The 144179-nt window shown below is 40.0% G+C and overlaps 7 protein-coding genes across 8 annotated transcripts; 2 read left to right on the forward strand and 5 right to left on the reverse strand.

Annotated features, from left to right (window-relative positions):
- Positions 1-2684: 2684 nt before the first annotated feature.
- On the reverse strand, positions 2685-3967 carry rbp4l (retinol binding protein 4, like; the record flags this gene model as incomplete). The annotated part of the gene is made up of 4 exons (XM_083902793.1): positions 2685-2908; positions 3007-3119; positions 3624-3760; positions 3851-3967. The coding sequence occupies 4 exons, from the start codon at positions 3965-3967 to the stop codon at positions 2685-2687; spliced, it is 591 nt and encodes a 196-aa protein (XP_083758919.1).
- A 4775-nt stretch (positions 3968-8742) lies between these two features.
- pde6b (phosphodiesterase 6B, cGMP-specific, rod, beta) lies at positions 8743-16430 on the forward strand (the record flags this gene model as incomplete). 2 transcript variants are annotated; one of them, XM_083903173.1, is made up of 23 exons in its annotated part: positions 8743-8901; positions 8984-9295; positions 10332-10484; positions 11389-11478; positions 11567-11707; positions 11800-11874; positions 11968-12032; positions 12133-12199; positions 12280-12327; positions 12430-12579; positions 12704-12847; positions 12961-13026; positions 13133-13282; positions 13382-13489; positions 13593-13702; positions 14061-14148; positions 14242-14342; positions 14446-14553; positions 14678-14741; positions 15045-15119; positions 15475-15558; positions 15643-15796; positions 16378-16430. In XM_083903173.1, 23 exons carry the CDS (start codon positions 8743-8745, stop codon positions 16428-16430), a joined length of 2565 nt encoding a protein of 854 aa, XP_083759299.1. The 2 variants fall into 2 exon arrangements, with proteins under 2 accessions (XP_083759299.1, XP_083759300.1); XM_083903174.1 differs by having other exon boundaries at positions 15643-15790.
- Positions 16431-18373: 1943 nt separating this feature from the next.
- atp5mea (ATP synthase membrane subunit ea) lies at positions 18374-19545 on the reverse strand. Its single transcript, XM_083902801.1, has 4 exons — positions 19488-19545; positions 18887-18941; positions 18607-18705; positions 18374-18459 (listed from the first exon to the last, which is right to left on the reverse strand). Exons 1-4 carry the CDS (start codon positions 19521-19523, stop codon positions 18434-18436), a joined length of 216 nt encoding a protein of 71 aa, XP_083758927.1. The 5' UTR covers positions 19524-19545; the 3' UTR covers positions 18374-18433.
- Positions 19546-20778: 1233 nt separating this feature from the next.
- Positions 20779-27859, reverse strand: fyb1b (FYN binding protein 1 b; the record flags this gene model as incomplete). The annotated part of the gene is made up of 19 exons (XM_083902305.1): positions 20779-20823; positions 20912-20943; positions 21033-21066; positions 21171-21333; positions 21437-21536; positions 21661-21727; positions 21964-22004; positions 22356-22442; positions 22604-22676; positions 22792-22811; positions 22940-23060; positions 23217-23376; positions 23678-23774; positions 23882-23910; positions 24209-24231; positions 24737-24813; positions 24943-25087; positions 26539-27526; positions 27827-27859. The coding sequence occupies 19 exons, from the start codon at positions 27857-27859 to the stop codon at positions 20801-20803; spliced, it is 2313 nt and encodes a 770-aa protein (XP_083758431.1). The 3' UTR covers positions 20779-20800.
- Positions 27860-31436: 3577 nt separating this feature from the next.
- On the reverse strand, positions 31437-36343 carry ccdc80l2 (coiled-coil domain containing 80 like 2; the record flags this gene model as incomplete). Its single annotated transcript, XM_083903074.1, has 12 exons — positions 31437-31711; positions 31818-31898; positions 32263-32366; positions 32629-32777; positions 32965-33098; positions 33514-33667; positions 33747-33987; positions 34223-34555; positions 35409-35560; positions 35648-35821; positions 35898-35986; positions 36061-36343. The coding sequence occupies 12 exons, from the start codon at positions 36341-36343 to the stop codon at positions 31437-31439; spliced, it is 2169 nt and encodes a 722-aa protein (XP_083759200.1).
- Positions 36344-40494: 4151 nt separating this feature from the next.
- nnt (nicotinamide nucleotide transhydrogenase) lies at positions 40495-66819 on the forward strand (the record flags this gene model as incomplete). Its single annotated transcript, XM_083902667.1, has 22 exons — positions 40495-40522; positions 41928-42145; positions 45283-45515; positions 45594-45811; positions 45984-46071; positions 46193-46281; positions 47035-47222; positions 47688-47821; positions 48453-48644; positions 49717-49870; positions 50792-50953; positions 54091-54201; positions 56491-56636; positions 56815-57010; positions 57598-57831; positions 58767-58927; positions 59910-60089; positions 60367-60526; positions 63491-63572; positions 65258-65376; positions 65749-65864; positions 66670-66819. Exons 2-22 carry the CDS (start codon positions 41992-41994, stop codon positions 66817-66819), a joined length of 3267 nt encoding a protein of 1088 aa, XP_083758793.1. The 5' UTR covers positions 40495-40522; positions 41928-41991.
- A 48152-nt stretch (positions 66820-114971) lies between these two features.
- fgf10a (fibroblast growth factor 10a) lies at positions 114972-130441 on the reverse strand (the record flags this gene model as incomplete). The annotated part of the gene is made up of 3 exons (XM_083902693.1): positions 114972-115172; positions 117172-117275; positions 129991-130441. The coding sequence occupies 3 exons, from the start codon at positions 130439-130441 to the stop codon at positions 114972-114974; spliced, it is 756 nt and encodes a 251-aa protein (XP_083758819.1).
- Positions 130442-144179: the final 13738 nt, after the last annotated feature.

Here is a 144179-nt window from a genome sequence, read left to right on the forward strand (position 1 = left end):
GGCTCCAATAATCCCCCGAACAGACTAACATGTGAACCCCCACTGCGACAGAGCTATATCAACCCCTTTAATTTAAGGTCATGACCTTTTCTGCTTGAGGTCACCGTGCTCCAAAGATCCTGAAGAACAAAAGTCAAACGTGGAATTAACTGAGGAACAAACGAAGAAGTTTCAATTTAAACTTATATGTAAAAAGACACGCGCAGGAATCCATCACGTTCACTTAGCGGCCACTTTATTAGGTACACCCGTTCAACTGCTTGTTAGTGCAAATAATGAATGGGCCAGTCACATGGCAGCTATTTAATGCTTTAGGACATGGTCAAGACGACCCCTTTGAAGCTTCAGAATGAGGAAGAACATCTCTGAACCTGGAGTCAAATGACCCCGGGTGCCTCTTTATTAGGCGTCTTGTCTTCTTAATAACGTGGCTCTCGTAAAGTTCCGCACAAACCAACAATTAGTTTTATTACACATTTTCCCCCTCCCGATTTCCAAACAGTTGTTTTTGTTTGTTTTCAATTTAAAGAGCAAATGTTATAAATGGAGCGGACCAACAACAAAAGATAATAGACAGGAGCCAATCTGTCTGCCTGAGGTCACAGGTCAAATATACAGCACAATAAACAAAGACATTGTCCAGCGTTCTATTAGAATGTGAGGATTCTACACACTTAGAAAAGGAACACATATACAAATTTAGAAAATACCAAGACCTCAGGTCATTCTAATAAGCAACTTGTTGTTGTTGTTGTTGTTGTTGTTCTGACACAACTGTGATAAAAGTGCCGCCAGTTCACAGTCAGCAGTTTGACAGATTCACTGTCAAATAGTCATAAAAACAGAAGACAGTGAGGAGTGAGGAGAACAAACAGACATTATTTTTTATTATTTTCTATGAAGTGTCCGTGGGTGTTGTGAAAGACACTGCTGTTTGATATGATAAAGATAAAGGCCTTATACAGACAAGCAATGACTTCAGTTAATTGAAGAGAACAGTCAAAACTTTAACCAAAGCAATTATTCAAATAAGTTCAGGGTGAGGCACAAACAACAAAAAATCAGTATAGAGTATAAATATATGTATAGTTTACTGAGACTTCTTTTTTAAAGCTAATGTAAACGTTAAATGTCTTTTTGAACTTAAGGTTCAACATAGTTTGAGTGCACTCTAGTGGCCACATCATAGTATTACACTTGACCAGTGGTGTATTCAGTCAATTTAAATTTTTCACTTTTATATATGTTGTATATGAGAAAGAGAAAAAAAGAATGTGATATCTGAATGAATGTAGGGACATGATGATGATGATGATGATGATGATGATGATGATGATGATGATGATGATGGCAGAAAGTATCGGACACAAATGCTGCTACAAACCTCTATTTGAATGGTAGTAAAAAGTCTCTTTATTATTTAGTTCTGCTTTTTAAAAATAACTCGCTGACACTTTCCAGACATAGGACTTTTGCATTTCTGCATATTACATTCATTCAAATATCTTGTAGTATATTGTCAAACCGTCCTTCATGGATAATTGATATTGATCATGTACAATAAAGTGTTGTTGGTGTCCAGCCTGCTGCCTCAGGATTACACTCCTGTTAGATAAACCGTCTCCATCTGCTTCTCTGTCTCTCTCTCACGCTGCTGAATTCATCAAGTATATGATTCTCCAACAGCCGTCTTTGCAATAATGACACATCTTTACGCATGTTTCTTTAACACAAATATCAAAGTGTTCAAGGAAAAGAAAATGTACACATTCTTTGAATCATTTGGACTCTCTCCTTGATCCTGATTTGGTTAGATTTGTGTTTTTGTTTACTTCGTTTACTTCCTGCAGTGTTTCATTTTCATTGATAACAGTCACCTGTGTTGTATCAGTCACAGCTGTTTCTTGTTTTCTTGTTTCTTGCACTTCCCACTCATTCCCTGCCACAGAACGCCTTTGTGTGTGTTTTTGAATCTTTGAACATTTTGGATTATTTTGCACCATTCAATCTAGATTTCCACCCTCTGAGGAGTTGTTGTCCTGCACTTGAGTGAAACATCAAGCCTTCATAATGTGTTTGAGGGCCCGTGGAGTGAGCTGAGTTAGCATAATAGGACTAAAGTCTGTAAACATCGGCCCACAAGTAAACCCATTACTGCTTGGTACACATTGTGTTGAGTTTGGCTGCTTTGGCTGGATTTCCCTGGGCTCAGGAAGGATCACAATGACTTACGTGACCAAAGTGCGACATGTTTACAAAGAACTGAACCTTTGACCAAAGCTGTCACATGACCTCTTACTTCTATAACCGCAAACATTCACTCACAATTGTGATGTTTTGAAATGAGATCGAAAAACTTTGTGGCATCACAGAAATGACGAGAAGGATTTCCGATAATGTTTTAGAAAAAAAGGTTTATTCAAAATCTCTCTCTCAAAAACCACAGTGGCAAAACCCCACTTTAAAGTCTTCACGTCATGGTTTTCACTCCAGCTTTTCCTTTCTTTTTTTCATCATCTTTTATTTTGTTTGTTGTAAAAGAATGAGGAAAAAAAGACATTCGCACTCTCACATACACAACATGACACACACTCTCTTATCACATCATCATCATCATCCTCCTTGTTCTTGCAGCACACTGGCACACACACACTTCCTGTTTTTTCACTCTTCTTCTCTTCTCTTTAGCAGGCCCCAGACTGCAGCACAGGCTGGAACTGTCCGGCCATGCAAATCTCATCCTGCTTCTGACGCACGACACGCTGGATGGCCGGCGGAAAGCCGCGCGGGTTCCTGGAGAAGACGATGGCGTAACCGTCGCTGCAGCTGCCGTCGTCGTTCAGGGTGCGGCAGGCGTAGGTGATGGCGTAGTTGTCGTAGTCGGTGTCGATGATCCAGTAGTTGTCACCTGGTGAGAAAGAAAGGAAGAAAGACCTTGAGTCGAACAAAAAAAAGGGAATATGAGGGGGAAAGTGGAAGCAGGGTGTGAAAGTGTGCACTGCTGACCTCCACTGGACAGGTAGCTGGCCAGGCCCTGATAGTTCATGAACATCTTGCCGGGGGTGGTGGGGTCGGGCACAGAGTACTGAGCAGCCATGTCAGCACACACCACCCAGAAGCTGCAAGACAAAAAGACACAAACATTCATGTAAACATCTTGGACAGATTGGATTGGAAGATTAGAACAGCTATTTTGTTGAGTTTGCCCACATTCCTGTGTGAAATCCCATCACTCCAATTCTCCTAATCCTTCATAATCCAGGGTAAAGTGGACTTTCAGGCAAAACCTGAGAACCTCGCTTAACGGTCTGGCCCTGGAAACGGAATATTTGACCTGCCCTCATCTGCCCATATCTTAAAGGCGGTATCAAGAAGGTCTCAAATGGCACTTGACCTTTGATTATCAGGTGAGACGACCAAGGATGGAGTTTCTGGAGTCAGTGATGAGTTAGGATTACTGAGACAATGTCAAATGTGAACAACGAGATGTCAACAGTTGGGCATCGTCTGTCATTCTGCCAGTGAATCTCAGTCGACTTGGGGAGGTCTGCGTAGTAGAGATATCGGTCCTAAGTTGCTAATTTAAAGAAGATTATATGACAAAAAATTAACTCCACACTGACCCAAACAGAGTGACGCGTCCTTTGGAGGCGGCGGTCATGGAGCCGTCATCATCGATGGTGTACTCGGCTGAGATGTTGTCCTGCAGGAACAGACCCTCTGGGTCTTTCTTCTGCAGTGCGTACCACTTCCCTGAATACTGCAATAGAAAGGTCAAGATGAATAAAGTCAAATAATAGTTTTGTTTTTGATGTATACCATACTCATGTGCCTGTTTAAATGAACTCACCCTCTTGGGGTCAAAGTCCTGTTTGACTGAGAAGCTGTCGACGACGCAGGAGGCAGAGAGACAGCGCTCCACACAGGACACTAACACCAGAAGCAGGGCCAGCTTAGAGGATCCCATTCTGTGTGGAACACAAGTGATCACCACATGAGCTATGGGATTATTTCTAACAGGTCGTTCGATACAAATATGAGTTTAATTTTCCTTATCCAGATGTTGAAAACAGGACCAACAAACAGTATGTGACAGGCAGTTAGGTAGATGGTGGTAAACGGACAATTTCAAAAGATGAATTTCTTAGATCATTTTTAAAGTGTCTGTTTCTTACCTGTTTTGAGTCAGCGTAGCAACAGAGAGTGAAATTCTCACACAGTTCGAGGCCAATCCACCACAGTGAGTCTCGTGTTCGACGCTGCCTTTATATACACACTGCACAGACGAGCTTATGGCTGACTTTCATTGCTTGGAACTAAATAAGGTGCTTAAATCTAGAGGTAATCCTGTTGGGCTTGAAATCCTTACTGTAATCTGGCTTCTGTGTTCAAAACTACCCAAGATTTATTGTTTAAAAAAAAAACAAAAAAAAAAAAACAGTTAAACCTTTATGTAAGTGGTGTGAAGTGGAATGAAACAAACACGTGTGCGTGTGGGTGCACACACAGCAGCCATATTTGCCAAAAGTGGGTGGTTGATTTTATTTAAATGATCATATTTATTATTCAAGGAGCTATGCTTTGTAGCTTGTTCATCTAGTTCTGGTGTTTACTTTCAAAGGAAAGGGTGAAATGAAGGTGCAGTTTATGGCTGAGGTGCTGTTTGAGTTTTTCTGTCTGATGTTTGACTTATGAAGGGACATCAACACATGCTCACTGCACCATCTCAGAGAGAGAGTGTCTGCATCACAATTATTATTATTATTATATTATACAGTAGGTGATGAGATAATGACAAAAAACATTAGATCACATTACTAAGAAAAAGAGATTTTCAGTGATGTGTTTATTGTGCCGCTATTTCTGTGCCCAGTTGGCACCAACGACACTGATCCACCTGCAAAAACAAGACTTTAAAATCCTTAAACAATCTAAAATCCAACAAAATCCTAACTTGTTTATGTATATTTGTGTTGTCCTGACACGGCATTTCTCAGTAATTAGCCATTCAGGCAACATAAACCAGAGCCTGTGCAACAACCAAAGCTTTAGAACACAGTAGTATGTGCTCTTATTTTTCCTTGCTGTAGTATTTTATTTATGATCCTACTACTTACTTAAGAACTACTTACTTGATCTGAGTGCACAAGGAGGATCATTTTAATAATGTATTGTATTTCATTGTAATTGTAAGTTTAAGGAAACCTTGTACCTTGTTATTGTAGTTGATTAAATAAACAAAGTGGCTTATACGTCCAAACCCTAACAGACGTGTTCACAGAGCTTAAAGTGCCACAGCAGATAAAGACTACAGAAAAGCTCACAGTAAGCAAAAAAAAACACACACAAAGCATGTGACACAGCAGGAGAGAGAAGTTTAACCACAAAGTTCACCCCACATTTCTGAATAGTCCTTATAGTGATGATTACAATGTATATAATGTCCATTATTATACATGCACACAGTGTAAGTATATACATTAGCACCATGTAAAGGTTTGAGCTATAAGGAACATAATGTGGCAAAAATAACTACACTGTAATTGAGAGAACAGGTTATTTTTTGCTTTGTTTTGACTGAACAGTGGATGAGTAATCCTCTGAGAAATAGACAGCACGTCTCCCTCTTCCAGTTAAAGGGATAATCAGCTAATAATACCATCAGCACTGATAATACATTTAGATAAGAGCTTATATTAAATGCGTAAACTGTTCCGAGTTTGAGTGAGTTTTACCCACAGAAAATATCTCACTGTCAGCCTCTCATGCAATCAGTCACTCAATAAATTATTATATAAATTAATATGACACATTTCCACACTTCAGATCTCAGTAATCAGCTATGAGGTAAAAAAAAAAAAAAAAAACGGAGACATAAATACTAATAAATGACCAAAACACTGCAGGAATAAATTAGAATAAACAATTAGCATTGTACTAAATCCGGCATATTTACTGGAATTTATTCTATGTTCATTAATATGCACTGTGCCTTCCAAATAAACATCCATTTAATTAATTTAAAAAAATAATTTATAAATGAAAAATAAATAACTAAGGGGGAAATTATGAGGTCAAATTATAAATAAATTAAGAAAATAAGAGTTTCATTTAGTGTCAGGAAGTTCAAGCAAAAACTGAAACATGACAGTGAATAAAATGACGAAATGCTGTAATGTAGATTCAACGTTAGCCATAAGCACACTGAAGAGTGGAAAAAATAAAATGTTTAAAATCATAAAATGAGATTAAATGTTCATATAAATAGAAAAAAAAAATATTGTACTGCAGCTGCCCCTGAGATTCTCAAGTGGAAGAAAAAATGTTAGAAACTGGATGGAGTGAGATAAATAAAGCTCAGGTAAAATCTTGCTTTTAAAAAAATATTGATATTCTCTGCTGCCCTTTGGTTTTAAGGGAATATGCAATCCCATACACAGGGGCTAAAACCATAAAAACTTTAAAAAACTGATAAAAGGAAAGCCAGTAAAGACAAAAGCTGTACTTTTCATGCATAGTATGTTCCCTCTTTCACACACACACACACACATGCACTGAACTATTGAACTCTCTGGATTAACTACAGTGGACACATGAGATTACTGCTGGTATAACAAACCATGTACCGGCATGAAAATCATCTTCCAGTGTAGCTTGGTGTGTTTGTGCATTGTAGATCTTTCTTTTTTTGTACTTGTTGAATCAAATGTTTGAGTGACTCTTACACAGTGTTGACAGTTCAGTGTCTTCAGTGTGGACACAGACAGACAAACACATGAGACATAATCCTACAGCCTTAAAAAGGTTTGTCGACAGAAATAGTTCCACCTGGAATCTTTTTATAGTCTTAGAGAATCCTGTGACCTTTACATGATTTGTTGACAGATAGAGATTTACTATTCTTTTTTCATATATATATGAATATATATCAAGACAATACAATTTTGCAAGACAAGAAATGCTTTTTGCCCATACATCCATTTTCTAAGCCCCTTTACTTACTTTTTATCTAAAAAAAATGACATTTAATATTAAATAAATAAATAAACATCAGGTGCAGATATTAAAAAAAAAAAAAAAAAATCACTAAAATGGTAAAAACCCACCTGACATTTTAGTTAGTTCTGCACATGCACACTTAATAATTTCATTAAAGTATTTTGTTTACCTATAGTTCTTAGGAATTATTAAAAACAATGTATTACGTGTCCACGACCTCCCTTCAAACTGACCGTTTGTGTATGTGCATGTCTATATTCTTGCTCCTTTGTCGCCCCCTGGTGGCCGAGAGTGTAAAGGCACAAACATGAGCTTACATTATGTGTGTGTGGGCTTCAGTTATCAACACTGTAGTTCTAGGCATGCGTGCAACAGCAACAATGTTACTGTACGTGCACAGGTAACACATGAGTCTGCTGCCACCCTCTGGTGACTGTCAGCACTGCAATTTATAGAAGTTTTTATCACGTTTTTCATACTTAAGTTAAAAAAATAATGAATCATTGCTATTATAATTATTATTGCCTGAATGGTGGCAATTTTGTTTTATCCAACGACAAACTTATTTTGCAGATGGAGCCGAAATCTCGACATAATCCAAATTTCTATAGAGACTTTCAATGATGGTTTTGAGCCAAATTATGTATAATCCTAACCCTAAAACAAGACCATAAAACCCGCTCAAAAAAACCCTTTAAAGTTGTGAGGACCAGACAAAATGTCCTCACATACAGGAACACACACACACACAGGGCCTGCCATAATCTATTATAGTGGAAGCAGATTATCCATTTGACCTTTTGTTTAAGGTGTTTATGCAACCTTAATATAGACACACCTCCGTGTTCTCCATGAAATTATTCATTTACTTAAAAATGCACAGAAAAATATTTCTGTTTTACCACCATGTGTGGTGGACTATAGAACTACCTGCTTCATCATCTTTCTACCATCAACAGTGGCCATCTGTCTGTCTGTCTGTCTGTATTTTTAGGGAGGGTTGGCTGAACTTCCTACTGTTGTTGCCATGGAAACTCAGACAGCCAGTGCAGGTATACAGTGGCGAGATAAACAAAGTTTATGCCAGAAGAGACACTGTTTGATAAGGACTATAAAGGACTATAAAGACTAAATACTGTGAATGATATAAACTGTATAAACAATGCCAAAACCAGCAGAAAAACAGAATAATATCTTTGTTTTGTGACGCCTAGAAGATGTAACAAAGTTTATTCTCCATCTGATCTGAGTGCAAAAAAAAGAGTGAAAGTGGAAAAACTATGAAATCATGTTGTGCTTTCATTACAGTTCATTTCAGCACAGAGGCGTTCAGAGGTGTTCCAGTGAACACCGATTCTGAGCGGCCACATATCTGATACCAGATGATCAGCTGACAAGTTTAGCAGAGGCAGATCCCTGCTAACCTTCAGCACTATCTGCTGATGACACAAGGATTGTTTCGGATTCAGCCCTCTGCCTCGGGGCTTTCCCTCACGCTCAGCACACTCACACCTCCTCTTTTTCTTGGTATCCATGGGTAAGATCCATTTTTCTTCTCTTTAGAGGATACGCTGCACAAACACCTTTTTTTTTTCTCTCACATTTTTCCACATTAATTTCTACAAAGAGCAGTTGGATGCAGCACCCTTTAAGAGCATCTTTGGACTAGAGCGGGAGCTCCGACACTGAGCTGAAGAGGGATAAGACGGGGGTATTTGGGGGACAGAGAAGGAGGAAGGAGCCATGGGTGTGCAGAAGGAAGATGTGGAGAAGTTCCTCAACGGGAACCCTGCTTTTGCTAAACAATACTTTGACAAGAAGATGAGCTCTACCTCCATATCTAAGGTGTCTGGACTCTCTGAGAAGCAGATTGATTTCAGTCAATTCCAGGAGCTCAGTCAGGTAAATTAAACTATTTCTTTACTATATTGGTCAAGGTAAGACACAGAGCTACAATCTGTTTCTTTTTAATCTTCTTCTTAAGGTCGAGGAAAGCCAAATCATGTTTGAGTTGATCAAAGACATGCAGGAGAACATCAACGTGGAGAAGGTGGTCTTCAAGATCCTAAAAAGGATCAGCGCTCTCATCCACGCCGACCGCTGCAGCCTGTTCATTTACCGGCAGAGGAACGGCATCGGAGAGCTCGCCACCAGGCTTTTCAACGTCAACGCCCAGGCAGAGCTGGACGACTGCGTGGTGCAGCCGGACTCTGAGATCGTCTATCCTATGGACTTGGGAATAGTCGGTCACGTGGCCTCGACCAAGAAGAATGTTAATGTGAAGAACGTGAAAGAGGTAAAAATAGTATTATTATAATAATAATTACCTCGAAACCTAAGCTGTAGAATAATCTACTGTCACAGTGCAATTCATGATACAACCACCAGGTACTGCTCCAGCCACATCCATACACATAGTGGCTTTAATTGAGGAACACTTCATGTCATTTAAATATGCAAAAGTAATGATTTTGACTTCACTCATTGGTTTAATGAAACCCAGTCAATCTACCCTTAGTAGCGCAACACAAACCACAGCACAGAGCAGATTAAGGGGATAAAATTCACTCTTCGCTGAATTACATCTACAATAATATGTGTTTATATTTAAGTATTTATCTCAACTAGATGACGTTCAAGTGACAAAATGATCAAAACTAAGTGTAACTGGGTCTTGAACAATGTGGAAAGTGTGAAAGGGTCAGAAAAAGTGAGACTGAATGACTTTTAAATGAAAGCCTTACCTTATTATATGTATTATGTAATTTCCTTAATAGACAATAACCTAATAGCGAATAGCTATATATATATCCTCTGTTCTAGTGCAGATTATTTGTTATTTTTACGATAATGAGATGCGGCTGAAGTGTGATTTACAGAGTTGAAAACAGTCTCTGCAGCCTTAGCATCTGAAGTGTCAAATCATATTTATAATATGTATTATTAAAGAAAACTGAACTAATGCTACATTTTCTAGAAAAACGGAGTTGTATATAATCTAATTGTTTTCATGAAGTATAGTGTTAAAGACCAGTTCCTGCAGACAACTGACACAAGCATTAGTACTACGAGGCTATACTTGACCAAGTGTGGGCGTAAATCCCCTTTCACACATAATCCATTTATTTCCAGATCCCATCAGCCTCTGGTCGAGCTGAGGATTAGACGCCCCTGGCATTTAGTCAGCAGGAATATGAAACAGATCAGAAATAGTTCACTAGTTTATACTTCTCCCTTTAACACTGCAGGAGTAAAAAAAAAAAAAATGAAATATTACCATTATGTCCTGCTTCTCTATATGCACTAAAAACTTTATATGCTCTCTCTTTTAGGACCAGTATTTCAGCTCATTTGTGGATGAACTCACAGAATATGAGACCAGGAACGTTCTGGCTGCGCCCATCCTCAACGGTAAAGACCTGGTGGCTGTGATCATGGCCCTAAATAAAACCACAGGGCCACATTTCACTGCTGAGGATGAAGATGTGAGTACAAACACACACACACACACACACACACACACACACACAGAGCATTTCGTAGCCTGAACATAAATCAAACTCTTAATCCTAAAACCTGCCAAAATGGCTCAAATATAAAATCATAGTTTCTGGAAGATTGGGATTTTTTTTTTTGATATTGATAAAATTCAAATTTGGACGAGGGCTCAGAAAAGGATGTCACTACAGTTGGAAGGGAATTCCCTTTGAGCCGTCTGGTGGATTATTAAGGTGTTTACGAGTGTGTTCCACATATTATGTCAGGTCATTAATCCATCACGCTGTGATACCAGTGAGGAATTTACAGTACTTGAAAGTAGAAATAAGCCTGAGGTGAAGAACGGTCAGTTATGAATGTGAACCAATGGCGTAATGACAATAAAAAAATGATAATAATTAATATGAATTTCCACAAAACAAGTTATAAAAGAACACATATTGAAGCAACTTATATTAGACATTCATTAAACAATACTACTGCAGGATCTAACCATTTTCAATTCAAAATAATACAAAATAAAACGTCTCCAGATGGAGAATAGAGAAATAACAGTGAAATTATAAATGGCACCTTATATCTTCATAATGTGACATTTATCATATGTTTTTAAAGGTACAGGTGTATAAAATGTCTCACTTCACCCTTCCCTTCTTTGAGTGTCTTAAAGAACCTGTGTTATAAACATTTGGCTCATTCTTGGGTCATGAAAAACAATAAAGTCATACAATCAGGTGATTGTTTACATATTTACAAAATAAAATATCATTATTTTACCTCCAATTTCTGCCAAATGAAAATAATACAACCAACATTTTAACACACTGGACCTCTAAGTCAGAACAGTGGTGTCATATAACTCAGTCTTACTTCTTTCATTTGTCCATTCAGCTTTTCTTAAAGTATCTGAAAATCGCCACATTGAACTTGAAGATCTACCATCTGAGTTACCTCCACAGCTGTGAGACACGTAAAGGAATGGTAAAAGGACATGACGCCGCTGTAACACGGACACATGCAGCACATAAAGCTTTTGTGCACTGACTGAACTGTGTTACATGTCTCTCAGCTGCTGCTGTGGTCGGCCAACAAGGTGTTTGAAGAGCTGACGGACATCGAGCGACAGTTTCACAAAGCCTTGTACACAGTGCGAGCGTACCTCAACTGTGACCGCTACTCTGTTGGCTTACTGGACATGACGAAGGAAAAGGTGCTTGTCCCGTATGAGTGTCTTTACCTGCATTGAATTTTGTATTCATGCGTTTATAACAATGAGTGTAATGTTCTTTTTTTTTTATTCAGGAGTTTTTTGACATCTGGCCAGTGTTGATGGGAGAACAACCCCCTTACGCTGGGCCTGTAACTCCAGATGGACGGGTACTTTATATGAATCTATCGCTGTTTATCAGCACTCTTTTACTTGAAGACATATGTGTACTTCATGTTTCTTTTTTTCTGTCTACTCTATAGGAGGTCATTTTCTACAAAGTCATTGACTATATATTACATGGAAAAGAAGACATCAAAGTAATACCGTAAGTTAATATGTAGTTCCTACTCCAATTTGCTTCAGATTGGAGCCTGTATTGTAAAATAAAAGATTAAAAAACAGTGAATAATCTGTCTGTCACACAGAAATCCAGCAGCAGATCACTGGGCCTTGAGCAGCGGCCTACCAACTTACGTTGCAGAGACCGGTTTTGTAAGTTGTCATGACTTACTTGGACCAAATTAGAGCACTTGCACACTTCACTGAGTCTCTTTTCCCCTCCCTCTGCTTAGATTTGTAACATCATGAATGCAGCTTCCGATGAGACGTTCAGTTTTCAGGTGAGAGAGTGAAGGACGGAACACAGTGACGGGGGGAATAAATGGTTTTATAGAGGGAGAAAAAAAAAGTGCTTGATCTTGTTCTCGTTGTTGATGTTGCAGACTGAGCCACTTGACAGCAGCGGGTGGACCATAAAGAACGTTCTCTGCCTGCCAATCGTCAACAAAAAGGAAGAGATCGTGGGTGTGGCCACCTTTTACAACAGAAAGGACGGAAAGCCTTTTGACGATCAGGATGAGCAGCTCATGGAGGTAACATTCATCACTCCTATACATTTTTTTTTTTTTTTTACCAGATATCAAACTTCTATTTTGTAGGGGTTTTCTTTTTACAGTATACTTCCTGATTCCTGATTTCCTGCTCTTGATTTCTCAGGCTTTGACCCAGTTCTTGGGCTGGTCGGCTCTCAACACCGACACTTACGACAAAATGAACAGACTGGAGAATCGGAAAGACATCGCTCAGGATATGGTGCTGTACCATGTCAAATGTCGGGACGATGAGATTCAGAACGTCCTGGTCAGTGCTTCTTATCTTGGAATTTTATCTTCATCAAAAGGCCAATCGTGTACGAGCATGTGCCCTCTTTTGTAAGGTGTTGTTGATCTGAATAGTTGACTTTTCTCTCTCAGAACACCAGAGAGGTCTATGACTGTGAACCCAGAGACTGCGAAGAGGACGAGCTCCTCGGCATCCTGGTAGTACTGTTATCTTCTTCATGTTTGTGTGTTTACCCTTGAAGACCATGCCACGAAGGTGCATCCATTTATTCTAACGCTGCTTTCTGATCATTTCCTCTCCAAGAAAAAAGACCTACCTCCACTCATTAACAAGTTTGAGATCTACCAGTTCCACTTTGCGGATTCTAAATGCACAGAGATGGATCTGGTGAAGTGCGGGATCCAGATGTACTATGAGGTCGGGGTGGTCAAGAAGTTCCAGATCCCTCAAGAGGTGATCTAAGAAAACGCAGGTCCAAATAATGTGCAACAAGTGTCTTCATTTTTACAATCTCCAGATTTGCAGCTATTTTTCTTTCTCATTGGCGTTCAGGTGCTGGTTCGGTTCATGTACTCAGTCAGTAAAGGTTACAGACGAATCACCTACCACAACTGGCGCCACGGCTTCAACGTGGGACAGACTATGTTTACATTATTAACGGTATTACTTTGTGCATTATTTGCAACAGAAAATATTAAAAATGTCTACCAATTCACCTATAGTTTCTTAATTTTACTACCGCGAATGTTTTTTGTGTGCTCAGACGGGACTGCTGAAGAGATACTACACTGACCTGGAGGTAATGGCCATGATTACTGCAGGCTTCTTGCACGATATTGATCACAGAGGGACAAACAACTTGTACCAAGTCAAGTAAGTGCTGTTGGGAACTATTTGATGTCAAATTAAAATGTTTGTGGCCAATAAATCAGTCTTCATGAAGGCTACAGCCATCACGCTGCTCATGTGTCTCACCCTGAAAGAATGCAACATATGGTGTAACTGTGCATATGTACATGTATATGCTGAATTTACAGTATTTCAGACATGTATTTAGGACCAGAGGGACCAATTGCATCAAAATTGCTGATGGTACATTCATGTGCTGCTGTCTAGAACTTTGTGAGATCAATGTCAGTCTAGTATTAAATTTACTAAAGCTGTATACTTGATGCCTGATGAGGACTGATGTTGATCACATATAATCCCATTGATTTCTTCAAACCAACAGATCTGGTGACCCTCTGGCTAAACTACATGGCTCCTCCATCATGGAACGACACCATCTAGAGTTTGGAAAGTTTCTCTTGGCTGATGAGGTGAGAAAGAGGAGGTGAACTGGAGAATAACCTAACTCATACGTTACCTTCACCTCCTACTCATTATTTATCTCCTTCCTTCTCAACCTGCAGACACTGAATATCTACCAGAACCTGAACAGGCGACAGGTGGAACATGTCATTCATCTCACGGACATCGCCATCATCGCCACTGACCTGGCTCTTTATTTCAAGTCTGTCTCTCTCTCTCTCTCTTTATCTCTATATGTTGCCTTTGTGTCGATCCAGTTCGACATATATTATAATCTAACAGTTCCTCTCCGTGTACTCAACCAGGAAAAGAACCATGTTCCAGAAGATTGTGGACCTTTCAAAAACATATGAGGAGGAGAAGAAGTGGGTCGACTTCATGTCTCTAGAAACAACCAGGAAAGAGATCGTCATGTGAGTTGAATAAAAAGGAGTTCCCATTCATTATCCTTAACATTAACCACAACCAGTTTTGGTCTTGTGGAGACTACTGGTCTTCATGGTGTATAGAGGTAATATAAAACCTTTATTATTCCAGGGCTATGATGATGACCGCATGTGACTTGTCTGCTATCACAAAGCCTTGGGAGGTGCAGAGCAAGGTGAGAACACACAACAGTTTTGTACATTTTCAGAGTGTTTCTTAGTCAAAGTTTCATCTACTGTATTTTCAATTTCAAATAAAACATATGTACTTTAACTAGACTGCATGCATTTGGGTTTTTTGGACAACTTTAATCACACCTCAAGGATGAGGACAGGGGATTTGTACTTTTAAATTGTCATTGTTTGGGGTGTTTCAATATTTGTCGATTATGGATTCCAAATGTTTCTTTCTCAATACACCTTAGTAAAAGAGAGTCTCTCTCTCTCTCTCTGACTCCCTCTTTCCTTGTTTATTTCAGGTTGCCTTGTCTGTAGCGGCAGAGTTTTGGGAGCAGGGTGACCTGGAGAGGACAGTGCTGGAACAGCAGCCTATTGTGAGTTTACATATTATATATATTATTATAATAATGTGTGAATATGTGTTAAAATAAAGAGACAAAAAAGTGTTGTATGTGTATTTTTTTTATCCCACAATTAATTTGGTCTCTGAAAAACCCTAAAATAGAAATATGCACACATTTTTCTCATATTACGTAGTAGCCCAACACCAGTTAAAAACCTTACAATCAACATGATGTAAAAACAGATTTAAATAAGAGAAGATGAAACCAGATAATAGATAAAGATAATAATAACACCTTTTCTCAATATATATATATATATATATACTGTATGTACTGAATGGATTGTGTTTTTGACTACTACATATGTCTTTGTCCCTCCCACCAGCCCATGATGGACAGGAACAAAGCAGATGAGCTTCCAAAGCTACAATGTGGTTTCATTGACTTTGTCTGCACCTTCGTCTATAAGGTGATATTTCACGCTGACTAAACTAAACTGTATTATCGTGACTTGACCTAACACGTTTAACTCCTGAACACCTTTTCTGTTCAGGAGTTCTCCCGCTTCCATCCACAAATCCAGCCTATGCTGGACGGCATCCTCAATAACAGGAGGGAGTGGAATGCCAAGAAAGAAGAGTATGAAGCTAAACTCAAAGCTATAGAGGAACAGAAGGCTGCTAAAGACACGACTGCTGCCAGTAAAGGTGCAGTGATTCTCTGAAACAGTCACACAACTGTGAGGGATTACATGGAAGGTTAAAGGTGCCATATGTAAGAATGTGGCCAAAAACCGTTACTACATTCAAATTCAAAATACCGAGGTCTTTTAGGTTTCATTTTCTGACGTAACTGGCAACCCGTGGTTGCTTGGCAGCTGAGACTCTACTGACTGCAATGATTGGTCGATGGCGATAGGTGGCGCCACATGCCAAAACATGATTTCAAAACATAAACATGATTTGCAGTCTGCAAAATGTATTTTTTTAATGCAAATATTTTGGCTGTACTGTTGTTGTTGGTGAGTTCAGTTTGTTATGAACATTATTCCTGACTCTCTGTGACATATTAGGGGGATTTTATGGCCAGTTGCATTAGATTTATTACATAATGCACCTTTAAGTTACAGATATTGTATCTGTTGAAGTCAGTGCCAACATTTCTTACAGGAGAAATCTGAAATTGTGCTATTTTTTAGTCACTTTCACATTCAATATTCATTTTAAATGTTCCTTCATCAAATATACTAATTTTCTTTCATCTGTTGTATGTTTTCTTTGTCCATCAGCTGCTGCAAACAACCCTAGTGGCGGAGGCTCTAAAACCTGCACAGTGTGCTAGAATGTGAGAAAGAAAATGGACACAGCCATGTTGGAGTGAGCACGGACTGACCTCAGAATTACAGCCGGTGAGGAGATTATCATCACTGAGGAGGTTATTGTTATATTTTAAAGGGACAATAAGCAGGTGAGCCATGAATAAATAAATAAATAAATAAATAAATAAATAAATAAATAAATAAATAAATACATCAGGGAATAACATGGTGGATTTTGAATTTCATCAGTTTCCTTTATATTTGAGGATTTACTATGAATCCCAAGTGTGCTGCAACGTTCCGTTAAGGCAAAGTCATCATTCTAGGCTGATGTCATATTTGTTTCAAATATTATGTAAATTGTACATTAATGTCATGTTCATTGTTAGTGTTTCTGGATGTAAATTCAGACAGTGTGTAGATAGGACTGTTACTGAACCACTGTACATGTACTCCAGAAAATGATAAAGTCATGTTACTACTTCCAGTCACTTCACATTTACACACATGAGAGTTTGTTTACCTCAATAGCAGAGAGCCAAAGGTAGATGACGACAAGCTCAGGGCTGTTTCTTCTTCCTTTTTTTTTTGGTTCAAATTTCTTAAAAATGTGTAGGAACAATGAGATGCCGTTAAAGCGATTCACCTTTAACGTCTGCAAATAGGCCTGTAGTTGCTTATTCATGAGGCCTTCTTACTGTACATACACCTGACAGAGTAGCTGATCATGTTTATTATATTTAAAAACTTAGCGTTAGAAGTTTCTCCATGAAACCAAGTTACTACTCTGGAAAATTAAGTATGAATAAGTCAAAGTTTTTAAGCATACAACTGTATCTAAGTTGCTTTTTTCTTGATTTATTAAAAAAAATCCAAAAACACAACTAGTTATTAACCCATTATAGACATGTCTTAATTATGAGAAGGGGTCAAACAGAGGAATAACTCAAGCTATGAGGCCACGGTCTTTAAAATACAAACCAATGCATTTTCATGTGAAGGGGAAAGAAACACAAGACCAGGAACCAGAAGTGAGAAACGTCACTTCTTAAAAGACATGTATATACTTCCCCCTCCTGTTGTATATATATATATATATATATAATTATTTTTCTAGTTTAAACATAGTAGATGCTTTTTTTCTGGAATTAGCCAAGTTTGCAGGAACTGGAGAATGAGTCATTAGTTTCTTTCTGTTATTTATCAAATAACGGTTTTATCATGCTTGCCTCATACTGATGTACAGCTATTTGAAGAATGGAGGAAAGCAAAGCATGGGTGTATCAGAGTTGTATTAGATTATACAGGTGGTACCTTAATATATGCAGACATATATTTTTTGACTAGACTACTTACATAATGGTCAGTATTTTGAAGCTTGCCTCTTCATGTGAACCATGTGTACAATGACAACCAAAATAAAGCAAGTGTATTTTTATTATCAGGTATCTGTGGATTAATAAATGGAATTAGCTTAGAAAAGACATAATAACGACTGAATATTGTTACGTGTAGTTGGCCAACTGCTCTAAAACATTTTTTATTAGCAGCATGAAATGAACTAAACCCATATTGGCAATCTGACAGCATTAGTATTATGAACTATCTAATGCTATAATGCAATACAGTGCTCACACTGAAGGTTACAATATTATACAACACAGAGGCATATTAGGGGAACACTTTCTGTCTGCACTGCACTTTCTACTGCTGGTCCCTGACCCTAATCCTGGGATTGTTGCTAAAGTAGGCTGGGATTACAAGCATGCTGTAGCCCCAGGCTCATACTGAAGGACAGGTACTGTATATACACACCCCAAGCATGCATATGTATACACACATACACAAGCAGCTTAGCACTGCATTGACATCCACTCATTTGGATAGTCTAAACAAAGCATTACCCCTAACCTCAAACACAATCGATTAAAAATAAATAATTAAATAAATAACACAAGAACACAGATTACATGAAAAATAAGTTTTTATTGAGTTGAAAACACAACAAGACTAGTCCAGGGATGGTTCATTTGAGGATGGTGTCTGAATTTGCTGCAGAGAAAAGAGAGCAAAGAGAGGGGGAGAAATGTAAAAACAATATTGTTGGTTGACGCATTTTAGTATGGGTGTCTCATGATGAACAATGCCAACAATTAGGGCTGTCTTTGTGCTACAGGACCATGAATATATATACATTACCTTCAGCCAGTTGTTTCTCGATGCGCTCCTGCTCCTCTCTGGCCTTCTTCTCTGCCTCCTCAACCCTCTTCTCCTCCTCAGCAATGGGCCTCAGGTATTCTAAAATTAGAACACATGTCCGTTGTTAACATACACAAATTAAACATATGACATCTCATCAAAAACACCGTCCGATACCGATGATGGTCTCAACATGTATTTGGGGATCAACAACTATGTATCATTGGTCAGGATTGTACCTTTGATACAATGGGAATAAGACACCGATAACACAACTTACCAAACCTCTGTTTTCCATAGAAGACGCCAAGTAGCAGAGCAGACCATCTGGCAGTCTGAAATTACAGAAATAATACGAGTTATCTACTGAAACAATTAAAGGCTAATCTGATATACATGAGGGCTGCAAAGTGTTCGAGCAAACAGTATTTTATATTAGCAGAATTCCATTTGAGCACATTTTAACAAACCAGCCACCTATAACTGACTGTACACACACCACCCTGAGTAGTGACGAGGGCAAAGTAACCTGCTTTGCTTTGCTGAAGTGATTTATTTAGCCGGTTAACTGTGTTCTAAATGAAATGGCACACTTGGCTTATTGTAGGACTATACATCATAACTGTATCGGAAAGCTCACATCAGTCTACTGTAAAATATTCCAGGTTTTCCTGCTGACTGTGGTTCACCTGTATAACCCTGTCAATGTCACAGCTAGCAATCACTGAATAGCATGCTAACTTAACAGCGTACAGTGGCGGTAAGTTCGCCGGTAGCTGAAGACAATGGGAGATTATGCTACTTAAATCCACACATTCCTCCCATATATGACAAATATATATGTAAAACAATTCGGGCCAAGTAACGATGCATATTATTACCTTAATGAGCGGCGATACAGCGACAGGGGGAACCATGATGACACGAGAAGAGACTTCCGGTGAATGGCGGAAGTACGTCTTTTATTATAGTGACCAAAACAAGTGGTGCACAAGTTGTACTATTTAGCACATTTTGTTTTCCCAAAATGTTCACTTTTCAACGTTTTTCTTCGTTTCATTCCTTCATTTCAGACAAAGGATATTTTCAGAGTGGATTAATGAACCTCAACAGGTATTGACTCATGTACTTGCCTGGTAAATAAACATAAAATTATCAAAAAGAATAATTACGCAGGTCACTTTAAATTAGCTTAGATTAGCTCAGATAGTTAAAACTAACCACACAGGTCACATAATTGTCATTTACCTAAACTAACAGCGTGTTTTAAATTAAATTGCTTTTTGTATGTCTGTACATTCATGATATATCACAAGTAAGATTATATTATTCATAAAAGCTGGTCCATTAAAAAACATTTGATTAAATTAGATTAGATTATTAAATAGAATGCATCATGTTTTATATCGTGCACTTATGTAGTCATGTCAAAGATACATCATGTGATGCTCCTATAACGTAGTGTTTGCTGTTACTTTAAAGATGTGACTCCTATCGCACCTGGGACCACACCTTTATCAATCTGCTGGACACAAGTAAGTATTAAAGCTTTTTGCCTTTTATCGATAAATTCACCTAAAACTTCTTAGTGAAACTCACATCTTATCGTAGTTACAATAATTGCCACTAGATGTCACTGTTACCTTATTGCACAAACCTGCAAAGAAATCAGCGAAAGCAGATCTTGTAAAAAGTTGCACAGTTGTTACACTTGCACATACTCTATATCAAAGGCAACATACCACAATGGTGTTTATTGGTTAGAGACTAATTAAACCAATTAAAATTTGGCTTTTTGTAGCACATGGGACAAATAAGGTTTGTAGAGACAAAGTGCATGTGTGTGTATAAAACCAGAGTTATGATCAGTATGATTTCATGGACAATACAAAACTTTAATTCCTTAATATTTAATGTTTACAACTGTCCTTTAGAAATGCCGCGCTTCTTTTCCTAAAATGCAGTAGCATAGAACAAAAGGGGAAAAAAACTGAGTAACTTAACAGGTAACATGCAAGTAACATAACAGCATTAAGCATTGTGTTCTTATTTTTATAAGGATCACATTTTTATAGATGTTAAAGCCATTGTGATTCAAGATATCTGAATTGCAAACATACCGTATAATCAATAAACGTAATAAATAACATCAGCAATATTAGTATGACACAGTAAAACCAGTAGAGGGTGTTTATCAGTCGTTGTCATAGATGCAGTCTAAAAAAAAGATAATGAAATAGATTAGAACATTATTTTACTGCTCTGAGATCTATGCATTAAATTATACAAGTGAACTTAAACTTACCATCTCCGATATCATCATAGATGTCACCGTCACTGTAAACAAAAAACAAAACATCATCAGTGTCCGTTTTTTGTAGTCTGTGTGTTTATGATATGATCGTGTGAGTGTTTGTTTTACTTACTCCGAGTCAATGTAGCAGGTGGAAACATAACCAACTGTTACAGACAAACAAAATATTTTAAAAAATGAATTGTAATGAAAAATACTACTGATAAACAGACTCATTGTCTATGTGGGTTCAACAAACACAAATACTCACACTTGCCCTCCTCATTGCGACAGACCAATTTGTTGTCCACAGCTTCGACAATGACGTCCAGTGTCTCTCCTGCTTTAACCGGCAGCTCTTTCCCACTCCACTTCTTATTGGTAAGTGTGTGGACGATGGTCACCTGGTACAACACCTGTATCTCACCATCATACTGAAAAAGATTGAACACAATATTCTTAATTTTTCAGTTTTTGACTTTGGAAAGCAAAAGTCAATTTTAGTCTTTATTTTGTATGATACTCAGTATTACAAACTTTAAATTTCTTCCTAAAGTCTTTCTCCTCTTTCTCCAACTTTTTCTGCTTCTTCTGGTCTATCTCTTCAATCTTGCTTTTGCCTTTTAGGATTGGAAAGCTATGGGGAAACATAACAAGTGACAGAACAAAATAAAAACAGTTACAGATTTCGTTAAATGTATTAGTGGTTTTAGAATATGAATTTATAGGAACAGATGTTGTTTGAATGATTGATGTTGTACCTGGGCAAAGGTGGAGGCATACTCTGAGAATCAACATCATCATATATCTCCTCACCATCTGCCTGATCTGTGGTTATATGGAAAAATTAATTTGAACACATGTTGATTGCACAACAACGAGAATGGATTGTTCACAGATAAGGATATAATTGAAAATTAAAAATAAATACTAGACATATTTTAATGTCATGTTTTTAGAAAAGTAAATGGCAACTTTATAAAATAAATTATTTTTCCCCCCTTAAATATTCATTAATATTAATATATTAATTTCCATGGTAGTATTATCAGAGTGAGGCATACCTGAATTTCCCTGTGCAGTAAACTGGCTGGGTGGAGGCACTCTGGCACAATACAAGAAAAATATCAAAATGTTATCATTTACATCATTCTATTATTATACATTTAGAAAGTCGATTAATAATATTAAAAGCAATCTAAATTAGTAATATTAATTCATTAAAACATGAAACATTTAATTAGTACATGTGTTACATTTGCGGTGTTAGCAGATAATCCCTTGATTTTCTGATTATGTCAACATACACACAACAAAAAATTGATTAGTAAAATCACAAATAATCACGGATGGATTTCAGACTTCCAGGCTTTTCATGCAATTGCCAGTTTGTCTGTTATTCAGCGAGAGGTGGACAGTAGATCTGCGATCAGTCTTACTACTGAGTGTATTTTACTCTTTAGTGCTGACAGGACGATTGCTCCTCTCAAACATCCGCAGGAAGCTGCGGGGCTTCATGGAAGAAGACCTGTTGGCCAGGGGACTAGAAAATCGACCAGGGATGAAAAGATCTGCATTTCTTTGTCTGTGTCAGACACTTTTCCACTATTTCCTTTGTATCCTATTTCATTTAGCATTTGTCGTCTATAAGTTTATTTATTCTTCATATACCAATTTCTCGGAAATCACCAAATCAATTCCCACCTGACGTCCAGGTTTGGATCAACAACATCGTCATATATTTCTTCTCCATCTCCTGGGAGCGGGGGCAGAACAACTACAATACATACGCAAAAAAAAGTTGGTTTTCTCAGTTAAATGACAATGTAATTTAATGCAAATCTGGAAACCAATTATAAAGAAACAGTGTGATATTGAGATTATAATCCTACCTCCTGGTCCTTTAGTGCCGCTGTAGAGAGAGGGAAAATAGGTGATATAAACATTCATTATTCCAAACAAGAAACTGATGGGCTCTCCCTATTAATTTAACCAGTGACAGATGTGAATGAAAAACATATAATTCCATATTCCTGATACCTGTTTTCAGAAGAGACGGGTTCAATGTCGTCGTAGACCTCAGGGTCATATGCCATCTGAGCTTGATGGTTCTTCAGGGAGTTAAAATCGATTTTCACCATAGTGGTTTTCACATAACCAACTGTTGGAAAGCAAAATGAAATATGAGTTTAACTTGGTATTCATAAGGTTTCATGGCATAGTTACTTGCCTAATGACTTTTGCTGTTTTCCAGATGAGACTGGAAAACATATTAGAAGAAAATGAGACAAATGAGGGAACAATTATGTGAACGCACTGGATCCATCCTGCAGCCTTCCCAACCATTTCCCCTCTGGGTTGCCTTGTACGCGGATGATGTCCAGGGAGTCTCCCTGCTTCAGACCAAGGTCAGTTTTGCTCCCTTTGCAGTCCTCATAAGCCGTCCCCTGATGGATAGCCTCTATGGGGCCAACCAACTAACACACACAGGGTGCACAACGGACAAATATTGATTAATTACCTTCATATATGCCATCCTAATGTCTGCTCTGTAACTTTGTATCTAAAGCTAAGAGGCAGTTCTATTGAAAAATAGGAAAATAGAAAATTAACTTGATGCTGTCCAGTGGCAACTTAATCTGCATATTAGTGCCTCAAGATCAAGAAAGAACACATTACATGTCATTGAGAGCTGTCAAACTGATTAAACAAATGAAGATTCTTCACACCTTTAACATCTAACAGTAGCTTGAGGTGAATGAGTACTTCTCCACTCACTTTAAATTTCTTCCTGGCGTCCTGTTCCTTCCGCTCACGTTCCTTCTGCTCCTTCCTCTCAGCCTCCAGTCTTTTCTTTGCCTTCTTCTTCTCTTCCCTTTTGAAGAAAATAAATTTCATATCGACATATGTCTCTGTATGTCTGTGTCTGTGAGTGTGTGTGAGACATGGATAAACAATGTTGCGTCATCAAGATCCTCATACATTTCTCCATCGTCATCAGAATTGTCCTCCTAGAAAAAAGGCGACAGATATAAAAACAAGTGATTAAAACCTGGAAATAGCCATCTGCCATTGCCATCTTTCACACAACATATACTACTATATTATTATATTACTTTCCCATTATGCTTAATTTCTGCCAGAATTACAGGCAGGCATTATTTGGGCAAAAATACTGTGTTTCTTGTTACACTGCTGTCCATTTTCACCTCACGTTGATTGTTCATATTCTAGCGACTGTATTAGTCACACATATGTGCATATATACAAATCTGTTTATGTAAATCAATTCAATGCAGTTTGTCTCACCTTTGCCCTCTGACTTGGGTGACCTGCAAAAAAAGTGTATCATTAATTTTTGTAAATGCGTTACGCAACACAACCTTTATGTGTTAAGTATAATTATAGTAGGCCAAGCATCATTTGCACATAACCCAAAAAAAAAACCTAATTAACATGGGCAGTAATACAATACAATATATATTTTAATATATATTAAAGGTTCAATGTATATAAAAATAATATTTATTTGTGGAGCAAACAGCATTTTAAGACAGAACACACAATTGCTGTGAATGTTAAACAGCTTAAACATGCTTACGTTTTTTTGCCATCTTACCCAAAAAGATACCTCAAGCATCATTTATAAATAATCAAAATCAACAACCCAGAGAAGATACATTGAAATTGGAAAGTAAGAAGAAAAACAGACTTGTAGGAAAAAATGTCCAAAATACTTTCTCAATGTATGTCTTTTTAACACAGAACACAGACACAATCTATGTCCTATAACCGTTTTTTTTTTTTGCAATACAGTGAATCTGACATTTACTGTACCTGTGGGTGGTGGTAGAGGTGGAGGAGCAGAGCTGTTCAGCTCTTCAACATCGTCATAGAAATCTTCTTGTTGGATCCTGTGAAGCACAGTCAAGGTTTACCTTTTGTTAAATTGAATAACTGTAACAAAAACAAATTAAGACGCAATATATATACTGTAAATTAATGTTTTCAGGAGCATTTAAGTGTGTGGCGATAGGACTTACATTGAGCCAGGATGTCGTGGGGGAAGACTGGGGAGGGCAGCCTGAGGAGGTGGTGGAGGAGGAGGAGTCACATAGTTGTTATGGTTACTTGGATGAGAGGAGTGTGGGAGAGTTGGAATGATGGGATTCTTAAAGGTGCCAGGACCTGTAACAAAAACAGAAAACACAGAATAAGGCTTAAGGCTTGGTCTCACATGAGTACTGAACACAGGCTTTAATATCAGTACTGTGTCATCGAGATAATCAAAGTAAGCAGTGTTTGAACAGTTAGGGTTTAAAGTAGAAGTCGAAGGATACAGCATCTCTCCTTACATCTCAGAACAGCATTCTGTTCCATAAATTATCAGATGTTCTGTAATATACTGCCATTCTGTGGTCATTGAATGCTATTGTCTCAGGGAACGACGTTGATTATGAGTCATTTTTGTGGGTTTCTGGGTCCAGCTAACAAAGGATGTGACTGATAAAGCAAAGAGTAATCCTGAGATCATTTGCAAAAACAACTCAAACAGATTTGGCTCATATTGACGACGTAAAAATATGCCTATTTAAGGACATACATTACAACCAACCACTGAACAGGAGCACAACTAACCAAGTTAGAAGGAAAAACAAGTCAGTGTTGTTACTGATGATTGAAAGGCAATAATATTTAATACTCCAAATTGTTTTTATATAAATGAATAATGATTGAATGGGTCTAAACACATCAAAACGATCCCTGTTTGGTGGAACTTACTTCCCCATGTGGTGTAGCAAGCTCAGCTGTTGGAGCAAAGAGTGAAGGGGGAGGAGAAACTGGACAGGGAAGTAGATGGGGGAAGTAAAAGTACCAAGAGTGTTTCTCTTTGACTTTTGTCTGTTATCTTTTGTTCTTTATCTTGATGCTTTTGTGTAACTTGAGTTCAGAACATCAGACAGTGGAAGAAATTTTGACATAACCAGAAGTAAACTCCTACCTATACATTATAAATGTCAGTGAAACCTCACGGGTTTGAGGCAACCCTTGCACTTTCCACTGGTAGAGAGGAAATGCCCATGAGACAACAAAACAAGAGAAACCTCCGTTTTTTTTTACTTTTTGTCATGAGACCTGCAAACATTTCACCACCTTCTTTTCCATAGTAAGTGTGACAGTATGAAAATAGCCATTGGGTGTCAGAGAAACTATGCTGAACCCTGTTTATGTCTTTGTCACTTCTGTATTTTTGTTTTGATATATCAAGATCACAGAATAATCATCTCACTATCACGGGATATTGTTATGATGAGATGAAGACAAGTGAGAAGCCAAAATCATGATCATGATTAAGCAAGAAGCAGAATCCACTTCTGAAATTTTTTGTGGGAACTTCTTTGTATTTTCTGCTGTAATTCAACCGTATGCAGCTGCCTGGCTTTACTCGGGCCATGAAGCTGTTGTTCTTTGGTAACTGATGTAAAATCTCTCCATCTGTGTGTGCAGTGTTGTAATGTCAATGGCCGACACCAGATCTAAACAGCACTATACTGAAAACACAGTCATGTGGCGCTGATAGGCGTAATCAGCATTATGTTGACTTGAATGCAGCTTAAATTTGTAAGTGTCCCACTTACCATTGTCGGATGCCTCGGCACCTTTTTTAAAGTTTTCCAGGTTGACTCTGGGTGGGCGGTTAGGTTTAGCAGGGGCAATACCCAGTGCTAAACTGTTAGGTAAGGGATTCCGCTTGGGTCCTAAGGTGGAATCACTGTTCGGGCTGTTGGGGTGAGAGTCCCTTGATGGCCTTTTCAAGCTAGGTTTTTTACTGGCTGGCGGTTTGGGAGGAGGAATTGAGATTTTTGAGGGTGTGTTTTTGACTCCATCGCTATCTTGCTGGTCATTTTTGTCCTCCTTGTTGAATATATCCTGAGGAGTCCTGAAATTGCCTGGCACTTTAATAGTGGCGAATGAGGCAGGTGAAGGTTTATTTGACGTGTCCGCGGTAGCACCTGTCTGTTCTTCATTTTGCTGCCATAATTTTATCAAGCTGCTGTTTGGTTTTTGTTGTAATGGTGGTATTTTTGGTGGGAAGCTGGTAGAGGATGGCGCACCCCCACCACTGTCTTCTTTTATCCAGCTGGGCTTGGCGTTGGCTGTGGGAGGTGGTTTGGGAAAGGCAGGTTTGGTGTTGGACAGGGTGGAGCTTATGGAGGGTTTGATGAGAGGAGGCTTCTCGACTTGGTCTTTGGCTTCAGGAGGTTGCAAATGAGATGGCTTCATGGGTATCTGCTGTTTATTAGCTATTAAAGGTTTGCTGTGTGTGTTGATCTCATCCTGTATGTTGGCAAACCTGCCAGCTAGGGCCTTAGTTTTGTTTGGCTCATGTGGTGCAGTTGTGCTTTTTGTGGCTACTGTATTTTTCAGGAAAGGTGGCTTTGGGGGATGATTTATTGCACTGCCCGAGAGGCTCTCCAGGACAGGTTTCTTGGTCTGTATGGTCATGCCAGAGGAGAGGGTGGGGTGTAGGGGTTGTTTAGCGCATCCAGCCGGTGCAGAGGAAGTCTCATCAGTACTTGCTGCTTGGAAACGGGCCATCATGGCCTTTACATCAGTCTTTCTATCCTGGAATGAATGGAAGAAGATCAAAAGTAGAGTTAATGATCATATGTGTGTAACAATACAAACCTTTAAGCAGAACCTCAAACAAAGTAACACAGAATCAAGAAGAAACTAGATGAAAATGGAGGTTCATAAAAAAATGCAGGATGAAGGGGAAAAGTTGCAAAACTTAAAATACCTTATTTCCTGTCAGGGCATTTCCTTCTTCTAATTTCTGAATATTTGATCCAATCAGTGAAATTCCTGCTTCTGCTTTAGTTCCTCATATCACTAATCTCTTGTTTTCTCTTCTTTTCCTCTCACGTAACTAACACACACAACCACCAGGTTATCCATTAATCGCACAAACACAAGCATGTGTGTCACCGTCATTCAATTATTAACTCATTAAAGTAATTCATTATTTATAAATATTTTAACTTCCCCAATGGTTTGTGTTTATACCACACAAAGTATTATTGTTGTGTGGTCGTTTTTGAAGAAAATTGGCGTACAGTTTATTATAGTTTGAATATTCATTACAACAACAACGTTGTCATAGTTTTGCTATGGCTATAACAAAGAATGATAATCTGGAAGTCTCCTATTAGAAAAACGTATATAGTATTTAAATAGTATGCAGAGATGCAAGCCAACCACAAGTTGCATCCTAAATATGACCCCCAAAAAAGTAGGTTTTGTCCATTATTAGGCCTCTATCTGTGTCATAGAACAGCACGATGGAGTGACCATGTAGCAGCCACACCTATTTTAATGAGGCTAGTTTGATATCATACCAGGAAGTGGAGATAAGAGGACAATGACACACAGTCACTGTTTCTCCTACACAAGAACTTTAAAAGTAAGGAGATACTGTACAACAGAAAATAAATTGGTAATCAAACCTACAATTTAGAATTATATCTAAATACTACTAAATAATTTGAAAGCCATGCGGTTGCTGTGTCCAGAAGGTGCTTTTGCATCACACCGATGTTGGAAGAAATGATTGCAGCTTTGGTTTACAAATTGTCTATGCATAAGATGAGTCCTAATATAAAACCAGCGGCAGAGAAGGAAAAGAAAGTGTCCTCATTGTGCTTCTGTTTTTCAGCTGCGGTGAGCTAAAAATTACCCAATATGTTCTGTGCTGGAATTGCAGTTACTGCTTCTCTAAACACTTGTGCAGTTGCAATTGTGTAAAATCCGACAAATTACAGCAAATACTGGAAGCGCCTTTTAGTGTCGCACAACACAGTTCAACGGCAGCAGTCTCTAAAAATATCTTTAAATCAACACGTGCATGCACAACAAGGGACTACTGAGTGAATTTACAGTAACGGGGTAGACGGGTGTACAACATACAGTTAAGGTGGAGTCATTGTAATATGCATAAACAGCATGAGGGAATTCTTAGCAAGAAATGACAGCCACAGCATTGTTGGACACAGACTGCATGGATAGGTGTCTGTGTTTTCTGGATTAGTGCAAACATAAATGAAAACAATACCGCTATCTGTGTAGATATACATGTACATTTGATCAAGACGAGAGGAAAGATGTGACTCTTCTGGACAAAGCAAAGCGGAACCACAGTTTCTCTTGTCACTCTGATAAATGCGTGTTAAATGGAGGCTAAAGTTGTTGACACAAACCCACCCTCAAAAACACCACCGTTTACACAACATGTGTGAAGAAATGGGTGAAAACATGACTTGTTGAATATGAGTGTGAAAGAGTTCACTTAATCTCAGGTCACACCTCACTTCACTGACTTTTAGTCCAATTGCGAAGTTGGCTAATAATCTTAATGTTTTGAAATCCCTAAGCACAAGTTTAATTTAACGTATTCTTACAAGGGCATGTCCATTCATGAGATGCCATGACACAAACATTTGAATCCTACCTGGCCACAGCAGAGAAAACTTTAGCATCCCGAGGGTAAGCATTTAAATATTTTTAGTTAATTATTGAGTCATACTCACCATTGTGTTGTGGACAACAGTCCCAGAAGACTCTGCTATGTCCGAATGGTTGGAGGAGGAAGTGGTGTTTGTTCAGTGTCTCTGTGTGAGTTTCTGTTGAACAGAGAGAGAGAGAGAGAGAAAGGGCAACACAGAGAGACAGTGAATGAGTGAGTCTCTGTTTGAATGTACGCTATTCTACCACTCTGTTGACGACATAGACATCTGTCTGCAACTGGGCACTTCCTCTCTCAGTAGTAGCGTGAGTGTCTCCCTCTTTGCCTCTGTTATTATGTCTGTGTTTCCATCTAATGCATTTGCCTATCACTGGCAAAAATCATTGTACTTTCCGTCTGTGCCGAATAAATATTAATCTCTCAGTCACTGGCAGGTCAACAAAAACGAGAGAAGTCTTTCATGGTCACGTTTGTCCAATGTTTCTAGTTTTGACATATTATACCATTTATGTGAACTTATTTATTGAAATCAAATGTTGTTGTTTTTTAACCATTAAATTCTCGAGAAAATTCAAATTCTACCCATCAACCAGATGTTGAGGTATTGTAGTCAGTTGGACAGGTCCAGGTGCAGGAGTTAAATGAGGTTGGCACAGTCACCTGCATAACCCAGGCTTTCACAGTATATGCAGGCTACTTTTCACAGCTGCCACATCGGTGAGTGTCATGTGGCCACAGTAGACACATGCCCCAATTAATCAGCATTTCTTGAATATGAAGAACTTTTTTGCCTACTAGTCCCCCTGGTGGCTGTCATGGGCCATGCAGTATATATTTAGATGTTAAATTGAGTAGGAAAGCAAGTGTAAACAATATTTACTGGCAAATCTTTATTTCTACCTACAGAGGGTATTTCACACTTTTTAGTCTTTCATTTGCCTCATTCAGTGAACCCTGTTGCCTTTTCTTCTGCTCACGTTCACATGCCACACAACAGCATTACTTCTATTATGGTACAATACCAGCTGATCCTCATGTTGTCACTTATTACACACAGATGTAGCATGTGCAGCATGAACACTTGAAGGCACACATCTTAGTGACAAAAAAACCTTTGCTTCAGTTTTCAAATGATTTCATTTCAGACAGATCCACACAGTTAGTGTTTGACATGTTTTAGTCTAAAATACTGCTGAACATATAGATGTGATGTATATGTGTGATGTTTGTTGTTCATGTTTCATTTTTTGCAGGGTATTTTTTTGGATTGCGGTGTAATGAGTATTTAAAAAACTTAAACTGGCCACAGAAATTTACGGATGGCATCGACAAGGGTTTAGATTAAAATTGCCATGCATGGACATTGTGGTACTAGTACATTGAAAATGCTGCAAGTTAAATTATGCTGTTCAAACTAATGTCATAAAAGAATGTCCTGGGACATTCAGGATGAATAACTCATTGTTTTACTGACCTGGGAGATGTTTACACAAAAGGCAGCTCTTTAAAAACAGATGTTTAGCTCAGAGTCAAAAAGCAAACAAACACTTGTTTACTTACAATTTTGATTTTAGTGGAACAGAAAACTCCCATTTTTGCTTTTCTTCTTTACACTGGATATGTTCAGAAAAGGTTGCACATGTGTTGCTAAAAAGCACAATCTTAGGAACTTGTGAATGTTCCCTGTCCTCTTCTAATCAACACAATAACACAACGCAAAAGTATCTATATAACAACTGAAGAGTGCACATGTATATTTTATTAAGACTTTCTTGAATTAAACCATTTAGGTAATTTATTACATAAACATATAATACATAGAATCTTTTAAGTCCCGAAGACTAGTTTTCTGTCTGTCATTATTTATCAGTCGTGTAAAAAAAAAAAGTCCAATGCTTCATATACATTACGTCACATCACTCCATTGCCTCCTTTTTAAATCCCTTTTTTTCATTATACTTCTGAGGGATGATATCAGTATCTCTCCTCCACCCTGTCTTCATCATATCCTCCTTAGTGTCCTGCCTCGCTGCCTCCTCTTCCCCTGTCCTCAGGGCAGTGGATTCCGAGTCTCTTCTGCAGCATCTCCTCGTGCAGGCGGAGCTCCATGGAGTCCACCAGGTCGTAAATGTTTTCCAGGGACCACATGGGCGACGGGAACCACGTCTTGACATCGCCGTCTTTGCCCACGATCAGCATGCTGAAGTAGTCCTTGCTGATCTTCAGCTGCTCTCTCATGTTGTTTACCATATTGCGGGATAGCGGCTCAACCTCACTCTGACTGCGACCTGGAGGGAGGATGACAGAGTGAAACCATACAAATGTCCACACAGGTTTCACATGAAATTATTCCAGTCCCACGTACCTGGACTTGCTCACATTAATGAGACTCACCATTTAGAGGAAATAACTCAACCTTGCCCGAGGCTTTGTCCCCAGTTCCAGTCAGCTGTAACATGGCAAAGTGTCGAATACCTGAGGAAAGACACACTTGAGTCTGAGCCTTGTAGCTGTAATAACTAGATATTGATATAAATGCTTTATTACAGCTAATTTAACTTCGGTAGAGAAAGGAATCAGAAGGCGCAAACCTTTACCAAGACTGTTTTAATTTCTGCTTTTGGCTGTAACCTACATCCTCAGTAAAGTTTATATAATCTATCCTTTACCTTTTGAGTTAGGCTCCTCAAAGATTGGACACATTGTACATCGCAACACATTGTTCGTTACGTAATGGTTTGTTTAGCTTTTTTCTGGGCCCCATTAAAATGTTTACATATTTGACTAAAAAGTGCAAAGTAGACAAAAGGTGAATTATCTGTGTGCTTTGTTTCTATACCCAGGTGACACTCCTGTCCCCTGATAGCAGAGAGCTGCTGTTGGAAAGAGTAGTCCTCCTCAGAGGGAGCAGAGACGATCACCAATCTTCTCTTAGACATGAACCTGAAACATCCAACAAAAGAAAGATGCATTCGAGTTTGAATGTTGTAGATATTTCACTAACATGTCTCACTATGTTGACCACTAATAACGTATTCAGTTTGGCTTTTTTACATTTCATATAGTTGTTTTTATGTGCAATGATGGAATACACTTATATGATGTTAAACATAAATCATTGTTTGGTTAAAGGCCAGCAGAAAAGCCTCCAGAAATTGTCACCTCAAGACGACTAGATGATTACATCTAGATCACAGTAATTTACCTGAGCAAGGAATTCTCCTCTTCAGGCTCTTTGTCTGTGTAGCACACTGGTGGACTCTCTCTCTCCTTTTCTTTCTCTGAGCGCCTTGAAGAAAAGTTGTCTATGTACTCAAACAGAGCCGAGCTTGACGGTGGAGCTTCAAAGACTCTCTGAGGAAATATATATATATAACATTCACGACATGTTTCCTCTTTCCATATTTAAAATATTACAAAAATTCACAATTGAAAGAGAAACAGGGATTTTTTCATATTTGAATAGGCCACAAACCTTTCATTGCGCCATTTAAACAAAGCAGCAACCAGGTGTGTAAAAGTGACACACAAACATTCTTACATTGGACGTGATGTCGTAATCAGTGACAGTCATGGAAAAGAGGTCGGAGGACGACAGTTTGAGCTCTGCCCTCAACAGGGAGACCAGGCCCGAATCAAAGGTCTCTGATAGGTCAGGGAGTGGAGGCTCGGACTCTGAAATACACACGTATAAATACACAGTAGGAACCAAAACAACAACCAAGATCAGCAACCACCATCACCTGTCTGCTTATTTATGGAGAGGTGATGGTCAAAAAGACCTGCAAAATGTACAGGTTTTAACTGCTGCAAAACAATCCCATAAGCCTCAGCTGTAGTAAGTGTTTACTGAAAATGATCAGATGTTAATGTGCTCACAAACCAAAGCATCTCTGTGACTGATTTCAATCTCACACAACCTCCAGCGTGGCTCTAGACTCTTTTTTTCCACTTTTTTTTCTCCCATTGTTTACTCAAATCTAAGACATCAAGAATGCCCACAGCACATAAGCAGCAGAACAACTGATGTTGGCAACCAAGTCAAAGTGGATGTGTGAACACGCACACAGAGAAATACACAAACACCTACCGAGCTGGTGGTGTTGCAATGTAAGGGTGGCGCCGCCGCCTTTCACTATGGTCGCCACAGTGATCTTCCTGATCGCGAGGTCACAATGATGCTTCTCGTTTTCTTCCTTCTGCTGGACGTAAAGTGTCGCGTCTCTGCTGGGTGTTGAGATCAGCTAAAAACAGGACACGTGATCATGTACATTGTGCACTATGTAGATGCCAGTGTACACTAGGATGATGAATAGTTCTCACCATCAGTCTTCTTGTTCCTTTAAAACTGTCCAAAAACTCCTTCAGGGCTTTCTTATCCTTCTCACTGGCTTCTTTATTTGACTTTTTCCCTCTTCCTTTTCCTTTCTTTCCTTTTCTTCCTTTGCCCTTTTTCTTCGAGCTCTGTTTTTCTTGCGAGTCACCCTTTAGATTTTGTTCTTTTTTGTCCTCGCCGTTTTTCTCTCCATGTGTTTTCTTTCCTTCTCCCTCACTGGGGTCAGGACTGTAAAACAGCACCGAAAAACATTACTTTGATGTTCATCCAGCTCTTTAAAAAAACAGAACGAGAAAAAAAAACACATCTCTGTTTGGGGTTAATGAGCAGACATGATGTACATGTCAGGCCTCCCTCCGATTGGAATACAAAGTCTAAACAGTTGTGCAGTTCAGTCCTTCACAATATCCACATGGATTTGTTTATTTTTTTAAAACTGACACAAATATGGAAAAAAAGGCACCTGTTTTTCTTCCTCTCTTCTTCGCTCTTTGACACAGATGGAGGACTGTTCTCTTTCGCTTTTTCCAGTCTGTTAGAGACAGTTTGACCACCATTGCTGGAGTCCTTGCCCCTCGTGGAGCCCGCAGCAGGCGCTTTACGGATCACAAATCTCGACCGTCCGTTCAGTATGTCCTGGATCTTACTTTTCAGGGCAGCCTTTTTGTCCATGGGTGGTTTTCGTGGTAAGGCCACCAAAGAGGTCACATTTCCTTGCCTCTGTGGGCTCAGCACTCTTTTCCTTTTAACCATCTTTTTTCTTTTCATAACAACCTTCTTTTTAGTGGTGATACACCTGCATTAAAACAAGACAAACATCCATCAGAGGATTTGTGTAGTTGTTATTCCTAAATCGCTTTATTTATTCACTTTCTGGTACACTTGGAAAACAATTATAACTTTTTTTAAAGTGTTTAAATGAAGACTAGACTTTAACTGCATCCGTAGGACTGATTGTCCAAAAACTCGACATTGTGAAGACTATAAATAATTATATCTTCTATCTAAAAGTCACTGTTATCAAATTCACTCACACATATTTCTGTACAAAAGTTTAAATATAACATCATGAAAGTACACTTAATAATATGCCATGTTATATATATATATTGTGGATAAACATGGTTTACATTGTAGATATTAAAAGTTTTTTTTAGCATCTTAAAATTTCCCAATATTCTATATTTCTTATATTGCCTGGTGTTTATAATACATGCTCACCATTTGTTACCTTTACATTATCCCCTGGACTAATGAAGGATAATGTTTAGAGCTGTAAGAATTAATAATCGATAATTAATCGACTACTAAATTAATCGTCAACTATTTTGATAGCTTTTGAAGCTTTTTTCATGATTAAAACAAGATTTCTGATTGTTTTAGCTTCTTAAATGTGAATATTTTCTTGTTTTCTTTGCTCCACATAACAAAGAAATTATTAAAAGTGAATCATTTTGGTTTGTGGACAAAATAAGACAAAACAAGACATTTGAGAACATCGTCATTTCCAGGTTTGACAAACATTGATCAACGTTTTTTTTTAACATTATCTGACATTTTATGGACCAATCGATTAATTGAGAAAATAATCAACGGATTAATCGCAAAGCAGCTCTAATAATCTTATCTTATAAGTCATACAACCAAACCTTAAATTGGCCCCGTTTCTGGTCATCTTCTCCAGCTTCCTCTTGGGGAACTGATCGATGAGCTCCAAAATCGCCTCGACGCGGACTGGATATGGGAACCGCTCGCTGACATGCAGAGTTTTCCTCAGGACCAGCATTGTGAAGGCTTGCCCCTGAAATGATTGGTGTTGTGTAAAGAAGAGCAGGTAAACCAGAGAGTTTAAACTCTGATTTTTTTTATTTAAGACAGTATTTTTAACCTGGCTGTTAAGCTCCAGATAGTGCAGCAGCCTGGTAACTGTGTCTGGGTCGAGGCTCTCCACAGTGGCTTCTCCTTGGAAAGTTGTTTTCTGTATCCGACCTTCCATCATAGCGTTCTGGATGATGGTGATGATGAAGGTGTCCCTCTCTGCCAGACGACAGTTTAGCAGTTTCTGAGTGGAAAAAGGAGTGAGATGGTGAAAGTGTATTTTTCTTTTTATATCTAAATAACAATGAAATGATTTGTACCTGCTCCATGTCTTCCAGCTGCTTCTCCATCATACGCAGATAGTGGTCAGTGTGTGACGGGGCTGTTATCACCCACAGTCGCTTTTTACCTAGAAGGGGAGTGTAGGTAATAATATGAATGAAGTCAAACGCACTCATCTGCAGATTATTCTATTTCTCTTGCCTGCAAATTCAGCCAGGAAATCCAGCTCTGGAGCCAGGCTCGATGATGTTTCCTCAACTCCTCTGTTGTTTCCATGTTCTCTGTCTTCATGCAACCCCAGTCCCTGCTCTATTCCTGGAGGGAGGTCAGAATAGTCTCCCCAGTCCCTTACATTGGGGTCCAACTGTTCCTTGGGCTTGCTCCGACCGATGCCTGGCCCCGCAGCGAGCACGCTCTGGTAGCCGAGGCTCCACAATGCAGCAAACATCAGCAGATGTGAGCGTGAGGTAAAGAGACTACACATCCTTACTGACATGGTTGAGCGGTTCTGTTTGTCGAGCGGCTGGAACTGGTTAGCGTCTCACAAATCCTCCGTTGGGGTTAAAAAAGCAAGACAGTTATGTCGTGCTATTACCACCACCACTGCTGCTGCTGCTGCTGCATCTGAAGCAGTTTAAAAGTCAATGAATAGAGTAAAAAGAAACTTTCATACTGAGTCTTTCAGAGATAGACTGGGCAAGGACTTTTCTCTGCTTGGACACAGACACACACTCCTGGTTCACATTACACACCACTCTTGTTAACAGGAAACTCCTGGAATTTTCTGACTTCAAAGCATTTTCTTGCTCACATCTCTCTCTCTCTCCCTCTGTCTGTCACTCTCTCTCTCACACACACAGGCATTTTTTGTCTTCTTCCACAGCTGACGATTGTTGTCGTCTCAATTAAAAAGCAGTCACACACATTTTATATAATCATGTACAGATAATCACAAGCACATGGATGTTATGTTGCATAAGCATATAACATTATTACGGTGGGAGGGGTCTTTTGTCCTGCAAAGAAGTGAAAAGACGTTATTCCTGCAGTATATTGCAAAGGAGAGGAGGAGGTGCTTTAAAAATGTGTGTGAGCGTCAGGGAGTGAAATTTGGTGCCTCAAGGTAAAAAAAAACTTAAAAGCCACTTGTCCAACTGGAACATAAAGAAAGTGGCAGCAACTATCAATAAACCTGACAGAGTAACAGGCGCCACCGTCTGCAAAAGTCCACACAATCACTGACAGGAGACTTTTTGACTGGAAAACCTGCGCTTCCCCTCCCACAACTACACCTACAAATCAAAGAACGTGACAGGTGTCGTGACCATACAGGTTTTCAGTGGCTGTCATTGTTGTCTCGCAGCAACAAGGTCACTGGGGTCAGATTCAACTTAGGGCCTTTCCATGTGGGATTTGTATGTTCTGCCCCCGTGTGCACATGGGGCTTTCTTCCAGACAGTCCAAAAAACATGCAGATTAGGTTAATTGGACACTCTAAACTGACTGTGGGAGTGAGAGTGAATGGTTATTATTTGTCTCCATGTGTTTTCCCTGCAATGGATTGTCGACCTGTCCAAGATGCATCATGTGGAGGAGAAAGGGGTAGAAGATGAATGAAGGTTAAATTTAAATAGGTGTTAATAAGATTTTATGAATTAAATACTAAGAAACATGAAGCAAAGAATACTAGCGCAGCATTAGAATGAAATGATCCTTGGGGTTATATTTGACAGATTATAGCCCACTGAGTCCCTTTTACTACAAAGTTCTCTCATGGTCTAATACAAGCAACAAAGTGCAGTTTCCTATTATATGTGAACTCTCTCGCTCTGAACATGAGAGTCTCTTCACTCAGAAAACCATGGTTACACAAGTGTGACCGTCCATTAGGCTGTTTTTAAATCAAATATGACTGCATGTCTTTCATAATAATAATCATGATTCATTTTATTTATAAAGCACTTTATGTCATGGGGTTTACAGCATATCTGACATCAGTCCTTCATACATATTATTGCCACTACAAAAGTATTGCAGCTCCCACCTTCGCGACCATATGTTTGGCTCTCTGTGAAAATGATTTCAAGGTTATATTTTATAGATTACATTCCTTTTCCTGATAAAATATCTGTGAAGGTCAATGGGATTATTTTTCCACATTATTTGACCGATGTAAAGACTCTTCATTTTTATTCTTACACTTTAATTTTACGTGCATGTTGTGCAGCTACGACAAAGCTTCATTCTAAACTCGGAAATGTGATCTTTTTTTAATGTGACAGAGGAAGACGAACAAATGGAAAAGGAAAATCAAAGCAGTGCAGGCAGAATCACTGCAATTATAAGAACTATCTTTATGGTGAAAAAGCTCCAATGAAAACCAGGCGTAGCAACAATGCATTCCACTCTCTGAACTGGATAAAAAGAACCAGATGATCAGATGTGTGTGTGTGAGTCCATGTGTGAGTGTGCATAATATGTGTGTATACAAGAGAAAGGATAACTTCTTCATACAGTGTATATACTATATTGTAAGTGACTGCCAGTGCAGGCCTATGAGTGATTAGATGTGTGGTTTATAAGATAAACAAATACAGATAAGTTGCATTAACAATTTAAAGTTAAAATGAGCCCAACCTCCTTCCATATGTCTTTTAAAAACACAAACCTTTCACCATATGCACTAAATTAAGCCTACATGTGTTTTGTGAACACATCCGTGAGGAGAGAACAGACTTTACATCTGTGACTTCCGCTCACCTCACGTCAGTATCTGAATATCGGACACTTTATTTGGCCCGATACTTTAAAAAAAAAAAAAAACACCTCATGACATCGACCAATAAATGTGACGTCCACAGCAGCACAAAAAGTAGCACATCCCCTCACATGTAATGCTGCAACAGGAAGTAACACTTAGGCTAATATTAGTAAACATAGTGTAATCCACCACCTATTTAACCAGGGAGGACATTGAACACCAGTGTATATTAAATGAGAGCAACCTTATTTCTCTTATAATATATGCAGTATAGGGATGTGCAAAAGTTTTAGGACATCTTTAGGTTTGTTGTTTCAGCAACGCTCTAACAACCATACAGTATATTTATTTCTTTATCACTCTAATTGAACATATCCAGAAAATACAGGAAACATAAGCAATTTTAAAATAAAAACAAGTTAAAGTGCTTAAAGTATTTAGTGTGTACGACCCTTACACTTGCACACTGGTTCTCCTAAACATGCAGTGGAACCCTTATTAATGTTATTGGTGAAATCTGTGTTTGTACTACTTTTTCATGTTGAAACATATCTGCTGTGAAAAGGGTCTATCACACCAAGTTTACACGACAGACAAAAAAAACCCCAGCACTTTTAAAGAGGAATAAAAATGTATACAATTGCGACACACTGTGGACAAATACAAAATTGCAGGTTCCAAATAGTTCAGTTTTTTTTAAACACTATAAATTATTGATACAGTGCAAGATACTATTGCCTTTGCAGCAAGAAGACCCGAGTTCCCAACCCTGTTGGAACAAGGGCCTTTCTGTATTAAGTTTGCATGTTGTCCCCGTGTGTGTGGGTTTTCACTGGGTTCTCCAGACATGTAAATGTTGGGATTAGGCTAATTGGAAACTATAAATGCACCATACAGTAGGCGTGAGTGTGAGAGTGAATGGTTGTTTGTCTCTATGTGGCCCTGTGATGGACTGGCGATCTGTCCAGGGTTTTCCCCTGCCTTTCGCCCTACGTCAGCTGGGATTGGCACCAGTTGAGATCATTTCAAAAAGTGATCTTCAGCCAATCCATGTATACTGTATATGTGATATTGTATTTTAGTGTCCTGTCAGATACCCTTTTCCAGAGAATAATACACAGGGATAACTGACAAGATATCACTTTATCCTCCACATGAGGGTCGCTGAGGGTGTTGGTGCCAATCCCAGCTGACATAGGGTGAAAGGTGGGGGGAAAACACTGGACAGGTCACCAGTCCATCGCAGGGTCACATAGAGACAAACAACCATCCACTCTCACATTTGCCTAATCCCCAAAGTTAGTATGACTTGCACAACAGCATCTCATTGTTATGTTTTAGTATCTCATAATTATGACTTAATCCCATTATTATGACTTAATACCATTATTATGACTCAGTATGTCATTATTATGGTGTTGCATCTCAGAATTATGACTTTGCATCTCATTATGACTTACTATATCACAGGTATGACTTGGTATCTCATTATTATCACTAAATATCTCATTAGGACTCAGTATGTCATAGTTATGACTTAGCATATCATTATTATGACTTAGTATGTCAAAAGTATGACTTAGTATCTCATACTTAACATCTCATAATGATTATGATAAATCACGATCCTGAAATGGTATGTCAGTATTATGACATAGCATCTCAAAATGATGACTTACTATCTCATAATAATGACTATGTAGTATGCAGTCTTCTTTTCCAATATGGCAGAAACGAGCTTCCATAGGTAGGAGACAGAACAGCAGCAGTCTCATCGGATTTCCTCTGATGTGTCTCATTTGATCCAATACAATTCGTGCACCGGCTTCTCGTTCATTCATCTTCCGGGTCGACTGAGAGTTCGCCTTCGCCGCTGCTGCACAGTCAGGAGCGTCTGCAAAGGTCAGTTGTTTTATCCGCTGCCGAGCGTCTCCCACGCTGTCTTTACACCTTGCACGTGTTTCGGTTTGCGTTTCCGCGCGCGTGTAATGCAGCCCTTTGACTCATATGTGGCCTTTTCATTTATGAAATGACATGCGAATTAACCGCAAGCTAGCGCGCACGTTAGCTCGTTGTAGCTCTCACCCCCCCTCTCTCTCCCTCCTTTCCTTCCTCCCTGCAGTGAAAGAAGACAACAAAGATTGAAGTGGTGTCTGTTTTAACGTGTCATTTCTGATTCACGAACATTACACTTGAACGTGTCACCTTGTTTTGCGTACTAGCTTCTTAAATCTCTGTATAAGAGCCGCCAATTTACACGTACGTGTGTTTTCATTGGCGACGCACTGGTTCATTGAGTTTTATGAGAGCCGTGTTCAGTTCCTGACCCGGGTTTTCTGCCTCTTCAGAGGACAAAGCAATAAACACCAGTGACATTTGAATTCGTGGTCGTTCATTGGGTTTTATAATGAGCTGACGTTAGCGAAATTGCTGGCGGAATCTGTGTCGCTCACAATTCTGGTGACGTGTTAGCATTTTTCTTTTTTCAATAACGGTACCTGAACGTAACACTACAGGCCCAACATTGGGTTATTTTAGCCGATTAATTGGTTGGCCGATCAACTTACTATTTGCACAATGGTTACCATGAATTATTAGTTTGTTAAATATCAATATTTTCAATGATATTTGGGTTTTGAATTGGTTTGATTGGGTTGATTTTCTACTAAATTAATGTTGTGGGTTATTTACATGGCTCCATTAGGACACAGCAAGTTTACAATTTTGTTTTAATACATCTTGTAGAAAATGTTTACATGATCAGTCTTATAATCTTTAATATGCCAGATAACATTGAAAGTTGCAGTTGACTAATCATGTGACTGACTCATATTTTCTTTTTATTCACCTGTCAAGCGTGTTCTTCCACCTGTGTTTTTGAACAAAAACACACACACAAGAGCAAACTGATTTGTGATCAAGTTGTTTTTGCCATTTGGTTCTGGTTTATACCCTCCTACACCAGCCAAGCTAATCCTGTCTACCCCAGTTCTGTTATCTCCCTAAAGTAAACATGCAGTCAGTACGTCAGTTGAAAGAAGTCACAGTGGTTGTCCACGATGTTTGTAAAAGTTGAGATGTCCAATTCCCCCCCCCCCCCAAAAAAAAATCATGACACGTTCTTGTATAAAGTCAACAATGTAGGACAAATTCCCAATGAGAATCTGGCAGTCAAAGTTTATCTGGGATTGTTTGTGTAAACAAATATTTACATGTAGTGTGTGCTACACATGAACGGGGTGGGACATATTTCTCTCTGTACATCAGGACGTTTTTGTCTCACCTGTCTCTCGTGTCTGTGCCTCAGGAGGAGTGCTGCCTGTCCTGTTGAGCTCCTCCTGGTGTATGAGTGTCGGGTGTGTGTGAAGACCATGGCAAGCCTCCTACGTGTTGTGGCAGCCACCTGCTCTACCCCTGTGTTCAGCGGCGTTGCCTGCGTCAAACTGCAGAGTGGCCCTTCTGTCAAATCTTCATGCCTTCGCCTTTTCAGGACCTGTCAAGCTCTGGGACGATGCGCCAGTCCAGGTAAGATACTCACTCACAGAAGTGTTGAATGAAAGAGCTCTAATGGGGTCAAAAGATCTTGGAGACTTAACTGTGACACAAAACCCATAACAGCACATCTTGCATTACCAATAATAGAAAGCATGGAGGTCGTGACAGTGAGACATCCACATCGAGTGTCAGAGTAGCAGTTGAATCTTTTCCTGACGTCCCTGAGCAAATAAAACTGTCAGTTCTGTTGTCAAGGTTTGGCCATTTTAGAGCTAAAAAATATATAGGGGTCATAGGTAAACTAAGGTAATGCTTAATGATTTACTATATTGATACTCTGCACCCCAGGTAGCTGCCTTTCATATTTAGTTATTAAGCATTCTGTTCAGTCTTGTAGGCAAATAGTGGGAAATAAACAATTCATCAAATGGCATACTTGTAGATAAGAATTTAATGTGAAACCTAATATCTTGACATTATATACATCAGAGATATATTAGTTAATTGAAATTCATGAAGATAAAAAGTTGCAGCCTAATCACCACTCACAACCTTTAGCTACAGACCACCATAGATAATAAGTATTGATATCAATGTGAAAGCAGCACCACCTGTAGTTTCTGTGTGCTTTCTCATGGACCTGTGTATCAGCTGCAGGACTTTAGTGTGACATGTGCTTCAAACTCGTCAAATACACGTGTAAAGAGGTTATGCTTTCAGGAAAATGGTGCTTCTCACAGTTGTAAAGGGCAACTATGCCATTCATAGCATGCTCCTTTTGTTGGCCTTGGCAGCTGGAAAATATGTCAATTATTGTTGTGTAATTATAAAGCAGAGCTTTATTCTTTTTCATTGCATACTTCTTTTTAAATGACGTGTGTTGTCTTGGAAGTTAATCCACGGTTTAGGCAAAATGGAGTTGAATAAAATGCTGTAGCTTTTTTGTTTGACTCTTGTTTACCATAAACTTAGTTGTTGCTACTGTCATTTGCTGTGATCGGCAAGGTCATATTCAGGGTAATGGAGACTTAAGCCAGTATTCTCCCCTCACAAGGCACAATGTGGATGTACTGTGAAAGCCAGTACCAGCTGGTTACAGGTGCTTCATGTCTGCATGTGCTAGGTTCATGGATGTGCCAATGTCTCCGAGTGTGTGTGCATTTAGCGTTTATTGGCTGCTGGTGACCTGGTTCATAGTGAACACAGGCTGAAATTCCTGCAGTTCAGTCTTTTCCACCAACAGCTGGTAGGCAGTGTCTATTCTAGACACACAAGTGTGAGCTTACACTCTGGTAGACAAGTAAAAGAGGAGAACACACACACACTAATCCTTGTGCTTTCACCTCATGGGAGCCTATAGACAGAGACAGCATGTACTTGTGAACATGCAACTGTGACACAGATATTTTGACACTGCTTAATGAAAAAATATTGACATTACTACTCATAATTACTAATGCCTTTTAGTAAGCAGATGTTACAAATGCTGCTCTGTCTCTTTTTTCACATTGTGGAAGATACTCTGCACGCTCACTCTTCTGGGGTTGTTTGCTTCAGGTGCTGTGGAGACAGATAAATATAATCTGCTTGAGGAATGTGAGTGTGAGCCACACAAACGAGGCTTATCTAACTAAAAAACATGGTTAAATTGTCTGTTAAGTTATAACAGTTAAAATCATGACTTCCACTTAAATTGAATGTGAGAACTTTGTTTTGCATCCCCTTTTCCCCCATAAAATCTTATCTTCAGTCCAAATTCACTGTGTGGGTGACAGTGGTCACGAAATGCTCCTTGTGTTCCCTCAATATACACCTAGTGTCTTAGAGAACAAAATTGGACTCTGAATTATGTACTATGATAGAAAGACAGAAAAATGGTGACTTGTGTGCTTTGAATGATCATTAAGACGCACTCTATATAAATGCAGTGCACTTACTGTCTCGACCTTTTCATCATGACAATATCATTAATTGTGTATTCAAAACATTGGCCCTTCAACATCAGATGTTGATGTCGGTCTGGTTAACCATGGCTGAATATTAAATTTGCTTCCACTCGGGTGAATCTCGATTACTTTGGACTTGATTACAATCACCATCCCGCAATATGATTTCTGCTATGGTCTATATCTATTAGCCAACTATTTAAAATGCAACAAATATGGCGTTGTGCCATTTGATTCAGACTTTTACTGTGCACATGCACATCAGACTTGCTATTTTTTTCATGAGGTTCAGATAATTGGAGTACTGTGTGGTTTAAAATAAACTTGGAATTACATCTCAGCCATCTTTTTCACCCCTGTTGTGGAGCTTTGTGTGATATATCAGTTCTTTTAGAGAACAGGTCATTGCAGCAGGGTGAGAGGAACGACAGCCTGACAGAGGCTCTAATGTTTATATATAGACGAGGAAACTGTGGGAAAGGGCTGCACTTGAATTTTCCATATGAGCCAACACATCATGTGACCTGCTTGTCGCTAGATCGCCAGACATGGACAGATCACTAAAAAAACATGGAGTAATATTACTGTTAGCTACTTAATTAGTTTTTTTCTGACTCATTCACTCATTTAATCTCCTGTTTTTCTTTCCTTTACCAATGTCATTTATTTTAAGCTCCGCTCTGGTTTTCACACGTGTTGAAACAGCTGTGCTTACACAAGCAGAAAATCTGCTTCTGGTCATTGATGAAAACTCTGCTGAGCTTTTATATTTTGTTTCGACATTTATATTTCCACAGAATAAATACTAACGTCACGGTTAGTTGTCCAAAAACTTGGGTTTATGAGGTATAAAGTCATTTCCATCACTTACCAACTGTAGCATGCTGTGGACATAGCTGGTGATAATGGCTTCGGAGAGGAAAGTGTGGATTATGTTTTACACACCACCCTAAAGACTGCTTTAGTATTTAATGTGTAAACTACTTTCACTGATGACTGAATGCGATCGACCTTGAAGTTGCAACCAACAGTATACAATGGCCTTCTTGATTTATTTTCTTGTGTTTTTGATCATGATAGAATGCACATTGAGTAGCTCTTTTTTTTGAATAAGGTCAGAAATCATTCTATGATTCTCACATGCCGATTGAACTCTGTATATTGACTCTAATAGCTGTCGTTTAACTTGCACGCTTCTGCATTGTTTTTTCTGTGTTGTAGCTGGAGTCCCCTACAAACAGCTCACAGTCGGTGTTCCCAAAGAAATATTCCAGAACGAGCGTCGTGTGGCATTGTCTCCCGCCGGTGTCCAGGCGCTCATCAAACAGGGCTTCAATGTCGTCGTGGAGTCTGGAGCTGGAGAGCCTTCCAAGTTCTCTGATGAACATTACACTCAGGCTGGAGCGACAATTAAAGACATTAAAGATGTCCTGGCATCTGATGTGTTGGTCAAGGTAGGATTGAAAGACCAAGTGGTGGGAGGGTTCAACTTTTTAGCTTATGTTCTCTGACCAAATTTTTCCTGCTTTCAGGTCCGTGCTCCCATTTTCAACCCTGCTTTGGGTGTCCATGAGACGGAGCTGATGAAGGAATCAGCCACGTTATTCAGCTTCATCTACCCAGCTCAGAACCCTGAGCTAATGGAGCTGCTGTCCCAGAAGAAAGCCACTGTCCTGGCAATGGACCAGGTCCCACGAGTCACCATTGCCCAGGGTTATGATGCTCTGAGCTCCATGGCAAACATCGCTGGGTATGTTCAGTACATGGTGCCTTCAAGTGTCCTTTATTTTGTACCATTGGCTGATACAATAGTAAAATGTTTGACTAGTTTCTCTAGCTGTCTTTATTGGACCTGTTTGAACACATAAAAAAAACAGTTCATATTTGTTGTGAACTTACCACATATGTGTCTTTCATTTAAGGTACAAGTCTGTTGTTTTGGCAGCTAACAGCTTTGGTCGCTTTTTCACCGGACAAATCACAGCAGCTGGGAAAGTGCCACCCGCAAAGGTACGTAACATGAGCGTTTGTTCTTTCTGTATCATCACAAGTGTGAATAATATATACACTTGCCTTTAACAGGCCATTTGAGTGTATCGCATTCCCATCTCATGTATGTGTTTTTGAATAGGTGCTGATCATTGGAGGTGGTGTGGCTGGATTGGCAGCTGCTGGTACTGCCAGGGCTATGGGAGCCATTGTCAGAGGATTTGACACCAGGTGTGTTTTTGATATGACATCTGAAAAGTGAATCATTTATCTTAAAGCTAATGTGGTTAGCTTTATTAAATTGAGTACTGCAATAGCATTGATGTAGATCTGATGTTTGCTTCACTGTATACCGTTCAAAAGTTTGGGGTCACTTATCCTTATTTTTTAAGGAAAAGCACCTTTATCAATGAATATAATCAGAATCAGAAATACACTCTATACATTTTTTATGTGGTAAACGACTATTCTAGCTGCAAACGTCTGGTCTTAATGGAATATGTACATAGGTGTATAGAGGCCCATTTCCAGCAACCATCTCTCCAGTGTTCTAATGGTACATTGTGTTCGCTAATCACGTTAGAAGGCTATTGGATGATTAGAAAACCCTTGAAAACCCTTTGTGCAATTATGTTAGCGCAGCTGAAAACAGTTTTGCTGGTTCTATTACGAAAGGGTAAAATAATTATTATTTCTATTCATTTTGCAACTCTTTTGATGAATAAAAGTGTGAGTTTTAATGGAAAACACAAAAAAATTGCACCAGTGAACCCAAACTTTCAAACTAGTGTATATCTAAACTTTGTCTCACAACTGCATGACGTATGCAAAATGAAGAACATTATGTATGACATACCTTTTGGTTGTGTGCAATGTACAATACATGTATGGTGTTGTCATGGTACTCAAACATTTCTGTTCTTGAGAATTGAGATTTATTTTTCCTTCTTCCTCTGACACTTTGTCTCCCCCTACCTCTTCCAGAGCCGCAGCTTTGGAGCAGTTTAAATCTCTGGGTGCGGAGCCTCTGGAGGTCCACATGGAGGAGTCAGGAGAGGGCCAGGGAGGCTACGCTAAGGAAATGTCTAAAGAGTTCCTGGAGGCAGAAATGAAGTTGTTTGCCAAACAGTGTCAGGATGTGGACATTGTCATCAGCACAGCTCTTATCCCTGGTATGTACAGAAGCACAAACCTGCACACACACAACATAAACACTGCCTGAGAAAGTGACAGGCATATTTCCATACTGTCCAACTCAAGGGCAATGTAAACAGCTTTGTCCTCTGGTCGTGAAATATCTGGGATATCATTGAATGTGAGACATCTATTCTCGGCTTGTCCCAAAATTTGGAAATAAAAAAACGATAACTCATGGAATATGAAATGCTTAAAAATAACTACAGAAATGTACCAAAACATATTTTACAGCAGCTTCACATTTGTTCCGTTACTTTGTGGTCAGCTCAGTCATCGTGAATATGTTTCACATGTGGCCTGGAAGTCTGTGTATTTATAGCGTCTTCATTCTTGACAGATTTACTTCCACAGAGCTTTTTACTTTTTTGATTTGAACCATCATGTAAAGTCGATGTTCTATTATGAGAGTGATTTTTTATAATTTTTGTGCTGCATTGCAGGTAAACGGGCACCCATCCTGATCACCACCCCAATGATAGAGAGTATGAAGGATGGGTCAGTGGTGGTGGATCTGGCTGCAGAAGCTGGAGGAAACATCGAGACCACAGTACCTGGAGAGCTGGCAGTCTACAAGGTCAGCACACATTCTTCTATAGATGTCAAATAGAGTGTGGTCGCATTTTTCTGTCTGTATTTTTTTTTTGTCGGAGCTCGTCCTGAACCAACACAGTCAATATAAGCTGAACTGTGGTACAGAGTGACTGTAGCACAGGAAGAGCAGACACTATCCCCATGAACACACACATGCACAGTTACCACCAGCACTTATGATTTTGACTCCCCATTATTGATCTTGTTGAAATGTAAACCATGATCTCTTTTCATTATCCAACTATCTTGGTTTATTTTGACTTTTTGTGGAGGAAAAAGAAAACATCCACTGTGGATTTCTTATAACCTGTGCATTGTGTTCAGTGTGCTGTTGTAAATGATAAACCCCGCTTCTTAACAGAAACACTATACAAATCACCTATCAGTTTCTACTTATTATAACTTATTTTTATTCATTGAACATCTTTCTATTCAATGTGTACAACATCATTTTCAAGAAAGCAATTTAAAAAAAACAACAACTTAGTTTTGTTAGATTGTTTGGGTGGGGTATCCGTGCTCAAATGCCAAATATGATTTTAGTTAATGTTTTCTTTTTGATGGTGTCAGGGCATTGTCTGATAATCTGACAAATTATGATCATTTTATTTTAGGGAGTGACACACATCGGCTTCACAGACCTGCCCAGCCGTTTGCCAACGCAGTCCAGCACCCTGTACTCCAACAACATCACTAAGCTGATGCGAGCCGTCAGCCCAGGCACGGACAACTTTTTCCTGGATGTCAAGGACGTGTTCGACTACGGGACCATGGATCATGTTGTCAGAGGATCAGTTGTCATGCAGGTACGAGGTCTCGCGTTGCAAGTCATACAAGATGGCAGGCATTCTGGGGATAAACTGGGAATGAAGCAGGGTCATCGGATAGCTCAGCAGGTAGAGCTGAAGGAAATCATTAAAAATGCATTGTAGGTCTCTCCAACAGACACTAGATGTCACCAGATGGACACAGTTCTCTCCTTGCAGTTGTCCATTAGTACCAAACATCTGGGTGCACATCTTTCTGTCTTAATGTTTTTTTAATTTAACAAACATAATTTATTTGGTAAGTAAATAGACATTTATTTGTATGTTCACACAATAAAGCTCTTAACATTGTATAATATAAAATGTCAATATATGTATGGTATGACTTATTTTTATTCTTAACTCTGACCACAGTTAAACCAACTGTGGTCACATCACTAGATTATCCATAATTCATAATGGATTCATAATTCTCCAATAAATTACGTTTTAATTAAATTAACTTTTGTATATTTAATGTTACCATGACAGCATATAAATTCTAACATTTTAGACATAAAATGGAAGCATCATCAAAATGACTCAGCCTGTTGAACATCTGCAGCTATTATCTTATTACAAACTCATGCTGGTTATTTCTGATACACTTTCAATACTGAAACGGCCAGTTCACTTGATTTAAAGTTGTTGTTGCGTAGATTACTGTTTGTTTTGTCTCCTGTACAGTTGTGAAATAAATTAACATAGAGATCCTTAAATTGTGTAAAATCTAAATCAATTTTAAAGTTACTAAAAGAAAATCTTACAATCTCAAACTAAATGAGCTTTGTCCAGTGTCATGTTGTTTTTGAGTAAATTTGAGTCATGGTCCGTAATTCTGTTTTTTTTTATGATTTGGTCTAATCTGTCTCGGATAATCTGTACTTAATCTTTCGCTTAACAGTTCTCAGTAATTGTCATCTTAGTCTAAAGATTTCCGAAAGCAGATAATCAGGTACTGAGATAAAGGAATAGAAGCAGACTTTAAATCACTGTTTTAATGAATGTAATTTTAGTCCTCTCTCTCCTGTCTAATCTGCGTTGCTCTTTTTTTTCACATTAACACTTTCAGAATGGAAAGAACCTGTTCCCTGCTCCTCAGCCAAATAATTTGCCCACTGCTGCTCCTCCTAAACCCAAGTCTGTCCAAGAGCTGGCAGCAGAGAAGGCTGCACAAATCTCCCCCTTCAGGGCCACGTTCACCACTGCTGGCGCGTACACTGCAGGTCAGTTTTTGCCGTTGAAAGTGAATGTGGCATTAAATTTAGAATGTTCCTGGTTAAGTACTGAAAACATGATCACGCTAAATCAGGCTAAAATGCTGATTTACAAAACGTGTACCTTGTTAACTGCCTCCACTGGGTGTTGGGGGTGGTTAGGGTCTGCCCGTGAGGTGAAGGACGGGTTAATAATCGTCTGCTGGAATGTGCACAGGAGGTGAGAAGTGACAGAGGCAGACTACAAGTGTGCACACAGACACGCAGACACCCTGTTAGTGTCAGGAAGTGTGCATTGTAAAAGCTGTGTCACACTGAGTGTTTGTTTGAAGTAGTGCTGTCGTGGTGGCTCCAGTGGTGCCACACAGTGCTGCATATAAGTGCACTGCAGGCACTTTTATGTGGTTCACTCATTGTTCAGGTGTTGGACCAGTCTCCTACTTCACACCACCACACAGCTACTGTTTTATTTTAAAGAGTGACAAGTTGGGTTAGGGTTTTGTAACATGCTGCTTTGAATTAGCTTTGAATATATACTGCTGTTATTTTAGACACCGGTGCATTTTTAAGCCAAAGAGGTTTCGGGTAAAGAAAGCTGATCATCATAAAACCTTTGTTGCGTGCAACATGAACCAAGAGGAGTGAACATGGGTGGTCAGTCGTGGACCTGCTACATCTTATAGTTGCAGTAAGATTTTGAAAATTCTCATCTACTCCTCATTTACACTATTTAAAATGTTTACCCAGAGGAGTTGAAAAATTAACAGAATAGTAAAATAAACACATTTCTGTTTCCTGTATTTTGTGTTCATTGTCTTTCATTCTTACCTAGTTTCATGTCTTTTTCTTTATATGCATTTATTGAAGTTTAAATACTGGACATACTTTTGTACGACAAGTGACTTTTGACTTTCTCTCTCTCTGCGCCAGGTGTTACCACCCTGCTCAGTTTGGGTCTGGCTGCTCCCAATGCCGCCTTCACTCAGATCGTCACCATCTTCGGCCTCTCTGGCATCGTGGGATACCACACAGTGTGGGGCGTCACTCCTGCTCTGCACTCCCCGCTCATGTCTGTCACCAATGCCATCTCAGGTCAGTTGTGTAGTCTTTTACAAACAGCCGAAAGGGAAAAATATATATGTTATTATTATTCGACTTTTACACAAAGTATTGGATAATTGAGTTTAAGTCTTAGTGATTCAGCATCGGATAAACACACATTTTGCCTGAAGTACTTCATAGAATGTTTTATCCCTGGTGAGTGAGCAACACTGTAACTTGAATATGCAAATACAAGTTTAATTCTCAAAACGGTTCCAGTCATAAGATTGGGAGACCAAGGGCAAGGGGACCAAAGACCAAGATCCTATTTTATTTGCACTAAAACTAAAATGACTCATCAAGACGCACTATATGGACCAAAGCATTCAGTCAGTCAAGTTCTTTCATACCAAACTCGTCTTTCTAGTGCTTTGTGCACTGGGGCACAGTCGTGCTGGAATAGAAAAGGACCTTCCACAAAAGTTGGAAGCTTAGCACTGTCCGGCATTGTTGTAGCATTAAATTTGCCCTTCATTGGAGATAAGGAGCCGAGCCCAAAGCCTGAATGAAACACCTGTAGTCAATACTTAACACGTGTTGCCAAATATTTTTGTCCATATAGTGTATTTTAGTAAGCACTAAAACAAAGCTTCTCCTACGAGAGTCATCATTTAGATCATGTTAAAACAAAAAATAATGTGCATTACTGCTACACGTCGAGAAATGTTTCACTTACAGCGCATTCATTTTAATCGTCACCTCAACAAAATGACATTTAAATACAGCCTTAACTGAAGCTTTTACAACCAGTTACATCTGTCTGTTGTGTAGTGTTTCCCATAATGCATTTTATCCAATATATCTGGTAACCCCCATTATCCATCTCTGGGTCTTGGCCCGATCTCTGGGAATGACTGGTCTATTGAATAACAAGCGCGTCAAAGATCAAACGTGTCACGTGTCAGTTGAGCAGGTAGAGCAGCCTCACTGCTGCGTCCAGCGGCTCTGCCATTTAGTCCAAATAAAAACTTAAAAGATTGTGCCCTTCTTGTGGGCTGTCGCTTAACACAGAGGGGTCAGGAGGTGAAAGGGGTAAGTGCATGTGTGTGTTCTCACAGCTTTGATCACTCAAAGAGCCACACCGGGTGTAGGAAGTAACACACTGTCGGTGATCTTTGAGGGTGAGGGAAGTCCCTTGCTCGTATAGTCGCGCACCCACAGCCGGACATCAGAGCTCAGCTGTGGTTTTCCAGGAGTGTAACAACTTCAGGGACTGTTTTCACTTTCTCTAAAGCTTTATTAGTGACACCTATGCTCTATTTTCACATTCCCATCTTCACACCATTTTACACGCTCCTCTGGGTTTGTATATACTTGCGTTCCTTGGTTTCAGCATCTAATTATTTTAAATAATAATATCATTAAATGTGTAATAATCATTAGACTCTGAGACCACCCAAGGATCCAATTTTCATTCAGTTCATTTAGAGGTTATCCACTTTTTTCTTTGTTGCCTGTCCTCCATTTGTTCTCTTATTTTTCTCTCTTTTCCTCCCTGTCTAGATATTTTTCCTTTTTCTATTTTCCGTGGCCTTCGTTACCTTTTTTTTTTTTTTGTTAATTCCTGTCACTGACTGACTTTGGTGATGGAAACGGTGAGACCGGCATAGTCCTGTTGTTGTGCCAGCCGTCGTAAAGGCACACTTACACACCTACAGTCACTCAGACATTAGGGAATCCCTTTGGAATTTGGGGTTTGAATGAGGGACAGTTACGGTCTTCACAGGGAGGGATTATAGTGTTACAACCAGTCATGACTTTGACTGGTGGGTCATCTTAAACTCCTAAAGTCACTGGCTTTGTATCCAGTGGCTCATTGAAGAACATTGAATATTTGGTGTCTGATATGAAGGCTTTAATCTACCTGAGAGCTCTGATTCACAGTTAGTCTGCCTTTAGCCTTTTACCTGACGCCCGAGACACACATCCAGGCCAGTGGCCTAATTGTGTGTGTGCGTGTGTGCGTATATGTGGGTCTGTTGCATACATAAACCAACTATGCCAAGTACTGGATGTATAACCTGCATGTGCGCACTATATATATCCCAGTCAAGCAATTTTTAAAAGCAAAATAATGTAATTCAAAATGTTTCCTCATGACATATGATGACATTATATGATAAAATGAGATGTAACACGATATGATGTTTATATACTAATACGCTCTTACATCATTCCTGACATATGATAATGGATATTTTTCAAACTATACAGATATTTCGATGATGGAGTTATGATGGAGTTGACATGTTGAGTGCATAAAGGCATGTAGAGGTTGTGAGCCATGGAAGGAAGGTAGACTTGCACATAAGTTATGGACACCTTGCGTCAGCAAAAATGTGCTAATCATTAGCACACAATCATTGGGGGAAAAAAAAGAAGCCTAACACTCTGGTAAATTTCTGCCAAACAACAAACAACATAGGCCTGGAAAGGTAATTTTCCTGTGAACTCTGTCGTCATCTATACTCATCACAGTAACGGTGTTTCCCACTGAAGTCGTCTCTCTGGTATCCGTGGAAACTTTAAACGAGCCGGTGTTTATGTCGTGGAAGTTGTGAAATGATGTTTGGCAGCATATGAAACTTGCTTTGTTTAGTGAGAGAAGGTCAGGCATCGCATACTTCCTCGTGTACTATCTAACACGATTGACTTCAAGCGCAAAACCACTCGCACGCATACACACAGACCCTCACTCGCTCTCTGTACCTGTTATTCAACTTAAATTGTACACAAACAAGTCAGTGTGAATGCAGGCTCCAGGGGTGCTGTCTACTGCATCTTGCTGCCTGTAAGTCATTACAGGACTGATGGTATCAAGGTTTCCTGAGTCTCTTTTGGTAAACACACTCACATACAGCCTCACTTTCTTTTTCCTACTCTTTTTTATCTCGGTATTCCTTTATTTTTCCAATTTAAAAGGGCCAACAGAGTATTTAAGATTAAAAATAATAATAAAAAAAAACGTAAAAACCGAGTTTTATCGATGTACTGCGACGCACTTCTAAAGTCACGAGCTACAATAATTTACTGCTGTTTTTGACTGCTTCACCAAGGTTTTCCATGCCCTGTATAACGTATTAATGAAAGCCGAGGTTCATGAAAACTAAAATATCTGTGTTGTGCAGGTCTGACGGCTGTGGGTGGTCTGTCCCTGATGGGAGGCGGCTACACCCCAACAACTTCTGCTGAGACACTGGCTGTGCTCGCTGCCTTCATCTCCTCGGTCAACATAGCTGGTGAGTCTCCGGCACATGGACACCTCACAGTGATCCCTGCCAGTCAAAGCAGCCATTGGCCAATAAAATATCATCTTGGGATGAAGATTGAAGTCTTTTATATTGATTATACAATAACATGTCTTCGACCAAGTTCAGCAGCTGCAGTTTCTTCCCACCTGCTCGTGTCTTGGACCACACGTATCCACTCCTGTTATTACTCTTAATGATTCCCATCAAAATGACAAAGTGTTCCTGGAGTCATTATAATACTCATCACACATTTGTTTTCATTTCTCTCATTAACTCACAGCAAGACACCAGGGTTTTAATGCAAAACAAAAGCTGAGTAGTTAACTGCCATAATGGATCTGTTTAACCTCATGTATGTTTTTGTGAAGGCTACACTAAAACCATGTGAGTTTTGTGTGGTAAAGATGCAGAACACCACAAGTTTTTAAGTCAAATGCATGGCTGTGAATCCTGCCACAAATCACGGGCCCTTTAGGCTCTGTGGCATCACCACGTTTTTAAACGGTTTAAACAGTTTTTCGATCCCATAACAAAAGCGAGAGAACACCACAGCTTTTATAGTCCTACCTAAATTCTTAACCATTGCTTGATTTCATTTTTGATGTACTCCATGGGTTCAGTTCCACACGCACATTTTTAAGTGGTTCACCACATTACCCATAAACCCCTGGGAACTTTCAAAAAAAAAAAAAACATTCCATGGTAAGGGCCGAAACACAATAGTAAAATTTTGCTCCATTAAAACAGACCCTGACATTTTTCAGCTTGTGTGCCTTTGTCCCTGGCTGGATAATCTTTCCTCTTTCCTCTGTGTCTCCATAGTGGTAAGAGGTGTAAATTCAAGAAAAGCACCTGTATTTCTTTTCTATCACCAGACAAAATTTGATCAGCTCCACTAAAAAAAAGTAAATTCTGCTCCATCTACTTTGTAAAATCACATAACAATTCTTTCAGTGAGTGATGTGCATCCCATACCTATGGCAAATTTGCAAATCCAATATTTTTTTCAATCATGCATCTGACAAGTCTACTGCTAATTACTGCTGAAACAATTGATCAATAAGTTGATTATTAATCGATTGCTAAAATAATCGTCAACTATTTTGATAATCAATTAATCGGTTGAAGCTGTTTTCATTATTAAAACAAGATTTCTGATTGTTTTAGCTTCTTAAATGTGAATATTTTCTTCGTTTCTTTGCTCTATATAACAAAGAAATCATTAAAACTGAACTAAGAAACTAAAAGGAACTGTAATGACTTGTCCAAATACATATACAGCACTTTAATATGGACTTGGTCCCCTTTTGCAGCTATAATGGCTTCCACGTGTCTTGAAAGACTTCCCTTAAGATTTTAAAGGGGAATTTGTGCCCTTGAGAGGTTTTAAGAGCATTTAAGACATCAGGCACTGATGTTGGACGAGAACGCCTTGTTTGCAATCTCTACTCTTCCAGTTCATCCCAAACCATTCCTTTATATTCCCTGCGTTGTGCCCTTGTGACCCTTATGCTTTATTTTAGGTTATACAAATAATCACAGTCAATTTTGACTTGTTGGGATTTCATGATATTGTAGTTTTTATCCTCGCATATGCTTTTAATATAATGCCAACACATTCAATCTGGGGGGGAAAATAATCCAAAGAGATGAGTGGATCCTGACGTCGTGTTGCTTAAGTTCACGAACATTCCTCCATATTAATATATTTACACAGATTGGTCTACAATAATGGTCGCGAGATTGTTATTACATGTTTAAACTTAGACAGTCGAGGACTAAAATTACATGAAGTGAAAAGAAACAGGTGCTAGCCTCAGATTCACCCTTGTATGTATGGGTGTGTATGTGTGTGTGCGCACGTGGCTACAGTTATGCCAGAGGGCCAAAGAGAGAGACACACACACACAAAGTAAAATGATCCCCGTTTTTAAAGCGGTGAGACACTGTCTGGTCCCAATTTGACACTTTTGATGTTTGCTTCTTGAAATATTCACTCTGACATAAAGTAGAGTCATTAAATACCTCACATTGGTTATTGTACTTGGCAACAGATTTTAGTGATTGGATTTTCGGCACCTGTTGTCTAAAATGAGCTATTTTTAATATTATACAGGTGCTTTGACTGTGTGCCTTTATAAATGTGCCCTCATCTTCTCTACGTTTTGGCTCTTTGTTAATCACAAAATATTTGTTTTATTACTGATCATTTTGTTCTGTAAAATACCCGTTTTAAAACCTGATTTTTATATTCACCCGGTCTGCTCTCTCACCCAGGTGGTTTCCTGGTGACTCAGAAGATGTTGGACATGTTCAAGCGCCCCACTGATCCGCCTGAGCATAACTACCTCTACCTGCTTCCTGGAGGTGCCTTCATTGGAGGCTATGCTGCTGCTCTGCATTCTGGTTATAACATTGAACAGGTGTGTGAGGATGTTTATGCCACGTCCATCTGTTAAGTTGAAGAGCTTATCTGTGGTTTCCTGTAGGATGACCATGTTAAAGTTGGCTAATCATACTCCTCATGCATTCTTCTTTTGCCCAGATGTTGCCCAGGACCTTCCAAGTAATTAATTTGACTTTTGTCTTCTATCCCACCAGATGATGTACTTGGGCTCAGGTATGTGCTGTGTTGGTGCCCTCGCTGGCCTTTCCAACCAGTCCACAGCCCGTCTGGGTAATGCTTTGGGCATTATTGGAGTCGCGGGGGGCATCGCCGCCACTCTGGGTGCACTCAAACCAAACCCTGAGCTTCTGGCACAAATGAGCGCAGCCATGGCTGTAGGGGGCACCGCGGGTAAGTCTGTGTGTCGTCATATCAAGATAGTGAAAAGAGACTTTTAGGCAAACCCTAAGACTTACCAGGATAGAGTTGCAGGTGATGGAAAACCCCTCGAGTCTGTAAAATAGTCAACATTGATTGCATGTAGTCTAAGCATGGACAGACAGAGCAGCGCACAGACATCAAACACAGCATGACTAACTCTGCAGGTTTGTCGAAATGGTCAGCGTCATCTGTTACTCACTTTCTCTCATTTAAATTCTAATTGTTCCGGTAACAAAGCTCAACTCTAGACTAAACTATCCATACAGACACTAATGCAGCAGTGTTGCATGGTTTTTCCCTGCAGGATACACTCTCTCACACACACACACACACACACACACACACACACACACACACACACACTTGCATAGTGTAGACTCACTCACAAACATGGAATTTCCCTAATCGGGCCTTAGTTGCAGCAGCAACACCTGGTGACTTAGATGAACCCACTTCCCAGCAGTACTGACTGTGTGTGTGTGTGTGTTTGCATGTTATTTGTGTGTTACTCAGTCTCCACGGCTGAAATGTATTTACTGTATGTGTTATCTGTCTAGGCCTGGCCATTGCTAAGAGGATCCAGATCACTGACTTGCCCCAGCTGGTGGCTGCCTTCCACAGTTTGGTCGGTCTGGCCGCTGTGCTCACCTGTGTGGCGGAATACATGATCGAGTACCCCCACTTCGCCACCGACCCAGCAGCCAACCTCACCAAGATAGTCGCATATCTCGGCACCTACATCGGTGGAATCACTTTCAGCGGCTCTTTGGTAGCATACGGCAAACTGCAAGGTGAGAACGTATGCTTGGTGTCTTTTATTGCTATGTTTTGATTATTCTGAATCATTTGGATATATTTTGTTCTTGATATGTGATGTTTTTTTTTATGTTTAGTTTAAACCTTTATTTTGAGGCTGGAGAGAAAATTAGCTAATCAGGTTCATGTGCTGGCACCAGTCCTGGCAGCCACACGTGTCCATGTAGCTGTTTCGTAATGACAAATTAAGCATGGGCATGACTATCACTTCATGTACACTACCGGTCAAAAGTTTGGGGTCACTTAGAAATGTCCTTATTTTTGAAGAAAAAACACTTTTTTTCAATGAATATAACATTAAATGAATCAGAAATACACTCTATACATTGTTAAAGTGGTAAACGACTATTCTAGTAGCAAGCGTCTGGTTTTTAATGGAATATGTACATAGGTGTATAGAGGCCCATTTCCAGCAACCATCTCTCCAGTGTTCTAATGGTACATTGTGTTTGCTAATCGCGTTAGAAGGCTATTGGATGATAAGAAAACCCATGAAAACCCTTGTGCAATTATGTTAGCACAGCTGAAAACAGTTTAGCTTGTTCTATGACGAAAGGGTAAAATTATTATTTTTAATAAATATCATTATTTCTAATCTTGTCAATGTCTTTACTATATTTTTCTATTCGTTTTGCAACTCTTTTGATGAATAAATGTGTGACTTTTAATGGAAAACACAAAACAATTGTTTAGTGACCTCAAACTGTTGAACGGTAGTATAAAGTCCTCAAGTGGTGTTTGCTGAAGGAAAGCTCTAGTAAAAACATGCTACATGAAATCTATTGCTTTACTTTTGCCTTAAATACCACAGCTTCAAGTATGTTATCAAGTGTGTGCTAACCTTTACTCGTCCTATCATTTTCCCTCATTTCCCTGTCATTCTCTCTCTCGCTGCCCTCTCTTCACACAGGTGTGCTGAGCAGTGCTCCCCTGATGCTGCCTGGTCGTCACGCTCTGAATGCCACTCTTATGGCAGGTAGTGTTGGTGGGATGATTCCCTACTTGCTGGATCCCAGCTACACCACAGGCCTCACCTGCCTTGGATCCGTCTCCGCTCTCTCAGCTGTCATGGTACGCCATGTGTTTTTGTGCATTTTTTGAGGTCTGTTTTTGCTCTCATAGTGAGAGACCATTGAAGAGAAAACTCATTTTGGAATTCTTACACACTGACAGACAGAACATGTAAGAATGTTATTAGAAGGCTTCAGTAAACGTCAGGAAGGGAAAAGGCATAAAAGAGTCAGAAAAATTTAATGCTGGAGACAGACTTGGATGTACTTTGTGAGAAAGGAGACAACAGAAGGGATTTACTGAAAAAGGTCAAGAAAGAGGCTTCTTGTGCTGGAAACAGTAGCTGCCCAGAAATCCATTCGATGTTAAGCAGAGCTGTTAATAGTCTGGCTGGCATCGTAACAAACAGGTTTCACTCTGTAATTCTGCCAGGGCCCTGCTTGTTTTCGACTCGGTATGCTGGACTCCACCAATGCTATGTCATGCTCAAATGTAGAAAATATGAATTTAGAGATATTTCCATATCGGTTTTGCTCGGTTATGGAAGAGAACATGAACAGAACGAACGCTGCAAATTCTACACAATTTAGATCTATGCCGTTCAAATATCAATGTGTACGTAAAACCTTAAATCTAAACATCCAACACAGAAGCAGATTTTTATTTTCTTTGCATTGTGTATATTTATACTGTATATGTATACCGTTTAAAGTCATTACAGCGTTGTTAAACAGAGGGCGCTGTGAGCACAGATTGACCTATAGCCATGCCCTCTTTCTTCATGAGAATAAGTTGTTTAATTTTGCACTGACAATAGAGGTCACAAACAAACTTCTTGAGAAGAAAATCACACTAAAACATCTGAAATGTGGTGTGTGTACAAGTAATGAACAAATCAGCTTCATATTCATAGTATTTTTCTTCATTCCTCCTTGACCTCAGAGTCCTTTACTTTACTTCGGCCCTAACCACTGTATTGAATGGATAATCTGATCACAGCAGTGGGTGAAATTCCTCCTGTCATATCTTTTTTCTCCTTCAGGGTGTAACCTTGACAGCAGCTATTGGAGGCGCAGACATGCCAGTGGTAATCACTGTACTGAACAGTTACTCAGGCTGGGCCCTGTGTGCCGAGGGCTTCTTGCTCAATAACAACCTGCTGACCATCGTCGGAGCTCTCATCGGGTCTTCAGGAGCCATTTTGTCGTACATCATGTGTGTGGTGAGTGGAGCACAGTCTCTCTTAAAGGAAGGAAATACACTGAAATGCTGCTGCGAGTCCAAGTTCACTGTTTCATGTGGTTGTTCCTCTTCTGTCCACCAGGAGGGACTCTTAGTTAAATTTCTTGGCAAGATTTTATAATCCCTGAATTTGAGTAGTATCTCAATTCATAAAATGTGCAATTTCCCTTTCATATTTCCCCAGTTTTTGACAGAATGTGTTGTAAACAAGCAACAAAAGAGTGAAGAAACACAAACGGTGTTTGCTTTCCTTTCAGGCCATGAATCGTTCTCTGGCTAATGTGATCCTGGGAGGCTATGGTACATCCTCCACCGGCACAGGAAAACCCATGGAGATCACAGGCACACACACCGAGGTTAACGTGGATCAGACTGTCGAGATGATTAAAGACGCCCAGAACATAATCATCACTCCAGGTAAAGCGCGCGCACACACACACACACACACATACATTTGAGGTCTTGTATGTGAGTGGAAAAACATGGTACTTTGTCTTTGCCAGTCACTTTTTTTTTTCTCCAGCATTAGCAAAGTGTGTGTTCTGTTTATGTAACCTTTACTTGACCCATGTTACATCACCATTTTGCTAGGCTAATTGACAAGTCATGGCAGAGTGGCTGCACACACACACACACACACACACACACACCTACATATGCACACACACGTTGAGGTTTCTGTGTGGTCGTCAGTTTGTGGTAAAGAGACATTCTACAGTGCAGCGTATATCGGCAAGGTCAAGGGAACAGTCTATGGGATGAGGGTATGCTGGAGTTTTGTTGACAATTCAAATATTAACTTCAAAACTGGCTTGTATTTCCTTTTCGGGGGTTAGTGTGTGGGGTCCAACCTTTGTTCCAGTGACACGGGGTTTTCTTCTTTTTCACATATGTTCAGTATTTGACTCTAAATATGTGACTGAACCTCCCACTTGGACCAAAACAACAGTCCTTAGAGCGGCTGTCCTTAAACCATCATTGTGTGGCCCAGTGACATTTCATTCCTCTCACCAGACAGTTGTAAACCAGTCACAGTTCCACAGAGTTGTTTTACTCACGTGGGTACATATAAACACAGACTAAAGGCATCCAGCCTGCAAATTGGTGATTCCAGTCACAGCGCTGAGAGCCTGTATTCTGCTGCAATTTACAAAAATTGCTAAATTTCAGTGGTCTCATGGTTAAGAGGACAATGCAAGTTAAAAACAGAAGTGAAAAGAACTCCATCCAATGCAGATTAAACATATCTTTTGTTTTTCATGTTTTGAGACAAAGAAGAGCAGACCTGACAGCTGAAACCAAAAACAGGCCAAAGAAATTTGGAGTTGGAAAGTGTGGGAGACATGAAGGAGCGGAAATGAAAAATGAATGTTTGATCCTTTTCTTAAAATGGTTTAAAAACAGTGGACATTTCTATTGCTAACATGAGGACCAGAGTAAAAATAAAATTTCTTATTTGAGCAGCAGTCAGCACGACGTCACACAGCCTTGAAACCAGGAGAAGAAAGTGTCTCCGTTGTGAAAGTGTCTCACTTGCTTAAGCATTAAACGCAATACACCACATGAGTGTACTGACAGAGATTCCACTAAATGCCCCATCTATAAACCTGATTCTATATCCAGCCTTGCACTGTTTCTCAGTCCCCTTGTTTCCATTTTGACCATTCTCTCTAATTGGAGCCGTCACACTCACTTTGCGTGATTGACATCTGTGGAAACGGTTAAGACTCTGCCTGATAAACATAAGTGTTTTCCTGGCTTCGTCTGGTCCATCTCTCCATGGTCTGGGTCCACTTGTTTTTCTTACAAGAGACACTCCAGAGAGAATATTGGAAGCACAAGAAATGAAACAATAATTATTGTGATGGAGAGAGGGGGGGGTGAAGGATAAAAAATGTGAAAATTATTGAATTGTTATGCTGCACTGAACAGACAGTTGAACCGTGTTTCTTGAGGGTTTCTTTTTTCCACTACGCCAACTTTGTCATTTCGATCAGTGCGTTGTTACGAGATGCTTTCTGACTGGTTGTTGTGACAAGGATCGTAAACACCGGTGGACGGTTTGATGCTTGTTTGTGTGTGACAGTGAGATAAAGATCGAGTACCACACACACAGCACTGTATTTTAACATACAGAGAAATCCAAGAGGAGACAGAAACACAGAATCCAGTGCCACCTGTCTGCTACTCAAATGCAAGTTGATATGAAAGTGTTTGTACATAGAATTATGTCAACTGTGAAAAATGTGTGAGCCCATTTCAAACAAAATCATAAAATAAAATAACAGAAAAGTTTCCTATAAGACTTGAACAAACAGTTTAGAGTAGGGCAGCAAAAGATTATTTATAGATTAAATTAACTAAATTAATTGTCAACTATTTTGATAATTGATTTGTTGTTTTTTGTTATAATTAAAACAAGCTTTCCTGATTTTTCAGCTTCTTAACTGTGAATATAACAAAGAAATCATTAAAACTGAAAAACTTTGGTTTGTGGTCAAACAAGACATTTGAGAACATCATAATTTCCATGTTTGGGAAACATTTTAACCTGACCCTCCTAGAATTTTATGGACCAAACAAATACTCTTACTATTAATAAAGAAAATAATCAACATTAATCCATTATAAAAGATAATCATTATTTGCAGCTCTAATTCAGGACTGTTCATCCTTATGTCTAACTTCATGCACCAGTGAATCCAAATGAAGGAAACACTTGCAGAGTAAACCAGCATTGAGGAAATCTCTCAAATCTCGGTCACATGTTCAATCTTAAATATGTGTTATTCCTGTTCAGACACAAATACTATTGTACTATTGTGTACTTTTTTTGCTCCTCTCTCACTCAATAACCACATTTTACCAGCTTTTACTGGTTGTGCTGTGTGCTTTTTTTCTCCAGAGAGCAATGGATATGGATCTGTCTTTACTTGAAAGAACCTAAAAACTTCACTGTCCCGTTGAAAGTTAACTCTTCACATGACATCATCTGTCAACCCCACTGTTGTCTGCCACAGATAGAATTGTTTAAATATAGGTTATACACACACGACTGTTAAGTGCACCTTCAAGAAGTTAACATGTACCATCTAGTTAAAGGGGCTTGTAATTAAGCCCATTTCCTGCGGATGTGTAGTCCAGGTTCTGTCTTCGTCAGTCGCTTTAATACATGTCAGATTGTGGGCTGAATGTGTAGTGAATCATTGCACTGTGTTTATTGTACATGACAGCAGAGCGTGTCATCCATCCATGTGCAAATAAACTACTTTTTGTCGTAGTGATGCCACTTATATGAGTCAGGAGTAAAGCAAACTACTCAAAATGTGTGTAGTCTAAACTAGACTGAAGCGTTTGATCATAATTCTCAACTGTTTTTAGGTTATGGACTCTGTGCTGCAAAGGCCCAATATCCTATCGCTGAGTTGGTGAAGATGCTCCAAGAAGCTGGCAAGCAAGTCAGGTATGTTAAATTTGATTTAATTACACTTCCGTTCAAAAGTTTGGGGTCACCTATACAATTTTGTTGTGTTTTCCAATGAAAGTCACACTTTTATTCATTGAAAGAGTTGCAAAATGAATAGAAAATATAGTCAAGACAATATTAGAAATAATGATTTTTATTCATCAAAGAACCAGCAAAAGTGTTTTCAGCTCTGCTAACTAATTGCACAAGGGTTTTCAAGGGTTTTCTAATCATCCAATAGCCTTCTAACGTGATTAGAAAACACAATGTACCATTAGAACACTGGAGAGATGATTGCTGGAAGTGGGCCTCTATACACCTATGTACATATTCCATCAAAAACCAGACGTTTGCAGATAGAATAGTCGTTTACCACATTAACAATGTATAGAGTGTATTTCTGATTCATTTAATGTTATATACATTGAAAAGAAAATCTAAGTGTACCCAAACTTTTGAATGGCAGTGCATTTATCAAGGAAACTAGAATAACAATCATGAATACCTATAGACAGCATAAATACATGCAGACTGGATTAATTAAAAGATTAGGAGTAAATCAAGTAAACAATTTGACCCGATGCGTAACATCCACGTTCACTACCATGAAGGCTAGAAAATAAAAGTAGTAAGCATTGGCCTGGACGATGAGAAGATGGGACTGAACAGATGGAGGAGACCTGTGTGCAAAGAAAGCATGAGAAAAGAGGAAATGCAAAAGAGAGGAAAGGTACAGCGGAAGCTTGTGTAATTGTCTTGCCACAGTCGTTTGATCCTGTCTGTTGCAGCTGCTGCTACTTAGAGCATTTGTACTTGATTAAAAGAAAGTGGGTGGTCAGTGAAAAAGAGGGGAAAACCCTCCTCCATTCTGATTCTTTTTTTCTTTTTTTTCTCAGTGCTGTGTTTTATCTCAGCCTAATACTGTTCTGTGTTGCTCTTCATATCTAGAAACTCCTTCTACACCCTTTCTCCTTCTTTTCCCATTAACTTCCTTTTCCTTTGACATGAAAAATATAAGAATGGTATGAAGTTTGGAACCACCAGCACACTTCCTGCCTCCCTCTCTCTCTTTCTTCCCGCTGTCCTCATGTGCTTCCAGACCTTATGGAACAATGTGTAGTGCAGTACAAATTGACTTTTTCAATTTGCAGCCACAGTTGCTAATACATCCCAGAACCAGGAGACCATCTGTGTCTGCCTCAACTCACCAAACAAACAGAAAATGCGTTTCCAAATGGTGGCCAGGTCACGTGACAGAGTGGCTCGAAGAGTCAGGAATGAGCCAGCCACCAGAATCCAGTGGCTGGTGTTTACTTCTTTGCTGATTGCAGGGCATGGCTAATTGAGTTTGAGAGCTATGTATACCCAATTACACACATGCACACGTATTTAGCAACTATTAGAGTGTAGTGGGAAGTGTGTGTGTGTGTGTGTGACCAGACGGTTATCACAAACATCCTTCAGCTCCAATTGTCCAAAATCTCCATCTTGCCATTTCCTCCTCTCCGTGACATGATTCATTTTGATCCTTCTCTTAACCACCTCTGACATCACTTCTCTCCCCTTTTTCATGTCTGTCTCTCTGGTTCAGGACATTTAGGTTAATGCTTTGTTAGAACCAGGTCTTTAGAGGAAAGACTTGCTCGGTGTAGTCGTTTAAAATTAGCCATGTGTTCCCTTAGGTTTGGTATTCACCCAGTGGCAGGACGTATGCCTGGTCAGCTCAACGTGCTCCTGGCTGAAGCTGGTGTCCCGTATGATATGGTCATGGAAATGGAGGAGATTAATGAGGACTTCCCTGGTAAGATCAGTCTCTCTCTCCTTTCCTCTCCTCTCCCCCCCCTTGCATGCAGTCTTTATGCTAAGTGAAACTAGCTTTGGATTAGTCTTAAATCTTACCAGATGTCAAAAACAGGTTGCTCATCCAGTGTAGCTGAGAGAGCTCAAACGATTGTCAACAGTGACTTTTTTTTTAGGCATTATACGTTTGATATAATAAGCTATGACAGCGTTTGAAAAAAAGGAAAAACATGACACAAAGTAATTAGGTTTTAAGCACACAGTGTTTTTTTTTATTCCCATACTTTACAACTGCAGCATAGCAACACAAAAGTATACAAAGTTTTAAAGTAATTTGTTGTGTGTGTGTGTGTGTGTGTGTGTGTTCATTCAGAGACTGACCTTGTCTTGGTGATCGGTGCCAATGACACAGTCAACTCAGCCTCCCAGGAAGATCCCAACTCGATCATCGCTGGTATGCCAGTGCTGGAAGTCTGGAAGTCTAAGCAGGTGAGACATCTGGGACAGGCATGTGTGATAATGAGGTTGTCCTGAAGCCCCCAAAAAAAGATAAAGAGGGATAGAAGGTTTTTACGATGACTGGACTGCGTTTTATTGCCTTGAATGAGTGTTGCAGTCCACACCGTCGAAGACCCCCCCCCTCCCCATTTGAATATGCATACAAACCTGAACACATACATTCTCGCATACTCTCAGAACACGCAGGCCCATATTCTTAAAGCTCCAGGTGCAGATCCATCCTGATCCCATTAGTGGTGCCTGTGTCGCTGTGGAATGACGACATTCGGAGCATCGCACTGGCAGCGCTCCGAGATCTGGGATTTATACAGTACTCCCACTAGTTTCCACTTCCACACTTCTCAGGGGAGGAGGGGGGGGGGGGGGGGGGTCACAAAACTACGCTGCATTCTAACCCCACACACACACTCACAGAGTTACTGTACGCCTACAGAGATGCACATTAAGGTGCACAGATAACAGACACTTAACTTGGGTTTACAAGAAATCACAGAAAATGCTTTTAAATCGTCATGAGTGCTCGGTGATGCATGCATGAGTCATGTGAGAACACACCAGTGTAAACAACTTACTTTGATACCACTTCAAGTAGTAGAACATTATATTGGAGGAGTGAATTTCTTTTGAATAATTGGATACTACATTGATGATAAGGAGATTAAATGAAGCAACTTGTTGGACTAAGATGGATTAGTTCACTTATCTCTTAGTTTTCAAACATCCCAGCTGTTGATGGAATAGTTTCATATGTGTGTGTGTGTGTGTGTACTTGTAGGTAGTTGTGATGAAGCGCTCGCTGGGCGTGGGATACGCAGCCGTCGACAACCCCATCTTCTACAAGCCCAACACGGCGATGTTGCTCGGCGACGCCAAGAAGACGTGTGACGCCCTGCAAGCCAAGGTCCGCGAGTCCCAGAGCCAATAAGGCTAACTCTGCTCCAAACAGACAACACACACACCCACCCACCCACAAAATGCACACAATCATGGAGTGAGGAAGACGTAAGACAAACATTATTCAGGATTAAAAAAATCATCATCAAAGAAAACAAATAAAAGGCAAACCCTTCCTATGATCTGTAAATAAAAGAAACTGAAAAGTTTACCGTGAAAACTACACACGTGCTGCAGAAGCCGAGCGATATTTCTTGATATTAGAGGAAGGTTACAACAACGACAACAAACGTGCATGTGCTCCATGTAATCTCATGAAAAAACTGTCGGAAATGTAGATGCATTAAGATGTTAGATATGTAAAGTTCGTTAATTATTAAGATATTTTTTCGGTGATAGTCGTCAAAAGGAGAACTTTTTAAAAATTAGATTTCATTGAGTGAATATCAAAAGCGGACACTGAATCACCAGAGAAAGAAGTATTAGAGACTTCAGCACTAACATTAAGTCGCCCCTTTTCCTCCCAGTTATTTTGTTGTAGTAAAGTAATTTATGCTCCCATTGATAGATTAATTCACTCAAATGTTTATATGAGACATTGTGTGTTTTCCTCTCCGTTCCTTCTTTCTCTACACAAGTAAAAGTAAAAGAAAGAAGAAAACAAAGCAGAATAGTGCAACATTTTGTAAAGTTCTTTCAGTTGGAGTTTTATACTGTATTGGGAGAGTTTTGTATTCAAACGATCATCATAACGACAAATAAGTCGCCACATTTTAGAAACCGTTATCAGAGTAAGATCACGCTGTTTGTGCTTCTTCTTCTTTTTTTTTCTTTTCACTTGTGTGCTGTTTGTTCTCCACTCATGCATTTACTGAACCAACCACATGATCCAAGAAGGTAAAAATCCATTCAAACCTCATCTTTCCAGCATTTAACGCAATAAACCACATAAGTGACTATTCCTTACACACACACTCATGTAGCTCTGATAGCTGAATGGATTTTAATGTTTTTGATCCATGTGATTTTTCGATATGACGGTACATGTGATGCCTTTGTGGTAAAGAAGTTTTTTTGGGTTTTTTTATTATTCCACTCCAATACCTACATGTGTCCTTGTTATTGTTCTGGATGGAAAATGAAGGGTAACTGTTTGTAAAGGTCCAGATGTTCACATGACATTTGTGTGAAGGCCAAAAAACGACAAAGCACCTCTGTGATTCAGAGCACTTGAATTGTCCGGGTGGATTTTTAAATATATATTCTAGACTTGTGCCTAAGATTCCCCCCTTTTTTACAATCAGTCTGAATACATTATTCGGCACAATTATATAAGGTTTGATAAGAAGGATCCCTGAGCCACCACTCTACTTATGTCTTTACACAACTCAATCAAATCATCAAAAAAACGTAGCCTTTGAGTTTTCATTTTGAGGATTATCATAATGACGACTCATTGAATTAGAAGGGATTTATACCAGTTCCAGGTTTGAGGAAGAATAACCCATGAGGTGCCACGTCGGCAGCCCTCAGCACTTTTAGCTCATACATACAAGTACTGTAAGAAGTTGGTTATCTTGGGACGTGATACATTGACCATGACAACTATCCTACCTCGCCAAAAAACGACCAATAGCTTTTTTCTTTTTCCTCTCCGTACGATCAGACCAATCGATCTTTTACTGAATTTGCAGCAGGATACTGTACCTAACGGACCAGCCATCTTCCAGTCACACTTAATTCCCTGAAACCTGACCAACTGTCTTCAGTTTTGTTGTTGTCATTTTGAACCGTCACACCTCAGTTTGCCGTGCTTGAGATGTCATGGATGCTCATGTGAGGTTACTATTCTAACATGTCAATAAACACACAAGCAACTGTTATACGTCCGCTTCATGTTTGCAGTTTGTCGCCATTTATGAGGGATTGATCCAATTAAAGACAGGTGGAATATTGTGATAATTTAGCCAAGGCAACCCACCCCCACCCCAATCCCTTTTTCTTTTTTTCTTGAGAGTATTTTTGTAAGGAGGCATCGAATGTGTGCAGAGCAGCAGTGGGATTTGAAGTTGTTTCAGTGCACCACGTTAAAGAGATGAATTAACTGAAATGCACTGTGAATGTTTTTCCCCCCGTCTCTTTTGTTTGTCATGGAACATTTTCATCCCTAATAAACCTGTATTTACACTAGATGTTGCCCGAAGGTGTCGTTTCTTCATTGGCACACTCTGAAAAGATGCAGCTGGGTTCCCTAATAGTAAACAAGTCGATCTGCTCGGTTTCCCTTGTGGTTTACCGCAGCGTCGACGCTAATGTTACCTTCCCAGGGATGAAAACGCAAATATTTGCTGCAATTACCTGGATGACGGATCATGAGGGAAAGGAGTTGTATCCACACTGACACACACACACAGAGTTCATGTGAGCAGCGCTGCTTTAAAGAGTTCAGACTAAATCGTGTAAAGCTTCGTCTTGCGCAAATTAATTTTAGCACTTTTACAACAAACTGCAGTTTTGTCGGCCAAAGAAATAAGTAAATAAATGTTTACACTCACACAAAAGTTTCAATAAAGTACACGGTGGCTGTTTACAAATTATAATCACACTAAAATGATGATTACATGCAACGGAACAATTAAAGGAAAGAAATTCAGTGTGTTTTTTTTCTTATAATTAGTGATAAATGATGAGACTGCAGAGAGTGCAACATCGGACGATTTTGTCACCGTCTTCTCTTTCCCATGCTTGTCGTCAAACTACAACATTCTCCAGTCTTCGGAGAAAGTGGTGATAAAAGCCCAAGTTTGTTTTTACCACAACGTGAGTTGAACATGAATTTTAGTTGTTGTGTTTTACTAATTTTGTGGGTGTTCTTGGTTTATTGTATGTTTTTGTCTATTTTATGCTCGTGCTATGCGCATACAGATTTTAGACTGTACAACACTTTGGTGCAAGTGTTGTTTTTTTTATGTGCTTTTTAAATAGTAGTAGGATTGGATTAGGCTGGAGAGATTCTATGGAAAGCAAATACGTTTTATTTCAAAGTGATTATACACTTGTGCAAACTAATGTGGGTCATTTATTACATTTTTGTTTGAAATTCATAAAAAAAAAAAGACTTTAAAATAATTTGGTCAAGGCTTTTTAATATCGCATTTTACGTCAGACATTTTCTATGAAGTCGTAAATCTTACACACTGGATCTTTAAGTATTGCATGTTTTTGAAGGAGATACTCAAACTTCAAACATTTGTTGCATAAAAGGCATGAAACCAGCAGGGATTCCTGTGGTTCCTCTTTACCACCCTGCAATCTGTGTCATGCAACTGGAATCCCCTCCATAAAAAAAATAAACGAAGAGATCATCACAGGGCCTTCTGCCTCGATGAGATGACGGTTCGCTTAGCCACCTCTAAAACCTCAAAGTGTCCCCATGCAGTGGAAATAAGATCGCATGAGTCTGACATGAGGGCTGGGATAATGACTGAGATGTTCCATTTTCACCTACAAGCGGCACTTGATTGCCATTCATCAGCGGAGAAGTGAACTGGTGGTACTTAAAAGGGGAGTGGTGGCCTACAGAGATGGAGGAGATTAGACCGTAGATAGATTTATGGCGATGGGGATTGCATGTGTGCGCCATGAGGGTGGCTTCATTCTGCAACAAGTAGCACTCAGACCGTTATCTGCTCATACGCGTGGGGAGGAGATCTGAGGAGAGCTGTCACTGCCACAGCAGAGGCGAGATGCAGCGATAGGGATCAAGGAAGGAATTGGTTTTGGTGTCTGTTGTGTGTCATGTTGTGTGCATTGTCTCTGTGGTGTTTGTTCACATGCAAGCAGAGGATATTTCCACTTAATTTTCTCTCCGATTTGCGATATTAAAATATCAGAAATGTCCTGTCAAAGTTAGTGTGTGTGTGTGTGTGTGAGGGAAGGAGATAAAGAGCAGGAAGATCCACGTTGAGATACACACAAAGGTGACAGCCTCCTCAGCTCAAGCTGGTCTATTGTCACACTGCCTGTATTTATCTGTAGAGCTGGAAGATAGCCAGCATATTCCATCCCACAATGAGCCTCCATCCATTCTCCTCATCAAGGAGAGTCGGCCCAGCCTCTCCTGAAAAACCCCGCCCAAAAAAACAGGTTTGTTTTGCCTGGCCTTGCATGCAATTTGATGTGGAGGGTATTTAATTATTACAACAAGAATGTGTTTTCGTGTCCTGGACAGCAAAAACATCACAGTGTAAAATTATAACTAGTACATAAACGCTATAAAAGTTGCAATTAAACCGTGCAGCCCCTGGGATATTCACTCACTTTGTCCAATGTTTAACCCAATTGTACTTATATAGTGTTATTATATTATTTTAGCAATTTTTTTCGAAAGCAATTCATAACATACAGTGACATGCAACATTTAAACGTTGTCCCTAGTTTACACCTCACCTCACAAAATGAGTAGTAATGTAGAACTAGTCCAGTATTAAAGTGCCATAAATGTTATTGACTTGCACAATAGGTCACCTCATGTTTCAAGCTTCATGTTTCACCACCTGTTCGAATGGTTTTCACACCATTTTACTTCGATTTAAGACTCACACGTACCACATCGTTGCTGCGAGTTTATCTGTTTCACCTGTTTCAGTCTGTTTTTGAAAACGGGATCTGCTGCGTTATACAGCACTTTCCCTACACTTTGAACCGTCTTTCTTTGTTGTCGAGAGATGTATTTGAAAGAGGGGACAATCTGAGTTTGGTTCATTGTAACATTGTATTGGTTTGAAGTCCTGAAACTAAAAAAAAAGAGCACATAAAAAGCAATAAGGATGATAGATGTACTTTATATGTGTGTGCAAAGTTGACATGATCAGACATTTACTGTGTATATAATATAAACAGTCTAAAACTGTTCTCCATCCCTCTTCTGGTCATTGTGTTGAAGAAGAGAGAAGTTGTCCCGCGGTTGCTTGTTTCTCTCGCGAGATCTGGCAACACAGACCCACGCACACCTGTAGTCTATAATGCGGTGACTTTTAAATCGCGTGGCCCCGCCCACTTTTTTTTTATGGCACAGGTGCTCGTAATTTGCGCAGTTAATTAGATCGATACACTGCCGCCTGCCACTGTGGGAGATGTAATGTGAGTTATTTCATAAATACGTGTTAGTTTTATACATGTTTATGTCTCAAGAGGACAATTTTGTGTGTGTCTTTTTTATATTTATGGATAAAATCAACTGTGCTCGTGTCCTCAGCCTGTTTCCGGCCTCACGCGCACGCTGCTAATGGAGGTTCATGTCCTGCTGGATTATCACACTGAAGACCTTCACTTCTCTTCACGTCACGTCTTCTTCCTGTAAGTACAGTAAATCGTGCTTTTATTATAATTTATGTTTGAGTCATGTGGCCTGTGTAGAGCTGCTGCTGCTGCTGCTGTGAGTTAACGCTGTTGCTGTGGTTGAACAGTTTTGTTTTGCTAGTCGTTGGATGCGTTTATTATGATGCGTTGAATCAGTTGCTTTCATGGACGGACTCATGTTTGTGTAATGAGAGTTTTATGGGATTAACACAGGCCTTTTGGGTCGTGGAGAGAGCCTTGTTGTTGTTGCTGCTGCTGCTGTTGTGGGTCAATTCACATGAGGTCAGTGTAATGAATATTATGGCAACATTACATTTACTGTGGGTGTTGACTGTTGGGATTTCCACACATAACGTATTACATCGCTGCTCTGTAACAAGCAGTGAAAACACGGCCAACAAAAGCCTTCACTTATGTGATTTTACTTATTTATTAATTTATTTAAGGAAAGGGACAGTGCATGTTAATAATCATTCAACTGTAAACATGCTAGGTTGTAGCTTGAGGCTAATTTCCACCTGTAGGCCCTCAGCAGGTTGATGTTCTCAGGCACAGGTGTGAAACTGGCGGCCCCCCACTTAATATCATGTTATAATGAAAACAAGCAATGTTTTTATAACGGTAATAATAAGACATTCGTTCATAATTATCACATTGTTAAATATATCACATACAACACTGGATTACATGTATAAATAAGCTTGTTAGGGCCCGAGCCACGTATGGCAGTGGCTGAAACGGCTCGTAGCACAAATTTTAATTACAGTTATCCACAATATTTTTCTATTATGAAGTATACGTGTGATGTCATGATGCAATATTGTGAACAGTTTTTGTTCTCTAGGCCGGCCCCTTCTTGACCCCACTAGATTGCTCATTGGGCCAAATCTCTTAGATTAAATCTAAGGGATTGATTGCACACACAGCCCCTTCAAAATATTGCATATTCTGTTGGAAATGCACATAAACCTGTCGCACAAACCCCTTAAACATGATTTTTGAGAAATTTATAGATGGTCACATGGTCTCTGGGTGTACTTTGAAGGTTGGTTTGTTCCAAGCATGTCATGTAGAGATGGTTCTTTATGACTCTGGCTTTCCCTCTTCCTGCAAATTGAATTAGTATGGCGTTGAGTAATGAATGGTAATGTATATAAATGGCTAAAGTGCCTTTGCACATTACTGTGAGTAAATATTTTCCATGCCCTGTAACTCAAACTATAAACATGCTCACCTGTTCTGTTAATGTATGAACACTGGAAATTACGAAATTATATATGCTGTTCACATGCTACATATTATTTTAAAAGCAAATGGTTTCAGTGCATTCTTTTTTTAATTAACATATTCAGCTTTGATTTTTTTTGTAATGATGCCTGGTTTAGGGTTGACCATTTCCTGAATACTTAGTAGAATTGCCTCATGTGAGTTCAAAACTTATTTCTAAATCCTGTGAAACGGTGTGTAACTGTCCCACAGTAGAGTAGGAACCCATTGTTTCCAGCACTTTCGGTTCACGCTGCGCTGTCTGAGTCACTGCTATACTTTGACAGTCTTGAGTAAGTGCAGAGTTCCTCTCTCACTCAAACGCATCTCCGCAACAAACCAACACACCCCAGTTAGTCTGAGAGCGAGAGCGCACACGTAGATTTGTGTACATTCTGCAGTAATCCTCGATGACAGAAGTGCAGATGAAACGACGTGTGATTGGAGGCATTTGTCGATGGGCCCTTCATCATAGATGAAGTCGATCTGTGGTGTGTGTGTTTCTGTTTGTCAAAATTAGGGCACAGGATGTGGCTGACGTATGAGAAGAAATGTTCCTTTTACACCAGAATCAACATATGTTCAGAGGGAATAGAATAAACTGGCTAAATGTATCCTATTCATTTATTTTGTTAGTCGTATATCAGTGTCACACAACAGGTTCATCATAGTGCTCATGCACCTGTCTTGCAGAGGCCTTAAATCTGATATGACATTACATTTACCTTTATTAAATAAAAAAATATATATATTAGTCCCCCTCCTTTATCTGTAAAATGTTTTACTGTTATTCATGGGCTCTATTTGTTTGTGTGATTTACAGTTCACATAAATGCCTTATTTGTCTGACAGCCTCTTAGTTGAGCTTCAAGACTGGAGCAGTCAATATGACACAGTTTTCTCTGGGGATATTTGAACATAATTTGACTTTATTTTGAACGATTGTCATTGCAACGTTGAAGACAACACAGGTTGTTGTTGTTGTTTTATTTTAGCTGCTTGTATATGTTCGGACACAAGTCAGACTGAGTCACTGTGATGAGTTGCCTTGCGTGATCAGTTTCCCTGCTCATCGTGGGTACTGTAGGTCTAATATGAACCTCTACATGTATGTGTTTGTACTGTACCTGCACTGTACATGTGACAGAAACTTCCCCTCAAAGTAAACCGCCATTATATGTTGAGTAACGGCTACGAGGATCAAATAGGAGGTCCTTAATCCATCACTCTAGCCCTGGTCTTTGTACATACACAGGTGGAGTGGTGGTGTATCATCAGTCTATGGACCTTTCAGCAAGAGGAATCTCTTTCATCCTCGTTCTTGGGCATGTTCCCCTTACTTAATGTCTAATCTGATCGTCTTAACAGCTTGTTTAGAGAAGCCTTAAAACCCCAGACCCAGGCCTCCTGGATACATGGTCGCAACGACACACACACACACACACACGAACACACACACAAAACATCTACCCCAGACTGTCGTGAAGTCGTTTTTTGATGGTGACAGGCAGAGATAAATGTAGACACACTAACCTGAGCCAGTGAGCAACACAAAACTGGCCTCTTTACTGTTTCATTGCTGCTAAGGGCTGGCTAACATAAACATGGTGGGAGTGAGTCCTTTTAAGCTGCTTTTATTGTCCAGCTGCTCCTCAACCCCTGGATGTAAATTGTTGAGAAGTTGGGATGGAAGGATGGGAGAAAAAGGGGAATAAAGTGAGGGGTAAAAGTGAGGGGGTGGTTAATGTAGTGGTGAGAAGTGACGGGATGATTTTCCCTGAACTAAGACATCATTTAGAGTGTGTTTTTTGTTTTAACATATGTGATGTTAAAGCAGAGGCAAAAGCAAAGCACAGAGGAACAATATGTTTATTTAAACCATCTTCCCAGACCACTTACTATCAGTTTTGTTATTGTCTTGTGGCTAGGCGAGAATTTTAGGGGCAAACCCACCGCCCAAAAAACAAAACAAAAACAAATGATATTTACACTTAATTGTTAGAAAACCAAGTCATGGGATCAAACTACACTGGTTTAAAGGTGATGTCTCATTGCTGTTGAACACAAATGATGGGATGCAAATAATCCAATATAGATTTGTTCTTTGTCAAGCTGATACGTTTGGGACACATTTTTCTGGCACTTTGCATTTGTGTGTGTGTCAACTTTGAACACTGTATGTATCCTCTATGCTGACGATGTTAAAATGAACATGAAATGAACAAGACAGGCCAGTATTCCACACTGAATATGGATGACAAACTGTTTCCTTTGTTTCTATTTCTTGAATTAAAAAAAGCATTTCCCCCCTTTTTTTATTTATTGCTTAAAGGTCTTAAAATGACCCACAAGGCAGCACAGACACCACAGCTCAGTCTGAGGTTGGGGTCAGACCTTTGCTAACATTGCCAAGTCCCCACTGAGTGTAATTGGGCCTGTCTGGTTGTAAAATGCATCCTCTATAGGGTGGTAGTAGTTTGAACAGCTCTGTCCCAGCGAGGGGTTTGCGTGTTTAAACTTTTAGTAGAGACGGTGGCTCTATAAATGCTGCTGACATCCAAGTCTCTTTTTTATTATTATTCACATTTCATACAGCTCATCTCATCGGGGGCTCATCAAATGTACTGTGCGCTCGCATAGCTTGTAGATTTATATCGGTTTACACAGGCACACTTTACTTGGTGGCAATATGCCTACATTTCAGCAAAAATACACACGTCTTAAGCTGTGGGTGTATGACCTCAATCACTCGAGACTCATAACATACCATTAACTTATCACAGAGCCATTTCCCATTTCCTTTAAAAGCCAGATGCCCTTGCATTTTTTTTTCAACTTGTATAAGTAGTAAGACGGAACACTTGTCTGTTTAAAATAACAATAAATAAATGCACTACCTGCTCCAGACCAGGTTTTTGTTGGTCAAAAGTAATGTTCCAACACACCTGTAGGTGTTCATGTGAATTTGCAATTGAACGTTGTGGGCACTGGGTTAACTGTTGTGGTCTGCCACTATGAAAGACTGCTGTGTGCCACATTGTCCCACTTCTTTGTCCCAATTTTTGTCCTCAATGTAACATGCAGTCTCTCAATGTTTACATTCAACCCTTTTATAGCCAATTTCTTTTACACTGGCTGTGGATTAAGTTAAATCCGACAATTTAAGTGGTTACAATTGGCCCTGGAATGCTTTTGCATTTGTAACTTGGCAGCTTGAGTGGAAAAAAATAACCCAGATGACAATTTCCCCCCCATCCTCGGGGCATGAGGGGTCACTGGTTGGTTAAAATGATGTGGGCCACGGACTACGGCAGCAGATGTCACTCCAGTTGTACACCTATGTTAGGATACCACTTTCTCCATCATGGTCGTCAAAGTTTTTACAAAGAATATTCTGCTGGTACAGTTTCCAAGATTTGAAGAATCAACTCTAGTGTTTTGTTAGCCAAAAGGTGGGTTTGGGGTAGGGTGTAAATCCGTCTAGAAATGTGTATCTGGACTGTAGGACGTTGTCGGCGAGTGGAACTTTATTAATCTCTGCTAATGACGGATGCATGGTCTAATTAAGAAGAGCTTTCACTCAAAACTCTGCAACAACACTCAAGGGTGAAGGGAAGGAGTTGTGCAGACAAGAAGAGGCAGGGACGAGGGTAAAAAACATACAGATGGGAGAAGATATATGTCCACCTCATACTCCCACTCTGCTTTCCCTCCCTCTCCTCCTCTCAGTGATGATGTAAGTGTTGTCCTTTTTTTTGGTGTGACCTGTGTATCTTTGTCGAGGGGGGCAGGTAAAGAGGTGACTAAAAGAACAAAGCGAAGAAGAAATGGAGAGACTGAGGCCTATGTTTTGAGTGAAAAGCATCTTCAATGGGATTCAGGTATCAGCTGGATAACCTTTGGTGTCGAGGGGGCCTCATAGAGACACGCACAAAAGAGCAACTGACACAATGAAGGAGGGAATGAAAGAGGGATGAGGTTTCACAGCCCATCCAGGAAAAAGGAAAACATCAGATCTTTTCCCCTCCCTTTCTTTTTCTGTCTCACTCACTTTCTGTCTCTTTCTCTGTGTTTGTGAAACTACAAAGGCAGAAACACCTGAGCCCCTTATTTGGGCAGCGCTAATGTCACAGAAGGAATGTGCTACTTGTGTGTTTGTTTGGGTGTTTGAATGAGAGGGGAACAGCAGGAGCCAGCATACCTCACTTTGCCTACCTACCTGAGAGTCTTTGAACGCTCCCCAGCTGTATGGTGGCCCATTCAGTGATCAGTGGCTCGTATGAAGTGCTTGATCACACAGTCTGGATGCATATCAGATGGAACCCTGTATGTTAGCCAGGGAGGGAGTGATGCTGATGTATTGGGCTGGTGTTTTACCTCGCGTTGGATACACGGCATCCATTAATGTGGGACCAACAATCTCTCATTTTGTTGGACTACATGCTTTTAAAATGATTCACTTCTAACCCTCAATGAGTTGCAAGATTAATTGTTTTCAAATCAAGTTTTTAGTCACTCCAAATTTTTTTTTTTTATTCATTTTATCGCATAAACGCTAATATTCCTCTTTTCTACCCAGAAGTATACACAGTTAAATTGTGATTTTTCTGTAAAAAAATTAATCTATCAGATCTACACTACTCAAAGGACCCCGAATGCAGCATAATGAACATTAGAAATAATTCTTTCATTGTTCTTGTAAGTAATCACCAACTCGCACCTACGCATACTCTTCCCCTTATACTATACAGTCATATTAACACTCTATTAAACATGTTTTTAAAAGTAATTTAGACTCGTATGAAGCTTTTCTAGGCTTCCAAGGTCGCGTATAGGGGAGAAAACGACAACAAAGGACTGAAACGGACTAAGTATACAATATAATGTTAGAAATATTTGGCATAATGCCTTTGACTCCACTGCTCCTTGTGTACTGTGTTTTTCTATGCAGAGATGTGACACAATACTGGTTCTGATGGAAAAATATCCAAGTCATCACTGGCATCTTGCAACAGTGACCAAACAGAAAAGTTTCCTGTTTCCTAAGCAGACATGGTCCATTTAAAAATACGAGTTTTGGCAGCACTTTATCAGTGAAGGAATGCTGGTGAGACGAGGTTAAGGGTGTTTTGATGACGGCATCAGCATTGTAGCGTGGATTCCTGTTGACGGCGTTGACGGTAGCTGTGGTAAACCCTTGAACCCAGTGTAATGTGCCCACATCGTCACATGAATCAGGAGGTTGTGAGGCACATAAAAGAAACTGATGTCGTTCTGGGTGTTTCGTGACCACGAGTGAGGGATGGACAATAGATATTTCGTGCAATGGGAGAAGAGGGTGAAAAGGGGAGAACAAGAGCAGAACAGTAGAGGCCCATCTGTGATTGCTTTGAATTGTATTTCTGGAACACACAACAAAGAGCAATTTTTCCTCCTCCTTTCTATTATGGGAGGTTGTCACTTGTTGTTTTAACAAAGCATCGGTAAGTGCTTCTATTAATCTCAGTCTCTTTAGTTTCTGTTTAAAGGTCAAGGTTCCTATGCTCGTAACCAAGGGTGAAATGTGTTGTGCAGATGGAAAATTGAGCAATTCAGAGTGAAAAACAAGATTTCACCGAGCTCTATCAGAAATATCTTAGACTTTAATCACCAAAAACATAATTTCCATCTGGGATTTGTTGCATTAATTGAGGATATTAGTAAGTTCTGACAGCAAATATACCACGATGAGCTCTGCTGAGTGCAGATTTAGGAGTTTTTGGCATCACGGCTGTAATCGGCAGCACTGCTCCCAAGTGTTTTATTGAAAATAATATGCAAAGAAAGGTAAAGGATAGCCTTTTATGGAAAATAGTGACCATTCAGTTGTTTTCTGTGTTGCTCTACAGATGTGTCCAGCAGCCAGTCCGTCTCTCTGGTTGTTATTGTTTGTAAGCACCGAAAAAGTCTATTTTTAGCGATTTCTACAATTTCCATATTTACATCACAAGTTTTCAACTTTGAATAGCAAAGCGAAACTCTGGTTCTTGTTTTGCTGTCATGTTTTCATTTAGTCACAGTTTTATCTGTCTTCACTTATCCATCTTCATGAATCCACTCCAATGTCATCCACTACAGAGCCTTGCAACACCGCTGTGTTGCAGAGCTGTAACAAATTATTTTCCGTAATCGATTAATCTGTTGACGTATCGAGTATTTGTTTGGTCCATAAAACGTCAGAAAACGATGATGGGTGTTCCTCGAAATGATGCTCCCAGATGTCTCGGTTTGTCCACAAACCAATATTTTTCAGTTTTAATGTTGTTGTTTTTTTGTCAAATGGAGGAATGAAACCAAGCTCAAAAATCTTGTTTTAGTTATTAAAAAAGCTCTAATAGATTAGTCCAATAATCATTTCAGCCCTACTGTGCTATGCTGAATGAATTAAGGAAGACACATAAAAAGTATAAACTCACATTCTTTATGAATTGAAAAATCCACATTTTAATCCAATCCAATTTTATTTATAAAGCACTAAAAACAGCTGAAACAAAGTGCTGTGCATCAGAGATAAATAAATAAAACAAATAAAACATACTGTGTGACCTAATAGACTTAAGAATAAACAGTAAAACAATAAAAAAATATGGAGAAAATATGAAAACAACACAAATAACCAGGTCATACAATAAAATTATAAAAAGATAAAAACCAACGTCTCATACTGGGTCTAAAGCCAAAGAGTAAAGATGGGTTTTAAGATGCATTTTAAATAGTAAGCTCCACTGCTCATTATTTTAAAATTAGACCAAAATGAATGACATAAGGATAGATTTTAACGACAAACAACATGATATATTATATTGTGCAGTCCTTGAGTGAGGAATGGTCAGTGTTGGGGTAGTTACTTAAAAAAAGTAATAAGTTACTAGTTAGTTCTGTAAATTGTAATGAGATTACTTTGCTAGTTACTGGATTTGAAAAGTAACTTCACTACTTTTTACTTACTTACTGTTTCTTAATTTACCATGTAGCTATATGGACAAACATCACTTAGCCTGCTCACATAGTGTTTATTGTATAATGTATAAAAAATGGCATGTAAAACCATATGATCCAACGCAGACTGGATCATATCTCTATGTGCAGTTATATCCCCACATCCATATCTGACACATACATAATGATTTTTCAGACGAGGATCAAGTACAGTCGTGATGAAATACAGGGGATCCGAGTAGATCTTAGTAAAACCTGTTGACAGACAGCGTCTAATTTCTTATTATTTTCAGTACAGACACCCTTCTGTCTAAAAGCCTGTTCTCCGCAGTCTCCATATCCATCTCCATTTCCCTCCTTCGCACCGGCAGCTACGTTACTCAAATCGATCTCCATGACAACACTGCCCAGCAAGCACACACACAAGCAAGCAACACGCATGCACACACATCTCTTAAACGGATCACAACTTTACACACAAGCAAACACGGCATGGGTAACGCAGAAAAGCACGTTACTATAGTCAAGTAAACTAGTGTAGTTGCCGATAATTTTTGTGTAATGCGTTACTTTACTTTGTTACCCAAAAAAGTAATATCGTCACTGTAATCCGTTACTTTGTAACTCGTTACCCCCCAACACTGGGAATGGTTGACACTTGTTTGAATTGTATCAAATCTTTGGGGAAGTTGTAAAGTTTAAAGTTATGTAATGGAATATCTGTGAAGTTTGACACCAGTTGTATTTGATATACCCGCCTGGTTTTTGGCTCCGAATCAGCATTTGGTCTGAAAATATTTACACCAGCCAGACCCTAATGATTATGATGACTCAGGGGAAGGGAGGCCCGAACCAGAACACAGAAGTAAACAAAGCAGGAGGAAAAAGTAGGGGAACCCTGGTCTGATGAGTCACCTCATGGAATAGTAATAAAACTAAAGAGAGGATTTTGTGAAAACGCCTCATGTGTTTGTGTATTGGGGGCCCCACACTGCTACAGCTCATCTCCATCTGCCAAGAGAACACTCCAGATTAGGCAGTATTATTAAGACACCATGTTCACAAGTGTGCATGTTACAGCATCAGTGTCACATACTCCTCACTTGTTGCAGTGGAAGAACAAAGTTCCCCCGGGCCATCACCCACGATCCCCATAAAGTCATTATTTTGCATTATTTTGGTTTCTCGAGAGGGGGTTACGTTGTCCCTGCACGCGTGTGAGCGCTTTTGAGTTGATTCGAGTGTGGTTTGTCTCTGTGCCTGACTTTAAATATGCACCAAAGTCACGGAATCCTCTCCAGTGTCTTTCTCTGTGATGGAGTGAACCCAGAGACCACAATCAATTATTTGTCTGCAGATTATTCTCGAAGCCAAAACTACAAATACACAATGGATAAGCCGACATTAAAGTTTGCATGCTACCCACCCACAAACTCAAAGGCATGGATTGTGAATACAGATGTATCACAGACACTATTGTTGGTCATATTTTGGTTGTTCAGACCTGGTTAATAATATCTGTTGACTGTGCAGTATAGAGCTATATATATATATATATATATATATATATATATATATATATATCCTTTGTCATTGTGTGTACATTCGTGTATGGGTGTGACAGAGATGGATATAACCATTGAAAGTGTCCCCCGTGACCCTCATGTGGAGGATGTAGCAGTAGAAGATGGATGTATTGGATGGAAAAAAAACGATGCGACTGTCTTCATGCATGCTCAGGAATGTGGTGACGGTCTGCATGTGTCCTCAAACCATGTCTAATTGTAGTGTTAGTGATCAGATGTGACACATTTTGGTCTCTTCAGACCTGAACTTTATGAGTTGTCTGCGTGCGATCACTTGGGCTGGACATTAATACCAGAATTGATTGGGGTCTATATTTGCGATGGCCCGAGCAAAAATGTTTGAACTCCATTAATGGGAAAATCCACTTTAAAACAAAACCATATGTCATTTCGACATTTTTTGAACGATCCAGCCTCGACATTTTGAGACAAGTTATCAATTTGGTTAATAAATCGGAATATGATATTGCAATGTATGTCGTCATAGATGCCTGAGCCTAATATGGAGAAGGTTCTCCAAGCCTTTGAAAAATCAGTTTTCTGGAGAAATGCTCCTTGTCATACACTACACTGGCTCACATGCATGCTTATATCCAAAGTTTTTAATCTTTTCATGTACTGGTAAATATTATGATTATCAATAAAGTCTAATAAGTAATAGGCAAGCAAATCTTTTATTTTCTGCCAAATAATTCTTCTGTCATCTAAACTTTTCGTATCTGGATATTGATACCAAATTCTCCACACAGGTGTGTGTATGTGTTTGTGTGTCTGTGTACTTCATCTTTTTTTCGTAGCAGACTTGGCCATGTGTTTTGAAACATTACCCTCACACCCCAGCATGCACATGGTTTGCTCCACATGCCAGCTCATTACCAGGCCCGAGGAACGAGTGCATCTGTGTGTGTGTGCGCGCCGATATGTGGGTGTTCCTTGATTACCCTGCAGTCTATGAAGGTATAAGGTTAACTACCAGTGCAGCGCTGACTGAAAGACTACCCAGGAAGATACACCGTTCTCATCAAAAACCGAGCTGATGTCTACATAATGACAGTAATATGAAATACTGACTTTGAACCTTTACCCCTCTTCATCTGTTTCTCTGTTCTTTCTCCTTCCTTCCTTCTCTGGATGTAATTATTTAAGAAAAAAAAAAAAAAAACACCACAACTTTTCATTCAGGTCTCGGAGCAAAGATATGGTCCTGTGGGAGTTTTGCCAGGACATGGACAAACTAGTTTGTAGCACTTCTGGTGAGTTGGTTTGCTTTTGTTGTTCAGTATACTTCCACATGGCTTCATTACAGTGTTATTCTTGAAAATAAATGAAAAATAAACAATAAAGGCTGATACTGGTTATCGAAAATAAAATAAATCGCGTTAAGTATTTCCAAGCTTCTAAATGTCATGCTTGTCTCTTTGTCATCTTTAGATTCAGATCCAAAAGCCTAAGCCTCAAAATGTCCATCTGGACTTTTTATTTTGCTAATTTTAACTGTAAAAGGGCCCAAACAGTTTCTGTGAGTAAGTGTTTTTGCCCATTTTTTCCAGAATAACTTCCAATATCTGGCAGTTATTACAATTTACAGCATGTTGTAGTGTTTTTTTTAACTATTTAAAATTAATAGAAAAAGTTTTATTCAAGTAAACGCTCAGTTGCACATGAACACCAGATTTTGTGTGTTTACATTTGAGATTTGAACTGTGTAAAAGACAAAAAGGAGCTTTTGTGTCAATGTGCAGAGGAAACTTGTATACATGCTTTTTCCAACTCTCTCCTCTGGCGACAAAGATGGCTGTTTCGCCAGCTTCCTGCTACAGTGCAAGTGAAATTACCCTAATAGCCACATTTGGCTTTTACGTGCAACTTCTCAGCTTTCAGAAACCTTTGGAATTTTCCAAATTGCACTAACCCTCTCGTAATTACGGTAATGCAAGCATGACGTCTGCAATACACTCGGTGTTAAAGGGTTAAAGCTCAAGATCCAATTTAATATTGAAGATCAGATATATATTATATAAAGTATGAAAACTTTCCACTGACTCATTTAAGTGTTATCAGACGTTACCGAGTTATCTGTGTCCATTTAACCAATATACTCTGTGTGTGTTTGTGTGTGTCTCCAACATGCAAGTGTCTCCCTGAACAGTCCCCCAAAAGCCCCACCTCTAAAACAAATAGAGCAGGAGGTTAAAAATGGGCTAAAAGAGACATTATAAAGAGAACTAAATGGAGAAGATGTCAAATAAACACAGAGTTTACTGGTGACTCACTGTGGATATATGTTTTTGTTGTTTGCACGCTTGTATGTGTGTGAGCACACGTTCGCATTTGCTTGTGCAACACTTTTTTGTTGTTGTTGTTTGTTTGTAGTGCGCATGTACAGTATTTGGTCATTTTCATACCTTTTGTCTCCCCGTATAGTTACAGTGTTACAAAGTGTGCATGTGCAGCTTCTACTGTCTGTGGTTAACATGGGGTGGCCTTTTCTGCCACTGCTGGTACAGTATATGTTTCAAAGTGTATGTTTGGGTTTGTTTTTCTTTGCTTCTGCTACTGCTGCTTGCTGACATGTTGTGTTGAAAAAGTAATAACACAGTGTGGCCAAAGGGGGGGGGGAGCAATGTCATACTTCTGGTTGCATAAAATAGGTCTGTAAGTACAGGGAACCTATTTAACATAGCGCACTTTCCCACGCAGCTTTAAGGAATCCATCATTATTTCTGTACTTTAGAGGAACTTGTGCAAAGTCACAGGTGACTTCTAACATCGTAAGGAGGGTTTACTGGCAGATATTCAACATACTCCCCACAAGTACAACTGTATATAATCTTTTAAATGAGCATTGTTTGTTTTTCATGTACTTGGGAAATGCATATTTGCTTCATGGAGGCCACCGTAGTTCCCTGATGTGATTGGTAGGTAGGGTTAGTGTTTTTACAGGTGTTGGGCTTACTAAGTGCATAGTTAATTGATATTAAGTGGTGGTGTAGTCATTCAAATACACTTGGCATATTGTTTTCTTACATTGCTATTAATTTCATATTAAATATTATTTTTTTGCTGGTGAAAATGGCTTCTTCCTCTGCTACCGTCTTGTTCTCTCTCTCATTCTCTCTCTCGTTGATTTACATTACAAACCCTTTTCTCTAAAGGTCAACTGCTTATGACACTTTGGACCCCATTACTCACGTCTGCGTGTTTCCGAGTGGCTTTTGGGGTGACTGTGTTTTAATGAAGGCTGAATCATCCCACCGTGAAATGGATGTCGCCCCCACCAGCGACTATTGTAAATATTTGAGAGGAACTGTTGACATGAAGATAACACTGACTAATGGATACACAAGCCTGGACTCAAGAAAGCGCTGATGGGTTCTGTGGGAGTGATTGAGTAAAGGATGGGGTGGGGAGAGACCCGGTAATGGAGGCGCGGAGGGAAGGATGAAGATGTGGTAAAGGACAAAGGCTAGAGGAATAACAGAGAGAGACAGGAGTGACGTAACCAGTGTTGGGAGTAATAAGAACAAAAGTAACGTGTTGCAGCAATATGTAATACTTTCTCTTGTAACAAAGTAACGCAACATGCTACAAATTAGGTCCGTGATATTTTCTCACATCTAGCCAACTACAAAACTCTTTCAACCCACATCACCATGGTAACTTAGGCTCTGAACACAACCTTGTCCTGACCAGGTTTTATGTTCATGATAGGATTAAAATGCCCTAAAACAGTGCTATTAAATTTACCATTTCTTAAATGATATTCTCTGAGAGATTTAGATACTCTGATTATTAAAAATGTTATATACTGTACATTATATCCTTAACTATAAACAATGATGATGATATTATGGTTCCAGCGATTTTTGTTTAGTCAGATCAGTGAAAGAGAGCCTGGCTGTGTTGAATGTGTGTGTATATTACATTTTTATAGTAGCTTAACCAACACTGGATGTGATTTGAGGAGAAAGTTTGGGAAAAAGGGGTGATGGGCAAAAACAGATGCCCAAGATGGAACATTTAGAGCTCACTGGTGCCTTTTGTAAATAATAATAATGAAAACAAACAAACTACTAAAACACAGATGTGACATGCAACATCCAACTATTTTAATTCTTCATATACAAGTCAAAAAAGAGTTTGTCTTCCTGTTTTTCTCTGCGCTACAGTTTCATTTTGAAAGAGGAGGAAGGGGCAGGAGGCAGTGAGGGGTAAAACTTTCCACTCCTGCACTCGTGTTTGGTTTATGATGATATCAATATTGATAAAGCTGTCTGTAACACTGATTACAGTCCGATTACCTTTTTACTATTCTGAGAAATGAAACACTGAAAGTAGGTGTCTGCCGTCTCGTACACAACTGGATAATAAGCTGGAAAAAGTTTGTCCTGGATATAACAATAGAGTTGAGTTCGTTTTGATTATGGCGCAGGAGATGTAGCAATGTTTGTACTTTTGAATGATAATAATTACACAGACTTCTATTAACAAAAAAGAAGTCAGAATTTTGGCCACAAGATCCAGTGTAACACAAACAAAACGGTTGTTCAGGACTTTTTCTCTGCACAGTGTTACTTTCAGCAATATCTTGAATCGGCTTCTGACAAAATGTTTGGATATTAGCGCTGGATTTAGGTTTCAGCTCTGTGGATTACACACACATCTGCCCTCCTGATTATCTATCTCTGCCGCTGTGCACACGCACACCATGTTGGACTGATGAATTTGCTACAGAGCTTTTTGTGGAGACACAAAAGCAAAGCAGTCTTTATGTAGTTTGAAATGGGCACAAAAGCAATGAAAAAAGAGTAACTCCTTCCCTTTTAGGGGGAGAAAAACTTTGCAAAGCAGCGTTCTCTCTTAGCCGAGAATATGCCTAACAACTCTGTCCTGCATCTTTATTCTTTACGTTGCTGTTTCTTTTCCCTGGCCCGTTTCTTGCTTCTTAATGTCACTATCTATGTGATGTGACTATATCCAGGCCTTTGTATCACGCTGTTTCACATCATAACGCTATGTCACCATACAGCACTGTACATCTGCTTTATATTCATTATATTGTTTTGTATCGTGTCATCCTTTCCAATTTTGGCCGATCACTAATTTTGTGATGTGTCAAAATGAAATTTAAACCAGTGAAACGACGAAATGACTTATAGTTAAACAAAACATTAAAGTAAAATGACACGTCTGTATTAAAAAAATCCAATCACATGAAGTGCTGTGGTTTGTTAAAAACAAGCATGCATTGGCTTTCTTTAACAATGGAAAATACAATCACTCCTCAATTGTCCCACCATAAATGGGCCATGTTAAGAATTCGGAATACGAGCGATGCCAAGTTTCAGTCAAATACCTGTCACGACGGAGGAAAACCACAATATAAGACATGGAATCTCAACAAGCCATGAAGAATGTGGGAAAAGCAAAGAGTGTATAAAAAAAATGTTGACCAAAAGTCTACAAGGAGAAGGAAAAGAATCTTCAGAGGAGGTCTGAAGTACACGCTGCCCTCTTACACACTATTAATCCATCACACATGTGGCTTCAGCAAATTTCTGAATAAAATCATTCGTCTGTGAATTATCCTAAAGTTTGCCCAAACCATGGGTTTTCTGTGGGTGCCTCCTGTTTTCTGTCAACAACAGGCCTGTGCGATAGTCCAGGGCTTTTTCTTCCTTACTTTTTTGTAACTATTTTGAATTTGGGCCATGGTTATGGAAAAATAATTTTCCTCTGCAGCTGTTATTATCTCCCTCGATCTCCATGCCTCTTTACCATTTTGTTGTGTTGTTGTGTTTAAAAGCCTCCTACAGTATCTGAGTGTGGGGTGTGACTCCCTGTGAGGATGTAAGTGTTGCAGCATAATTTGCCAAGTATGGTTCTCTGGTCCATGTATTGGGTTTTCTCTGTATTCTCCAGTATCTTCCCACTGTCAAAACCATGCAGATTTGGGGATGAGGCAAATAGTAGACTCTATATTAGGTGATAGGTGTGAGAGTAGATGGTTGTTTGTCCTGTTGTGGAAATTCTCTGCTGCTGGTGAAGAATGAAATGGAGACTTCTGCCGGCCGACAATGTTTTATTTTCTTTGCAAAGAGAAGGTCAATCCACACACCAGTGGTCGTAGCTGAAGAAAGATCCAGAGCATGGCGTGACCTAAATATTTATACCAGAAGAAACAGATCCCTTTCTATGAAGGGGTCTGCCCCTCCAGGCCGTGCTTTCACACCCCTTTGTCTATGGCAGGTATCCGGGCCAACTCCCATGGAGGTATCATGCAGATGTTGTAGTTAGGTGCAAGATGAGTCTAGACATCCTAATTTGAATACACGAAAGGACTTGGTATCTTGTGTTAGGAAAGCTGTTGGGCAGCTGTAGCTCTGAGACAAAGATATTAAATCTGCCATTACAGTCTCGATGTGGCCCTGTGATGGACTCGTGACCTCTCCAGGATGTCGGTTGTATGGCCGAGCTCTAAGTACTAGTTACTATGAGTTATTAGCTTTTGAACTGCACTGTACAGGATAATTAGTTGCCTATGTGGACTGTCAAGGATGCAGTCGTCTGGTGTATTAGAAAACAAATTGCAGATGGACAATGTTTTCTTCCAGTTATTACTCACTTAACAATTCATGGTATAATTACAAAGTTTCAACTCTTGGCATGACCTCCAAATCATTATCTCAAGTTCCTGTCAAAGAAAACCTTGGCACATAAAACAAAAAAACAGCTTGATTTTTATCAGGCAACAAATGTGATCAGAAACAAAAGCAACATTCATGTAAGTGATTCACAGTCAGACAGGGGTGAATCAGTGTACGGTTTCAATTGAATACAGCATTTTGAGCTGTTGCCCCACTTGTCAGTAAAGTGTGGAGTAAAGTGTGTAGGTGTGTGTGTGTGTTCAATCTGCTCATGCATGTGCTATGTTAAGTGTTCCAGGAATCAAAGTGAAATGAGAGAGAGAGAGAGAAAAAAAACTTTACTGCCTGCTGGGGGTGTGCATGTGTGTAAGTGTGTGGGTGCTTCCATATCCCCTCTGACACCCACACACAATTTCCTCAACACAAGTGACTGTGGCTCACCCATTGGCAGAAATTAAAAATAAGAGTGTTGTCCATCCATCCGTTTTCTACTACTTATCCGAGGTTAGGTCGCGGGGGTTGCAGCTAGCGCAGCAGAGAGGGAAGCCCAGACTTCCCTCTCCCCGGCCACTTCATCCAGCTCTTCCGGGGGGAATCCTGAGGCATTCCCAGGCCAACCGAAAGACATAGTCTCTCCAGTAAGTCCTGGGTCTTCCCCAGGGTCTCCTACCAGTGGGATTTGCCGGGAACACCTCACCAGAGGCATCCTAATCTGTTCATCTGGCCCATCTCAATGTGGAGGAGTGGTAACTCTACTCCGAGACAAAGCTTCTCTCCCTATCTCTAAGGGAGAGCCCAGAAACCCATTTTGGCCACTTGCATCCATGATCTCGTTGTAGATACAAGAATGTTGTATAATCTATCTAGTATGTGTACTTTAGACAATGTCCTTGCTTTAGGGAGGAACTGAACTCAGAAAACCAGCCAGATGGGGTTTTGCGTTTTTACAAATGTACAAACTTTAATCAAACAAGGTGGCCATCATAGTTTCCCTTACACACTTGCGTGATTATACCATGATCACATATGGTATGTCTAGGAAGACTTTTTTTGTTGTGCAGTGATGCAGCAAAAAAATTATTAAGTCATAAATTAACATTTGTTTTTTTGTAATTAAATGTTGTCCTCCACATCAAAGCGTGCATCAGTGGGCGTCATGGAGGTCCTTTTAGACTCAAGATGTCTCCAGGTATTTTAGTGTTGTGTTGTCACAAATGTGTTTAAGTGTGTGTGTGTGTGTGTGTGTGTGTGGTGTGTGTGTGTGTGTCTTTTGGTCAAGGTAGGAGTGTGTGAGTCATGCTGCGTACAGCTGTGGTCCAGATGATGGAGGCCACCTGCTCCCTCCCTCCCTTTCTTTCATTTTCTTCTTGCCTCCATCAAATACACGTTTTCCCAGACACACAAACAACCTCCAATTAGGCCAACCTTGACTCGCTCTACCCCGTACTTTACACACACACACACACACTGCAACCTCATCTTTTGTGTGTCCATGTTGGTGCATTTTTTTGTTTGTGAGGCAGAAGAAAAGTGGGGTAAAGACACTGAAAATTCTGCACTATTATTTTACATTTTAGTTTGTACGCTGCCGTTATTTGATGAATGAGACTTCAGAACAGTTGTAGTGCCCAAATACAAACACTAAAATCATCCAGTAATCCATCCAAACCTCCCTGGTGGACACCATTTGTGTCCTTTGGCCGGGACGGGACTTTAAGTTTGTGATCTAAGTCATAATAGCACAAATTGTGTGGATATCCAACTCACTGAGGCATTTGTTTTATCAACCTTGTATTTCCAAGTCTTTTTTTTTTTCAAATGGCTATTATTGCATCTCTGCCCAAGCTGCTCATACAGTATATAGAATACATTATATTGGCATTTTATCTGTCTTATAAGGCTTTTTTTATACGTTTACCAGAGAATTTGCATCACCTTACTTATGACGGGGTTTTATTTTTGGAATCCACTTTCCAGCATGAATGCATGTGTTAATGTATTTGTGGGCTCCTGTGCTAAATTGTTCACACACGTCACGTTTCCTACCATATCAAAACCTTTACATGGCTCTTATTTTCTCCCAAGCTAGGAGTGACTGAATGTTTGTGGTTAGTGTGTTTGTGTCTCATTCAGTCATGGTGGTCGTCGTGTGGACCACACTAGGTGTGTATTATGTTTTCTGTGTGAGTTCGGAGAGCTGCAGTGTGTTGTAGAGGAAATCGGTCCAGTACAGTACAGTACGTGCATATTTGTGTGGTGTGTGTTGTGTGGCGAGCAAGTATCAACCAGCCATATCAAAACTGAGGATAAATATCGGGCACTGCTTTTCCTAATTTCACCTTCCGCATTCATCCCCAGTTCAGTCACTGTGCTGATTGGTGGACAGGATGAAATGTGAATTCCTCTGGTTATGATAATTGCCAAGCATCCTGTTCTACTAGTGTAGAATTTGTTTGCATAGATCAGGTCTGTGTATTTCCACTCCGTATTTATTTGGAGTTAAAAAAAATTATTTTACACAATATGTTTTGCCTTTGAAATGGTTTTTCCCTTTGGCATAGTGTTTGCCCCCAAAAATTAAACTAAAGATGGGAGTAAATATCATATTCTTCTATATTGCTCCACAATTACACAATTTGTGCATTAAAGCATTCATATAAGCTTTGCTTCCTCTCATTGACTTTGTTCCGGGTTACAACAGCCTGTGTGAAGCTTCCGTGAATATCATTATTTACAAACCACCTCAAAAGCATCCTTCGTCTGATTATAATCGACACCTTTCATTTAGCGCATTTAACTCGATGTAATGGCTACGTACGAAGGCAGGAATTCTACAGTTTACCTTCTGGGGTTTTTTTAGAGATCAATGTAAGCCATTGAAAAGCATTGCATAATGAAAAAGCACGCCTGGTCTTTTTACTCCCACACCAGTGGACACAGAGCTGTATAAAAGCATATCAAAAACGTCTAGTCTATAAATGGCATTTCTGTGTTTATCGCTGTTCTCCATTTCAGCCTCCATACATTCCAGTCAAATGAGGCCTCCCATTGGACCCAGTCAGTAATCAGCCCACTGGCTGGCTGCTGCTGTTCTGTAATAATATTCTAATAAGCAGTGACTGCTGCTTTGATGAAGGCCTGCTACTCCTACTACTGATCTACTGAACTTACTCCTACTTGGGTAATTAAATATATCTGAAAACAAGGAAATGGACCACCAACTCTCCTTGTTTCTGCTTTTCCTCCCTGTCTTTCACTCAGTCTTCCTGCCTGCTCTGTAGATGTGCACTGTAATTTGCCTTTTTTTTGTTCCCCTCATGCATCACTGGCTTCTTGCTCTTCGGTCATGTTGTTTTTTCCTGTCTCATGTCTTTAATTTATTTGTTATGGTTTCTTAACTCTGTTAGAAGCCTAGTGCTGAACTGTTGCTCTGATCTCACTCCTACCTGGGCAATTAAACCAAGAGAGGCAACAGTGGGAACACGGACCACCAGTAGGTGGATGGAGTGGTGGATTTTTTTTAATCATCCCCTTTTTGTTTTCTCTTGCAGTTTATTTACTATGACTTTGTTTTCTTATCGTTTTTTCTTTTTTGAAAAGAAAAAACCTCTGCTTTCATTTCTTTTTGATCGTCGTCACTGCTTTACCCTCTCTGTCTCTTTTTCCCCCTCGAACTCTTGATTGACTTGTGTGGGTGAAACAGGCCAATTTGTTCTCCTAACGTCTAAAATTACCTGCCTGTCTGTTTAGATGTGGAAAGGCACAGATCAGCTGCTGCTCTCCCATCAGTGATCGCGGTTGATGTCGCTCAAACAAAATCAAAATCAGCATCGTTTGTACAGCATTGTCCTGAAATGATATCAAAACACAAGGTAATTGGCCAAAATGGAGACAGAGTCGCAAGTTCTGGAAGAACCTGCAATGTACAGTAGGCAGCACAAAATTGATAATATTGATTCATAAATTTAAACCGGAAGATCATTTATTTGTAGATTGTTTGGATCCTCATCTGACGTGTTGTTGATCACATTTCCCGAAATCACAGGTGCACTGAATTTACATCTTTTTGTAAAGTAAGATGACCAAATTAATTGAAATGATGCAAACAGAGTATTCTCCAAATATGATCTTGGCTCAGACAGTTTGCAGAGTTCTATTCAGTGTAGTATCTCGTTTCATATCTTTTGATGATACTAGATTGTTAAATACTTCTATTCCTTCTATTTTATTTTTATTTTTTACTTTTGTTCCATTTTCCCTTGATATTTCATATGAGGGGATGAGCCCAGATTTGCTTTATTAAAGATGTCACTGTGTTATGAGTTAATCTTAAACCTGTGGAATGTTAACATACATGGCACTTCAGAATGAGGTTAGCACAACATTTTTAGTTCTTTATCAAGTCCTGAGAATTAGGAGCAGCAATTAGGGTTGGCTACCTTGCTCAGGGGGACCTCAGTCCTTGACCTTTTGACCTGGTGTGGACCCTCCGGTTACAAACCAAGTACCCTTTCCACTTGGCCATGCACTGCCCATTTATCACAGACAGGACAAAGAAGAGCTGCCCTTTCCTTCTCCACATTTGGCACGTTAACATTGTGTCATGATTGTGGTGGTCTTCTCAAATGTGTTTTTAAATAGTTGTCTGTCTGTCTCCTGATCAAAATTCCTTCCTCAGTGCTGAGCCAGTTTCAGTGCTAACCTTTTAGCACTTACTGAAACATTTGTTTTGGAACACTACCGTATGTGGCCACTCGAGAAATTCTTTTTTTTATTCAGAGTCTAAATATAGTAGCCCTGTGCTCGTACTGAATGACTCCTCAAGTGTTCTCTTGTGTAAATGTTATCACTTCTCCGGTACAAGGTACCATAAGTGGACCCAACAAAGCGTTCCCTCCTCTGTTGTCCACTCGGGACCACGTTCCTCTGTTGAGAGATGATTTCAAGATCGCTGTAAATATGACAGATGGAGTGCACCGCAGCGGAGGCTTGGGAAGGTGTGAGTGAGTACATTTCGGTCTCATTCCTGGCAGCGCCTGGCTCTTGTTCAGCTCCTGTTTCACTCTTCTCATACTGGGGTTCTGGAATTAAACAAAACAAAATAAACATAGTGGAGATTCCATTGTGTGTGTGTGGTTTTGAAACTGACTTTTTTGGGTCATTTTGACAATTCCTAGATGTAATTTCACACAAACACACAGACAGATACTCAATATCCAGTTGAAAAAACATTGCCTCCGTGTTCTAAGAGGCGTATTAACATTGGCGCTGGTGCTGTCAAATTAGGAAAAAATATGGCAGATGTTTTAGACACATTCTAATTTTATACCTCGGCATTAAAACTCATCGGGATAGATTCTTTTTAACCTCAGACTTGTTTTTTTTTTTGGGTGCTTTTCCAGGGCCAGGATTTTGTGGCTCCATCTTCCAAGCGTGCCGGAGCCTTTTGTGCGTCTTTGTGTGGAGAATACTTTTCCACCTCGCTAGCTGTGGCACTTGTTTTCTCTGCTCATTCTTTGGAGGGAGTGTGTTTTTTTTATTGTCATTGTGAACATTATTTCTGCCCTGGTCTGCAGACACTGTGCTTCAGTAAAACTTTTGTGGTGGTGAGTGAAATTCCTCACTTAATATTTAAAATGTTATAGCAAATTTCTAATGAGTTTATCTCATGAGCCAATAAGAATGCAGTATTCTGTTTGACCACAACCTAATAGTTCCTCTATTCGGAGATCAATTGTGTATGAAGTGAGGTTTCAAAGATGGAAACTTTCCATAGGAATTAATGGGAGTTTAAGGGACTAAACGGGAATTTGGGAACTGTGACTTGCACTGACGAGCTTGATTCACCTGGTTTAGTCTGAAATGGGTCACAGATCCATTCCTTTGCAGTTCGCAGGTCTTTGCTCATCGGGAGGTAACACTCGAACTCCCTGTGCTCATTTTTTGGCAAGTAATAGAAATATCATTTTTCGTAATTGTATCATTTTGCACGGATGTTTTCTTATGACTTATGTTTAGATTTATGCTTGCATATGATAAGATTTCCATTACAATGCCCTATATTCCCTATTAGTTCCCCTAAAATCCCATTATTCCCATGGAAAGCTTCCAATATGGAATATTTCCATAATTCCTCAGCTTAACTTTACCGGAAATGTTCCGCCCACTTTGCAACCTTAACAGGAAGGTACGACCAGGGATGGTTCTCATTCCCTAAAGGAAAAGAGGAAGTCACTTATCGCTTATTCTGAGACCCTGACTCTGGAGATGTGGAAGATCTGAACTGACACAACACAGTGAATTAAAAAAAAAAGGTTGATGATGCAGAAAGCTGCTCTGTATTGGACTGAATGAACATGACCAGGTCAGCTAAAACCAAATCATTTGACTGAAATATGTGAAGTAACTCTTGTTCATCGTGGATTTAAAATTGGTGTCAAAATATGTTGTTCAGGAATCAGTATGGAAGTTCAAATATCTTCCAGTACTCTGTCAAAAATTATCTCTGTGCTCTCGTCGGGCCGTCACCAGAGACACCAGATAGTCTGATCGCTGATACATTCCTCAAGCAAACACCTCCACACATTTCCCCCCAGGGTCTGAATAAAGTTGGCTGCCCATGCAGAGTTTATTAATCAACAGAGCGGCAAAGCCAAAGTCTTCACAAGTGACTTGTTATTGTTTTTAAAGCTCTGTTTACTCCTCATACCCAGACCCTCTCTGGGCTGCGGCCCAAATGCTTTATTAGCTCGATGAGTGTTGGGTGGCCAAATATAAAAGCATGACTCTGTTGGCTGATTGTTTGTGTGTGGAGGGTGTAACTGTAGCAGGGAGTTTATATATTTATGTACTTGCTTGTTTGTGTGCGTGTGTTTCGAGCACTTTGACCAGTTGCTGTGGTTGTTGTGTGGTTGACTTCACCTCTTAAAATCTTAGTGGGGTGGTGATTACTGTATTATTTGTTTTTGTTTTACAGAGTCTGCAGCAACAAACAGGCATTTATCGCCGCCAGCTGCTTTCACCTGCTGACAGGTGCACCACGGCATTCTGTTCAAATATTCACTCAGAATTGCAAATGAATATTACGCTAAAAAGACTCTGTTGCTGATATGGCACCAGCTCGTGTTGGACTGTTATCGACCAAAAAGTAGGATCACTGCATGTTGTCAATACTTGACCTACTCGATTACAAAAATATTCGATAGCTGCAGCCCTAGTAATCTACATTAAACCAGCTAACAGCAATGTTTAGGTTAGCGTGTGCCGGAAGCGTAACTGGATGCTTTTCGAATCATTGAGCATGTGCTGTTGTGGTACGCCAGTTGTAGTTGGCAGTGGTTTCACTGCACCTTGTTGGCTTCTTGTTTAAGCATGAAATGGTCCCACACTTTGGACATTTTCTGCCTTTTACTGGCTGTTTCACTCTCCGTCTCTGCCATCGCGCCAGCCAAAAGCCAGATGTGCGTCTGCTAAAAGGGTCCGTGTGGAACAACGATCCTTGCGCTGAACTTTTCAAGGTTTTAGTCCACATTGTGAAAAACTTGGTATTTTTAAAAGCCACTGTCCAACCCAGTCAAAGCAAGTCAGATCGGTCTCTCTGCCTGGGTCCTCACTCCTCACCACAGGTGTTGCAGGGCAGGGGAAGTCCTGAAGCCTATACATGAAGGGAATGATGAATTAATAAAAGCAGTCAATATAACCTTTTTTTAATTACACAACTTGATCAACTGTTGCTTGGGAACAGTCATCATTAGCTGTGGTTTTACCTGCGGCTGCTGACGTCACCTTGAAAGTTTGAATGGCATTTCATAATGTCAACACTTCTCTGGTACTCAATGTCTTCTTCTTCTGTAGTAATATTTTTAACAAGGTGAAATGAGCATATCGAACGCTTTGGTGGCTTCTTCAAATTTAAGGCTTTTAGCCTCAAGCCAAGCGTTTCCTCATTCCTCATGAGGAGGAAGATGTTCATCATAACTGTTATTGCAAACCCCTGACTGCACATACAATCCAAGTTTTTGTCAACCAAAATGAAACGGTTTCTTACATTTTAATAGAAGTTGAACTGAATTTAAAGAGTGGCTAATCTAAGTACAATACCCAACAAAATATATAACATCAGTCTATTTTAACAATGAAAAACAAATCTGTAAAGCAATAAGAAGAGATTCAGGTACAGCATATGATTTTATTTTTTTCCCCCTATGGTAAAAGAAAATAATGTGGAACAGTTGTTGTAAAACATGGCCTTCAATGTGGTCCCTTTCAGAGGTGTAGCTCTCAGGTTTATGGTCAAGGTGAATGCAAAACACGGGGGTTATGTGTCATCACTGGGAAACATCATGGGAACTGTCAAGATATGGAATGTTGCTCTTCCTTGACAAATGATTATTGTTGCTCAAGTGGTGTTCGACTACTGCACTGTGTATGAACATTATACTTTATATGAATAAGTATAGCTACATATATATCATATTGCAATTAAATAAAATTATCACATTAAAAATCATTTAAAAACAGTATTAAGAATCTCAGATGACGGCCCAAAAGTACAGTTGAGTTCTCCAAAGACGGTCCATGGCACAGATGTCGTGTAAGGAGGCACCTTTTGCTCCTTTAGCGTCGTTAGCGTGCCTACAGTCGAACTGGAGCGATCTGTTTATTAAACAAAAAGAGCAGCACTAAAAATAACCAGTGTACCTGTGTACTGCGTATGTTGGGACAATCGAGTCGCGTAAACATATTGTCTCGCGCGTCTTTTTCCGGTCAGTAGGGCTGGATGATTATGGCAAAACTAATAATCACGATTAATTTGATTGATATTGAAATCAAGATTAATAAACACGATTATTCATTGATTTTAAAACTTGAGTATTTATTGAACCACCAAAACTCAACTTTAAATATAACTTAAAAGAACAGTCAGAAATAAATTAGTAACAAGTAAAATAATAATAATAGTAAATTAAAATAATGATGGCAATAAAAACAATAAATAAAAATAAATATTTATCATACAGGACTGGAAATGTTTACGTGACGGCAACAAGTAACACTTGTCCAAATGTTTCCAGTTAACTGATATTGTTCTACCTATATTAGAACCTAACCATATTATTGATACACACATGTCACTCGCTAGCTGCATCTGCACGTAACACTGGTGCATTCAAGGTATTTTTCGAGCATAGGAATTTACATACACACCGCGCCGTGCGGCGCATTAATCGTTTTTCTTCGATTATAATCTTTTTATGATTGTGAGAAGCCAAAATCGAAATCACGATTAAAATTCGATTAATTGTCCAGCCCTAGTCAGTCGTCATGGAAACACAACGTAAACATTGACGCCGTTAACCGCCCGTAACGTGCCTAGCACTAGAATATACTGTAGCTTTTCATCACTTCAGCTTCTTAGACCGAGGTTAAACTATCACTAAAGTCAAATTGCACAAACACGCTTTGTTTAACGCCGAGTCACAATTCGCAGACTATGACTTTACAAATCCAACAGTCACTCCTTTGACAGATAATGAAAAACTGACTGCACAGGCATTGGCAGCACAGAGGGAAGTTTTATGGGGGGATATGGGCACATTCTCCGCTTCACAGACGTCAATACCGCAATGAAATAAAAGATTTACAGTTTAAACACAAACATTCGGCCTGCGTTGCTTTCTTAATTTCTCTGGTTTCCAGCTTTGTGAGGGACATATTCCTGTTCACAACGATTACCCGAGTCATGTAAGATCTTCACAAACACATGGGAAATCTGTTGAGTGGTTTTTCTCTGCACTGCGGAGCTTGTCAGGAGCAGTTAAACTGACATCGACTGCCCTCCAACCGCTGCTCGGGGATGAGACTGTATGCAGTATTTTCTTTTTCTTTCTTTTCACAGTGTGACAATATTTCACTGTCAAACGTTTGAGAAAGTGGTGTTTTCTGTTAGCAGCTGCACACTGTTGTCTCTCTCCTGGAAGACACTGCGGCACAGTGTTTATCTTTACTCTACTTTATGCTTCCTCACTCTTCTCCTCTTTCCTCTCACCTTCCCTCCATCTTTCCATCTCCCTTCCCTCTCTCATCCTCTTTTTCTCTCCCGCTCTTTTCCTGTTTAGTAGGTCAACATGTCCTGCCTCCTCTCCACATTAGTTGTTGTCTTGCTGTATCACGCAACCATCACAGCTGGGACTCATTAGACCTGTGTGTGTGTGTGTGTGTTTGTGTGTGTTTCCCGCTCTGTCTTTGAGGAGCAGGTTGGTCGAAGGCTCTTGGCCGAGTGCTGTATGATGTTTCACACGGGTTGTAGTTTTCCATACTGTGCTTCTGTCTCTTATATGTCACATTCACGGTGGGACCATAGCTGTTCCGAGAACATCTGGAAACAACTGTGTGCCAGTTTGGAGGCCCGTTGTGCAGCTCTCGTTATAGTGGAGGAGATGTTTGTCGTGTGTACGTTGCTCGTCTTTGCCTCTTTATTTCCTCCGCCCCAATCTGCACAAATGGAGCTTTATAGCAGTGACGTGTGACGCAAAACCATGACAAGTAAACATGCATATTGTATGGGATACTTTAGACAATGCATTTCAGTATTGCCTCATAGAGATAGCTGTTTTTTGGTATCACACAGCTTTTGGAGAAAAGAAACAGACGGTAAACAAACAGAAATGTATGTGATACATTTAACCAATCACCAATATATAAGATAACAGTTTAACAATTTGTAGTTTGCAGCACTATTAATACTAATCTACCTACACTACCGTTCAAAAGTTTGGGGTCACCTATACAATTTTTTTTGTGTTTTCCATTAAAAGTCACACTTTCATTGATCAAAAGAGTTGCAAAATGAATAGAAAATATAGTCAAGACATTGACGAGTTTAGAAATAATGATTTTGTTTTTAATTCAAAGAACCAACAAAACTGTTTACAGCTGTGCTAACATAATTGCACAAGGGTTTTCAAGGGTTTTCTAATCATCCAATAACCTTCTAACGCGATTAGCAAACACAATGTACCAGTAGAACACTGGAGAGATGGTTGCTGGAAATGGGCCTCTATACACCTATGTACAGTACATATTCCATTAAAAACCAGACGTTTGCAGCTAGAATAGTCGTTTACCACATTAACAATGTATAGAGTGTATTTCTGACACATTTAATGTTATATTCATTGAAAAAAGTGCTTTTCCTTCAAAAATAAGGACGTTTCTAAGTGACCCCAAACTTTTGAATGGTCGTGTACATATCTATGTCTAAACTGTAGCACACGATGTGAACTTAACCCCACGTTCCTAACCAGAAGGTGTTGGTGAAGGAGACTTGTCTTGTATCAGCCCATCAGGCCCACACACTGCCTGATCAACCTTTAAAATGTGAGACAAGCTACAATCATCGCTGTCCACCCTGAGTACACATTTACCTAAAATCCATGTCATCACTTAAAGCATGCTGCTCAGACCGAAATATACAAGTGTATGAAATGCATTGCAATTATAGGTTTAAATGTAGCTTGTTGTTGCGCTGCAACATGGTGCAAATATGACCTTTCTTTTTACTTATGTAAATAAGTGAACTGGCTAGGAATTGAAAGCCAACTTAACTTGAGCCATGAGTCAAATCCCATCAATGTTGCATCAAGCTTAAGCACAGGATCCGAATCAAAATTTGACACTGAATCTGGTTCTTCCTGCACAGCCATTCGTGGAGTCTCTGTGGGATTAATTCATAACTCCTATTTTCAGCTTCACCTCCTTTCTGCCAGCTCTTGTTTAGGAGCAAGACCGCATCACAATCCTGTGGGGAAGAAGTTGGATCTTTCATTCACTCAACTTTGCCAAAGATGCCTCAAGGTTTGTGGCCACAAACGTCCATTTACTATTCCCAAATGAAGGAGCACCCCTCTTCTAGGGTACCTCCTGCATTGTAAATGACAAATCTTTCACTGAATGTCTTTGTGAATTGATTTATACGTCAATATAGTGAGGTATGAGTAGAAATGTTTGTGGTGTTTGTTTGAAACACTGGTGAAAAATGGATTTAACTGACAATATTCTGTCCGTTTTGTAGTGTGAATTTGTGTTCAGATTCGATGCAGTAGCATGCAGCAAATGTCTGTACTGGTAGATGGCTCTTTCCTCGTCTTGATGACCTCAAATCATTATTTTTGCTGTCCCACACGCTCATGTGCACATTTCTATCACACCAGTGTCTTGCCCAAGGACACTTAGACACCCACACTTGAAGAGCCAAAGGGACCAATGTTCTTATTTGACCAGGAGCGGAGCAGGAGATGCAAGAGCAGAGGACTGAGTTGGTGGTAGAGTTGGAGCAGGTGCACTAGTCATGAGTGAACAATAAACCACGGATAAGTGCACTGAGGCTTTTTATACCATTACAGCATTTGAGGATGAGTTATGCCAACTACTGCTCCGGTGCATCATCGAGCCATATTTTCTTTTTAACCGAAGGCCAGAGACTATTATTTTTTTTATTTCCAAACTGGGCTTTGTCATAAGAAGAATGATCATTCTTTCCCTGAGTTCTCACATGGCCCTATTTTGAAGTCTAATCTCAGTCCCTGACGTTTTTTTGAATCGTGGTCTTAAAGCCAATATAAGATATACTCTGACGGTATAGAGCACAGCTGGCTGGTAGAGCTTTGCTCATAAAACAGCAGAAATGAGGAGAGGAAGCCAGTTAGACATCAGGACAAAGGCAGTGCCATGTGCAAGATGGTGAAGAACTTCTTGTGAGAAATAGAGATTTAGACTTGGATGTAAACAAAGTTGTATATACCATCTCATAACTTGCATGATGATACAGCTGCATATTCTCCAGCCAAAATAACTCTAGGTGAGAAAGGATATACTGAACCTTCTGAACCATTTTAACACAATATTTTCTACGATAATTGTGCAAAGGTCACCAGGTTTTCCTTGAGAGATGAAGCGCATTCTTTGTAAACATCTTCTTAAAGTTCATCCCACATTCTCTTTCCCAATAAGAAGAGAGAGGAAGCCTTTGTTTTCTGGTCTTGCTCCTTATACCAGAAGTTTGAGTCTGTGACACGGCCTCATATTTTTTTTTTTTTTTTTTGCCTATTGTCTTCTGTGCTGTTTTCATTTTGGCTTTTGACTTTGCATTGTTGTCTGCAACATGTTTTGCTGCCGTCTTGGCCAGAGTTCCTTTCCACAATCTTTGTATTGTTTTCTTTGAGATAACATTATTATCATTATTATACATCATTATTGTGAGTTTGAAGGTTAGTGTGGTACAAAGAAGAGGGTGGAGAAAGACATAGGTGTATCGGCCAACTAATGTGTCAATCCTGTTACCTTCATATGCTCTCTATGTGTGAGTATGTCTCCAGTTTTGTTTTTGCGTACATTCACATACAGTAAGTTATGTGCGTTTACTGTATCTAGTTTACTTGAAAGCATTTTTGTTTTGATGCGCTATACCGATGGCTTCACGTGCTTGCATATTATGTGACGTAAAGAGATGCTTCTATCTGATCCATCTCGTACAAGAGAAAAAGCACAAAATCATATCCCCCGCCATATGGACGTTGTTACTGTAGAAAGCAGAGCAAAAAAGAGGCTGCCTGTGAAATCAGGTCACACAGACTGGACTCTTGCTCGCTGGAGAAGATGGATTATACACACACACACACACACACACACACACACACACACTAAGGATATTAGACAGTTTCCAGAGAGAATCAGAGATAAGGAAATTGAAGAGTATTTCCTCTGTCTCATTCGACTTGTTTTCTCTCTAAACAAACAGCTGGCAGCAGCGCAGCCTTTAGGAGCCCTTTATGAAATAGTCTGACATCCTTTTATGGGACACGCACACACACACACACGTATGCAAGCATGTGACCCGCACAACACACAAGCACAACAGAGGTTAACTAATTCTAACGAAATAACGCTTCCCGCCAAATTCGGCAGCTGCAACCTCCAAACCACTTTGAACTGCTGGAGGTCTCCACCAGCCGCCACCAGACTTACTGTAGGTTACGAGCTATCTCACATCTGGATCTGAGGTTTAGCCCCGAGGGGACAGACGAAGAATACCAGTCTGAACCGCCACTGTCCTCACGCAGTACCGGCGCTTTAGCGATCAAACAGCAAGGTGGTTAGTTGACAGATTAGAGGGGGAAAAAACACACTCGGGCACCACACACTGTAGATGCTCACAGATGGACGTGCATCTCAGCGTTTACAACAAATAGAAATGCCGTTTTTATGCACACACTTACACATGTCCCCACACAGTCTGAGCACAGCGCTGTGAGTGACAGTGTGGTTGCTGGTCCTACTCTTGTTCTGCCATAACCACTGTTTTTTCTGCAGTGAAAAAAAAAAAAAAAGATTGAGGCTGAAGCCGACTGCATTATACTCTGGCCACAAAGTCTCCAGTGACCTGCGGTTCCGATTAGCCGGCCATCGTTTTTGACAGTCTAATAAAGCCAAATCCTTTCAGGAAGGTCTTTTCCTTTTGTTTTCGCTAAAGTCGGTAGATTTAGAAGTTAATGTCTGGTGCTATTGTGTCCACACTGTCTAGAAAAACAAGAACAAGAATGTACTGTGCGACGTTTTGTCTTTTGGATTTATTTGTTAAAGCTGGAGCATTGATTTGTGCATGTCCATGTGTGGGGAATAGCCACCAGCCGTCCACTGTAAAGGGTACACTGGTTCCACTTCTTGTTAATGTAAGTAATATCTAATCAGCCAATCACAGAGCAGAAGTTAAGTGCATTTAGGCATGAAGACGTGGTCAAGCTGACCTGCCGGAGTTCAAAGTGAGCATCAGAATGTGGAGGGAATTGTATTTACTGTAAAAGTGACTTTCAGAAGTATTTCAGTAAAACTGCTGATCTATGGTGGTTTTCACACGCAACCATGTTTGGATTTTACACGGAATGTAAAAATACACTTAACTTTTGTTTTTTCTTCCATTTTCTTCTTGAGTTTAACTAAACAGTGTGAGGTCTTGTGTATGCAAAGAAAGGGCAACAGCTCTGGTGGACATTCTTGTAGTTGGTGTGCCAACTGCATGCTCTTTCAAAACTTGTGCTGCACGAGTGGCCTATTGTGATCTGCTTCTCTCATCATCACATTAAGACCACCTCTAATGGGCCAGAGGTTTGTGATTGGTTCCCCTTCTTTAGGAGATTCTGTATTTGGCCAAAACGGCTGAGTTCACTACAATAATCACGGTCTTCAATCTGTATTTTGGTAAAAGGATGAGTGCTCACTAATACAGATTTTATCAAATGTATGACACACATTTGATATAATTAAACCTTTTGATTGCATATAGTAAATATTAAATCTTATACTTCCATCTGTGGTGAATGAGAGCAAACAATAGTGTTGTATTTTTATTTGTTTTGGGAGCGGCGGTTACTGCCAAATGCTTTGTTGATGCCAGGGTTCAAAGTAGAATGGACACATTTGGTTTTAAATGATATAAAAGGCAGACGCAACTTGTTAAAGCCAAGGTGTGCAGAAGACCATCTCACGTCACCGGTCACTTTATTACGTGTTATGTGTACCTAATAAAGTGGCAGGTGGATTTATGTACGTATACTAATGACTTGTTGTGTATGAGTCAGCATCTCCTATTAAATAACTTCTAAGAGTTAACTATGTTGAAGGGAAAAGTGCTATAATCAAACTATAAAAACAGCACATGAGATTTTAAGAAATCAAATTATGATGCTGCATTTTCAGTGTCTCAGCAATAGTCAATCGAAAACTTCTGACAATCATAAAAACAATGGACTCGATACCAAGATTACACTGAGCTATCACACATGACCTTGATTAGGATTGCCAACTGTGTGATTAATGCTAAATGATTGTGTCTCATATAACCTCAGGGACTTGAAAGCGCCATATACTAAATAATTAAATGCAATAAATGTGTTTTGGGCATTCATCATTTCTATTATCTACGCTTGCCTTGTATGATGGCTGGAATTGAAGACATGGGGCCAGAAGCTGTTTATGACTTTCATATGGCGCCAACATGTGTTTCACATTTGCCAGGAGGGGGATTCTTTATTTTTTTCTTTCCCTTTAAAAAAAAAAACTGTAATATGTACACTTGGGATGCTCTTACCATTGAGACATCACCACACTGCCTCTACTGCAACTTAAACCTGCTTATGCAACATATTTACAGCATATTTGTATGTGAATATGTCTTCAGTTATTGGTTCAGCTTAGATTTTGATGCAAAGTAAAGTATTGCATTACAATTGGCATGTCATTCATGAAATAAGTTGCTACCGACCAATATTTTTGGTATACTAAAATAGCTAGTTTAGGTTCCTTTCCATTGATTTGGATGCTTCCGTAGCTGCTCCTCAAAGCTGTGTTATGATGGAGACCAGTTAAAGATGCAGTCCAGTGATGACACGCTGGCTGACTATGTCATCAGTGGGACGTTTTCTGCAGTGCTGAAAGGCAAAGTTCATCACTGAAAACTCCATGAATGTTCCTGTCATCTCCAGCACACACACACACACGTGTCTTCACATACAAGACAATCAATCCTCGTCTCAGCACTCAATCATTGATTACCGTCTTGAGGCCCAGGATGGAGGAGAGCATGCTCACTTCACATGAAGTTCAACTATTTAAAATTCTTAAAGCAGAGATTTTTCAGAGGCGAGTTTTCGGAGAGTGTTTTGTTCGGTTTGGGGTCCTGCTCAGCAATTGCCATTTGAGATGAGTTACCATGAGTTTTAAATAATTGTAATGACTTTCTGTAAAAGTCATTAAATTAGTCTTTTTCCCATTTACTAGTTTTAAAGATACATGATGTAACATTTCTGCATTAACCCATTTAGGCAGGGAAAGCATTGCCACATTTCTACCATTAAAGCCGGGGGCCTCAATTTCTGTCTTGTTTTGACATTTCTTCGAGCAAACATGGAGGACTGGCAGCGAAGAGATTTCTGAACGCAATGATTTTGAGGAGGTTCTTGGCTTCGATTACATTATTGCTAATGACTTTGATGACTTCAAACTCGTCGGCCGGGATTTATGGTTAAGACATTTGTTTGAAGACGACGAGGACTGTGTTAACGACGATGGGTTTGAAGGTTTTGAAAGCGACTGGAAGACGGAGAATTGCCACCGTAATCGAGTGTTTTCCACCGCACGCCAGGGGTGAAAGTCGGTTTACTTTCAGATGCGACACCGCTGCAAGCAGTATCACTGTCACATGTGAAGCAGACTGTTACAGTCATTACGTGCTGTTCTTGTTCTTCCCAGTCCAGTCGATCAGAGCAAAATCAAGGCACTGCATTTTGTTCCTATCTGCTACAGAGGCTGAGAAATCAATCATTTTAGTAGGCATTGACACAATTGCTGAATTTGAACCTCATGTTTTAGAGGTCCTTTCTGAAAACACCCATAGGATTTACAGGCATTTTTTTCCAGGCGTTTCAGGCCTTAATAGGTTAAAGGATCTACTATCTGCCATATGTATTTATACTCATACCATTCTGTAACCTGTTTGTTTTACACATTCTGTTTATACTGCCATATTTATAGACATATCACTTCGTAACCTACTTACTTATTCTTGTATATACTGTAATCTCATATCTATATGGACATATTTATGTTTTTCACCATAGCCATGTGTACATATTTGTGTCTATACCTCACTGCTATGCACTTCTGGTTAGATGCCTTCTGCGTTGCCTTGTACTTGTGACATGTTTAATGTCAATAAAGTTGAATCTAATCTAAAGAGCATTATATTTTAGATTCATAAGACATTAGCCCACATAAGTTCGCAAAACCTTCTGCTCCTTTTCTCTATCTCAGTGACCTGCATGTGTAAATATAGAGCGACTGCAGTGAATAGTCCTTTACAGCAATAAAAGGCAGAGTATCTGCTGTAGTCTTGTCTCGAGCGAGTGAAATTCTCTTCATTTTGACTCATTATAGACTAAACATTCTGATGAAAAAACTGTCTCAAAACTATTTTTACGTCCAATCACTGGGCTGAGATCAACGGGTTTCTGGGCTCAATAGTCTGTGTAAATGATCATGTATTGTATGACAAGGTTTCTTTTTCAAATTTGTTGTTGATTTTCCTTGGCTCGTGTTTTATTAAATAGTTTTAAGAGTCTCCAACAATAAGCTCAAGAGTTTAGCTCACAGGGGAGTAAACAAGAGCAAACTGGAAAAACAAATCACCCCTTTAATAACTCCTACTCACAGAAACATTAGTGAGGAAAGATCCCTGAAGATGTGATGTAATTGTTGAAGCAAATTATGGAAAAAAAGAAATGCACTACATTTTGTGTTCGGTCAGAGATCAGAGAGCAACGTGTGTGTTATCTCCATGAAGGAAGATTGTCCCATCAGCTCAAAGCAACTATGTTGATTTACATTAATGTAAATGTTTGAGTCCGCGTTAATTCACCATATATGGAAATCAGGGATTTACAGCTAGAATAGTCGTTTACCACATTAACAATGTATAGAGTGTATTTCTGATTAATTTAATGTTATATTCATTGAAAAAAGTGCTTTTCCTTCAAAAATAAGGACATTTCTAAATGACCCCAAGCTTTTGAACGGTAGTGTATAAGAATAATGTTGTGTTCTAACCACCATGTTGTGAACATTAACACATAATTTCTTTGTGTTGTGTTGACAGCTGCTGCAGCCATGGACCTGAACAGGAACAGGAATTGCAGGTAAAATAATCATGAAGCTGCTTATTATTAAAGAATGACATGTGCACAGTGCGCATGCTCGCAGTTGTATACTGTGATTCTGTCTTTGTGCACATCTAGCCATTTGGTTTCGTGTGGAAATTTTTTTGTAATAACGCCTCAAAACGACAGAAGCGTTTGTTTAGGAAGCCGAGGTAAATTAGAGGATGAATGGGAGGAACTTAGTGCTCGCAGAGGAAAAGGCAAGATGGAATGTCTGAGCCTAAACTGAAGTAAATCACTTAAAGACATGTTAGCGACTGTTTAAAACGGATTATACATCTCTCACTTTTCATGTACTCTTTATTATGTATTAACATTTGACAGCCAACTCCCATTTAATGTGGCGTAAAGCGGCTCGAGCACATACACGGATGCAAACACACACACACACACACACACACACACACACACACACACACACACACACACACACACACCTTAATGCTGCACACTCCTGCCACAACCGCTGCACCACAGCAATTTCTCCACACACCACAGAAACCCCACTCAATCCTTTTGCCTTAGCTCATGTTGAGCACGTTCAGTCTGTGCTTATTTGCAGACATTCTCGCACCACAACACACACACACACACACACACACACACACACCCTTCACACTCGAAATTGCAGCAGTTGCATGTGAATACGAAACAACAAAGAACGCCTAGTTTTATAAAATAAAATGTTATTGATTTGGATGCCTGTCAAACCCACTCTGTGAAACATCTTTCAGGCTATTGCAATAACGCAAGATGTGATATTATGATATATTTGGTAAATAAGGCAGCTTTTTTTTTGCGTACGGCATTCAATTTGTTGCACTTTCTAAAACAATAAGCTGAAGTTTGACACTTTTCATGTACTTTTTTGGAAGAACAAGCAAATGAATAGACGTGGCCGAACAGTTTGAGATCAACATTTCAGCATCCACTGCTGTTGAAACGTCATGGCTGAATTTACATTGCTGGGGTGTTTTCACTCGAAACCCATACATGTAGAGTATACATTCTCTTCATTAACCATTCTGAAAACATTTGGTGCCGTTTACAAGTTTGGAAAAAAAAACCGCACTACTATAAAATCACGCATGATGAAGAGCAGTGAGAGCTCTTCAAACGCAGTGACCTTGTATAAGCCTGCTATTATCACTTAGCCAGGGTGTAGTAACTCAGTGATGTCTAAATGCATTTCATCCAACACCTTCATGTTCAGGGTTGGAGAAAAAAAAAGGCCCTCAGGAGGAGTGTTGTGCTCTGATTTAATCTCTTGAAGGTCTTAAGCACTTTTTCTTCATGAGAACCTGTGTGGATCAGCAGCAGATGGTGAACAGTGATCTGTGTCGCACACTGAATATAGACATGACATTGAGTCTTAAGAATCAGCAGATGCTTCGGTAACACTTTATAATAAGTACACACTATTAGCATCAGTTAAGCATGAATACATTTTGAATTCATCATTTAGAACGCATGAATACTCAACATTATGTAGTTTATAAACAGTTATAAATGTTTTACTCATGTGACTGCTGGACACAGAGGTGAGCGAGCAGTCCCTTGTAAGTCGATCAAAGAGCTGGTTTGTTAGAGGTGGATGCTGATTGGCTGCTTGAGTACAACAGCTATTTGGACACTGTTCCTCAGCTGATGGGATGAGTAAAACATTTATAACTGTGTTTATAAACTACATACTAATGAGTATTTCTGTGTTATAAATGATGAATTCAATATGTATTCATGCTTAACTAATGCTCATAGTGTGTACTTATAATAAAGTGTTATCAATGCTTCCCTTTGCAAAACTTTTGAAATAATTAGTTTTTACCAAGTTTTGAATGCCGATATTGTAGAAAGCCATCCTCATCAGTCATAAAATAACTTTAGGATCATCGCAATCAGCGTTTTTTGCCCCTGATTTTTTTACTCTCTTCTGATCCAATTCCATTGGCTCTCCATCAGCATGATAAACAATATTCCTAATTGAAGTTTATTGAAAGAAGAACAGACTGCTGTGAGGCTGCAGGTAATACTGGCAGAGAAAGAGGGAGAGAGAGGGTGGGGCTGTAGCTAAACCACTGCTGTGTTTGTGTACAACAATAACATGTCATTAAACTATGAAACTATCATGGTGAAAATGTCTCTTCTCCACATGATTGTTCAACGGTTACCAGAGCGTTTAGGATTATATACTGCACAAACACTGAGTCACAGAGGTGTTCACCTGCTTTCGTCTTTACTGAATCATGTGTGTGCATGTGTTTTAAATATGAGCAAATCATATAAAACACAGATCGAATTAAATGAATTCTGCTTTGTAAAGCCCTGCTACAGTCGACAGCATCGACTCTGCAGCTGAAGTTAAAGATCAGGGAGAGGGTGATCGCTGATATACGATCATTTAAAAAAAAATATGCTGGAAAGCAGGGACATCCCTGATTTTTATTTATTTCTGATCAGTTACAGTAAAATAAACTTACTTTCATCCTAATCGAATCAGTTTGTTTCAGCTAATTTAATCACAAAAGTACAAAACCCACAAAATGGAAGGGTTAATGGCATTTTTACTATACAGGCACCCAATAAATTAGTCTTTATTTGATCCCATGTCAGGCCCTAATGCCCTTCATGTTGACTCTGCTGTCAGGCAGCCAGTGATCAAGGACTAATAGAGGCTGTTTGCTGCCACAGCCGCTTCCAGCGACCCTGGGTCTGTGGCTGAATCATGCCAGTGGAGCGAGACTGCGGAGTGCCAACAAAAACAACAAATATATTTTCATTTAGACTGCAGCCGTATTCCTCCTGAGGGTTAGGAGGGTGGAGGAGGAAAGGAGAGGTAAAGCAGAGCCGAGGAGAGAGAGGAGAAACAAAATTAATTAAGTGGAGCAGATTTCAGAATTCATAGAAAGAGAGAGGAGTGGACACTAGTTCTTGGCTCTGCTGTGGCTCAGTCTCTGCGTAATGTTTCAGGAGTTTATCAAAGCCTTGACTAAAATATTAGTACAGAGTAAATGTTTACATTCTTGTTTCTATCTACTTGTAGCAAACGCATTAAGATGAAGCGCGCCTCTTGAGTGACTTGAATTATGGGATACTTGCGTCAAAGTGACTTCTCTCACCTACCGACATTCCCCTCCCCCCCCTTGCTCTGTCTTTATTTCGGTCTTTCCGTCCCCGCTGCAGACTCTCTGCACGCTTTTTCCAAATCGATAAACAGAGGCCTCACCTCAGCGCAGGCCAAGTCAAATGTTTAAGCCACCTGTTGCAGGAAACTTGAAGCCCTCAGGAGATGTGAAGATGGAGCTGGCATGGAGGCTGTGCTGCTCCAGGTATAGGTTACTTCTGATGCCGGAGAGAGACGACTATGGAACCTGCAGAGCGGCGTTCAGGCTTGTGCCAAAGGCCGGGGAGGGGTGAACTTGATGTGACAGTAGTAACTCCCCCACTGGAACACTGTGCTCCCAGAATGAAGGCTTACATGAGCTTTGCCAGAAGTGGAATTGGAGGCAGAGACTTCAGCCGCATGTGGAACATCTTCCACCTTTTTCTCTTTCAGTTTAACTGACCCAGAGCTGTTGAACTGTCTCTATTAGCTTTGTCATGGATACATGTTTTCTTTCTAACTAGTACAGTCCTGCTCTTTGTAAAATGCACACTTGTTTTAAATCCACAATATGTGACATTGCACATTTACCAAAATGATATAAAGGTTTCTTATTTTATTTTTTTCAATCTCACTCTCAACCGGTAGCAATGTTTTGTTTTTGTTGTCCCCTCTGAGTCATTCACTCGTTGCACTTGGATTGCATCAAATTTGATGTGCTAAGGCCGTAAACCAGTCACTAGATTTGTGTAAACAATAGAGCTGAAACAATTAATCGATTACTAAATTAATCGTCAACTATTTTGATAATCGATTAATCAAGTTTAAAGATTTTCAACAAGATCTCTGATTGTTTTAGCTTCTTAAATGTGAAAATTTTCTTTGTTTCTTTGCTCCACATAACAAAGAAATCATTGAAACTGAATCGTCATCAGACATTCGAGAACATCGACATTTCCAGGTTAGACAAACACTGATCAACGGTTTTTAACATTGTCTGACACTTTGTGGACCAAACGATTTATTGAGATAAATAATCCCCTTTTACTTTTTATAATCATTCAATTTGTTTCCATCTGACATAGCGGTGCAAGGGTTCATGTCATGATGTGACAATGTCGAGTCGTCCTACTTTGGCAGACTAAAAGAGAAATTAAGTGAAATGTACTAATCATGAGGAGAAGGAGGAGGAGGAGGACTCCTAGTTCACCTTCTTGGTTCCAGGAACTCCCTTGGTCTGCTTCCAATGATTGCCCCCAAGCCAACCTAACTCTCTTTACCTCTGCAAATACCTCTTTAAACCATCCCCCTACCCTCCAACCCCAAATTTTCTGGCAACTCCTTTAATCGCCCCCATCACCCCTTCTTCCTCTCAACCACTCACCCCCCTCCTCTCTCACCCTTTGGCATCTCTTCCAAACTGCTGCCCTCTCGGCAAACAACCCCACGCCCCCACCACCCCCACTGCTGTAAATGCCCCCAGGACCGCAGTTCCTTCAGTTATTCACCTCCCCTCCAAACCTCTCTCTCTCCCCGTCTCTCCCCGGGATGTAAAATATTCACAGCTGCTGCTGCGGTCAGGTCGCACGGCCACAAGACTCTCTGAGCAAACAGAGGAGCTGTGAACGTGTGAAGCCAATGGTGTATGTTTCATTTGAGGTCCGACACAGGTCCGATAGATCCTGATGTAGTCAAAACAGAAACCGCATACTGAGCCCTCGCCACATGCCTCGACAAACCAAACACTAACCAAATAGGCCCAAGCACAACACTAAAAAAAAAAAGTGACATTGGCAAACTGTTTTTAGAAACATGTTAGGTGCACTGTAAGGAACGAGAGGAGCGATGTGCGGCGCAGTCGCCGCTAACACAGACTTGACTGCGATGTCACTGGGGTTTGATAATAAGTGTTTGAAACATCTGTCTCCAATAAATGCCCGCGCTTTTAAAGTCTGGCCTTGTTATGTGTTATGGGTAAAAGGCAAGAGCGCATTAAGTCATGTTAAAGTTGCAATAAAAATACATCAAGCTATTCTGAGAGGTCGACACGACATATATATATATACATATATGCAGACTCGATTCCAAGTTTTCTGAATGAACAAGTGGACGAATTTGTCCCGAGATAGCTCAATTTTGAAGCCCACATTTCCAGGTTTCAATAAAGACGCACATGGCATGGGAGGTGTTACATATTCAGATCTGTGAAGGTTATAAGACATCTTGGCTTCAGATTAGAATGCCAGCCTTTCAACTTTATTAGGGAGGAACAGGCGGGTTTGTGATTTGGTGTCTTGAACACATTTCAGAGTAATTGTATTTGATATGACATTTACAGAACACCCAAGTAATCATGTAAACAAAGGGCCAGATACCCTGGGAGGATGAAAGGGAATTTGAATATCCCCTTGATGCATCATAGTTACTCACGTTTTTTTGACATGAGCGCAAGACACGGAGAATTCCTGGGCACAGAAAGAGGATCAAGGTCCTTTTTTGTAATAAACACAGCGGGACGGACTCTGATACTCGGGGAAATTAACTCTCGCTGTCTTTCTCTCACTCTCTCACACACACACACACACACACACACACACACACACACACACACACACACACACACACACACACACACACACACACACACACACACACACACACACACACACACACACACACACACACACACACACACACACCAAAACAGATGGCAGAGAGTTGAAAGTGATGGATACAATGAACAAATTGCAACAGTTGCAGCCCTGGGCATAGGGGAGGGTTTTCTGTGTGTGTGTATTTGTGTCTGTGTTTATGCGAGCGATAACCTTGCTCTCGCGCTCTGATCCCGCTAATTTCTGGAATCTGTCTGATTTTTTTTTTTTACCAAGACATGACACAAAAAGACGAAAGGGTGGTAGTGGTGGGGGGGGGGGGTTGGATTGAAAACCGCGAGACCTGGAAAGCAACAACACGAGTTAAAGAAAAAGAGAGGGAGCGCGAGGGAGGAATAAAGAAAAAAACATGACATCATAGTTAATTAGAATCAGGTGATAAACAAGAGTGATATTTATGTTATACCATATGCCCCAGCCTCCATGTGTCTCTCTGTCTCGGGGGGCACAGCAACAGGTTTCAGACAAGTAAGGTCAAGGAGGGAGGCTCTTTCCCAGCTGCTAGACCACACTGATGCACACACACCTCTTTACCCAGCCACCCAAATGCATGCGTGCATGTGTTTGTCGGCCATTTCTTGAGCCTGTTTTTATCTTTGTTGTTATCGTAAGTTCATAAAAGACAGTGTTTATTCTCTAGGAAGCCATGTTAGCCATTTGTACTTGTAAGGCAGAGAGAGTTCTCTTTTTTTCTTTCTTTCTTTCTTTCTTTCTTTCTTTTCTTTGCAGCGAGAAATGAAACCTCCTGAACTCATCATCCAGGCTGTCTGCTGGGCATCTTTCAAAAGTCTAATCTCTTACAGATTCTTGATTCACATCCTGGGTTTGTTTTGTTTTTTTGAAGGAACTCCACTGCTTTACGTAGTCGTAAAGCCCTGATTACTTGGATAAGAACAACTTTGACTGAGTTACGTGTTGAAGCTTATTACTTAATTAAAAGGTCTTTCTTGATCTTTTGAAAGAAAGAAAAACTCTCAGTAACTCTTTGAGGATTTGTTTAGCTTGCTCAGATGATAACTGCATTACATTGAATCTAGTGCACTGCAAAATATGTTAAACTTTAGTTTAACAGTGTTCTACTGTGTCATGAGGTCACGTTATCTACCTCTATACTACTTTGTTTTGTAATACATGCAAACAATAGTCAAACAAGTTAAAGACAAATGTATATCTTTTTTAAATATTTATTATTCAGGTTTAAATGATTAGTATTCAAAAAGAGAAGCATAAATGGTAAAAAAAAAAAAAAGAAGACCGTCCTTTTTGGGCTTTTGTTCTTTGTTAAATATATCACAAAATAAATAAATTGAAAGAAAACACGATAGCGTTAGACTTGCTGTTGTGTAGGAGCCTCCTTGACTCGACCCTCACATCACTACCATTTTTATTTGTTTCCCCGCTCTCCATCGGCCAGCTCTCCATCACCACTTCCTCTTCATTTCATTCTCACTTCCTTCCAGTCAAGTGCTTCATGTATACACAAATCTAGAAATGTGAGTTACTAAATCACATTTTGGCACAGAAGTAATTTTCTTTTTCATATTTTTCCTACTGTGCTTATGTACTTTATAACTTAAAACAGGGAAATAATATATACATTGTATAGCAATATATCTTATTTCTTTTCTTTAAAAATAGAAATGTATTTATCCAACAGTTAAATGTCTCCAGGTTCCCCATTCCTTTCCTCCTCAGTGCAACATGAAGATCCCATTCAGATCTGTCCAATAAACGCATCACTGTAACTCCATAGAAGTCCGACACCCTGCAGTCTGCAGCGTTCTCTTGTCTCTGACGTGTGTCCAATCACCGTGGTTGTACCACGATGGGCAGGAAGTGAGTGGCTGTGTTTTTCCTCCGCGTCTTCCTCCCCTTCATTGGCTTCCCGTTGGCGTTCAGTCCCACAAACATGTGCTTCTTCTTGTTGCGCCACTCCGCCGAAGCGTAGGTGTTGTACTTGTTCTCCTCAATGCGCTCGATCAGACGACAGTCTGGACCGTAGTCCCTCTGCGGAGGAGAAAACATGGAGCGTTCACAAACAAGATGGGACATAAAAAAGGAGTGGCTGGAGATCATAGATCATTGTTAAATGTTTTCTTCTGTCTGGTTTTGATTTAATCCCAGTTACCTCTGATGTCAACATCTGAATTTAAATGGAGGTTTTCTGGCATGGAAGAAGTAGATTTTCTCTTTTTATTGTTCCCTCTTTATCCTCTTTAAAATGTCATTCTTATTAACCTAAATGGTATTTGTGACCTCCTTGGAGTATTTTCTGTTTTGTGTCAGGACAGAAACATCTTATTTTACTTCCTGAGATGACATGGATCGACAAATGATGGACAGGGTGGCAGTAGAGAGGGGTATTGTGAGATGCAACGTCTTAGACCATACTGATACCGTGTTTGTGGCCTGGCGTTACTACAGTGACCACCCACCGGTAAATGACGAGGAAATAGTCTGAGAGAGAGAGAGTCCTATTTGTCAGTTTACTAGAAGCTGCGTTGGTGCTCAGGGCTTAAACAGCCACTTAACTGTTTGCAGTTGATATTCATAAGCAAAATGTACTTGCCCCGCTTGCACGCTCACTCTCTCTCCCTCTTTCCCTCTCTTTCTCTCTGGCCACAGCTGTTCAAATTGGTTCCAGAAGTAAAAGCTGAATGTTCCCAGAGCAAAATGAGAATATTTCAGACACTCTGCAGCTTTGCAACCATCGCTGGTGCTCGGCTACAACCGTAGAGCATATAGAGAAAGAGACTTCAGCCTCCTCCTGAAAGCCAACCATGCTGATAAATATGTTGAATAGCCCCTAGGGGGCAGACCGCTGGTTGCAAAAAAGAACTTTATTTGAATGGGGAAATGAGCTTCTGGTTTCCACTTGATATATAATGTCGATAAACATTTTCCTGAGCAGGTTAGTGGTCTCGAGTACTACTTTCAAGTCTTCTTAATTCGCATGTTGTGTTGATTTTGTAAATCATAATCCCATCTATAGAGGGAAATGGATGATAAGGCATGACGCGTATGAGCTGGTATCGACCAAAAGGAGCCTGGTTCCTGATTCTAGTCAGATTCTTATGAGTGACATTGCTACTGGTTGTCAACTTGATTAGTGCAATGCAATACTTAAAAAACAACCTTGTTAAGAGTTGCACCTGTTGAAACAAATTCAAAATATTGCAGTGCATGTCTGGAACATGCACTGCAATATTTTGAATGTCTGGAAAGCAATGATGGATTTATACAAATTGAATCATGGTAAAAAACTGAAATCCTGTCCTCACCTCTGTGTCATTTACATGTGTTAATCTGTTGATGCAATGAAACAATGATTTCATTTGATTATCACTGGATAAAGAAGTCACTGTGTAAACCCATTGAGTGTAATAGAATGCCAGGCCTTCACCACCGCGCTACTGTGGTTTGTGTTGCGCCGCGCAGAGAAGACGTCATGGGAATTCAGTTTCAGGCCATGCAACAGAATGCCTCTTTTTTTTTTTTTTTTCTTTCTTTTCTACCGTGTGTCATTTCATCTGTGCCGTGGCTCAAGAGAGACATGCTGAAAGTTTGGGTCCTTTCAAAGTGAGGGGGGAACTAGGAGGGAGAGAGCGAGATGAAGAGAAGGGGGAGAGAAAATGGACGAAACAAGGGTTGCTCTCCCCAGAGGGACTGAAGCAGAATAGAGAAACTGAAGGATTGTGTTTCCTGTTTCTGAATGGAGAGGGGAGTAAAGGTAGGTAGCAGAGAGCAGAGCTCACACTGACAGACTGACTGACTGTGGTTTCTATTTCTGGAAGAGAGTCCTGCAGGCTTGTCCTTTGTTTTTTTTAAACTTTAATAAAAAAAGAAAAGCCGTAGTGTGAAACCTTTAAAAGTCTCTTGAGCAAGACTTTAATTCACTCATTTTTACATCATACACGAGGTAAAAAGTAGATTATGAATCGGCCAATTCCACCTTGTGTAAAAGACGATCCCTGTAGGTGAGGCTGTACTGAAACGTGCTACTCACCGCTCCGTATAGAAGTCCCTTCTTGCTGATTGCCAGGTAGTGGTTACTGCTGAGGCCCCTGATGGCCACCACTCCCACATCCACTGACTTGATCTCCAGAATACCTGGTGCAGCAGGGGACAGAGGAACACATGTGTCAATTTACCTAAAGTGGATCACATCCTCTCATACACTTCCATCACATTATATTTTCTCATTACATACAATCACCTGCATCCAGACTATTTACAGGTGCTTGTGCTTTATCGTCCATTTTCCTTCTAAAAGTTTAAACTACCTACTTGATTTTATAAATCGGTAGTCTATTTTCCCAGAGATTTTTATTTAAGTGGCAATTCAATATATTTTTATTTCTGTGTTGTCCACATTTGACAAACTGGAAGACAACATCCACATTTTGTACGATATACGTCCAGACAAAATATGTATGGTCGTGTTACACAACAACCAAATATTTTCATTTCTCATTTATGAAACATGTCTTACAAATTAAGTTAGTCTTGCTGGAGAATCTAGTACCTGGTGTATTGTCAACATTTAGCATTTGGTAGTGTTTAGAGGGAAAAAAGAAACCTGCAGCAGAAACCTGCAGTTTTTCCTTCACACAAGTGAACCCCAGTCCTCATGCCTGCCCTTTTTTTCTTCACCGTGTGCTCGTCAGACCTCAGACCAGCCTCTTGCCCTCTGTTCATTTGCTGGTTAGTTTGCGGGCTGGATGCCCTGGGACCGAGGTGTAAGCCAGGAAAAAAGATTCTGCGCCGCGTGTTTGTTTTTCTGACCAGGGGAGCTCAGGCAGGCACACGGACAGGACGGAGAGAGGCTTTTTGGCTGCCAGGCTGGCGAGAGGTCAAGGCATCTGTATCAGTTTTCAAGTCTGAACCAATTACTGGTTTAAGCTGTGGTCGCCGGCTCTTTCTTCTCTCATCCTGAAGTCAGTTACACCAAGCCATAAAACTATCAGGGGTTTTGAGAGGATTAGCTAAGGGGGCCAGAGGAAAGTGGAGCCTGTTTGCAGGAATAGTCGGAAGGACAGAGTAACTGACAGAGAATGTATCCCTAAAACCTTTCTTAGACAGTTTTCTGTTTCTGTCTGAGTAACAACAACTTTGTCAGCTAAAGACGGCGAAGAGAAACGGTGACTGAAAAGAGCCAGGAAATGATACACGAGGAATTGAGGCTTAAAGACTAAGGAAATTATATTCATTCTTTTTTTTTATGCTTTAAATCTCATATAAGAATCATATTCATTCTCCTGCCTTTGTCTTTACGCTCATCTTTGGACAGATTAGCAGCATCCTGCATCCCTGCTGTAGTTTTTATGATGGTCAGAGAGATGGAGATGAAAGGTTGAAGGTTTAGAAGCCGCAGACATGTGAGAGTCTGTTCAACTGATGTTATTTACATCTGTGAACTCTAATCCACCGCCTCTGTGTTGATTCTATTAATTGTTGTTCCGTCTCTGTGTGTGTGTGTGTGTGTGTCACTCGTTCTTTGTGATAGCAAAAAGGAAAAAGGACTTGTAAAATCCTAAAGTGTGTAATTACTTTGATGTTTCGCAGTAACAAACAGCTTTTCATCTTCTGTTGTTTGAAAAGGTCTTTGGCCTTGTTTCTTTTTGTTAAATGTAGTCCTTGGCCCAAGAATACAGGCTTAATCCCAACACTTCCCCTTATTTGGTCAATAAAAGCTTCCTCAGGTTTTAAAATTCACAGCTTTTGGGGCTTAAACTTCATCTTGTTGGCTTTTAACACTAAGCCCATTACACAGTAACAGAACTGACCTATCTGGTTGGAAATGCAGCACAGCTGACATTTCTGAGCTGTCCATGCAGCGCTGGAGGCCACTCCACCTGTTCAACCCCCTATTCCCTGCTCACGTTTGATGTGGTTTGTCAAAAACCAAAAGCGCTGGGCTCTTTTATTGCCCCCTTTACCAGTTACAAGAAGCAGCCCCGTCTGCCTGCGAGTTGAAAGGCCAGGCTGCAACAAAAGGCTTAGATTGCAACAACAGAGTTTATGGTTGAGGGACGGAGAAAAGCAGAACCCTGTCCTGTGTCACTGCAGGAACACAGATGCAGTCATGCATGCACTATACACAATATTTCTCTTCATACTTTTTCTGCTCTTCTTATTGAGCCTCTTTTCTCATACGGTCTAAGATTTCACTTGACTTGAATGCAGGCAATTTTTTTTCGGGGGAAACTTCCAGGGGCAAACAGACACTACAAGTTTTGTAAAAACAAGCCAAGTCAAACCCCTAACCATAACCCTGATGTACATACAAACAGTAAAAATCATTTTGAACTTCTAACGAGAGAGAAACTGTGCACAAACTTTGTACTTCATTCAGGCCACCACACCGTTTACTGCCTTTTGTGTTTGAACCGCGCAGTCACTCAAAACTATAGTGTGAACGCAAATCTGCCTCGAGTCGAATACAGAAACATAACACAAGCTATATAGGAGCCATTCTGGGATCTCTTGATTTTGAGGTCATAATAATATTAGCTCATGGACTGTTTGTACTTGGAGAAAAATCCAACTGCACTAAAATACACTACAACTTAAAAACAAACCTGTTGAGATACTGTATGTCCAGTCTGTTTGAGCTGGTCAGATGTGTGTGAATACAGGAAGAACCTTTGTGTTTTTAGTATTCTTGTTGAAGCTGCTTCTATTTTTGTGTGAGCTACTATGTTTGGGGTGCATAAGCATACTTGGGTACAGGAGTTTTCTACCTTAAGTACCCTAGTTTGTTACTAGTGCTGAACGATTTTTAATTAATATGCAATTTTTTTTTGACAGGAATTGCGATCCGCGATATCAGAGGAAAGGTCATTTTCTTTCAATTTGGATTAAACGGAGTTTGCACAGGTTTAAATAAAGTCCACAATAGTGAAAGTATAGTCTACAGTTCAGTTTGTCAGAAAGCCAACATCAATTGTAGAAGTATAGAAGAAAGTAAAAAAAAAAAAAAAGGTAACACTTTAGATTAGGGAACACATTCACCATAACCTAGGTGCTTACTAACATATATAAGTAGCATACAAGCCCTATATTAGTAATCATTAAGCACGTATTAACATCTTATTTTACCTCTATTATGACATGAATTAAGATTTTTCATACATAAGGTGTTAATACATGCTTAATATTTACGAATAAAGGGCTAGTATGCTACTTGTATGCATGTTAGTAATCACCTAGTTAATGGTGAATAGGATCTCACACACACACACACATACAGAGACTGCCCATCAACCCCTGGCAGGCCCCTCTGGAAACGTGGTCAGCCAGTCTCCTGCTGAACCTAAAGGTTAAAAGAGGTTGTGAAAATGTTTCCACTGTTTATCCGGGGGCTTTTTTGAAGATTATACTGCGGTTGTTCACATTTTGACCTCGACGCGGTGACCAGCTGTGAGCGGGGTCTACTGTGTGTCTTCAGCCCAGAGTAAGAGAGAGGTCTCGCCTTGTGTTGTGAAATGTTGTCACTGGTGGACGAGTTTGTGTCGTGAACTCCCTTCAGTGAGAGTAACGGACATGGTTTTGGTTTCTTTTAATTTAATGTTCAAAGCAGATGTGTCCTCCTCAACCATAATCTGCCATGACCAATTCAGACGTGGAAAAATAAAAGTGACATTGAGGACATGAAATTCATGAACTATTGTGTTTTTTTTAAAGGTTTAATGTCTCATTTGCATCAGCTGAGGTCTGAACATTAAGATAATGTTTCTCGTTGACACTCCCGGCTCAAGAGTGACTGACGATATGTTGAATTCACTGTGACATGAGAGTTTATGTGCACGCAACCGCCAAACTCCAAGCCAGTAAAACTAAAAGATAAATAAACCGTACAAAAGAAGAATAGAGAGTGAGTCAGACCACCAACGTGCTTCAATCAGATATGAACTAAAAATATTAAATTATTCTGCTCTCTTTGACCGTATAAATAAAACAAAGACAATGAACAAGATGCATAAAAGAAAAAAAAAAATATCTTGGCCGCTGACTTTTAAGGCCACTTGTGGTTTTTATTTCATTCCCTTTCTCTTGAAGTTGTCTTGAATATTTCCCACTCTTTATGAAGTTGGGGAGAACAAACACTTGTTGCTTGTGCAGCTTTTTTTTGGGGTCCTTGGCGAGTGCTGAAGGAGTAGAGACTGCTTTATTCTGTTGAGGTATTGGTTTAGACTCATGTGGTCGACAACAGCATCTTCCTGTGTGACGTGGCCTCATCAAAGCCCATGTGGAAATGTTGGTTAGGTCATTATTTTTTTCCCACTTAAATCTGTTTTTGCCTGTCATTCTCGTAATATAAATCATATCAAGTAGATTGTTTTGTCTCGGTGCCCTGCATTGATTCGGTTTCTCCTGAAGTCATTTTTCCATTAGTGTTTGACATGCACTCACCATATTATTTCACTTAATGCTGCCCTGTGATAGTTTTATTTCCTTCCCTGACAGGAGCACTCGTATCACATCTTCTTCAGAAACAGAACATAACCGCACAGTGTTTAGGCTGCGTGTTATTTCAGCATCTGGCCGTGGAAACCAAAAGAAAAACAAACCCACCAGAATATTCTGAAATCAAACAAAACAGATCACCTGAGCGTAAGCCGTCTGTTTTAAAACAGTCTGGCCAACAGATAGTGGTGAGCTTCATCATTGCATATCACTTTTCCAGGCGCGGCGGGGACCGCGGCGAGTTATGTCACGTGCGTTTATGAGCAGCTGTGAGCGACGCGGCAGAAAATCTGCGGCGATGTTAATGGTGATTTGACTGAAAGCACCTGAGCGATATTGTGATTCCTTTAACACAGTTGACTTTGTAACACGATGAAGCACCGAAGCTGCCAGTTTCTGTCAAAACATTTAACAGGGCCCGACGCGGCAGGAGTTATGATTTCAGGCGAAGTGCTGTGACGCTCGTCTGCTCTTTACACATTTTTCATGAACACTTCAGCTGCCAATGCAACACTTTCCCAACTGTTGTGGTTTGCATTGTTGGCACCGCACGGTTCAGCTTCAGTAATATTGTTATTTTACACCACAAATATTATGCACGGACATGTATAAATATTATTCACTTTGTCACATGGAGCTCGCTCTCTCTCGGCCTCTGTATCGTTCGTACTTTGTCTCACACACAGGTTCGCGCAGCTGTCCTTTTAAGGACTCTGCATTGACTTTCGTTCATTTAGAACCAAAGCCTTGTCCCTAACTGTAACCATAAGCAGTTAATGCAAAACCTTAACCTCAAACATCAAATATTAGCTACCTAAAATGAACCAGTTCCTCAGAAATGAGCTTCTACCTTATTTGGATCAGGTTTTGGCCTCCATGAGAGGACGACTGGTCCTGACAGGGTCAGTGTTTATACCAGAAAAAGGTCCTAAAGTGGTAACAAATACAAGCACACGCACGCACACACACACACACACACGGTAATTAGCTGGCATTCCTGCCTTCTCTGTTCAAATGGCCATGCTGGTCCAGATGCCTCTCTGAACTCTACCCTGAGCTCTCAGCTTTACCTTTGATGACTCCATTAAGAGCCTCACTTTTGTGTGTGTGTGTGTGTGTGTGTGTATTTGGTGTGGGGGTCTTTTCCTCCGAGCACATGGTGTCTATATGGCGGCAGCCCTGGATGTTATCTTTCACAGATGCTATTCTTCACCTCCCACTGTTTTACTGGCCATGAATTCTGCCTGTTCACATGCACCGGGCTGCGACCGAAATGACACTTTCAGTATTGGGCTCCCAGTGCATTTTTCAGCGTAACTAACTGAGAAGGAAATTAGGAGGACGTTTGCTGTGTTAGGTTCAGACAGAGCTTGATGTTCTTGGTTTTCCATGAGAAGTTTGTGATGGCTGCAGCTATTATTTCAACGATTAATGGGTGGTCTGTCAAAAAAAAATAAAAAAATATTTGGTGTAGTTTTGCACAGCTGATGCCTTCAAACATTGTAGTTTTTTCCTTTTTAAACAATTCACAATGATCAAAAACGGTCAATTGCTCATTCATTCAAGTAGATGATAAAACTAGATTTTCTTTTAGGCAAAAGTTGATGTGTTGGTTTTTCCTCAGCTGGCCACTGTTGAGCCTCGTTTGCAGTGTTTGTGCTCAAAGTTTGTACCAAAGATTTAACATTTTATGTTGGATTTTTCCCAGTTAAAATCGCTGTGATTCTGTTTTACAGATTTATTGTCGGATGTACACTGATGGATGTACAAAAGTTTGGGTTCACCTATACAATACATTAAAAGTCACACTTTTATTCATCAAAAGAGTTGCAAAATGAATAGAAAATCTAGTCAAGACATTGACAAGATTAGAAATAATGATTTTTCTTCCAAATAATAATTTTGCCCTTTCATCAAAGAACAAGCAAAACTGTTTTCAGCTGTGCTAACATCATTGCACAAGGGTTTTCAAGGGTTTTCTAATCATCCAATAGCCTTCTAACACGATTAGCAAACACAATGTACCATTAGAACACTGGAAATGGGCCTCTATACACCTGTGTACATATTCCATTAAAAACCAGATGTTTACAGCTAGAATAGTTGTTTACCACATTAACAATGAGTGTATTCCTCATTCATTAAATGTTATATTCATTGAAAAAAAGTTATTTTCCTTGAAAAATAAGGACATTTCTATGTGACCCCAAACTTTTGAACAGTAGTGTATTTACTTTTTTAGACGACAACAAACTTAATACTGTGAGGATCGAGAGACTGTATCCTGAGATATTTTAAGGACGCGTTGCTCGCAGCAAACCTTGATAGCTGTTCTGACAAGTCATGTGTTATGAGTATCTTCTTCCGTTCTTTGGGATATGTATGATTCTACTCTACAAGAATCCCGAGCATAACATCAACAATGAAAAAGGCAGTCTATTAAAACAAAGATGTCGAGCTTAAGATAGCGGAAAAGTAATCAACTCACAGAGGATGTTGCTGCTGAGATACTTTTGTTTAAGGTGCTGCTCTACTGGTGGTGTTTTTGGCAGAGATTCATCAATCTGCCCTACAGAAATCTGGCTCCTATTTCAGTCGTGTCGAAGCTGACACGTTAATAGACAGGGTAGAAAGCTGATGGGGGGGAAAATATCAAGCAGCATTGACAGAAAATATGTAAACAGTGTTGGGGAAAAAATGAGAGCGATGCTTTCATCGTCCTCAGCGACCCTTGGCAAAAATGTTCATACGCAATGAAGAAATACCTTAAAGAAATATCCTGATGGGAAAGTGTGTGTGGTTAATCTGATCATATTCAGCACAGCCTGTGCCTCCCGCTCACATCCAAACCCTTAAACGCACATGTGCTTTGTAAGTGACCCTTTACGGGTTGTAAGGGGTCAAAGGTCACTGATACGTCAGGACCTCTGAGACCTTCACTCTCACCCCCCCCCGGGGTTAATGAAGGTGGAGAAGGAAAAAGAAGGAAAGTTGCAAAAGTGGTTTTAAAACATCAACACCATGGCATTTTCATACTGTAACTCAACAACATCTGGGCACATTTAACGTTACAAAAAAGAAAATTAGCTCGGTTTTGTCGATGAAATCATAACAACTCACGTTGGAGCTTTAAAAAGCTTCAAAAGTTTCAGGCTGTGTTTAACTTTTATTTAACAACAACACGTTGTAAAACGCTCACTTGCTTGTGTCGTCTATCTTGGGGTGGAACCAGCACCTCGCCACATGGACGTTTATTACTCTCCTCAATATCTGAGACTCTCATGAAGTGTGTCTTGTCCCACATTGATGATTTCAGACTTCAGACATCAATGATTATGCAACGGCTTTTGTCAAGTGCCATTAAACTTCCAGTAAATACTAATAAATGTCTTTTTTGAGAAATGACTGGTCTAATAATACATTTATGAGGCGAGTGTGTCTATTATTTTGACTAAAATCAGATAAAAGTGACTCCTATGTAAGATACGTAACGTTTGTGTAGGTCAGATACGGCGTTTGCTCGGATGATTCCAGTAAAAGGAGGTCACCAGTGACGATGAGTCGATCCAGACTCCTGCTCCAGTTTATCAACAAAACACCACGAAGAGTGTTTTATGTAAAGATATTTATTTTATCTGAATTCATCAAAGCCGCTTGTCCACGCACAGGTAAACTGAAGCGTATGCGATGCCTCATCCGTGAGTTGTGTTTACACTCTCTGCTTTCTGTTTGTCTCAGCGTTGTTAGCGCAGAAGGTCAGAGAGGCAGGAGTGTGTCGGGGAGTGTGTGTGTGTGTGTGTTTGTTGTGTGTTTATTGTACTGCCGAACGTAACTGTTGATGTTAAAGCGCGGCTCTGGCAGTTTTAAGGGTAGAATAATGGGTTCTGTATTTCCTGAACAAGTCTGCGCGGTGACATTTGCAACACTGCTTTTATTTATGGCTGTTGGAGTGGGGTGGGGGTTGAGGGGTGGGGGAGTCCATGAAGATGTCAAAGTAACTTTGAATGAAAGGCAACACTGACACTAACCTCTGGTGCATCCAATATGTCCTCATAACTCTCTTTTATGGGCCACACTCTTACCTTTTCCCACGAGAACTCTTAACACGCTCATCACAAAAGAACTAGTGGAGAGAGAGAGAGTGTGGCTACAAAAGTAAGATATGAGACGAGAAAAAGGGGAAAGAACACATGTTTTGTTTTTGTTAAACTTGCAAGGTCACTGGAGGATTAGGGAGGTAGAGGAGACGGATGGAGAAGTGGTCAGGGTTCATTCTACATGTATTTCACTTCTTCACAGTCTGAACTTCATTGCAGTTTTTTTTCCAATTCAGACCAAAAAATCTCCTTGTTTTGAGACACTGACTGACCAATATAAACTTTCTGAACCAATGAGAATTGTATTAGAAAGATAAATACAATCTTTTATTTTCCTCTTATTGTAGGGGGGGGAGAGTCGCTAAAAGTAAGATTTTCGTCATTGGGAAATGAAAACATACTAATCTAACGACATTAAGAATGTACCATTTGTTTCCAGTCACCTCCAGCAGTGACAGAGTAACACAATAACCAGAAGTGATGCACTCTCTGTATTGCTGACCTTTGCATTAACAAAGCTTCCTGACTCGGGTCAATAGGTAGAGGTCAAACCAGAGGGGGGCAGACCTGTGTAATTAGCCTGGACATGAAAACCCTGCACTACATGGGAATAACGTCCACTTTAATATACTGTCCATAAATCGGCGAGGGCGAGATTCACTCATGTCGGTGGGTAACGTGTTCGCGTGATTGATGCCAACAATAAGTATGTGTGGCAGTTTTTACGATCTGGGTGGCCGCAGTTGGAATCAAAGATCTTAAGTGCAACTCTCAGCACTAATTGAGCTGCACACGGCCACAAGTCTGTGGTGTTGCTGCAAACACATGTTCATTTACTTCACTGCTTTGTTGGGTTATGGTTTTTTTGTGTGTGGACGTAAGAACACGGACAGTGTTTGGTGCAAGATTGAAAAGTAATCGCTTGGTGGCATAGTGTTTTTTTTAAAAAAAACTAATTTTAACTTCTGAGGAGATTTGGAAAAAATGGATAGACACAAACACACAAACACTGCCATGCACACTTCTGAGCCCCAGATTGCAAACGCAGACCCTAAACCCAGAGTGACGTACTGCCTCCAGCTTTGACAAGATGATTAGAAAGGGCTCGGCCGCAGAGGAGAGCCCTCGACCCTCAGAGCTGCACCGAAAACTTCTTCATCACCTCTGACACCATCTAATGACACTCATTTGCAATCTGACCTCCTGAACATTACCAGACAACTCCACCGTGGAAACCACGCTAACAACTTCCATGCTTTCGTTTGTTTAATGCCTTCCTAAATGGAGTGGTCAATCGCTATCAATGAGGTCTCGGGTCAAACTCCAGATTATATGCAACTCCCACCTGAGCTAGCTTTGACACAATGGTGCAATTGTAGCACGGTGCAATTTAAAGGTATGTTATATAATGTGTGTTATATGTAGGGATTTTAAAGGATTGGTTTCACTTAGAAATGTCCTTATTTTTAAAGGAAAAACACTTTTTTAAAAATGAATATAACATTAAATTAATCAGAAATCCACTCTATACATTGTTAATGTGGTAAACGACTATTCTAGCTGCAAACGTCTGGTTTTTAATGGAATATGTACATAGGTGTAGAGAGGCCCATTTCCAGCAACCATCTCTCCAGTGTTCTAATGGTACATTGTGTTTGGATGATTAGAAAACCCTTGAAAACAGTTTTGCTGGTTCTTTGACGAAAACAAAGTTTGAAGGGCAAAATTATTATTTGGAATAAAAATCGTTATTACTAATCTTGTCAATGTCTTGACTATATTTTCTATTCGTTTTGCAACTCTTTTGATGAATAAAAGTGTGACTTTTAACGGAAAACACAAACAAATTGTATAGGTGTCCCCAAACTTTTGAACAGTGGTGTAGATTGAGTCGTCTTTCAACTGGGTTTCTTCAGACGACTGTTTTGGCAACTTGTGAATGGGTGTGAAAGATGTGTGAAAATTTTCTGCGTGTAGATGAAAAAAAAATATGAGTGAATTGTTGTGAATGGCAAAAAACTGTAGTGTAAACCAGTTTTGAGCAAGACTAGAAAAGTGTCATAAATACAGACCATTTACCTTTGAAGAAGCTATAGCTCACTACTAAACCCTTAAGTGGCAGAAAATTCCATCAAGGAGTTAATTTGATTGTATATTTTTGAGCCAACTGTTAAAAACCATTTTAAACCCGCTCTGTTTAAATTTGTAGCATAAGCTTTATCGTAAGTATAAACGTGAAGTTGCGTTTTGTCACGTTTGACAATAAAAGCTTCAAAATGCAGTATAAGAAGGTGGTGCGTTAGTGTACAAACATGCAGCCTTTATCACACGCCAACCTCTACAGCCGAGTGTGATGGTGTGCAGACACACACACACGTGATTTAATCGTCCTTTCATCACCGCCGAGATCTCTCCAGTTAATTACCAAAATTTCAACCCTTGTAATCTGAAACATATTCTACATCTGCACTTGCCATCAGGTGGACGCACCCTAATGAAATCTTTCTGGGAAAACTACGACATGAAAGATTTTGGCCAAAATTCTCATATTTTAAGATTTCTCTCGCCCGTTTCCCACCACAGTTAAGTGACAAAAGCTGTTGAAATTGATGGATTGTGCCTCTAATGCCATGACCTGATGCCTTATAGCTGGTGACTGGTCGCACTCTAATGATTGTACTCTTTATGTGCCCCGTGTGCAAAAGTGTGTGTCCATGTGTGCGTCAGTGAGGACTGCAGGCGAGGGGAGGGAGGAAGAGGCGCTAATTGAAATTCCTTCAGCCATGTCTGGCAGAGCCTTGGTGTCTGAGTGGCACATACACACATATAAATGCACACACACACACACACATATTCACACTGGCCCTGGCCCTAATAAAAGTGGGCTTTGCCATATGGAGGCCATGTGCAAGACTGGCCTCTCTGTGCTCAAGTGTGTATGCAAGTGTGCGAGCGCTCAGCAGGAGAGGCTTGTACAGTACCACAGACAGATGCATTCAAACCTACGACATGTGTACCAAGGTGTGTCAGCAAGTCTTATACCCAGAGACACATGCCTAACATGCTCTGACAGAATCGCAGCAGCAGAGGCCTGTGGATCCTAAAATACATTAGATTTAGTTTCTAATTCTGTGAACTGGCGAGAGGAACTCTCGCAGGTAAACGTGTGGGAGTAATGTTCTGCTCTCCCTCAGCAACTACTGTCAATGTGCCCTCGAGCGGAGAGCAGCTACTCTGAGGCCAGAGAACTGCAGCGGCAGTCCTGGAGAACTTCCAGATGTGTTTAACTTGAAGATAAAGATGTGGGCTACAGAATGATAACAGCTGATTTTCTGCTCTGGATCATCCCTAAACGATCGTGATGGCCCTGAAAAGTATTTTTATGTGCTACCTTTCAGATTGGGATTTTTTTTGCATGGAGATTTTCCATTTTACTGCAGTTAAATTCATTAATTCATGCATCCACGCTGCAGTTAAGGTCAGTAAAGATCTCTTAAAGCTGAAACCAGTGGACTCTGGAGTGAGTGAATGTGAGGCTGAGTGGTGCTGACAAAAGAGTGTGTGTGCTAAATGACCCTTCCCCGGATAAATAAAAGGTTAAAATCATATTCCACAGCCCACAAAATGCACCACCAGAAAAGAGGGAATAGGAAATCATGTGGTTATTACTTTACATCTGAGTCCATATAACCTCATACTTAGCATATGCCCTCTACTATTACATCTGCAGCACAATAGCAGTGAGTGAGGAGTATGTCAACTCATCGGTCTCCCCAGGGGTTTAGTCATAGCTGTTTTCGATATTTCCCTAAAGAGAAGAAACTGACTTTGGACTTTTTGTCTAATTGATTCCAGTGGATCATCTTTTATTTATCTGCCTGCCTTACTCATTTTGTTTTCTTCTCTCCTCTCCCTCTCTCCTACTGTAACGCTGTCTTTAACTTCTCTAACGTTTGGCAAACATGCCGGCCTCTCTACACATGGTGAAAAGGCCCGGAAAAGCACGCATCGCTGTTATTTGTTCTTGTGCCCGGTCACCTGTCTTTATGTGCACGGTTGCTTAGGGGAGAAAAACAGAAACATGGCTTCCCACACATAAACACATGGGACTTAATGGAAGACAACCAGTGCATCTCTTTTCTGCCATAGTGTTCTCACTGATGAACACAGTATTTGTTTTCAATCTTTTTCAGTGAAGATCTTTACTTAAAGTTCTGCTTTCCAAACCTAATGAGTTACTAGAAAGAAAGTGGACTTACTGTATGGGTCGTCCTCACTTTTGGTGCCATTGACTGTTCCTTTCCTGTCAATGCGGAGGAAGAATTTCTGGTAGGAGAAGAGTTTCCTCTGGCGCACGTCTCCTTGCAGATGGTTGTAGCTGCTCCGCACGTGGCGCCCGACGACCGTCGCCGACGACAATGAAACGTTGGTCGCTCGTGGCAACCTTGCGGAGGATGCACGCAGAGGCGCGGGTGATGAGGAAGGTGGCGGGTGTGGGACGAGGAAGTGAGGGGGACCCCCTCCTGGTGCATTGTGGTTCTTCTCCGAGTCCGACAGCGACGGCAGCGTGGACAGCGGCGAGGACGAGCAGGGTCCGAGCAGTAGGAGCAGGAGCAGGAAAGTGAGGGAGAGGAGCAGTGAAGGTCTGCAGCAGGGGCAGGAGGAGAACCAGGCGACCGGTGCACCTTGTGTCACTGTCCATCTACACATGGTAGTGGAGCTGGGAGAGCTGTGGAGGTGCTCAGGGGCTGGGGCATGCTGAGCTGGGTGCAGAAAGAGGGAAAGAGAGTGGGAGAAACTCCCCCAACTGACTGACTACACCTGCTCTCTCTGGAGACCCCACAACCTCGCCGGGACTGTGGTGTAGAACCTGTAGAAAGTCTGCTTCTTCAAAGACGGCGGTGGACGCTGTTGGGAGCAGATGTCAGTCTTGTTGTTGTGACGGCTGCAGTCGCTGGTGTTGTGGAAGCCCACAGTATTGTGGCTCGCTCTGTGTCGTAGTCCCCGGTGCTGTTTATTCCTCAGAAACGCCACAGGAATGCGTCAACATCCATAACTCAAATCACCTCACAACGGGAATAACCGGGGGCTCGCCTCTACAAACTCTTGCCTCCTCCTCCTAAGGCTTCCACTTCTTTTTTTTTTTTCTTTTTTTTTTTACTCCTGGTTGCTCACATACACGTGTGCATACACACACTCTGTCACTCTCTCAAAAGCTTCTTATTTTAAAAGTTTGACTCGACACGAACTCTCGGAGTTGAAAGAAAAAAACCTAATAATTCATGCTACTTAAACCTTCTCCGCACACATGTCCCAAACCATTTATCTCCTTCAGTCCAGGGAAATAAATGAGCTCAGGGGACAAGATGTCTGGGTGTTGAGTCAAAAATGAATGAAAAAGTTAAAATAAAAAGTACATGTATCATAAAATGTTCAGAAAAATCCTTGCAAGAAGGGGCCACAAAAAGAGAATCCACACTCTTCTCTTCTCTTCTCAAAGTCACTTGAGTGCGTAACTGAGCCCTGGGACCTCTCGTCTTTCTTGTGCGTCTGTCAGTGAGTTGAGCTGCCTCCCTGTCTCTCCTCTGTCCTTGCCTCTCAGAGTCTGAGCGCTGGAGCAGTGCGTTGCCTCTCTTCTTTCCTCATTTGTGTGGCTCTCTCCCTCTCCGTTGGCCCCCCCCCCTCTTTACTTTGCCTCTCCCCTATCTCGATTGGCCGTGCACTCGCTGTTATCTGGAGTTTCTGTGAGGTGACTGAATCTTGTCTTTCCTTTCACCTTATTTATCTGCTGCAGTTTGCCAGATGTCATCTCTTAGTGTAATTGGATGTCTGTTAAAACCACTTGGCTTTGAAGAGTGTGTGTGTGTGTGCGAGTGTGTGTGTCTGCACATGCACATGTGTGTTTGTGTGTGTGCAAAAGGGTGGGTGGGTGGAGGGGGGGTCTGTCCCTCCCCATTTTCTCTTTCCCTCCCTCGTTTTTCTTGTCTCCTCCCTCTTCCAGACTAAACCCCACCAGTTGAGCAGAGCCATGTCCAAATGAAGGAAGGAAAGTGTTTTCCCTGTATCTCTGTTGTTGTGTTTCGGTCCATCCCTCAGATGGTTTCTGCTGTTCTTTATTGCTGTAGGGTTGTTATTCATCTTAAGCCGATTAAAGTTGGCCCTTAACAGTAGAGTCGTCTAACTTTTAACACAGGTGTGGTCGCATATTCGTAAATCTAACAAAGCTGTCTCGTGACACATCGCTGGAAGACACTAAAAGATGACAATGTGTTCATTTTTTACTGTAGTAGTGAACATACATAGGTGTATAGAGGCCCATTTCCAGCAACAATCTCTCCAGTGTCCTAATGGTACATTGTGTTTGTTAATCGTGTTAGAAGGCTGTTGGATGATTAGAAAACCCTTGTGCAATTATGTTAGCACAGCTGAAAACAGTTTTGCTGGTTCTTTGATGAAAGGGCAACATGATTATTTTGAATAAAAATCATTATTTCTAATCTTGTCAATGTTTTGGACTAAATTTGGTTTTGCAACTATTTTGATGAATAAAAGTATGACTTTTAATGGAAAACGCAAAACATAATTTTGTGAAATGAAAGCATAAAGCTTACTTTTAAAGGTCCCATATTATGCAAAATCAACTTTTTAATCATTTAAATCCTTATATTTGGGACCCTGGAGGTCCTATCAGTTGGCAAAGTGTGAAAAAAGATGAATCACTCATGTTTTTGTGGTCCTCAGTCTAAGTAAAGGAGATAAAACATGCAATGTTGACTTCTGCACTCATTGGGAACGTCACAAGACACTAAATTACGCGAGAGTGCTGGTGAGGGCAACGGCATCCGAAAAACGGAAGTCCACGAAAAGTTCTATTCTTGGCTGCACAGTGCAGCACAGAGTCCTACACAAACTTCCAGACTCAGTCCAGTCTGTCCAGTGGATACATGTTATATATGACGGCAATGTGCCTGCTAGAGCCTGCAAATGATCACTTTTCCAAATGCTTACTGCTGTTAGCTCCCAGTAGCCTCTGTGGCTGATGTCATTTACTGTCCCTGAAGTTTTGCTACTAAACAGAGCGTTCTGAACAGGGCTGTTTTGGCAGGGTGATTGAACTGCTGTGGTGCTTCATTGCTTAAGGTATTTCGACCAAAGCATGTCACACACATGTTCATTAGGACACCAGGGAAACCGGTTAACTGGAGAAATAGGCCATAATAAGGCCATATTATGGGACCTTTAAATTAATTGGAGCAGCGGGTTGATGGTACCGTCACACTGGACTTTGGATTTTTTCTTTAGTTTTCTTTTTTGTTTTGGACTCATGCTGATTAGATACAAGATAAGAATTTTTTGTGATACTGAAATCCGTTTTTCTGTTAAATACAAACACGTTTATCAATACATCAGAATCACAATACAGGGGGATTTCTCCAACTATCGCCTATATTTATAGTGTTTTCAGTCTTCAATTTCATTCAAGGTGGCATTAAAAAAAGTCTTAAATTTGACTTGCTTAAACCTGCAGATCCCCTGATATCATCGTCTCCACTATTACCTTAGCAACTATGAATCCCCTTAATTGAATTGTCTAAACAAAACCAGACACAGTACTGACTGACATGAACTCTTTCATTCCCGGCCTCACTCACAGCTGTGTGGCTCCCAATAGACTAGTAATATCCACTCGTACGTTCAGCTGCAGGTGTAAAGCGTGGCCTGTTTAAACTGACACGGGCTTCTTCCACACGCCTCCCTCCACTCTTTCAAACCTCCAACTTGTTTATTTAACCAAGGATTTAATGTTTGTGTATGTACACGTTCAGGAGGATTTAGTCCTCGACGGAATCCTCGTCGCTGCTCGTGTTTTCTGAAACCTCCCTCAGAGAGCGGAGAGTTTATCCTGCCAAATGAAACTATAAACTGTCGTTTAATTTTTTCGTAAAGCGCCTCTGACCAAATTACAGTCGGATAAACAACATTCTTTTTCTTTTTTTGAGCCGCGTCGAGTTCCCCTCAGCTGTTTGGACAGATACTCTTGAGATATTTCTTTACCTGGATAATCTTTAAATAAACATCTCTGTCCGAGTTTGGACGAAAGAAGTCGCGTCTTATGTGTTTCACCTTTTAAGAATCTGGGTCTGCTGTCTGGTTTCTGCATTGTTTAATTTCCTTTTCACATTGTCAGACAACAGCCATATCTCCGTCTTCTCCATCATGCTTATATACCTTTATCCCTTTGAGGACAGATCACAGGACAGTTGTTAACTTGTGAGTGAGATTTATCAGATGTTGCCGGCGTTCTGTCCTTCACATGATGACTGACTTTGCGGACGGTTAAGATTGATATGAGGGGGGAAAACTTGTACTGTTCTCAATTTACTGCTCTCTGCTCCTACTATATCTTGGACTTGAACAAAAGCCTTTTTAAACTGATAGTTGAAGTTGGTCATCATTTCCCGATGGTCATGATATTGTTTTCAAGTTTAATATTAACCGACCAAAAACAGACCAAAGGCTGAAAATATTTAGTTTACATTTGTCATTTTTGCATGCAAATTACTAAAAATGTATTAAATAACAAAAAAAGTAATAGTAGTAGTAGTTTATTTGCACTCTGTGAGTAGAATATTCAGGTGCCACAGAATGATTTACCTGTTGATAAAGTTCAGCACCACGGACAGCACTTTACGACGCGGTTCATCAACATGTCAACGTAAAATGAGGATCTTTTTGACCTAATCATAAATCATAAATTGTACAGTATATCAAGTGTTTGACAACATTTTTACATCCACTACCACAGAGTGTGGTGTTAAGGCATCTGAGAGAGACAGACATGTACAGACATGATCCTCTATGGGGAGGAAAAACATAAGAGATCAAGGTTGAACACATCATAGCACGGTGGTGTGAATAAGTAATACAACATAACTCTGTTTCCGTACATAGTTGCTCCTGTAAAATAATACATTAGCAGTTGTTAATGTTAAGTTAAGATGTCAATCATTAAGTGTCTCCACTTTCTCAAATGTTAATATTTCACACTTTTCTGGATGATAAATGGACAGTCATTGCTTAGGAAGTAAGCAGGCAAAGTGTGTCAATTTTATCTTTAATTTAAGTTATTTGGTTAAGTAACTGTAATAATTAGTAGAAATGAAATGCCTAAAGGATCTGAATGTAAATTGCCTCATCATTTTTCATCAAATATACTCAGTCATTTTGTGCTTTCACCTCTGTCTTCACTAAGGATAGTGGGCTGAAGGCTGAACACATGAATAAATTGGAATAAAAAAGGAAAACAACTCCAAGGAAAAGAACAGAGAATTGAGAAGAGGAGACAGAAAAATGCCAAGAGATAAAGTGAAAGAAAACATCTGGTCGGTGGCTCTGTGGATTCAATTTAGGTTGTGAAATAACCACACACACACACACACACACACACACACACACACACACACACACACACACACACACACAATATAACCTTAACCTAACCACAACACAAATCTTAGTCCTAAACTTAACCAGTGCCTCAGAAATGAGGTTCTGCCTCATTATGACCAGGTTTTGGTTTCGTTATTGCTCTGACATGTGACCTGTTTACTTGTTGCCGTGTTGTACCAGTAAGCATGAATCAGTCGGCAATAATCAGTTACCAATCAATTAGCGGCTGGTCTGTTTGTAGCCCCGCCCCCTGCAGTCTTTTTGTTCCGCAAAACAGTTCTAACAAGACTCAGATGGTAGGAGTCGCTCGTCCATGAGGAGGAGGGGAAAAGAAAGTCATTCGTCACACCAGCAAACAATTTGTTGGATGCAGTGAAGCACCACATATTGTTTTTTTCCTCCTTTTTCTTTCTCTGGACTGCTTATAAAGGATGGAGGGGATTCCCTCTCTGGAGAGGACTGTCATATTCAAAATGTTTTTGAATTTGATACTGTTATGATTCACTACAGGTAATTTTATATATATGTGTGTGTGTGTGTGTGTGTGTGTGTGTGTGTGTGTGTGTGTGTGTGTGTGTGTGTGTGTGTGTGGACACACTTTTTCTCATGTTGTTGGAGAGAAATGAGTCAGTCTTGTGGTTTTGGCTTAAACTGCCGCTGCCATCTGTGACCAAACTTCAAAGAGTGTGGAAGTGCCGATCCGGGGTCATCTCCCAAAAACAAATGTCTTAGAGCGATACACAGATCTTTTCTCGCTCACTAAATGTGCGCTGGGTTTCGGGCCTGGATGAAGTCGAGGCGGATCCCCCTCTGGCTCCGCTGGTCATGCCTTGGATGAGTCTTGATTACTCACGTCTAGAAAGACAACACCATTAGTGCCCAGCAGTTTGGCTCGGTGATTCTAATTGTTTCATTGTGGTTGAGTTGGTGGCTTTGATGGCGTTATGGTCTTCAAACCTGCCCCGCAGAAATGGCCCTGGCAGTTAAGCTTTAATTACAGACACATTAAAGCTTTTGAGAGACAAAAAAAAAGAGTAGATCTTATTTTAAACTTAGAGGTACACTTCAGTAAAGGTCAAGCTCCTGGTTTGATGCAGTTGTTAACATTAGCAGTTTAACTTAAAAAGAACACCACTTGATCTCTTTTCAAGACTCCGTTTTGCTTCTTTTTCCCCACTGAGTGCTTCATTGTTTTGCTCATTTGAATGGAATCTGCTCCATGCACTTGAAATAATGCGAACTAGCACAGATCAGCACAAACTGCAGCAACAATAGCCGCAGCGGCCAGAAAAACACCTCTCTGGCTCTGAAGATTATGCCAAGACTTTCACGATTATTTCCATCGCATAAACAAAGACGTTTCTGGCGCTGTATAACACGACTGATGCTTTTAACGATTCATTAGCTGCAGTATGTCTGACGGTCTCCTAAAGCACCGCAGACGGCAAAAAAAGACATTTATAGTCGTGGGATGTCTCTACCAAAGCTACATAACAGTCATCATGATGATTGGTTTATACTAGAAACACCCGATGCTCTGGTTTCTGTCTCTCAGGGGAATGTTTTATTGTTTGGAAATTAAATTAAACTTAATTAAATGAACCACGTTCCTGTGGTGTTAACATGTTTAGCTCTTGATGATCGCTGGTTGCACCCCTGAAATTGAAAAAGACTTGAGAGTCACTACAGACAACACGGACAGAGACGCTGTCGCTGTTCCTCTTCATACCCAACTGTCCTCGAGAACTGACAGTGAGAGGGAATGTCCTTGGGGCCCGTGTAACAAAAATCATGACTCAATATGAAGTCATAACTGAGCTAATTATAAATGTGAAGGAAAGTGCTGCCATATTTTGGGTTCTTTAGACACCGATCCTTGCATCTGTGGAGCAGACATCACCCCTCTGACATCTGCCTCGCAGATACACAGATACAGCCATACGAGCGATGCCATAATGAGCCGCGCAGTCAAACAAACAACGCTCAGAAACATAAACGTTACGGAGCGCATAGGATGTTTGTGCGGCGGGCGTTGATTTTATTAATGAGTGTGTACCTCCTCGATTGGAAGTGTATTTTCTTTCTTTCTCTCTCTCATGTGTCAGCTGAGGTCGTTGTAAACCATCGTCATCATCACCGTCGTCGTGCTTGATGTGGGTTTGGACACAGGGTTACAGGACACACATTGATCAGACTTGGTCTTTCAGTGGCAAAACCTTGTACGAGTGCACCGAGAGTTATATCATCGTCTACTCTGGAGCCGGCTCATGTTTTACATCACATGTCGGGGTCCATCTGCAGCCAGTTTCATACTTAATTTGTCATCCATTGGCTGAAATTACAAACTGTTTCCTCGTATCAGATGATGCCTGTTCTTCAATTGAGTTTACATTCGGAGATGTAAACCCCAGCGTTTTTTGAACAGTTGCCCGGCGCACTGCTCACCGCCTCTCTACCAGCTGAGATAGGTTACATGTTTGAAAAATGTTATCTGCGTGGAAGTGATTACCGCGTAGCTAATGCGGGAGACGGAAGAATGTTAAACGCAACTCTGCCACTGGAATGATGATTGTCGTGATACATTAGCCATGGTAGCGGACGTTTCACCAAAGTGACGCTCGGTTGATTGGCTGTTAATTCACTGGCAGGCAAAATAGTGTTGCCTGCCAGTGAATTAACATCCTCTCAGCTCTGTTTCGCTTATTGTTAACCCTTTAAAGCCTCAAAATGTCAGTCTGGACATTTTTTTTTTGCATATTTAACCTTAAAGGGCCAGAACATTTGCCCATTTTTTCCATATCTGGCAATTATTTGTTACTTACTGCATGTTTAAATGGTGTATTAGCAGTTTGAAATGAAGAAAACTAAAAGTTTTCTTGAGAAAATACACTCTAGTTGTACATGAACACCAGATTTTGTATTAAATTGGACATTTGAACAGCATAAAACATATTTAAAATGACATTTGTTTGTTTTTTGTCTGAATGTTATAACTGTGTTTTTCCAACTCTTTTCTCTGGTGAGATGCTGATTCTCCGGCTTCCTGCAATAGTGCGAGTGAAATTACCGTAATAACCATATGTTGGCTTTTGACGTGCAACTTCTCAGTTTCCAGGAACTGTTGTAATTTTTCCGGTAGCTCAAATCAATGCGTAATTACGGTAAAGTGTTAAAGGGTTAATACTTTCATTAGAAATGTTTCCAAGTTGAAACACACACAAGCCTGGCTACAATAGTTAGATTGTATTATTGACAGTGTCCCATTTCATCTTTATTCTTTCAACATTCATAAATACTATAACATTGTGTAAAATTATAAAACTATACTGGTGTTAATATCATTTATTGCGTTTATTAACAGCTGTAACTCCTCCTGGCTCCTGTGTTGGGTGTATAAATATATAATAAACTTTCCATTTTAAAATTAAAAGTAAGTGTATTATAAGTCATTTACTAAATGCCTTTAATGGCAATTGCACAAAGTGCCACTTGAAATGTGGCAAACTCATTGACTCCCACTTCTCTGTAAAAAAACACCGTTTGGGCAAAGCCCAGTGGAGGTTCATGACCGTCACTGAAATATTGATGTGAGGACTGGGAGTGTTGGTTCAGGGTGAATAATGCAACAGGTGGATTCATTCTGCTTTCAGAGAAAGGGAGTGGATGTTTAAATTAATCATCCCAACTGCTTCTACGCAGCTTTATGAGCGCAGAACACACTGATCACAGAAATCTGTATTCATTTACTTGAACATTACAGACATAAACACACACACGGCATTTCTTCCAAAAACTACCCTCGTATTGTGGGTTTAAATTAACATTGAACATGGTTTGTTATTGATGGCATATGCATCGGAGGCCAAAATATGCAAAGAATGGCAAACCTTTAAGTCTGCGCTCAAAGTCGTAAGGACAAATCATGTTAAAGAGCTATTCTTCCATCTGTTGTAGTCTGGCTGATTTAAAGGCCCAGCAGCACTTTGTGACATGTCATTAAACAGACTCTGCACGCTTTACGTGATCATAATGAAGTTTGTCATTCAACGTAAACTGGCCACATCTGTCACAGTCCAGACATGGGATAGGTATGGAAGATGTGGGAGGAATAGGGAAGGGGGGGGGGGGGGGGAGTTAATCGTCTTTCGTCGCGTCCCCTTTTATTTAGTTGAAAGTTAAAAGTGGAGCAAGGCTGTGACCAATCAGTGTTTGTCATTAAAAGGCGAAAGCAGTGCCAGAACCAATCATGACGCTGGCAAGATGAGGACGAGGAAGTCCTGTCGACTGATGGCAGGAAAACACACAGTTTTTTTTTTAAGTTTGGAAAACTTTTCATGAGTTCCTGAGTTTTGTTGTTGACGTTATTACTCCTGCCCATGTTTGGTCATCGTGAACAGAGATGAAAGTAGCATTAGCTGTGTCCTTGGGAGGGAGTGTTTGTGTGTATACATCGGCAGCGCAGGGGTGGGTGGAGTCGAGAAGTGTTAATTGAGCAACAGAATTCACTTCTGAAACTTTTTGTCGCCACTTCATAGTGTTTTCAGTCGTACTCCAACCCGTTTGTAGCTGCCTCACTTTGCTAAAACACATGCCTTGGTAAAATAATGGTTTTTTTATTAGACGTCATTCATAGCTTTTTGTAGTTGGAATGAAGAGGGTGAGCTTAGGGGCTTTTGTCACCGGCGTTGTATTCTTTCATTTTGTTAAATAAAAGTCATGAAACTGATCGAGACTTCAGATGGAGTGACACCGGGCGACACGAGGTCTAAACACTGCTATACTGAGAAATCCAGAGAGATTTGTGAGGTGCTGATGGGCTTAATCAGCATTAAAAGTTAAATAATTTAACAATGGTTTGAATCTAATGGACATGTGTTTATTTTTAAGTTACACATTACTGTTTTAATAATGTGTAAATAGTTAGACAAATAATTAAACTTTTGTAGATCCACATGTGTTAATGGCGTTGATTTAACAGGGCAACAACAATGGTTTTAAACATAAAATATATTGACAATTATTAAATGGATTGACTGATTTATTATTTCCATACAACGCAGATCTTAATCATTTACCAACAGTTGTGTTGACATTATTGGCATAAGCTCATCCAGTGTTTTCCGTTTGTTTAATCCATGTCACGGTAACAATATCCTCTGCAGGGGAAACATCTAAGGAGTGACAGCCATGACGTGCAGGATTGTGTTAGGCGGGGAGGTAAAATGGAGGCCAGGTGTGTGTGTCTGCGTGTGTGTGTCTGTGTGTGTATGGACAGAGGCTTGCTTTGACCAAAATGCTCCCAGACATTTGCGGCATGAAGTATGCAACTTTATGTTCAAATATTTCAGTTCATTAATTGCTTGTTTGTGTGATTAACCTTAAATTTCATGATCAGCATTTTTGGCGGGGAAGAGAAATGAAGAAATAATTGGTTTAACAATTGAGAAATCGCATTTGGATTTAAATGATTATGTTTACGTTTATCTAAAATTGAGCATGTTTTCTGACATTTATTTTTGAAAAATGCAGGTATGTTTTTGTTTAGAGTAGCAGAAAAAAATCATGTTGTAATGGAAATAATGCATTATATTTTTTTTTTTTCTGTTTGCATAAGCTCCTCACCGTCTGTTCTGTGTTGGCAGCGGCGCAGAAAGACATCAGCTCTGTGTACATAACTTGAGTGCGTTGTTTGTTTATCGCAAAGTCATATCATTGCAGTATTTTAACATTATTGCATTTTGCGTGTTGTCCTCATATTGTGCAGCGCCCCAAAACAAACTCAAACACGCGTATTTGTATAAAGGTCATGTGAGGGTGAGAGGGCAGAGGAAAGAGTGAGACATGGGAAGTTCTTTTGTGTCCTTCCTATTGTTTCAGGGGATTTAGTAACCATCCCACAGCAGGCCCTATACCACACGCACGCATACACCCTCCTGCCCATTACTTTGACCAGTGTTGGAACCAGACACCTGTCCTCGTCCACATACTGAGGTTAGATTTCAAGTATCGGGTTTAAATGGGTCAGTGACCCCCTCTCCTCTTCTTTCCTCACATCTCTGCATATGCTCAGTTAGCACCGTATACCTGAAGCTCTATCCTACACACTGTATATGCACGGGAGAGGCTGAATGTAAACGTATACCTCGCCTCCACAATGCATTAGTGAGGTAGAAGAGTTGAAAGGCAGTTTTGTCTGCTCTCTGATGAGAGAACAAACTCGGGGTGGCGGACAAAGCCGTGTGATGTGGTGAAGCCACGCAGCCGTCCCCAGGTACACAGAGACACAATAGAGCGGCCGACTCAAAGCCCTGCCGAACGTATTCTGTCTAGACACGCGAAACGAGCCAAAGCAAAGAGTTCATACAAGATGAGATAAAGAAGTTCGCTATAACTAGTGATACAAGAGAGCGAGGGGGGAAAAAAAACAACAACGTTAAGCTGAAAATGTTTTCAAAGTACTTTGAAGCACTTGAATTAACCTGTAAAGCCCTTGTCTCTGAAAGAGGCACCGCACTTTAAAGATCAATGGAGAAAGATTGTGTTTCACCTGTCTGCTGTTTGAAGATGAATGGAACGACGTGTTCTTTCCAAAAATAGAAAGCATATTGATAATGTGTAAATTATTTTGATGTGCCAGCTAAGGTTCTGCATTATTCTGTCCAAAACAACATGGGGAGAGGTTTTCTGGTCACTTTTTTTTTAATATAATGTCAAATGAATCAGAAATACACTCACACCACATTGTTAAAGTGGTAAACGACTATTCTAGCTGCAAACGTCTGGTTTTTAATGGGATATGTACATAGGTGTATAGAGGCCCATTTCCAGCAACCATCTCTCCAGTGTTCTAATGGTACATTGTGTTTGCTAATCGTGTTAGAAGGTTATTGGATGATTAGAAAACCCTTGAAAACCCTCGTGCAAATATGTTAGCACAGCTGAACAGTTTTGCTGGTTCTTTGACGAAAGCAAACTTACAGCCGTAGTGTATATTGCAGGACAATCATATAGCAATACATAATGAAATCTATAGCTAACTGAAAATTTTAAAGTGCAGGATTTCTTCCCCTCCTTCGTTCGTTCAAGTTTCGACGAGTGAAACTGGCAGTGACTGCACATCTCCTTCCTTTATTAATTAAAATATCTATAACTGCCCTGGTGTGTGGATTATTATATTGCATGAGAAAGCATGAAGATATATCACCAAATCAGCCATAATAGCACTACATCAGCTCTGATGAAAAAGTACCTTTAGTAAAGTTCTTACTGGCTTGAGCAGCTAGGGACACACAAGTTGTTGTCTTCTATCTTTTAAATCACATGAGAGTCCTTCTGTAGAGTACTAAAGGATTAAAACCCCACAGTTAGTCTCTGAAATGTCCCTGTGCCACAGAGAACTTCCCCTAAACTTGTGCTGATATAACACCATGACGTGTTTTGGCACCTGTCTTCCACCTTCACTCAAGTTGCCAGATGTCTGGAATAACTGTTAGAAGTTTTCTACAAATCCTGCATGAGTTGTGTGCTCTAATTCGCTTTGATTTGACTCTGCTGCTGCTGCTGCTGCTCCTCACCACAAAAAGAAAAAACACATTCACGGGCGTTAGAAGTTCTGCTACCAGTGATGGCGCACACTTGTGCAGACGCATAACACAACATGTACCTGTGGCTTTTCAAGACCACAACAAACGCTCACCCCCTGAACTACAGTAATCTCACGTCCGTCTGTTCTCTACGCGGTGTTTCCTCCTGTTTACGCTCTCCAGTAATGAGAAGAAGGCCGTGAGACGGACAGACTTTGTCTCACATTAAAAGGAGTCATCGCGCTTCATCATCACGTGGTCTGTTGTTAATGAGGACCGCGCAGCAGCCTGGCTTTTCCTCGTCGAGCTTCTCAAGCCTTGACTCATGAATTCCCGCAGTGGTTGTTGTCACATGTCTCTTGACTGGGGGTAAATCCCACTTCACTTCATCCTCATAATTCTCAGCTTGGGGTATAAAAGCCCCCACAAGTGGCTTCAAGATGAAACTGATTGGATGAAAACAAGTTGCAAAGCAGTAAAGTGTTGTTCAGACAATGACGTAGTTCAGGTGTTTTTTTTAAACCCACAACAAAGTCCATACAGAAGCTGTTGATTCACTTCATCAGTCAGTTTGAATGTGTTCTTTTGTGATTAATGATAATCTGAATGAAGGATTAAGCGTCAGAAACTAACCAAATGAGGCAGAAGGATACGATTTTTGCTCTGGACTTTGGTGAGGGAAAGTGAGTGGTTTACAATTAACCATTTCCAGTCGGCAAAAGATAAGGCTATTGATTTTATCAGGTGAGATTCGTAATTTAGTTTTTACTCGTGTCCCAGATTGCTGCGTATGTAGCTCGAGCTGGTTCCCACTTCGGCACTTTCAAACACCATAAAATCTGAGCTATCACTACAAATGTTTCAAAATCTGAATAATAAAAAGAAAATAAACAATCTATGGAAACAAAACAAAGCTAAATAGCTCGTACTGTACTCTCTGCTATTGAGCGCTGCTATTATGAGCCACCGTTTGACTCGGCTCTGTTGTTAATTAATCCCACTCGTACGCTCCCACCCCGCTACTGCAAGTAGTCACTGCACAATCCCACAGTTTAAATCTTCTCCATTGTTTATTTCAGTTGGAATAGCACCAGTTTGTTTTGAGAAATGATGCAGCTCAGCTTTTTATATTAATTTTTTTTTTTTTTTTTTTTTTAAATAGAAAATGGAATGCTTTAAAAAAAAAATGGATACGTTTTTTTGAGCACCCATGACAAATTCTCTCCCTCATAGGCTTGAAAAATGCTCCTGAAGGTTTGTAGCTTTACTTTTCTCGGCGCTCTTGTCAACTTGCATTAACTTCACGACTCTTCTTTTGATATGTGAAGTCATCTCAGCATTTTGGAGATTGTAAGCACGTCAGTATCCACAGATATGACAGTGAGTTAAAGTACCTGAAGCGTGGAAAACATCTC

Source organism: Microchirus variegatus, assembly GCF_963457635.1.
Source record: "Microchirus variegatus genome assembly, chromosome: 16".
Classification (NCBI taxonomy): Eukaryota; Metazoa; Chordata; class Actinopteri; order Pleuronectiformes; family Soleidae; genus Microchirus; species Microchirus variegatus.

Bases quoted from the DNA above. Each gene is read 5' to 3' on its own strand.
- atp5mea (XM_083902801.1), bottom strand. From the start codon at position 19,523: ATGGTTCCCCCTGTCGCTGTATCGCCGCTCATTAAG. The intron at 18,942-19,487 runs GTAATAATATGC...CTGTAATTTCAG, and splicing joins CTGTATCGCCGCTCATTAAG to ACTGCCAGATGGTCTGCTCT. The intron at 18,706-18,886 runs GTAAGTTGTGTT...TTCTAATTTTAG, and splicing joins CTATGGAAAACAGAGGTTTG to AATACCTGAGGCCCATTGCT.